Genomic DNA, 144,179 nt, shown 5'->3' with positions numbered 1-144,179 from the left:
GGTGAGTATCTCTCTGAATCACCTGGCGGGTCGGGAGTTGATTCGTCCATCTTGCCATTACTTGACGGGGTTGAAGGCTCGGGCGCCATATTTAAATCCCAGCTGAGCACACATATTTCACTCTCTCCAGTCCACCTGTTTTCAGGAGATGTGTCGAGATGTCTGGCGACCTCAGAAAGAAAGCAGCAAATCTCAAGAAGAAGGCTGCGTCCCACTTCTGCCCAAATGCTCTCAAGGCATTGAAACGAAGAGTACGGGGAGCTTAGGGTGGGCTTTATCCCAGGGATGTCTCCAGAAAGCATACCAGCCTCATCTCTCTGCCTGGGAGGCCATTGCAGAGGATGTCAGTGTGGCTGGCCATGGCACCCACAATGCCAGTGTAGGAAGAGGGTGAATGATCTCATCCACTCCACCAAGATAAGTCATTCCTTCAGCTCCCTCCAATATCAAACTCTCATCATGGCATCAAAGGGCTACTCTCTTCAGGGATCTCATATAACCATTAGCAGAAGACACATCACCACTGATCATCTTACGGAAACTTTCACATCACCACCATCTCATCTATCATGCTGCTTACACACCATCCTCCATCCCTTCTGGGGATTGCATGCTTCCTGATCTCTGCTGCATCCCTTCTCATCACATGCCTTTCTTTTATCTTCATCCAGAGCAAGCTTGCCCACAACAGACGGGAAAGATCCCAGATCGGGAGAGCCACGGCCGACATAATTACTCTCACACAAGTCGAGGAGGATACCACCGAGCTCACTGGGGAGGATAGGGATCACTCCTGAGGGGAAAGGGAGATTAGATTGTCCCAGAAATCTAGCACGGATCAGACTCCCTTGAGTTTATCACATCCTGACATTCACATCCACCTGCTCATGAACTATAACTCTCTTCTCTCTTTTATAGGCATCACTAGATTGTGGCCCACAAGACTGGCCAACATAAGCCCCCAGACCACACTGGATAAGGAAGCTGAGGAAGAACCATCACTGCGCTCATTCGTACCCTCCACCAGTGCAGAAACACACACCTTGTTGGGGCATAGCTCTAAATTAGGCTCGGGCTCACCTACTGGAGAACACATCACCGACACATCTCCACAGCAGTAAGAGGCAGGGACAGCCCAGGTGTCCAGAATTGGAGGGCTGCTGGAGACCAGCCATCCGCTGAGTTCGAGTCAGATGATGAACATCCGCGAGCTGCCATCAACTCAATGCTAGAGATGCAACAACAGACAGCAGAACATCAGACAGAGATTTGGCATTCACTCAGCAGACTAGAGAGAAGTATGGAGGGACCCATTCACATTCTAACTGTTGTTGTGGCTCCGACATGCAAGCGCCTCGAGGTCACCATGGGAAGGTTGGCAACTACCATGGAGAACTGGGTCCAGCAGCTTTTGTCAGATTTGCGCTTAGCCCTGGATTCCATGGCCACACACACTGGTGGGAACCATCGGTATCTGGGTGAGAGGGGGATGAGGCACCTTGACCTCCCTCCAGGTGCCCCTTCTCCTCAAGGAGTCAGGGATGGGCCCTCGGGAATCCACAGGGAGGATGGTTATCAGCCAGACGCCCAAGGGGCCGCCATTCAGGACACTCCAAAGATGTCCAACCACTCCAAGTCCTCTCTGCCTGTGACTCCATCCACTCTGGCTGCTCAGCTGAGGAGGGTGTGCCTGCCCCTGAGAAGAAGAACCTCATCAGGCCGGGTCCCACCAGAGAATGCCCACAAAGGTCATCAGACACTTCAGGATGTAATAGTTAGCAGGTTGCCTCCACCTCTGTTGCGGATGTTGGGGTTGCACACAGGCATAGTGGGACAGTTAGGAAAGAAGAAATATTGAAATAACTTTTAGGTCATGCGCGCATAACTACTGCAAAAATATTGCACTTTTGTCAATACATTTGAGGTTTATGTGAATGGCTTGGTCAACTGAAGGCGCTGTGATTATGTACATTTGAATCTTCTTATATTGAGGTTAAACCATCCTCCCACTCAATGATAGTTTCCCATTGTGAGATTCACATTCAGGTGATGTCAACCTCACTGAAGATAATTTCCGCAACCTGGTGAGATGTCAGGGGGATGTGTTAAAATCTTTATTGGAAGTGTGTGATTAAAGCTCTTATAACCCTTCTTCCTCATGAAACACCATTGTGTGCATGCAGACAGCTCAACAGCCTTGTGGGATTAGCGGCAGTTGTGTCTCCTCAGTAGGAGTGCCAAAGGACAAGACTTGGACAAGAGCAGGATATCCCCAACCATGTAGTTTCTCATTAATGTGGCAACGACTGCATCAAGCAAGTTTCTGCAGCGTTTTCACTGTTAAGTCAACTCTCTCTTCCCAGAGCAAGCGCATACAAGGTGCACCGCTGACCTTCTTAGAGATGAAGGCCTGGTGAAACATGAGGCGGGAAGGTTCAAGTGTGAATACGAACATACAACCAAGGAGCAGGAGTAGGCCACTCAGCCCCTCGAGCCTGCTCCGGCATTTAATAAAATCATAGCTGATCTGATAGTAACTTCAAATCTGCATCTCGCCTACCCCCAATAACCTATCACCCCCTTGCTTACCAAGAATCTATTCACCTCTGCCTTAAAAATATTCAAAGGCTCTGCTTCCACCACCTTTTCAGGAAGGGAGTTCCAAAGACTCATGGCCCTCTGAAAGAAAAAATTTCACCTCATCTCTGTTTTAAATGGGCGAATCCTTATTTTTAAACAGTGACCCCCTAGTTCTAGATTCTCCCATAAGAGGAAACATCCTCTCCACATCCACCCTGTCAAGTCCCCTCAGGAGCTTAAAGATTTCAATCAAGTCACCTCTTGATCTTCTGAACTCCAGCGGATACAATCCTAGTCTGTCCAACCTTTTCTCATAAGACAACCCGCCCATTCCAGGTAATAGCCTGGTAAACCTTCTCTGGACCACTCCCAACACATTTACATCCTTCTTTAAATAAGGAGACCAATACTGTACACAGTACTCCCGATGTGGTCTCACCAGTGCCCTGTACAACTGAAGCATAACCTCCCTACTTCTGTATTCAATTCCCCTCACAAAAAATAATAACATTCTATTAGCTTTCCTAATTACTTGCTGGACCTGCATAATAGCCTTTTGTGATTCATGCACTAAGACACCCAGATCACTCTGCATCTCACCACTTAGATTATATGCCTCTGTTTTATTCTTCCTGCCAAAATGGACACTTTCAAATTTTCCTACATTGTACTCCATTTGCCAGATCTTTACCCACTCACTTAACCTGACATTTTCCCTATGACAGATGTTAAGCTAACTGGCCTGTAGTTTCCTGCTTTCTGTCTCCCTCCTGTTTTGAATAACGAAGTTACATTTGCTATCTTCCAATCTAATGGGACCTTCCCCAAATCTAGGGAGTCTCGGAAAATTAAATCAATGCATCAACTATCTCACTAGACACTTCTTTTATGACCCGAGGATGAAGTCCATCAGGACACGAGCACCTGTCAGCCCACAGCTCCAAGAATTTACTCAGTACCACTTCTCTGGCGAGTGTGATTTTTCTGAGTTCCTCCTTCCCTTCCTGATTTATAGCTGCTCCTGCGACGTTACTTGTATCCTCTATATTGAAGATTGATGCAAAATACCTGTTCAATTCATCTGCCATTTCCTTGCTTTCCATTAGCAATTCTCCAGATTCACTTTCTATAGGACCCATGCTCACTTTGTTAATGTGTTTCTTTTTTAAATATTTATAGAAACTCTTGCTGTCTTTATATTTCTGGCTATTTTTCTCTTGTACTGTAAATTTTCCCCGCTCATCAATCTTTTAGTCATCCTTTGCTGTTCCTTATATTCTGTCCAATCTTCTGGCCTTTCACCTATCTTTGCACAATTATATGCTTTTTCTTTAAGTTTGATACTATCTTTAATCTTTCTAGTTAACCACAGATGGTGTGTCCATCCCTTGGACTTTTTCTTACTCGTTGGAATGTATCTAATCTGTGTATTCTGCAATATATGCTTAAATGTCTGTCACTGCATCTCTATTGACCTATACCTTAACCTAATTTGCCAATTCATGTTAGCCAGCTCTGCTTTCGTTCCCTCATAATTGTCCTTATTTAAGTTTGCCCAATTCTCTCTCCCTCAAACTGAATGTAAAATTCAATCATATTATGGTCACTGCTACCTGGGGGTGCCTTCACTATGAGATCATTAATTAATCCTATGTCGTTGCACAATACCAGGTCTAGTATAGTCTGTTCTCTGGTTGGCTCCAGAACATGCTGTTCTAAGAAACTATTCTGGAAACATTCTATGGACTCCTCATCTAGGCCATCTTTGCTCTCAAAGTGACTGGTTGGACATCCCTTTCAATGCAATGGAATGGCTTTCAGGGTCAAGAGAAATGTGGCCATCTCCTATTGCCTTCCCTTTTCTTCCCCCTAGGATCTGGTAGCAATTAAAATGGCATGGACACGTCTTCCACATCTTGCTTCCTCGATGGCATAGTCTCGCAGAAGCTAATCCTCATCACCCTCTTGAGGTTCCTGAGCCACCTGCTCTTCATCCTCTGAAGAGCTCTCATCCTCATCCGTTTTACCCTCTAGCATGGATCACCTCTTTGCAGCGCCAGGTTTTGAAGGGCGCAACATGCAGTGAAATTGAGGGATACCCTATTGGGAGCGTAGTGCAATGCCCCACCTGAGCGGTCCAAATATTAGAAGCACTTCTTCAGAATGCCAATGGTCAGCTTGATTAGAGATTGTATGGGGCTATGTGCTACATTGTACCTGTCTTCTGAGGCACTCTGAGGCCAACGCACTGGTGTCATGAGTCAGTGTTTCAGTGGGTACTCCTTATCCCCAAGCAGCCATCCCTGAAGATACTCAGGCCCTTTGAATATCTGAGGCTCCTTGGAGTGACTCAGGATGTATGAGTCATGGCAACTTCCAGGGTACCTGGCACAAACGGCAACTTCCAGGGTACCTGGCACAAACATGCATTATGTGCTTCCGATGATCGGAGACCAGCTGAACGTTGATGGAATGAAGCCCTTTACAGTTGATAAACATTAGGGTCTACTGCCATGGTGCTCTTAAAATTACAAGGGTACAGTCGATTACACCTGCACCTTGGAAGCCTGAGGTAGCTGCAAAGCCACTGAATCTCGTAGCCTGGCTATCTGCATCAAGTGAAAACCTCACATAATGATGTGCCTTGTTGTAGCGAGCATCTGTGACCTCTTTGATGAATCCATGTGTGGCGGACTGCGAGATACTACACAGGTCTCCTGGACTGACCCACAGGCAAGGAAATTGAGTGTGGCAGTCACCTTCAAAACCACTGGTGGGGGATGGCCTCCCACTCCACCAGGCGTTAGGTCTTCACAATGAATGTGGCAGATGTAATCTACCAGAGCTCGGGACAAGGGCAGATGTGTGCGGCATTGTCTCTCACTCATCTGTAAATAGGAGTGTCTTCTTCAGTATACCCTAGGTCTAGTGAGTCCCTGGATACTAGAGTGTCCCACCTGGCCCTAACCTCCTCCATAAGGATGGTGAGGCGCATGTCCGAGAAATGAGAGGCCAAGTGCCCACCCAACTTGCCCTCCTGCCTGATGTTTCCAGCTGCTGGTGAAGCCATTGTTCAAGTGAAATGGTCCCCTGGACAGACTTCAAAGATTCTCCCTTCAGGGAGCTGCTCTGCTGGTTATAAAGCACCTGCCAGGTCGCCCTTGGACCAGGCGCCCGGCAGGCTCCCACCCCCGTCTGGCCTTCCCGACCATTGAGAAGATGCATTTTACGCTGGGCGGACCTTAATTGGCCATCAAGTGTGAAATCGCATTTGCAATGCAACCATGGCCGGGAGCGGATTCCACATCCATTTCTGCTCCTGCCAACTTGTTGTGCACGCCAAGCGTGAAATTCAGGCCTATCTCTTTTTGTCTATGGAACTGAATTCCTTCATTCATTTCATTTTTTAACCTTATAGAACTACATCTATTTGTACCACTGCCATTTCATATCAAAGATTTCCCGCTGTTGGCATGTTAACCTATTTCCTAGCTTCCTAACTAAGTTAATTTGGACCTTCTTATCTCTCACTGAACTTTACCTATTTCCATTCCTTTATTTTTGAGTTCTATTTCTTAATTCTATCCATAACAATTCTATCTTAAATGAATTTAGAATAATCTCATGTTCTAGTACTGTGAGAGGATAGATTTTATTTAAAATTAGATGGTCTCTCTATTCCTCAGTGTCAATAAGGTTCTTCAAATTTGAGGTTCAGCATCATAAATGGCGCTAAGTATTCAGTACATGTTAACTTACACTTAAAAGACCCTTTACTAATAATGTAACCCCATACCATCCCTTACCCCCCCACATCTCTTCTGAAAATATATTAACCAAGAATATTATGTTCCCATTCTTGACCAAGCCATCTTCCCATTCTATTCTATCTGTCCACAGTATTAATGTTTCTAACGTTTGTTACAAACCCCATAATTTACTGAATGACCCCAAAATTAAGGTTTTTTTTAGTATTATTTCACAGGATTTGAGTGTTGCTGACTAAGCCAGCATTTATTGCCCATCCCTAATTGCCTTTGAGAAAGTCTTGGTAAGCTGCCTTCGCTGCAGCCCCTGTAGTGTAGGTACACCCAGAGTGCTGTTAGGAAGGGAGTTCCAGGATTTTGACCCAGCAACAGTGAGGGAACAGTGATATAGTTCCAAGTCAGGGTGGTGAGTGGCTTGGAGGGAAATTTGCAGGTGGTGGTGTTCCCATGCATCTGATGCCTAGGTGGTAGAGGTTGTGGGTTTGGAAGTTACTGTTAAAGGATCCTTGGTGAGTTGCTGCAATGCATCTTGTAGATGGTATACACTGCTGCCACTGTGCATCAATGATGGGAGTGAATGCTTGAGGTAGTGAATGGGATGCCACTCAAGCAGGCTGCTTTGTACTGGCTAATGCCAAACTTCTTGAGTGTTGTTGGAGCTGCATTCATCCAGGCAAGTGGAGGGTATTCCCTCACACTCCTGATTTGTAGATGGTGGGCAGGTTCTGGGAGTCAGGAGGTGACTCGCCACAGAATTCCCAGCCTCTGACCTGCTCTTGTAACCACAGTATTTATATGGCTGGTCCATTACAGTTTCTGGTCAATGGTAACCCCCAGGATGTTGATAGTGGGAGATTCAGTGATGGTAATGCCATTGAATGTCAAGTTGAGATGGTTTGATTCTCTCTTGTTAGAGATGGTCATTACGTGGCACTTGTGTGGTGCGAATGTTACTTGCCACTTATCAGGCAAAGCCTGAATGTTGTCCAGGTCTTGCTGCAGAAGGACATGGACTGCTTTAGTATCTGAGGAGTCGCAAATGGTGCTGAACATTGTACAATCATCAGCAAACACCCCCATTTGTGGAATTATGATGGTACAAATGTCATTGATGAAGCAGCTGAAGGTAGCTGGGCTGAGGACACTACCCTGAGGAATTCCTGCAGCAATTTGCTGGGGCATTGGAAACTGGCGACGATCTGGGCCGTTCCTGTGCTGATGGTGAGGTCGGCGGTGCTCTACCAAGTGAGGATCCAGCAGTGCAACATCCATCATACATCTGTCCTGTGGGTGATGTGAACTGTTTCAGAACCCTTGCTTCTACAGGTACATCTGGGAAACAGCCGACAGAGTCCATGATCCAGGGCCTCCAATCAAGCCCCAAGGAAACTTCTGAAGAGGAAACTGGAGGCACCTTCCCTGAAGCCCCACCACTGTGCTCACCCACACCCTCCACCAGTGCAGAGACACACAACTGGGTGGAACCTAGCTTTAGAATAGCCTCAGGATCACAATGCGGTGAGCATATCGCACTGTCTGATCCACAGTAAGTGGCAGCAGTGACTTCCCAGGTGTCCGGCACATGGAGGACAGCTGGGAGGCCAGAACTTTGCTGAATCTGAGTCAGATAGCAAGCCTCCGAACTCGGTCATGTCACAGTTGCTAGAACTGCAAAGGCAAGCTTGGGAACATCAGGAAGGGATGTCTGCTGCATTCCACAGATTGCAAGGCACGATGGAGGAGTCCGTCCGCAATCACTCTGAGGCGATAATGCCAGCATACCAATGCACTGAGGTCAACATTGGTAGGATGGAGGCCGCCATGGCGACCTTAGTCCAGGGCATTGCTCCTGCACTGCTGCGCGGGCTCAACTCCATTGCTGATGCCATAGTTGGCCTCCAACAGTGTGTACGCGAGAGGGGTGCGGGGCACCTCGATCTCACTCCAGCTACCCCTTCTGCACACGGAGTCAGCCTGGTGCCCTCGGGCACCCATAGAGAGGAGCATCAGCAGGTGCACACTCCGGGGCCTTCCACCCAGGTGACTCTGGGAGCGTCCGGCCCATCTGAATCTCCTCTTTGTGACCTCAGCAGCTCCAGCCCCACAGACCGAGGAGGGTGCCACTGCCACACAGCAGGACCCCAAAAGCAGGCCAGGGCCCTCCAGGTCTCGGCCCTCCAAAGGACGTCCACCAAGGTCATCATAGGGTGTAGCAGTCAGCAGGCTGCTTCCTCCTCTGCTGTGGGTGTCGGGGGAACACTAAGATGTAGCAGCAAGGTTAGGAAAGTTAAGAAGAATTAGTTGCACAGCCTGGCCTTGGATGTTAATCACTTGTACATACTGTTCACTATTGTCAATAAACTCCCAAGAATGTCTCCCTGCCTATGGCTCCTTGTTCTGATGAGCAGGATTCGTGTCACTCAGAGGTGAAACATTTCTGCACAAGATAAAGGCAGGAGTCTCAGTCCAGGGCCTCTTCCCTGTGCTCTGTGCAACCTTCAGGCCAAAGTGATGGTCCGGCCTCACACTCCCTGGAAACATTATGCCTGAACTTCGGTGGTGCTTGTCATTGCTGCCAGAATGTAGTGGGCAGGCACCACAGAATTCCCTCATTCTCCCTGTGTGCACTCAGCACCTTTAAGGTAGGCTGGCCCCCATCTCTTCAGCATCTGTGACCAGTAATGCTTTGCTCTATAAGGGGTCAGATGCTGAAGACGGACAAAGGATCAGATGCTTCTAAAGTTTCATGGCTGCAACTCTATGATATGACCCTGATCACAGAGTACAAGCGATCTGCCCTTGGCCAGACAGGAGTCAGACATTCTTAGAGGTTATGTGAAGATCTATGGAAAGTCCTCTCTGCATGTCGTCATCATCCTCCTGCAATTGAGCGACTATTAGGGCCTCCACTGCGTCTCCATGACAGGAGAATTATTACAGAGGGTATGTGCGCTGCCATAAGCCAGACTGGAGTCAAAACATTCACAGATACAAGGTGAGGATCTATGGGGTTTCCTTGCAAAATGTTGTCATCATCCTCCACAAGTCTAGCAGCTATGAAGGCCTTCTGAGTGCACCTGCTGCTTCTAGCCAGTGCAAGGGCCTCATCCCCGTCATTGTCGCCTTCGAGGACCCCTTCACCCTTATCATCATCGGTGTCCTCCTCATCAGAGGAGACCTCCAGCTCCTCCATCTCCTCCTCAGATGCTCCTCACCCTGTTGCAGTGCCAGGTTGTAAAGGGCGCAGCAGATGACGACGATGTGTGACACCCTCTGCGGACTGTATTGCAGGGCTCCACCAGACCAGTCCAGACACCGGAACCTGATCTTCAGCATCCCGATGGTCTGCTCCACCAAGTTGCGAGTTGCAGCATGAGTCTCATTATACCATCGCTTTGCTGCAGTCTGAGGCTGCTGCACAGGTGTCATCAGCAACTTCCTCTGCAGGTGGACCCTTGTGCCCGAGAAGACATCCCTGCAGCCTCTGATGACCCTGGAAGTCTTCAGCAATCTGTGACCGACTGGGGATGCAGGAGTCGTGCACACTTCCTGGAAGCTGTGCACAGTCGTTCAGGATGCATTTCTGGTGGTCACATACCAGCTGCCCATTCAGTGAATGGATTCCCTTGCAGTTGATCTAGTTGACCGCGTATTGCGATGCAGGTTTGAGCGCCATGTGAGTGCAGTTGATCACACCCTGCAACTGTGGGAAACCTGAGATCTGGGCGAATCCAATCACTCTTACACCCTGGCTGTCTTGGTTCTGGGCGAAATGCACAAAGTTGTGTGCCCTCACGAAGGTGGCATCTGTGACCTCATGGATGCATTTGTGGGTGGAGGCTTGAGAGATCCCACAGAGGTCACCTGTGGAGCCCTGAAAGGAGCCATTAGCATAGAATTAAGCACCGCAGTCACTTTCATGACCACTGGCAGTGGATGCCCTCCATGTCCCTGTGGCACCAAACCTGCAGCTGGTGGCAGATGTGGCCAAACAGTTCCCTAGACATGCACAGTTCTTGGTGACACTGATTCTCAGTCATCTGGAGGAATGAAAGGCAGCGTCTATAGACCCTGGGTGTCGCTAAGCGCCAACCAGTGATGGCTCGCTGTGGTTCATTGGTGGCAGCCTCAGCCGCCCCATCTTCCTGAGGTTGCTGCTCCTCCCTCTGCGCAGCCAGGAGCTTCAATCGCTCTCTCCTCCATCGCCTTCACTCTCTGTAGGCCATCAGGCATACAGCTAGTTCACCAGGCTCCATGATCCTGATGTACTCCTCCTGCAGGATGAGAGAGACATGTGGTTAGCATGGGTGTACTAAGAACCTGTCCTGGTTAAGTCTGTAGGCTCCTTAACGCTTCCCAGAGAGTGCTGGCCACCACTTGGATGGCCAGAGATTAGTGCGCTGCATGGCTGCCCAAAACCCACCCACCTCCCCCCCACCCCATTGGACTGCATGCTGTGCTCTCATCTCAGGCACAGGTATTCTTGCAACCTGCAACGCAAGGCTGCACTGTTAGCTTGAACCATGGCGGAGACTGGTCCAAACCAGGATGCTGACATTGCAAGGGGCTGTGAGTGCCTCCACCAGTGACAGCTCCATGGCCAGCTTTAGCGAGGAGATTGTACAACATGTGCAGTCATATAAGTGTCCTGCAGTCTACTAAAACACTCATGATGTTGCAGTCTGTGCTGGGTGGTGGGGGGTGCGGTGAAAAGCTCTCGAGCACTTGATGGCACTTTGGAGCCTCTGCGTTGCTTCAATGGGCAGATAAGCTAGAAGCCCAACTCCAAGCATATCAATGGCCGTGCTTGAACTGTCTCAGTTGCAGAGGAATGGTCACTTTATATAAGATGTCCCAATTGTGTGGCTGCATCCTCGCCCACCCTACCCCCCACCCCAAATGCTTGTGCGCTATATTCAACCGAAGGCAACCCTTGCCCCCCCGCCCCCAGGTTGCCTCAACGGCTGGGCTGCCTTTGCCCCCCAACAAGCCACCTCAACTTCAAGGCAGCCCTTGACAGCCCCCAGCCCCCACCCCTGCCCCCAGTGAACCTCAAGCTTGAAGACCAACAGGTGACCCTGGTGATCGCTGTACAACGTTACTGTGTAGTCACCTTTGAGTTCCCCTCAAAGTGCAGCCCGCCAAGTGCACACCTTTTAATATGCTGCTGTGAACCACATTGATGAGAAAGCACGCCGACGTGGACTGATGGTCCAACTGGAGGGGGGGGTGATGATTCCAATGGGCTGGCCTAATAATGATATGCAAATGTATTACAATTAGGATTCCGACATTCAATGACAGCAAACATGGCCTGCCGTCAGCGGGCTGAGTGGACAATCGCAAACTGGTTTCATGCTGTTTTGAGACCAATCACGCCATATTGTCTGCTCACGCCACTGAACACGCCCAACGCCAGTGGGTATGAAAACTCCCAGCCTTTATCATGGAAGGTGCCAAGCTTCTGGAGTGCTGCTGCAGCTAGACTCATCCAAGAAAATTGAAAGTGTGGAATATTGCATCACACTCCTGAGATATGCCATGAATTTATGTAGCGTCTTTCAGGTTCTCGGGACAGCCCAACATTTTTTCCAGTAATGAATTACTTTTGAGTTGTACCTACTATTGTTTTAGACAAATGTGGTAGCTAATTTGTACACAGCAAGGTCCCACAAACAGCAAAGTGACCAGTTAATTTATTTAGATAATGGTTATTGAGGGAAGAACATTGGCCAAGGTTTGATTCTTGAGGATTCATCCTGACCCATATTTCCCCAAAGTCTGTTTCACACGACGCACCTTTTAAGATCTCACATTGCCACACCTCACACAGCCTTCCATTCTCCTTTAACTATATTTCTCCCTTTTTGATCCGTAAATCCCATTATTTAAACTTGTCTTTAGAAATTACTTTTCCCAGAATATAAAAATATTTCATGTTATCATTATGGCCAGCACTTTTGGGAAAAATCAACATAATAACCTTGCCTTATTTATCTTGTCAGTTGTAAACATTTTCTGTGTACCTTTGAAAATCGAACACTTCTCCACTTATCTAAAAATGCAAGTTCTATTCACACTGTATCTGCTGAGACCCCGCTCTAGCTTACTCATCTCCATTGCAAAAGAAGCAAATGTGATGTGTGAAAAAGCTTTTTCCCACACGAGTGGTTCAGGTCTGGAATGCACTGCCTGAAAGTGTGGTGGAGGTAGTTTCAATCGAGGCATTTAAGAGGGCATTAGATGATTATTTGAATAGAAGCAATGTGCAGGGGTACAGGGCAAAGGCAGGGTAATGGCATTAGGTCATAATGCTCATTTGGAGAGCTGGTGCTGAAACAATGGGCTGAATGGCCTCCTGTGCCATTAAAATTCTATGATTCTGTGATTTCAAATGCCTGTTTTACATCTAAATTCTTTGATAATTTAAACCTTGCAGTCTAATTGTCTTTCATTTAATTAAATTAGCCACACACAGAACCATGCGCACACATAAGCATAAGCCTGCTTTAAAGCATTCCACAGTATTATTAGGAAAATTATTATAGTTCCTTGACAGAAGGCAAATGAAGTGTTGTTGTTTATTGAAAGGGGAATGGAATATAAAAGTAAGGAAGTTTTGCTACAATTGCATAGCATATTGGTGAGGCCATATCTTTGGTACTGTGTAGAGTTTGGTCTCCTTACTTGAGAAAAGATTACATTAGGAGCAGTTCAGAGAAGGATCACTCGATTGATTCCTGGGATGAAGGGATTATTTTATGAGGAAAGGTTGAGCAGGCTGGGCCTGTATCCATTGGAGTTTGAAAGAATGAGAGGTGATCTTATTGAAACATATAAGATCCTGAGGGGAATTGACAGGGTGGATGGCTGAGAAGATGTTTCCCCTTGTGGGATGGACTAGAACTAGGGAACCCAGTTTAAGAATAAGGGGTCTCCATTTGAGACAGAGATGAGGAGAAACTTTTTCTCTCAGAGGGTTGTTGGTCTGTGGAATTCTCTTTCCCAGAGAGCTATGGAGGCAGGATAATTGCATATTTTTAAGGCTGAGTTAGATAGTTTCTTGATCAATAAGGGAATCAAAGAGTTTAGAGGATAGACAGAAAGTGGAGTTGAGGCTACAATTAGATCAGCCATGATATTAACAAATAGCAGAGCAGGCTCGAGGGACCAATTTCTTTTTATTCAATCATGGCATATGGGTGTCGCTGGTTAGGTCAGCATTTATTGCTTATCCAATGCTATGCCCTACTCCTGCTCCTAATGCAAAAACAAACTTTTTTTAGACTAACACATATAATTTAATTGTTATCATACACATCTATTCTTTCATTTTAAGAAACATTACTTAAATGGACAAGTATGGATTAAAAAATGTAACTGCTGAACAAAACTAATTTACTCATGCAGGAGAAAATTGCCCACTGCCCGCAAAACACTATAGGTGGACCACTTATACCAACACCTCATGAGTAAGAGACAATGGAGATCCCAGGAATCCCGGACAATTCGTCTCAGGTATTGGAGGCTAGTGATGTTGGAGCATCTGCAGCTACAATGGGTCTGTTCTGAGCAGATAGATGTACTGGACCAAAAATAACCTTTTATGTATCTTGTATCTTTAGCAATGCGTGTAAACCACAAGAGGTGTTGAAAACAATGGAGGAAATAAATTTAAATATTATGACATGAGATCAACTTTCATAAGACCCAGAGATACAGCTGAAACCTCAGCAGTTCAGAGCAATCCAGATACTGTCCCTCTGACATGCCTACACCTATTGCCACTACCATACACTGCCCAAAAAGGACACACTCAGGATGCATTAGATAGTTTAGAAGAAGAGCTATACTGTATGTGTCATTAGACACAAGGATATCAATGCAACATTGAGCTAAAATTGTGACGAAAAGATTAATTCTGGTTTTCGCATCACCAATGTCACAGACTATCATTAATGTCATGCCTCCTGGAGCTAGTGACAGCTGTAAGTCTTCTGCATTCATCTACTGTTACATGGGGCAGAATTTACTCTTCGGCATGCGGGGGCAGGCCCCTCACGCTGACGCTTAAAATAACACGTGGCTACGTGCCCGCCGAACTGTCAAAGGCCTGTTAAGGCCATTTAAAAATTAATTGAGATCATTGGCAGAGCTGCCTGTCCGACCTTAAAGTTGGTGGGCAGGCAAAAAGCCCAAACAGCCTACACGTTTTACATGAAACCTCATCCATGGGCGGGATGAGGTTTCATGAAGGGTTTATTAAATTAGTAAATAAATTTTTCACATTTTATAAATATGTCCCAGCTCTTGTGCCACTGTCACATGAGGGTTCATGGGTAAATAATTTTTAACTTTATTTATTAAAAATTCTCAGTATGATCTGAATCTCCCTGAGGCAGCTCTGCGCAGGCCCCGACTCTCCCTCATGCCCCCGCCCACACAGGTAGCGCCGCTACTGGGCCTGTGTCATGCTGGGCTGGCATTAATTGGCCCACCCACATAAAATGGCGGAGCGCAGCCGATCGCAGGCGGCGATCAGCTCCACATCCACCTGCACCTGCTCCCGACTGGCCCACCCGGCATGGAGAAAATTCTCCCCATGGAGTCCTACAGGCACTGAATGCCTCACACATCACAGAATCACAGCATCACAGCATCACACAGTGCAGGAGAGGCCTTTTGGCCCATCGAGTCTGCACCGGCACGTGAGAAACACCTGACCTACCTACCTAATCCCATTTACCAGTACTTGGCCGTTAGCCTTGAATGTTATGAAGTGCCAAGTGCTCATCCAAGTACTTTTTAAAGGACAACCCGCCTCCACCACCCCCCCAGGCAGTACATTCCAGACCGTCACCACCCTCTGGATAAAAAAGTTTTTCCTCACATCCCCCCTAACCCTCATGCCCCTCACCTTGCATTTGTGTCCCCTCATGACTGACCCTTGAACTAAGGGGAACAGCTGCTCCCTATCCAACCTGTCTATGCCCCTCATAATCTTGTACACCTCAATCAGGTCGCCCCACAGTCTTCTCTGCTCCAACGAAAACAACCCAAGTCTAACCAACCTCTCTTCACAACTTAAATGTTTCATCCTAGACAACATCCTGGTGAATCACCTCTGCACCCCCTCCAGTGCAATCACATCCTTCCTATAATGTGGTGACCAGTACTGCACACAGTACTCCAGCTGTGGCCTCACCAATGTTCTATACAACTCCAACATGACCTCCCTACTTTTGGAATCTATGCCTCGAGTGATAAAGGCAAGTGTCCCATATGCCTTTTTCACCACCCCACTAACATACCCCTCTGCCTTCAGAGATCTATGGACACACACACCAAGATCCCTTTGTTCCTCAGAATTTCCTAGTGTTATGCTGTTCATTGAATACTTCCTTGTCAAATTATTCCTTCCTAAGTGTATCACTTCACACTTTTCAGGGTTAAATTCCATCTGCCACTTATCTGCCCATTTGACCATCCCATCTATATCTTCCTGTAGCCCAAGACACTCAACCTCACTGTTAACCACCTGGCCAATCTTTGTGTCATCCGCAAACTTACTAATCCTAACCCCTACATAGTCATCTATGTCATTTATATAAATGATGAATAATAGGGGACCCAGCACAGATCCCTGTGGTACGCCACTGGACACTGGCTTCTAGTCACTAAAGCAGCCTTCTGTCATCACCCTCTGTCTCCTACAACTGAGCCAATTTTGAATCCACCTTATCAAATCACCCTGTATCCCATGATTTCCCTTCTTTATAAGTCTCCCATGTGGGACCTTGTCAAAGGCTTTGCTGAAATCCATATGAACTACATCAACTGCACTACCCTCATCTACACACCTGGTCACCTCCTCAAAAAATTCAATCAAATTTGTTAGGCATGACCTCCCTCTCACAAAGCAATGCTGACTGTCCCTGATCAAGCCTTGCCTCTCCAAGTGGAGATAGATACTCTCCTTCAGAATTTTCTCCAATAGTTTCCCTGCCACTGACGTGAGACTCACTGGTCTATAGTTCCCTGGCTTATCTCTATAACCCTTCCTAAATAGCGGAACCACATTAGCTGTTGTCCAGTCCTCTGGCACCTCCCCTGTGCCAGAGAGGAATTAAAAATTTGGGTCAGAGCCCCTGTGATCTCCTCCCTTGCCTCCCTCAGCAGTCTGGGACACAAATCATCCGGACCTGGAGATTTGTCCACTTTTAAGCCTTTCAACACCTCCAATACCTTGTCACTCCCTATCTCAATTTGCTCAAGAACCTCGCAGTCCCTCTCCCCGAGTTCCATAGTTTCATCCTCATTCTCTTGGGTGAAGACGGATGTGAAGTATTCATTCAACACTCTACCGATGTTCTCTGGCTCCACCCATAGATTGCCCCCTTGGTCCCTAATGGGCCCTACTCTTTCCCTGGTTATCCTCTTCCCAGTGACATATTTATAAAATGTGTTGGGATTTTCCCTACTTTTACCAGCCAGAGCTTTCTCATATCCCCTCTTTGCTCTCCTAATTGCTTTCTTAAGCTCCACCCTTCACTTTCTGTACTCCACTAATACCTCCGTTGATTTGTTCCCCTTGTACCTGCTAAAAGCCTCTCTTTTCCTTCTCATCATATCCTGAATATCCCTGGTCATCCATGGTTCTCTGGGCTTGTTACTCCTTCTGATCACCCTAGAGGGAACATGCTGAGCCTGTACCCTCCCCATTTCCTTTTTGAACACCCCTTACACTGCTCTTCTGTAGATTTCCCCACAAGTAGCTGTTCCCAGTCTACCTTGGCTTTATTTTACTAAAATCCACTCTCCCCCCAATCCAAAATATTTTTTTGCAACTTGTCTATCTCTTTGTCCATAACAAGCTTCAATTGTACCATGTTGTGGTCACTATCACTAAAATGCTCCCCCACCACCACCTCAGCCAACTGTCCGGCTTCATTCCCCAGAATTAGGTCCAGCACTCAGCACTGCGCTGTCCCTTGTTTGATCCTCTGCATATTGGCCTAAAAGGTTCTCCTGTACACATTTCAAGAAATCCACTCCATCCAAGCCCTTAACACTATGGGCAGAATTTTCTGCCTGTTGAGTGGGCGGGCCCGACCCAGTCTCCGGCGGGTGGGGAGCCGATACAAAATTCTGCCCTATGTCTATCCTAATTAATGTTGGGAAAATTGAAATCACCGAATATAATTACCCTATTGTTATTGTTTTTACAGCACCCGCTGAACTGAGAATCTAAATGACACGGGGTGACATCAAGACGCACACCCGACGTATCCCCGAGTCTTGATACACGTCGGCAAGAGGGCCCCGCCCCCTGCTCGCCAACCAGAATAGCCCATGCTATTGCCTCAGCAGCTCATTGTATGCCTTGCTCAATATTCAGTTCCATTCATTTCACTGATAGGCAGCTGATATGATGCTGCCCATCATGTGCTATCACTCAGGATAAGCTTCTATCCAGGTGAATGCCAAATTTCAATTTCCTCAGAGTAGGATCTGAGGTCTTGGAGGATATCAGGTACACTCTCTCAATGGCTCAGGATGTAGGCAACTCCATTAGCTGATCACGACCACCATTCTACTCCTGCTTCCAGTGGGGTTACTAGAGAGTATTCCCAGGAGCCAGCATTCCTTCAGAATAGCAGCACATGAGAGCTCTGTTAAATAGTCTTGGAGATGCTTTCACAAATTGCACTATGTATGCAGGCACAGGTTGCTGAGCATTCAGATCCTGAGAAGCAGCTTGCTGCAGGTCTGCCCCAGGAACCAACAGCTCTAAGAAGAGGGCTACCCTTGTCCAACTGGACTCTTGGTAGAGGGAAGCAGCCATCTACATCGCAGATCCCTGGTCCTGTGGTTGGAATTGGAAAACATATGAGAATATGACGAAAGAATGGAGATACACTCAAGGGGTCAGACCATGGGCAGTATCTACTTTGTGATACACTTAGTTGTTGCAGGACCATTATTACATGTTGAATCTTATTATTTTTGTTCAATTTATGAGTGCAGTGGAAAGTGTTGTTAATAATGACTTCTTAGCTCTATTTTCTTGGATTCTCAAATTTGTCAATGTAATTAAAAAGCTGATGATGGATGGTTGGAATAGGGGAGAGATGAGCCTTGATATTTGAGGTGCAATGACAGCAGATTGCTTGCTATTGCCTGAAAGTTTCTTTAATAATCAGATTTTATAGATCTCAATCTGTTGATAACTGTGATGTTGTTATTTTTAAGTGCAGCTTCATTGAATTTAATAGTCCAAATATTTGATCACATTGTGCCTGCGAAATGGGTCCATAAGTCTGCAATATGTTTGGCAAGAAGTGTGTGCCCATTATGAATCAGAAGTTACCACTTGCATTGTTGAATTGGACTTCCTTCTCAGTATCCAGACTGTCCAAACATTGAATAATATTTTCAAATTAGGGCCTTGTGCTTGTTAGAGGATCCTTTCCCAATTTTGGTATGCCTCAGCATCTGACTTGCCACTTGCTGAACCTGTCCAGCAATTGATGGTGGTCAAGGCATCAGATCTATTTAAATGATTCATGCAGTACTTACAACTTAGTTACTGATGTATTGTTTCAGGCTGCTGTCATGCTTAAGGTTGTCATCATTAGTTTCCTTTCGTTATGGAAGATGACCTTTTCTTGTGTGCTTAGTCACCTGTTGTTCATTCTAACGTGACTGGAGAATCTGATTACAGACCTACATGGCATTGCACAGTATAGACAAGGATGATTTGCTTGGACTTCCCAGTCTTTCTAGCTTGCCCTGTGTCCTTTGCTGCCTGTATTCTTTTCTCTTCAAAGGAAGCAATGCCACTAGTTGAGAGGGCTCCCCATGTCATTCTTTCTTGTGCATTTTTCTCCCAGTCCTTGGTGGGCATGCCACATTCCCTGCGGTGCACTTTCATGGAGTCCTTGAACCTCAATCTTGCGGGTGGTGTCCATGTTTAAGGTAAATTGGGCAATACTGGATCAGCGCCAGTTGCATACCATACTTCATTTCCCTTTCCATTGCAGGCAACAGCAATTAAAATTGGGCAAGGTGTATGATTGGTGGCTGACCCAATATTGCACCCTACTTTACACTATTGACAAGAGTTAAAATTACCCCTGTTGTGCTTTTTAAAAAAACATCGAAATGAATTATATTTCCAAATCCTTTCCATAGAAAAATAATCAAAAACATGTGAGGCAAAATGCAAGCCAGGTGACTTCCAAGGGCTTCAGACACCGCATGATGTAGATACAACCATCCTGTCCACTCTACAGCTGGCCAATGAACATATAGGGTGGAGTTTTTCTGCTCCCACCAGCGGCGGGAATCATGTTGGGTAGGGGCACAAAATTTGGTGTGATGGCAAAAATCTGTTTCCCGACAACAGGAAATTAGTTTGGGATTTTGTTCTCCAGACTTTGATGGTGGGTTAAAGTTGGGTTGAGCCTCCCGCTGATCTATGTTGCGAGCCACATTTACATTCATTTGCATCTCATGAATGCTCATCAAATGACCAACTTGCTGGAATTATGCTCCCCTCCAAATTGAGTGCCCCACCAGTGGATTATTAGAATGGTCTGTTTCTCAAATCTATATAAGTGGTGCGCACTTGCTGAGCTTCACTTAAACTCGAGGTATGTAGCAGCTGCTTTCACCTACCTTTAAGGATAGTGCTGCGAGATTTTAGGTGTTTGTATCAGAAGCTGCCCCAAGGCTGGACAGGGAGGGAAGGCATAAAGTGGAAGGGGTTAGTGTGTCCGGGGAGGGGGGAGGTGGGCATCCAGGAGAAGGGAGTTGTTTGGGGAAGAGGGTAGTCAGTGGTGTTGACAGTGGGTTCTTGGAGGGAGAACTCAGGGTACTGGTGGAGTCAATGGCAGCCTTCGCATGGCTGCCGCGGCCACATTTGAATCGGCCGCTGGGTCTCTATTGGACCTGGCGGGCGTTGCGCTCCTGCCCCTGCCCGCCCCTTCACGCTGATGCCGGAGTCGCATATTATGCTGGGCGAGCCTTAATTGGCCCGCCTGTGTAAAATGGCGGTGCGGAGCCAATCACAGGCAGCGGTCGGGTTCACGACCTCCCGCGCCTGCTCCCACCGAGCCCGCCCGACCGATGTAAAATCCTGGCCTTAATGTTATGGGATAGGCGTGTTTGTTGTTCAGACGGAGTATTGCAGGAAAAAATGATAATGGGCAGAATTTTCCCAGAATTACACTAAGTGCAGTAGCGGGCTGGAAAAATGGAGTCCTACCCGCTAACGAAAATGGGTTTTCACGCCATGTCTTCCTGAGCCCGCCTCATTATTTATTCACAAAACGCCATTTCCATGGGGGGGGGGGTGGGCTCTCATTCGCCTGCTCGCCATCACCCGCTGTTGTATCACGCCGGCCACCATCTTTAAAAGGCAGCCACCAGCAAAGTGCTCATCGCTACCAGCTCACCACCGCTGCCTGGGAGACATGGCCAGCAAAGGAAAAAAGACTGCAGTCTCCTACCTTAACGACGGGTCCCTCGAGCGACTGCTGGATGACACGGAGGCCAGCCGAGATATGCTGTACCCCCGCTCTGGCCGCAGGATGGGTAGCAATGTCACCAACCCGGCTTGGGAGGTGGTGGCAGCGGTGGTCAGCGCGAACACCCTGCAGAACAGGACAGCCACCCAGTGCCACAAAAGGATGAATGATCTCTTCCGTTCTGCCAGGGTAAGTCACTCTTTTCATCACTCCCAACTCACACACTCACAAACCCATCACACACCCACAGGGCCCTCACTCACTGCCAGTGCAAGGGACATCACCATTCACTCATTCACACACACCATCATTGTCCTCATCCCATCCATGGGACCACTCACCACACACACAGGCCAGGCATACTTATCATCTGGTCCAGCAGGAGTCCTGATACACTCTCCCCATCCCTATCCATGCAGGACAAATTGGCTCACACCTGGAGAGAAAGGTCAGACAGGTGGAGGGATGTCGGAATTCAAAGTTCTGACAGAATTCGAAAACAGAGCCATCCAGCTGGCCGGCGATGACAGATCCGGTCCTGTGCTGACAGCAAGGTCGGCGCTGCTCTACCAAGTGAGGATCCAGCAGTGTAACATCCATCAGATAACTATGCTGTGAGTGATGTGTCCCCTTTCACAGGCCACTGCCATGCACTGATTATCTCTCCTTGCTTCCGCAGGCACATATGGGAAACAGCCGACAGAGTCTATGACCCAGGGCCTCCAATTAAGCTCCAAAGAAACCTCCAAAGAGGAATCTAAAGGCATTCTCCCTGAAGTCCCGTCACAGCGCTCACCCACACCCTCCACCAGCGCAGAGACACACACCTTGGTGGGACCTAGCTTTAGAGTAGCCTCAGGCAGAGGCAGGGTCTTCCCAGGTCCCCGGCACTCGGAGGACTGCTGGAGGCCAGGAATCTGCTGAGTCCGAGTCAGATGATGAGCCTCTGGACTCATTCATGTCACAGTTGCTGGAGCTGCAAAGGCAAGCTCGGGAACAATAGAAAGGGATGTCCGCTGCACTCCTCAGGTTGCAAGGCAGGATGGAGGAGTCTGTCCGTCTTCAGGCTGAGGTGATAGCGCCGGCATGGCAACACACCGAGGTCAACACTGGTAGGATGGCAGCTGCCCAGAGACTTTGGTCCAGGACGTCATTCCTGCACTGCTGCGTGGGCTTAACTCCATTGCTGATGCCATAGTTGGCCTCCAACAGTGTGTATGGGAGAGGGGTGCTGGGCAGCTCGATTTCACTCGTTATCCCTTCTGCACACGGAGTTAGCCAGGGGCCCTCGGGCACTCAGAGGGAGGAGGATCAGCAGGTGCACACTCGGGATCCATCCACCCAGATGACCCTGGGAGTGTCCGGCCCATCTGACTCCCCTCTTCCTGTGACCTCAACAGCTCCAGCTCCACAGGCCGAGGAGGGTGCCACTGCCACACAGCAGGACCCCGAAAGCAGGCCGAGGCCCTCCAAGTCTCAGCCCTCCAGAGGACACCCGTCAAAGTCATCACAGACAAGGTGTCACAGTCAGCAGGCTGCCTGCACCCCCACTGTGGATGCCCAGGGAGCACCAAGACGTAGCGGCAGGGTGAGGAAAGTTAGGTAAAAGTAACTGCACGGCCAGGGCACGGGTGTTAATCACTTGTACATACTGTTCACTATTGTCAATGAACTCCTAAGAATGTCTCCCTGCCTGTGGCTCCTTGTTCTGATGAGCAGTGTTCTTGTTACTCAGATGTGAAAACCTTCCTGCACAAGATAAAGACAGGTGTCTCAGTCCAGGGCCTCTTCCCTGTGCTCTGTGTAGTCCACAGCGATGGTCCAGCCTCACACTCCCCGGAAACATTACTGATGTCTGCACCTCGGTGGTGCTGGTCATTGCTGCTAGAATGTAGTGGGCAGGTGCCACAGAATTCTCTCATACTCTCTGCGTGCTCTCAGCACCTTTAAGGTGGGGCTGGTCCCCATCACACCAGCATCTGCGAACAGTGATGCTGTGCACCAGCTCCTGAAGGGCTGAGGTGCTGAAGGCAGACAGAGCATCAGATGTTTCATGGCTGCGTCTCTGAGATGGCCCTGATTATGGAGCGCAAGCGAGCTGCCCTCGGACAGACAGGAGTCAGACATTCTCAGAGGCTATGTGAAGATCTATGGAATGTCCTCTCTGCATGTTGTCATCTTCCTCCTGCGATTGAGCGACTATTAGGGCCTCCACTGCATCTCCATGAGATGAGCATTCTCACGGGGGTATTGGCGTTGCCATAAGCCAGACTGGATCCAAACGTTCACAACTGTGATGTGAGGATCTATGGGGACACCTCACTGCATGTCGTCATCGCCCCCTACAAATCTGGCAGCTATGAGGGCCTCCCGAGTGCGCCTGCCTCCTCTAGCCAGTGCGAGAGCCTCTTTCCCGTCGTCATCAACACCAAGGACCCCCTCACCCTCATCCCCGTCGGCGTCCTCCTCATCGGCGGAGACCTCCAGCTCCTCCATCTCCTCCTCAGGCAGCTCCTCTCCCCGTTGCAGTGCCAGGTTGTAAAGGGTGCAGCAGACGATGATGATGCGTGACACCCTCTGTGGACTGTATCACAGGGCTCCACCAGACCGTTCCAGGCATCGGAACCTTATCTTCAGCATCCCGATGGTCTGCTCCACCAAGTTGCGAGCTGCTGCATGAGCCTCATTATAGCGTCGCTCTGCTGCAGTCTGAGGCCACCGCACGGGTGTCATCAGCCACCGCCTCTGTGGGTAACCTTTGTCCCCAAGGAGCCAACCCTGCAGCCTCTGTGGACCCTGGAAGACTGCAGGGATCTGAGAGCAACTCAGGATGTAGGCATCGTGCACACTTCCTGGAAAGTGTGCGCATACCTGCAGGATGCGTTTCTGGTGGTCGCATACCAGCTGCACGTTCAGTAAGTGGAAGCCCTTGTGGTTCATGAAGTCCACTGAGTGTAGCGGTGGAGACCTGAGCACCACATGAGTGCAGTCAATCGCACCCTGCACCTGTGGGGATCCCAAGATCAGGGCGAATCCAATGGCCCTTGCATCCTTGCTGTCCCGGTCCTGGGCGAAATGCACAAAGTTGTGTGCCATGGAGAAGATGACATCTGTGACCTCATGGACGCATTTGTGGGTGGTGGATTGTGAAATCCCACAGGGATCACCTGCGGTACCCTGAAAGGTGCCACTGGCATAGAAATTGAGCGTTGCTGTCACTTTCACAGTCACTGACAGTGGATGCCCTCCATGCCCCCTTGGCGCCAAGTCCTGCAGTAAGTGGCAGATGTGAGCCATCTGGTCCCTAGACATGCGCTGTCGTTGGCGACACTGGTTCTCAGTCATCTGCAGGGATGGCAGGTGGCATCTATAGACCCTGGGTGTCTCTAGGCGCCGACTGGCCATGGCTCACTGTCGCTCCTGGGCAGTGCATGTGAGAGCCCCTGCTACCCTTTCTTCATGAGGTTGCTGCTCCTGCCTTTGCACAGCCAAGTGCCTCAGTTGCTCTCTCCTCCATCTTCTACACTCTCTATAGGCCATCAGTCATACAGGTAGGTCACCAGGATCCATGTTCCTGATGTGGTCCTCCTGCAGCATGAAAGAGAGAGAGACGTGGTATCATGGCTGTACTTAGCACCTTTCCTGGCCCCTTAGTGCTTCCCGGAGAGTGCTGGTCACCCCTCGGATGGCCAGAGATGAGTGCGCTGCATGGCTGCCCTGTCAACCTGCGACATGGGGGACACTGGTCCAAACCAGGATGCTGAGATTGCAAGGAGCTGTGAGCACCTCCAGCAGTGACTGCTACATGGCCAGCATTGGCGAGGGGATTGTACAACATGTGCAGTCCAACTGCTCCGCTGTCCAGTAAAATGGTGACGGACTCAAAGTCTGTGCTGGGGGGTGGGAGTGGCCAGGAGGGGGTGGTAAGGTATGGAGCGCTTGGTGGCCCTTTGGTGCCTCCGCGTTGCTTGCGGAAGCGGGTAGGCTAGGAGCCCGACCACAATCATATCATGGTGGCTGTGCCTGATCTGTCTTAGTTGCAGAAGCATGGTCAGTTTATACTGGTGTCCCTAATGTGTGGCCACTTCCCTCGCTTACCCTGCCTCCCACCTCAATTGCCTGCGCACGTTATGCAGCACCAGGGAGGCACTTGACCCCCCTCCCCGCCCACCGACAACAGTCACCTCTGAGGCTGCCTAGCACTTGCCCCTAAATGCCCCCACCCCCTCCAATAATCCCCTCCTGCTGGCCAGCATTTGACCCCAGACACCCCCTGCCCCTCAGCAGTCGCTTGTAGGGCCAGGGGCCAGATATCATTTTCCCCCTGGTGCCCCTGAGGCCTGTAAACAGCGAGTGAGCTGTGGAGAATGCGGCTGCTCACTCACCTCAGTTCCCCCATAGTGAAGGCCGCCAAGTGCACGTCGCCTGCCTGCTGTTGCGAAACACGTCGGCGTGCTTTCCCATGGCGGGCTGAGCAGACGATCGCGACCTGGCCGTGAAGCAGGTCGCGCCCATATATTCCATACACACCACCTATCACGCCCACCGCCAGCAGGCTTGGAAAATTCCACCCAGTAAGTGGGGTTCATGGAGAAAGAGCATCCTGGATTGTTTCCAGATTGTGAGATCACAAGCTCATGGGTTAAAACAGGAAGGGGAGGAAGTTAAAAGACAGGGAAAAGACACTGAAGTTCAATTAGCTGATACTATCTTTGATAAGATTGTTCAGGAAGAAAGAATGGAGGAGAATGAAGCTGAAGTGTTTAGCTCAAGGAAGTTGGTAGAATTACAACAGAAGGATCCATGAATAAAGCAGTTAAATCGGGCAGCTTAATCAGAAACAGAGGCATAATGTACTCCAGAATGTTATTACCTTAAAGGTAATGTGTTAGTGAGGGAGCAACAGCCTGACATAGTCATCGTCATGGAATTATACCTTACAGATAATATCCAAGACACCACCATTACCACCCCTGGGTATCTCCTGTTCCAACAGAGGACAGACCCAGCAGAGGTGGTGGCACAGTGGTATATAGTCAGGAGGGAGTTGCCCTGGGAGTCCTCAACATCGACCCTGGTCCCCATGAAGTCTCATGTCATCAGGTCAAACATGGACAAGGAAACCTCCTGCTGATTACTACGTACCACCCTCCCTCAGCTGATGAATCAGTGCTCCTCCATGTTGAACAGAATTTGGACGGAGTACTGAGGGTGGCAAGAACACAGAATGTACTCTGCAGGGGGGACTTCAATGTCCATCACCAAGAGTGGCTCAGTAGCACCACTACTGACCAAGCTGGCCGAGTCCTAAAGGACATAGTTGCTAGACTGGGTCTGTGGCAGGTGGTGAGAGAACCAACAAGAGGGCAAAACATACTTGACCTCTGTAAGGAACATATCTTTTTATTTTTCTTTATTTCTGTGGGACTGTGGTTTTAAAATTTGGACTGTGGCTATAAAAACTACCAGTCGAAAGACATGTTCGCTGGAACAGGATGAGGACTATACAATGCTGCTATCTCCTGGAACAGAGTGTGCCAGGTTGGACAAAATGGTGCCAGTAAGGGGTCCTGAACTAAGGGGAACTGCCTAGCAACAACATTTCAATTGGCTCCTGATCAGGTGACCAAGGTTTTGTGTGATAGTAATGAACAGAGAGATCCTAGCCTGCAAAGAGAACACACCTAAAACCTCATTCTCCTGTGTGTAAGTTTCTGGTAAATCTACAAGGCTAACTAGCCTGTTTTTTCTTCATACCTCTGCAACCTGCTCTCTCTGAAAAACCCCCTGTCAAGAGGAAAAGAAGGAAATCACCAGCAGAGACATTGAAAAGCAAGTTTTCAACCGGTGGTCTACAGACTGAAAGTGCTGGAAGGCCATCTCACGTTATCAACAATGAATTGTAAGGAATTTGGGATGACATCAATCAAAATTAACCCATCTAATCCCATACTTCAGATTGGTGCTATTGAACTGTTCTATCACACCTTTAAAATCTATGTTTTGTATGTCTTGTGTATGTGTGTTTGTGTATAAGGGTTAAGAAGGGGTAGAGTTTAAGTTATAGAGTTAAAGGTTAGCAGTTCATATTTCTTTCGTTTGCCACTGGTTAAAGACAATTTGTTTAATAGACAGTTATTTACTTGTTAAATTTACAAACCTGGTGCTCGTATTCTGTAAACCTAAATTAAACAGTTAGGTAGAATTGGGGAAATTTGGTGATCTGATCAAACTTTTCACATTTGTCATGGCCTGGGGAACAGTGAGAGTTGATATTACAATGCACTATCCCCAGTGAGTCATGACACCCCATCCTCACCAACCCGCCTGCTGCAGATCCATCTGTCCAGGACCACTGCACAGTCGTTGTGGAGACTAGTCCCACCTTCATGTTGAGGATACCCTCCATCGTGTTGTGTGGCACTACCACTGTGCTAAATGGGATAGATTTTGAACAGATCTGGCGACTCGAGAATGAGCATCCATGAGGTGCTGTGGGCCATCAGAATTTTATTCGAGCATATTCTGTAACCTCATGGCCAGCACATTCCCCACTTTACCATGATCATTAAGCCAGGGGATCAACCCTGGTTCAATGAAGAGTGCAGGAGAGCATGCCAAGAGCAGCACCAGGCATACCTAAAAATGAGGCGCCAGCCTGGTGAAGCTATAACACAGGACTACCTGCGTGCCAAACAGCATAAGCAGCAAGTGATAGACAGAGCCATGATCCCACAACCAACAGATCAGATCTAATCTCTGCAGTCCTGCATGAATGTTGGTGGACAATAAAACAACTCACTGGAGGAAGAGGCTCCACAAATATCCCCATCATCAGTGATGGAGGAGCCCAGCACATTACTGCAAAGGACAAGGCTGAAGCATTCGCAACAATCTTCAGCCAGAAGTGCCGAGTGGATGATCCATCTTGGCCTCCTCTGGACACCCCCAGCATCACAGATGCCAGTCTTCAGCCAATTCGATTCACTCCATGTGATATCAAGGAATGGCTGAAGGCACAGGATACTGCAAAGGCTATGTGCTCAGAGAATATTCCGGCAATAGTATTAGAGACTTATGCTCCAGAACTTGCCGCACCCCTAGCCAAGCTGTTCCAGTACAGCTACAGCACTGGCATCTACCCGGCTATGTGGAAAATTGCCCAGGCATATCTTGTACACAAAAAGCAGGACAAATTCAACCCGGCCAATTACCGCCCCATCAGTCTACTCTCCATCATCAGTAAAGTAATGGAAGAGGTCATCAACAGTGCTATCAAGCGGCACTTGCTTAGCAATAACCTGCTCACTGACGCCCATTTGGGTTCCGCCAGGGCCACTCAGCTCCTGACCTCATTACAGCCTTGGTTCAAACATGGACAAAAGAGCTGAACTCCTGGGGCAGAATTTTGCCATCGGCGAGCAGGGGACGGAGCCCACTTGCCAACGCGTAACATGAAGCGGGATGACGTTGGGCGGAACTCCCGACATCATCCCGGCCCATTTAAGTTTTCAGGAAGGCGGGGATGCAGCAAAATCAGCTGTGGGCCCGCAGACCTGTCAATGGCCAATTGAGGCCATTGACAGGATCATTTAAACAATTAAAGGACCTGCCTGTCCAACCTTAAGGTTAGTGGGTTGGCCAGGAGCCCCGGCGGCAAATAGAGAAAACCTGAAACCTCATCCAGCGGCGGGATGAGGTTTCATGTAGGGTTTTAAAAATTTTAATAAAGTTATTGTGTAAATTATGAACATGTCCCATCTCATGTGACATTGTCACATCAGGGGGACATGTTAGGGATTTTTCTTTTCTATTTTTAATATTTTTCAAAGCGGAAGCGATCTCCCTGAGGCTGCACTTAGCCTCAGGTAGATGTGCGCTCTTTCATGCGTATGTATGAAAGAGTGCACTCACGCTTTTAGGGAATCTCCCCGCCCGCACAGGGGGCGCATAGCGCTTCCCGCCGGATGTCACGCTGGGCGGGCCTTAATTGTCCCGCCCACGTAATGTGGCGGTGCAGGCTGCTTCGCTGGTGGGGATCGGCTCCCCACCCGCTGGAGATTGGGTCGGGCTCACCCGCCCGTCAGGCAGAAAATTCTGCCCCTGAGGTGAGAGTGACTGTCCTTGACATCAAGGCCGGATTTGTCCCAGGCAAACCCTGCCAAATCTCAAGTCAATGGGAATCAGGGGGAAAAGTTTCCACTGGTTGGAGTCATACTTAGCACAAAGAAAGGCGGTTGTGGTTTTTGGAGGTAGGTCATCTCAGCTCCAGGACATCACTGCAGGAGTTCCTCAGGGTAGTGTGCTAGGCCCAACCATCTTCAGCTGCTTCATCAGTGACCTTCCTTCCATCATAAGGTCAGCAGTGGGGATGGCATTACCATCACTAATTTTTTTAAATATTCATTCATGGGTTGTGGGCTTCGCTGGCTTGGCCAGCATTTATTGCCCATCCCTAGTTGCCCATGAGAAGGTGGTGGTGAGCTGCCTTCTTGATCCACTGCAGTCCATGTAGTGTAGGTACGCCTGCAGTGCTATTAGGGAGGGGGGTCCAGGATTTTGACCCGGCAACAGCGAAGGAACGGCGATATATTTCCAAGTCAGGATGGTGAGTAACTTGGAGTGGAACTTCCAGGTGGTGGTGTTCTCATCTATCTGCTGCCCTTGTCCTTCTAGGTGGTAGTGGTCGGGAGTTTGGAAGGTGCTGTCAAAGGAGCCTTGGTGAATACCTGCAGTGCATCTTGTAGATGGTACACACTGCTGCCACTGTGTGTTGGTGGTGGACAGAGCGAATGTTTGTGGATGGGGTGCGAATCAAGTGGGCTGCTTTGTCCTGGATGGTGTCAAGCTTCTTGAGTGTTGTTGGAACTGCACTCATCCAGGCAAGTGGAGAGTATTCAATCACACTCCTGACTTGTGCCTTGTAGATGGTGAACAGGCTTTGGGGAGTCAGGAGGTGAGTTACTCGTCGCATGATTCCTAGCCTCTGACCTGCTCTTGTAGCCACAGTATTTATATGGCTAGTCCAGTTCACATGTCAGGTGATAGGGAAACCTCAAGCAGTGATTAAACCAGTACCTTTAATTCCAATTCAAGCATTTAAGGAACCTTTCACAAGGGCTCTGATTGATTGTCTATGACCCCTCCCTAAAACTAAAAGTGGAAATCAGTACTTGCTGTCAATAATGGAAGTGGCTATAATGTTTCTGGAAGTGATACCTTTGCGAAATATTACAGCAAAGAGAATTGCGGAATACATGGCTAAATTTTTTACAAGATATAGTTTGCCAAAAGAAATACAATCAGATAAGGGTTCAAATTTCATGTTGCAGCTGTTTAAGGAAGTAATGAACAGTTTGGGGATAAAACAGTTTAAGTCATCGGCCTCTCATCCTGATCACAAGGTGCTTTGGAAAAATGGCATCAAATTTTAACAACCATGATGAGGGCATATAGTCAGGACTATCCACAGGATTGGGATAGGGGGATTTCATTCTTGTTATTTGCTATTACGGATGTTCCTAATGCACCAACTAGATTTAGTCCTTTTGAATTAGTCTATGGTCATGAGGTTGATTAGGAGGAAATTAATGGGTCAAAATTCAGAAACTGCTGTCCTGGATGATGTGACAAACTTCAGAGAAAGATTGAACAGAGCATGTGAATTAGCCAGGGAACATTTAAAGATATCAGGTGATGAAAGCGAAGGCAGATAGGAGAGCCACAGCTCATAGTTTTGTTGCTGGAGAAAAAGTGTTAGTTTTGTTACCAGTACTGGGTGGCTCGTTAAAGGAAAGGTTAAGTGGGCCATGCAGGATTAAAAAGAAACTGAGTGAAATAAATTATTTAATAAATAGCCCAGATAGAAGAAAGAAGCTGAGGTGTGTCATGTAAATATGCTTAAAAGGTAAATTGTCAGGGAAGATCACCAAATAGTAATAGTGGTAATAGTGGCGTTGGATAAGGTGAAAGAGGTAGAAATGAAGGATGCTAAAATTGATTTTCCTCTGATCAAATTGGATAATGAGGGGGTACTTAAAAATTTAAATGTAATATTGAATTACTTTCCAGACAAGTGTCAAAGTGATTTGGAGAAGATATTGCAGTTATACAAAGATATTTGTGGGAATAAGCTGGGGAGGGAAATTTAGCTACACATGATGTAAATGTAGAGGATTCATTTTCAATAAGGCAACATCCTTATAGATTAAGTCTAGCAAAATTATCACAGGAAAAAATTGAATTCATGGTTCAAAATGGCATCATTGAGTCTAATTACAGTAACTGGAGTTCGCCTATTGTGATGGTACCAAAACCAGATGTAACACAAAGGTCGGGATTTTCCATTCCCACTGGCAAGGGCATGTTCGGTGGCGTGAACACACAATATGGCACGATAGGTTTCATGGCTGCGATCAGTTTGTGATCACCCGCCAATGAGAGGCCGTATTTCCCACCATTGGACTTTGGGATCCCACTGGATCGTCCGCCCACATAGGCGGGAAAACAGACCAACATATTTCACAACAGGACATAAAGATGTGCACCTGGTGGGCTGCACTTCACTCTGGACTTCAAGGTTTGTTTGCCTACCTTGCTTCGGTCCGCACTGACAGTCATCAGTGCCAAGCTTCACAGACAGCACCACATCACTTTTAGGGGGGCTTACAGGTAGGTCTCTACGTACCAGATCAACCATATCAACCATATCAACCAAAAACCATTGGCTTTTCAATGACTGCAGGGCTAGGGGGCAGGGGTGCACATGTTGATCTGTGCAAGTAGCGTCAAGATGGTGAGTGCTGAGGAGGCAGTCTCCAGAGGAGATGAGACCAGATGGACATGTGAGGGTATGTGTGTGAGAATGGGTGGTGATGTCCTTTGAGCTGGCAGTGAGTGAGATGCCAGTGAATGTGTGATGGGCTTGAGTGTGTGAGTTTAGAGTGATGAGATAGACGCCTTACCCTGATGCACAGATGAGATCATTCATCCTCTATCTGCACTGGATGGCCAACCTCTTATGTGCAGCATTGGCATTGACCACCACTGCCATCGCCTGCCATGCTGGATTGGTGGTGCCGCTGCCCGTCCTGTGTCCAGAGCGGGGGTGGAAGGCATCAAGGTGCCCAAATGGCATTGCAGTGATGCGTCGTTAAACCTGGGGGCTGCAGTATTTTTGCCATTTGTGAACATCTTGTCTGTAGTAGTCGTAGGCTGGAAGTACTGAGATTTGTGCGCATGGCTGGACTTTAAATATGGCACCTGGTGTGACGAAGTGGTGAGCTGATGTGGTGGGCGAATGAGAGCCCGCCCACCATGGAAATGGTGTGTTTCCTGGGAATGCATAAATAATGTGGCAGGTTTGGGATATACAGCATGAAGGTCCGCCATTGTGGCCGACAGGTAAAATGTCGTGTTATCCGCCAGTTACTACACTTAGAGCAAATCTGGGTCAATTCTACCCAAAGACTGTGTGTGGATTATCAAAAAGTGAATGTTGTGGCAAAAGCAGATTCATATCCTATACCACAGTTGGAAGATTGCATTGATTGAGTGAGACAATCAAGGTTTATCACAAAGATTGACTTGCCGAGAGGATATTGGCAAGTACCATTATCATAGAGAGCAAAGGATATTGGCCTTTATGATGCCAGATGGACTATATCAGTTTAAAGGTATGCCATTTGGTATGAAAAATGCACCAGCAACATTTCAAAGACCGACAAACAAAGTAATTGCAGGACTGACCAATTGTGCTGTTTATATTGATGACTTGATAGTTTCCAGTCAAACGTGGGAGGGGCATTCACAACATCTGAAAGAACTGCTGATTAAATTGCAACTGCAAGACTGCAAGAAGCTAATTTGATGGTGAACTTGACAAAGAGTGAGTTTGCAAAAGCGCAAGCTACGTATCTAGGCCATACCGTTGGACATGGTAAGGTGGCTCTGAGAGATGTGAAAGTAAAAGCCATCATGAATTTCCCTGTGCCTAGAACAAAATGGGAAATTTTGAGATTTCTGGGCATGAGTGGGTTTTACCAGAAGTTTATACCAAATTTTAGCAGTGTGGTTGCTCCATTGACTGAACTATTTAAAAAGTACGAGGAATTTCAATGAATGCAGGAGTGTCAGAAGGCACTTGACAGTTTAAAAACTGTATTGACTACCGCACCAGTTTTGGCAGTACTTAATTACGCCAAGCAGTTTAAGTTGGCAGCAAGTGCAAGTGATGTAGGCGTCGGTGCTGTACTGTTGTAAGAAGATGAAACTGGAATTGAGAAACCAATATGGCGTTTTTCACGAATGTTGAATGTACAACAGAGAAGATATTCAACTATCAAAAAGGAGACTCAGGGTGTTAGCGTTGCAGCATTTCGAGGTTTATGTCGCAAGCAATTCATCGGAAACAATTATTTATACAGACCACAATCCTTTAAAACTTCTGGACAAATTTCGAGACTGAAGTGCAAGGCTGTTCAGATGGAGTCTGTCACCGCAATTTAATTTACAGATTATACATGTGGCTAGAAGAGAAAATCTAATTGCAGATGCAATATTGAGAGTGTAAAGCCCAAAGAAAATTGAACATTTATAACCTGGACATTGGACTGAAATGACCTCTGTTGATACAAAGGATTTGGATATATATTGTTATGTTAATGCATGCAACTGGTAATGTAATAGTTTAGGTGTATAGATAAGTATAGTAGGTAGTGTAAGATAGGTTGAGAAAATGAAACTGTCTTTTAAAATTATGACAGTTTATTTTTCCATAAGGATAGAGGTGTTATGAAAGCATAATAATTTTCATAATATTATTCTGGTTTATTGTAAAGCAGGTTCATGGGTGTGAGTGCAGACGGTGCTATCTGTGTGGTTTAATTACATTGGAGTCAGGTAGATTGCAAGCTTGAAATTATAAAAATTAATTAGATGTAGATGTATACTTGAAATGCTAATGAGTAAACATGGATGTTGTTTTAGCATATAAGGTGTGAAGGGAATTTGCATTTTTACATAAGTGAAGGAGTTGTTTGGATTGCAAAGGGATGCTAGTTTAAAAAGAGAGAAACATATATAAAGGGGAATGAAAGGCTATTTGGGGGGCCATGTAAGATCAAACAGTCTTCGGGAAGCCTCCAGCCATTTGTGCATAAGTCTGCTGTGTCCAGTAACTAAAGTTGTTGGAATTCCATTGTCAAGTGGGTACTGTGGTAACTTGCTGTCTTGCTTTTAAAATTTAAAAATGTTTGGACTGTTGCCTTAAAGCGGTGTGTAATTGGGAGTCAGCTTAATTAGGAATTTTAGAGTTTGTTATAATATTAAGTATTTGTAGTCTTATGCATGTGCTTGAAACCTTTTTGTTTGTTAATAAATATTTTAATGTAATTTTTAAAAATTTCTAAAGATCTTAGTGGATTCATTACTTCTGAATTCAATGTACACGTCTTCTCATAATAAATGCAAATTGCAAAACCATTGTGATAGCATGACCAATTTTCCCTTGTGGATTTGGTCCGCCTGGCACACATCATCTGCCACGTCATAACAGGAGTCACAGTCAGAGGGAGAAGTGGGATATGGTAGGGTGGCAGGTCCAGGGTGAAAGCCTGGTAGCGGAAGGTCTCATCATGGGGATCATGGAAGGGAACAGGACAGGTGTCTCAGATTACGGATGGGAGCAGGGTCAAGGGGTGCATGGGGATGGTAATGGGTGTCGGATCTGAGGGGAGGGAAGGCATGTGGAAGTGGATTGTTGTAGGGTCCAGGGTAATGGGGGGGAAGTTCAAGGATGACAGAAGGGAGAGGAATGGAGATATTGGGTATGTCTATAGTGATGAGTGGGCGACGGGTAGGGTAGGGAAGGAGGTGGTGGAGCCTGTCTGAAAAGTTTTGGCACCATTTTCTAAAGACCATTCTTGACATGTGTGAATCCTTGAAATGGAAGGAGGGCCTTTTCGGGTGGGTGGAGTTCAATGTCAGCACAAGTGACCAACTAAGGGGACACCCTCATAATTATGCGGCAACTGGATGCCAAAGATCCTCACTTGTGTTTTCCTCTCTATGCTGAAGCCCCCCTTGCAGCAGGTTTGTTCCCAACTCATGGGTCTCGTAGCATTGAGATCCCAGCAAGGTGTGGAGCTGCCAATCATTCTGCACCATTTGCAATCAGCTGCTGTCGGAGGCAGGGATGAAGGGAGGGAGAAGGGAGGTGGATGCCTCCAAGGAGCAGGTCTGGTGGACAGCAACCGATTCCCAACTCCAAACCCCCATCCTCCTGGGTGATTAGTCATGCCTGACAAGGGACAATGCAGGTAGTCTTCGATGCTGCCAAAGCAATGGGCTCTTCAGTTTCGAGGGGGTGGGGTGGTGGAGACAAGCGGAAAAGTGCCCATGTGAGGCTTCTTGCACATTGTTCTCATCACCCTGGTCAAAGAGCAATATCCCATATATGCTGGGGAACCTTCACCTCTTCGCCCCCCCCACCACCGCCCCCTCCCCCCACCGCCCCCCACACTTGATGTTCCCAGGTAAGGATAGCACACCACCGCACCCCGGCCCCCCGACTGCACATGCCTACTGTGCCCCCCACCTCCAACTGACTGAAAACCCAAGCTCCCTGGACACATCCAACCCACCACCATCCCCAACCCCCAAACTCTACTCACTTAACTTACAAACCTACCATCTCCCTGGCTTGAAAGTGGTTGGGCCTTTAAACTTACCTGATTTATGGCAGCTGGTGCCTTAAAAAGGGGGGCATGGCCTCCTGACATCTGATTCTGCAGCATTCGACAGAAGGCCTCAGGAGCATGCTGCACTATACAGTTCTCCTCCGCCCTGAGTCAGAAGATTGAGCAAGAAAGGATTGAAATAATTTTAAGGTAAGAAAGTAGGGTGGTGTGGCAATTCAACCTTGATTGCCAATCTGTGAAGTTCAGGCCCAACATTCTTATTCAGAAAATATAAGCAGGTAGTATGAAAGGGATGGTGGTGACTTGGGTATGAAATTGGCTAAGGGATAGGAGGCAGAGAGTAGTGGTGGAGGGACGTTTTTCTGGTTGAAGGGAAGTACCCAGCATGGTACCACTCAGTATTAGGATCATTGACTTTCTTGTTATATATAAATGACAACAATCCAACTGAGGCCTTACCAGTTATTTGTAGAAGGTTAGAATGACTTCAGAGAAGGTTCACTTGACTGACTCCTGGGATGAAGGGGTTATTTTATTAGGAAAGGTTGAGCAGGTTGGGCCTATAGCTATTGGAGTTTAGATGAATGAGATTTGATCCTATAAGCTCCTGAAGGGACTTGGCAGGGTGGACGCTAAGAGGATGTTTCCCTTTGTGTGGGAGTCTGGAACTAGGGAACACAGTTTAAAAATTAGGCATCTCCCATTTAAGACAGAGGAGGAGAACTTTTTTTCAGAGGGTCATTAATCTGTGGAATTATCTCCCCCAGTGAGCAGTGGAGGCTAGATAATTGAATATATTCAAGGCTTTTGATCAACAAGGGGGTCAAGGGTAATGGGGGACAGACAGGAAAGTGGAGTTGAGACTACAATCAGATCAGCTATGACCTTATTGAATGTTAGAACAGACTCGAGGGGCTGAATGGTCTACTCCTGCTCCTAATTCCTGTGCTCTACTGTGTTATTGTGACTTCCTTGTAGTCAATGTCCCTACTTACAAAGCTAACTATCCTTTACATAAATGTATTAACTGTCTTATCAACTAATCCTGCCATCTTCGAGGATTTGTGAATGCACCCACATATCCCTCTGTTCATAACTTGGATATAGGGAGTACAGTTTTGAAGTTTGTGGGTGATACAAAAGTTGGCATTGTGGTAAATAGTGAACAGGATAGTAGTAGACCTCAGGAAGCCATAGGCAGATTGATAAAATGGGCAGACACATCACAGATACAACTTAATGTGGATAAGTGTGAAGTGATGTGCTTTGGGAGAAAAATCATTGAGGAGCAGCATAGTGTAAATGATTCTATTTTGAGGGATCGGAAGAGTTTTGTGTACAACCCTGAAGAGGTTACAGAGGATAATTACCAGGATACCCGTGATAAGGGACTGCAAGATCTTGTGGAGAGATTGGAGAAGCCAGATTGTTCCCTTTTGTGCAAAGAAGGTTAAGGGAAGACCTAACAGAGGTATTCAAAATCATGAGAAGCTCGAATAGAGCAAATAGAGAAATACTCAGTGTACTAAGAATTACGCTGACAACCAATTTAAGATTGTCAGTTGGGCTCGCAGTTTGGAACATTTACGTGTACTGGAAGCTACATATATTAATACACCTGGCCCTGTCCTTTGCAGACAGAAAGAACATGTACACACATTGTGCCTGTTTCAGCAAACAAAAGAAGTGACAGCCATTCACTGACTCATTCCTCAGGGCAATGCCTTGACCAATCAGGGTCAAGCTGCCTGGTTTAAACAAACAGTGCTTGGCTGTTAACTGTCAGTCACCAACAATGGGTGCATTCTCCATGGCAATGCCTCTGCCAATCAGAGTCCACTTGCCACCCAATCAGCAGACTCTTCTCATACAGTATAAATTGTTGTTTTCCCTTTATATTAGTATTCTTGTGAAGTGACCTGATGAGTGAAAGATGAAAAGCTTTGACATGTCTCTTTTTTCAGCAATACTCAAGTTCAGTACTATGTAAAGAACCTATATTTTTAATTCTTGGACTGTGACTTTAAGATTGGACTGTGGCTTTAAAAAGCTACATTGGCTGCAGTTTAATAAAAACTGTTCTCTGAAGCAGGAAGAGAAGATCTACAATGTTGGAACAAGGTGTGCCAGGCTGGACGATGGTGCCGGAAAGGACATGTCTAAGAGAGAACTGCCTAGCGACAGCATTTGATTGGCTGCTGACCAGATGACCAGGGTTTTGTGATAGCAGTAGCCAGGAGAAGGATCCTAACCTGCCAAGAGGAAAGATCTGAAAACTTCTCTCTCCTGGGTTTTTGGTAAAACTCCAATAATTCTACCATAGTCATTAGCTCACATCTCCGCATCCTTTTTTTTGAGAAATCACTGGTAGAGATGTCAAAAACAGGTTTTCAACTGGTAAACTACAGACTGGAAGTATTGAAAGATCACCTCCTGTCAGCAGTACAGGTCTGCAAGGAACTTGGAAGACTTCAAGCAAAATCAACTCACCTAAACCTGTACTCCGGATTGGTGCTATCGAACTGATTTTACCTCACCCTTAAAATCCTTGTACTGTGCCTTGTGTGTGTTTGTGTATAGGGGTTAAAAAGGGGTAAAGTAAGTTATAGAGTTAAGAGTTAGCAGCTCATATTTCTTTCTTTTGTCATTGGTTAAAAACAATTTGCTTAATAAACAGTTATTTACTTGTTGAGTTTACAAACCTGGTGCTCATATTCTAAATCTAAATTAATCTAAATTAAATTGCAGCTAGGTAAAATTGGGGCAATTTGGTGGTCTGATTAAACTTTTCACATTTGCCATGGCTAGGGGAGCAGTGGAGCTTGACATTACAGTGCACTATCCCCAGTGAGTTATGACAACTAGCAAACAACTATTTTAAACAATCTTATTTCCTCTGGAATGTGGGTTGGTAATCAGAGGTCATAGAATAAATGGCAAAAGAACAGAAGTTGAAACAGGAATAAATTTATTCACACAGAGAGTTAAGTTGAGGAGGAACTCACTACCTGAAGGAACTGTGGAATCAGATTCCATATTAACTTTCAAAAGGCAATTGTATGTGTGTGTGAAGAGGTCTCATTTACAGGGATATGGGGGAAAAGCTGGGACGTGAAACTAAACAGGTTGTTTCAAAGAGCCAGCTGAAGGCCTCCTTCTGTGCTGTGAGATTCTATGATTTGCACAATTTTCTCACTCAGTACCCTGTTCAAATGACAGCATATAGGTGCAGGCTAACATGACTGTGTTGTGGGAAAGCAGCTTGCAGAATAAGTCTTGCCCTGATTCTGGAACCCTGAGGTGATGGCCACCTCAATCTCAACATTAATTATGCCCCAGTGCAATCAAACATTTCTAGCATCTCTGGACTTTCAATGTTGGATATGAACACAGCACACGGATAGTTTTGAGAGCAGTATCGAGAGGACAACAGAGGAAGCATGTGTCCGAAATGTTAATATGCACAGGAGAAATGAAGCACTTGTAAATATGAATATGCCCAGTAAAAGTGTGTGACATAAAGTGTATGTTAAAAACATGTTCTCTGTTTTTGTTTAGTGCTTTAGTTTTATTGTAGAATTTCATATTTGGCAAGGAAAAAGACGCTTCTGTGCTCATTAAATAATAGTTGGGAATAGGTGGAAATGTTGCATTGACTGAAGAATAGGAACAATGAGCAGCGGGTCCGAGGGAGCGGTTACACAGAGCGCGTGCGCATTGGGCTGAAGCCAATGGGAGATCGTGCGCGGTGAAGAGGTTCGAGAGAGCGCGTGCGGAGCGGAGAGCGGTTAGTGAGCGCATGCGCTGTGGGAGAGCGGTGAAGAAGCAGTTGGAGAGCGCGCGTGCGCGGTGGTCAAGAACGTTCTGGAGAAAAACAACGGGATCGAGGAATCAGCACCTAAATCCATCAGGATAGTGGGAATCAAAAGTGTGAGTGTTGGGGATTGTAGATCTGAGTACAGTGTTGGGTTTATGGTGGGGGACTGGACTGGAGCTGGGGGAGGGAACGGCTGCAGGATCGGTAAAGTTAATTCGAGGCTGTTGGACCATCTCTACTTTCTCCCTCTTTCAGCAACAGGAATTGTCTGTGTGTTCAGCTAATTATGGATGTATCAGTTCCTTCCTTGAATTGCCTGGGTGGAGGTTGTGAGAAAGCTTCAGTCCTTGGCCGAGAGCATAGTCCCTTTCATCCTTGGCTCCCCAGTCTTCACATTGAGGATACCCTCCATTGTGTTGTGTGGCACTACCTCTGTGCTAAATATGATAGATTTCAAACATCTAGCAACTCAAGACTGGTCATCCATGAGGCGCTGTGGGCCATCAGCAGCAGAATTGTATTCGAGCTCAATCTGTAACCTCACGGTCTGGCATATCCCCCACTCTACCATTACCATCAAGCCAGGGGATCAACCATGGTTCAATGAACAGTGCAGGGGGGAATGCCAGGAGCAGCAGCAGGCAAACCTAAAAATGAGGTGTCAACCTGGTGAAGCTATAACACAGGACTACCTGCGTGCCAAACAGCATAAGCAGCAAGTGATAGGCGAGCTAAGCGATCCCACAACCAACGGATCAGATCTAAGCTCCGCAGTCCTACCAAATCCAGTCGTGAATGTGTGGTGGACAACTAAACAACTCACTGGAAGGGGAGGCTCCACAAATATCCCCATCCTCAATGATGGAGGAGCCTAGCACATCAGTGCAAAAGATAAGGCTGAAGCATTCACAACAATCTTCAGCTAAAATTGCCGTGTGGATGATCCACCTCGGCCTCCTCCTGAGGTCCCCAGTGCCGTAATGCTAATCTTAAACTAATTTGATTCACTCCACATGATGTCAAGAAATGACCGAAGGCACTGGAAACTGCAAAGGCTATGGGCTAGGACAGCATTCCACAGTAGTACTGAAGACTTGTGCATCAGAACTAGCCACAGTCCTAGCCAAGCTGTACCAGTACAGCTAGAACACTACACTGACCTTCCACCTTAAAATGTGGAAACTTGCCCAGTTATGTCTTGCCCACATAAGGCAGAACAAATCCAATATGTCCAATTGCAACTCTATCAGTCTACTTTTAAACATCAGCAATGGAGGGTGTTGATGACAGTGCTAACAAGCAGCACTTACTCAGCAATAACCTGTTCACCGATACTCAGTTTGGGTGCTGTCAAGGAGGGGATTCAGCAGTGGTAATGCCGATGAACATCAAAAGTAGCTGGTTAAATTCTCTCTTGTTGGAGATGATCATTGCCTGCTGCTTGTGTAGTGTGAATGTTACATGCCATATACCAGCCCAAACCTGAATGTTATCCAGGTCTTGCTGGATGTGGGTACAGATTGCTTCAGTATCTGCGGAGTTGCCAATGGTACTGGACATTTGTTCAGTCATCAGCAAACACCCCTGCTTCTGACTTTATGATGGAGGGAACATCATTGGTGATGCAGCTGAAGATGATTCGGCCTAGGACACGACCCTAAGGAATTTCTGCAGTAATGTCCTGGGATTGAGATGATTGATCTCCAACAACAACAACTACCACAGCATGCATTTGTGCTAGGCATGAATCTAACCAATGGAGAGTTTTCTCCAATTTCCATTGACTTCAGTTTTGCTAGGACTCTTAGATGCCACACTTGGTCAAATGTTGCCTTGATGTTAAGGGCAGTTACTGTCACCTTACCTCTTTAATTTAGCTCTTTGACCATGCATGGACCAAAGCTGTAAATGAGGTCTGGAGCTTTGATAGCACCTTTCAGACTCGCGGCCTGTACCACCTTGAAGAACAAGGGCAGTTGACGCATGGCAACACCACCACTTGCAATTCCTCTTTAAATCACACACCATCCTGACTTGAAACAAATGGCCGTTTTTTCAATGTTACTGGGTCAACATTCTGGAACTCTGTTCCTGACAACACTGTGGGTGTACCTACACCACACTGACTGCAGCAGTTCAAGAAGATGGCTAACCACCATCTTCTCAAGGACAATTAGAGGTGGAAACAAATATTGACCTTGTTAGTAATGTTTACATTCCAAGAACACAAAAAATGGTGTTTGTATACAGTTCACTCCAGTTAATATGATCATTTTTACCCTTAAAAAATCAAATTAAAAGATCATGTAAATTCAAACATTTTGAATTAAGAGTGTACCTAAAGAGCTTGGAGTTCCAGCAATGAAAAAGATGAGGCAGGGGCAAAAATTGTGCTTCCATAAATGATTTAAATATGGAAAGCTGGACAAACTTTAAATCCAGCCTTCAATGTCTCAGTTATGCTGAGGGATGGAAAATATGGCCAGAGGTGGGAATAAGGCACCAAGTACACCCTTAATAGATGGGAAGGGAGAAAGATTAAAAGTCGTGGGAATGAAGGTGGATACCTTGTCTAGCAGCAGGATACAAAACCATCTGATGATTAGAAGGGCAATGACTGACGAGATAGGAAGTAGAATCAGTATGGATTGAAGCAAAAAATAACGAGGCAGAAAACACTAGTGGAAGTGGTTTATGTTTCCTAGTGGTACTGTACCTGTATTGTTAGGCTTTGGGCTGGATTTTACGCCCTTCCCTTGTTGGACTTGTTTTCGACAGGGAGGGCATGTAAAATATGAGGAGGTTTACAAGAACGATCCCAGGAATGAAAGGCTTAACATATGAGGAACGTTTGAGGACTCTGGGTCTATACTCGATGGAGTTTAGAAGGATGAGGGGGGGATCTGATTGAAACTTACAGAATACTGAAAGGCCTGGAAAGAGTGGATTTGGGGAAGATGTTTCCAATAGTAGGAGAGACTAGGACCCGAGGGCACAGCCTCAGAGTAAAGGGAAGACCTTTTAGAACAGAGGTGAGGAGAAACTTCTTTAGCCAGAGAGTGGTGAATCTGTGGAATTCATTGCCACAGAAGGCTGTGGAGGCCAGGTCATTGAGTGCATTTAAGACCGAGATAGATAGGTTCTTGATTGGTATGGGGATCAAAGGTTACGGGGAGAAGGCGGGAGAATGGGGTTGAGAAACTTATCAGCCATGATTGAACGGCGGAGCAGACTCGATGGGCCGAATTCCTGCTCCTATGTCTTATGGTCTTATATGACAGGTGGCAAGCCCAGCACCTTCTCACTCACCTCCGAGCTGTCCCCATAGCATGATAGACAGTACCATTTTAAAATAAATTAATTAAGAGTTAACAAGCCAATTGACCCTGATAATATGCTGGCCACGCCATAATACAGTTGGCATGGGCGGGCAGGCAGGAGTCAGCAGGCCGTTTTTTAAACACAAATGTTTAAAAGATGGGAAGGTAAGGGGGGGTATGTCCTTTGGAGGGTGCCCTGTGTGCATTGAAGGCACCACCCACCACAATTTTACACCCCCTTCATTCCCTTCCGGCTGACCTTTACCCCACCGTGCCTTGCTCCCTAGACTGCCCGATCCTTCTGTGCGCATAAAGGCACAACTTACCTGACTCCAGCATCCATCTTTTCTTTCTAGTCTTGCTTGCAGTCCTGGCAGTGCCCACTACTGAGCTCTGGCGCTGCTGGAGTTGCTGGCTAATATGATTGACTGGCAGCTCTCGAGGGCAGGACTTCTTCCCACTGTCACCTAGTTTAGCATGCCCACAGCTTGTTGTGGCTGTGGTTCAGGCTTCTTTTGGATGTGACTTTCCTATCAGCAGGTCTCGAGCAGTCCAACCCCTGTAAAATCCAGCCCATGGTGTTCATCAAGAAATGAAAAGAACTTGTGAGAAAGATGATGAGCTAATCATGGAGAATGTAGACTGAAAAAATCAATTTGACAAAAGGAGGGCAAGTAAATGGAATACATTTGAGACAGTTTCGTAGAACAACAACACATAACCAATCACAAGAGGCTGATTTAGATTCTGTCTTGTGTAATGAGACAAACTTAATTAGTAAGGGATCCTCTGGGGAAGGGTGAACCTTGCATTCAATTTCGTATTCAGTTCAAAAGTGATGCACTTTGATCTGAAACTAAAGAATTAAAGTCGGGCCAATTGCATAGGTATGAGGAGTGAATTGGCTCAAATAGATTGAGAAATTACATAAAAAGGTAAGATGGTAGGTAAGCATTGGCAAACACATGAATAAATATTTCATGATTCTCAACCTATATTTCATTGATAAGTAGAAACTGATGTGAAAGGCAATCCATATGTGGCTCACTAAAGAGGTTAAGGACAATGATTAGATTAGAAGATCGGGCTTATAATGTGATTAAAAATAGTAAGTCTAAGGCTTGGTAGAGTTTTGGAAGCCAACAAACGTTGGCCAAAAATTGTTAGAGGGAGAAAATGGATTGAATAAATTATCAAGAAATATAAAACATTGTAACAGCTACTCAAATATATATATAAGGAAGAAAGTAGCAAAAGTTAACGTGGCCCTGTTAGAGGCAGAGCCAGGAGAAATTACAATGGGGAATAAGGAAACAACAGAGATGTTAAACAAATCTCTTCACAATAGAAGATACAAATAACATACCAGAAATATTAGGGAATGATGGGTCTAATGGGAGTTTTAAAAATTTATTTATGGGATGTGGGTGTGGCTGGCTAGGTCAGCATTTATTGCCCACCTCTATTGCTCTTGAGATGGTGGTGGTGAGCTTCCTTCTTGAACCACTGCAGTCCATGTGGTGCAGGTGCACCCACAGTGCTGTTAGGGAGGAGTTCTAGGATTTTGATCCAGTGACAGTGAAGGAATGGTGATATTTTTCCAAGTCAGGATGGTGAGTGGCTTGGAGGGGAACTTGCAAGTAGTGGTGTTCCCATGTGTCTGCTGCCCTTGTCCTTCTAGATGGTAGCAGTCGTGGGTTTGGAAGGTGCTGTCTAAGGAGCCTTGGTGAATTCCTGCAGTGCATCTTATAGATAGTACACACTGCTGCCACATTGCGTTGGTGGTGGAGAGAGTGAATGTTTTGGAAGTGGTGCCAATCAAGGGGTTGCATTGCACTAGATGGTGTCAAGTGTTGTTGGAACTGCACTCATCCAGGCAAGTGGGGAGTATTCCATCACACTCCTGACTTGTGCTTTGTAGATGTTGGACAGGCTTTGGGGAGTCAGGTGGTGAGTTACTGGCCACAGAATTCCTAGCCTCTGACCTGCACTTGTAGCCACAGTATTTATATGGCTAGTCCAGTCCAGTTTCTGGTTAATGGTAACCTCCTTGGTTGATAGTGGTGGATTCAGCAATGGTAATGCCATTGATGTCAAGTGGCAATGGTTAGATTCTCTCTTGTTGGAGTTGGTCATTGCCAGGCACTTGTGTGGCGCGAATGTCACTTGCCACTTGTCAGCCCAAGTCTGGAGATTGTCCAGTTCTTGCTGCATTTGGACATGGGACATAAATCAATTAGTATTCCATTTAATATTGTTAAAGAGAAAGTAATATAGAAATTAATGGGACTAAAAGCCAGTAAATCCCCTTGACCTGATGACTTACATTCTAGGGTCCTAAAGAGGTGTTTTCTTTTCTGAAATTTCTTATATAGTGAAACAGCCTGAGAGAATTGGAAGACAGCAAATATAACCTGGCTATTCAAGAAAGGAGGGAACAGAGAAAACGGGGAGCAGCGGGCTGTTTAGTCCGACATGTCATTGGGAAAATCTTGGAATCCATTATTAATGAAGTGATAGAAGAGCACTTCCAAAATCACAGTATGGTTTCTTGAAAGAGGACATATTTGATAATTCTATTTTAGTTTTTAAGGGCGTAATGTAATGATCTCGGTTTAAAAAAAATAAATTTGAACGCCCTATTAATTAACTGAAAGAATTCTGTTACAACATTTCATATTTAAACAAAAGCTTTTGTTGTACAATAAAGCAACTACTATTAATTTAACACTATATTTCGTAAAAACTCACATCTGAAACTTGCATCTGAAAATCTCTACAGGGCACTCCTTTTTATACTTTTCTTTCCCAGAGTTCCCCTATACCTTACCGGATCTTGAGGGTTCCTTCACTTATCCTGGGATCAAACTAAGGTGTGCCACAGCTCTCAGGAATTCACTTTGATTCTCCTCAATGCTCTCGATGTTTTCCAAGGTATGAAATCTCCTGAAGGTTCTTCCATTGGCATCTAGCTAGGTAATTTTCCAAATCTCATTCAACACCTTTGTCCCCAGCTCAAGCATGGACCTTACTGCTTTCTTGCTCAGTGACTCCAAACTGCCTGCTTAGTTTCAAATAGCAAAGAAACTCAGGGAAGTAAACCATCTAATTGAGACCCCAGACCTGGGGGGAAAGTAACAGCTGTGTCATGTCAACATGCAATATAAAAGCCAAGAAGGTGACAAGCAGGTAATGGCCTGTCCCATTGCCACCGACCTAGAGGATGAGGGTAGCAGTGAGGATGAACTGGAGGAAGTCGTGGGTGAGGCCCACATTGAACCCTTACAACACGGCTACCTAGTCTGTGGCTCCTGACAGATTCTCTCTCTGCTTGCCTCAGCTGCTTTCAGGCTGACTTCAACTGCTTCTGCCTGTTTCTGTAAAAAAAAAATAAAACCCAAAAAAAACTCCCTGCAACCCATTTTTGAGACAACCAGTCTCCACCAGGAAACTCAGAGAGGGGTCACCCATTGTTTAATGTTTTTCCACTTTGAACTCTGACCTTATTAAATAACCATAGACCACCCTTTGAATTGCAATTACTTTAGGTCTGTTTACCAGCTTCTCAAACCGGGAGTTTTCATTTATCTTACATTGAAAAATTTCAATGCCCAACCTAAAATTTATCTTCCTAAAGCATATGAATCATGAAATTACATATTCATAACACGACTCCCCCCCCCCCCCCAACCAGGAAAAAGTGAAAACCCATCACCATAATGATGTATTTTCATTCTTACCATGTAAAATATAACAACTCACAACATGCTACACATTTAACAACTGTCTTATGTCATGCAATACACATAAAAATCTTCCCCCGTTGACTAGAACTAGGGGTTATAGTCTCAGAATGACGGGACAGTAATTTCTGACTGGGGTGAGGAGAAATTTCTTCACTCAAAAGATTGTGAATTGTGGGGCCCTAATACTTAAGCATATTCAAGACTGATCTATGGACTTTTGGACTCTAAGGGAATCAGTGGTTTGGTAGGAAGATGGAGGTGAGATAAAATAACAAACGAGATCTTACTGAATGGTATTGCATGCATGAGGGACTGGATGGCCTACCTTTGCTTTCATTTCTTATGTTCTTAAGAGTTAGCAAGCAACCAGGCCAAAAGGATGGCAGCAGGTATCGACAGAAGAGCAGCAAACTTCAAAGATTCTGTCTCAGGTATCCTTTTCCTGGTGATATGCTTAGGAAGGTTTAAATTTGGAGATCGGCATTCTGCCAATATTGTGGTTTGCACTTTGTGAAGGGAAATTACTCTTTTATTGTTGGACTGTACTCCAATCCCTTCTTCCATTCTGTTTCAGCTGTCTACTACAAATGCACAGTGAGCCACTCATGAACAGCCTCTGTAGTTCACTGCACCTATCCTTTCACCTCTCTGCTCCTCTTAAAACCTTAAGGTTAGGTGTTAAATTTTTGTAACAAAAGACTTCTTGCTCCAGTTCTCAAGTTTTTTCTCCCCTCCAGGAAAAGGTGACCCATTGACACTGGGTGAGAGAAAGATGATTTGTGTAAAAATGGCCGCAAGTCAGCGAAGCAGTTGATTCGCTTGCTGTCTGTTCCACACTAAGGTCTGAGTCAAATTTGGCATCAGGTTTTATTTGAATGGAATTGGTGAGCTGTGGGTGCCAAATGGGCTTGGGCTTAAAACGTGGCGACCATAATAGTCATTTGTAGGGATTCTCCTGAGCTATCATTGTACCACACAATGGTTCTATCCTGAGTGTGTTTGACAGAACTGGAGTTTGTTTTAATGGGTGGTCTGGGATTTCACATATCACAGCTCTGGGGCTTGGCTAGCTAATAGATAATTGTTGCTAATAAGGCTTTGTTTGACCAGATTTGTCCTTTGGATGAAATGCTGCTGTCAATAAATCACAACTGCTTCAAACAGTGATAGTGAATGAAACTAACACTAATTACACTAACATTGATCTATCCTGAAGTCTCATCAATTTCAACTAGTTGTTGCTATTCTCGTAAAGACTAGGCAGTAGAGACTGTCGCTGAAGGATATGGTCTGTAGGGTCAGGCTACCTAATTGTCAAGTTAACCCAAGGGCCTTACCTTACCAATGGTTGGGATGGTGACATCTCCCTGTGACTTGAGATCTACCAGAATTGACAGCTGGGAATTAATTGATTTTAAATCAAATAAATTACTGGTTTTCATAATTAATTCTAACTTGATAGAAAACTATCAAATGTATTTCATAAACAATTTTTTGCTATCTTGACGGTTGGAGAAATGGTGTTTTATTATTGTGACTTTTACATTAACAGCAATGATTACGGGGGCAGAATGTGGCGGGTGCGGATCTATTCACAGGCATCAGTTTTGTCTTCATGACAAAGTCTTGGCCCAGCAACAGCTGTTTCTTAGGGCCCAAGGAAGTAATTAAATTATTCAAAAGACATACCTCAGTGCTGAACTCGTCAAATAGACTTTGATTTCTCTTGCTCGTCTTGGCACATGTTATCAGTTTGTCATTAATTCTATCTAATCCACACAAACCTTTTCAGACCTTTGACTTTTAATCTAGTTTTTTTCACATTATATCTTTTCTACTCCATGTGCATTTCAAATGAAAATTAGCATAAACAATTGCATTGGCAGGGGACATAGCGCTTTCAATTTGTAATTTTGTTTTGGCAAACCAAGGCAAAAATATTAATTCTAGGAATATAGCTTTGCTATTAAGCATTACTAACTTGATTTAGCATGTGAATAATACCTATGTAGCTTTCCTAGTATTAATTTGCCTGTGCATTTTGGCTGCTCCTCTGAACCTGAGACATCACTTCTATCTCCCTTTGCCTCTCCCTTTTCCACTTTTCTTTTTACCCCTCTTGCTGTCATAGTTCCTTCTTTATTTATCCTTGGGCACTCTATTCTCACAAACCCCAAATCTTCAGCACCCGTTCGTTGTCTTTTTGACTCTCCAGCTATTGTCCCATGTTGTTTCCATGGCAGCCATGCTTTGCGAAAACTTTTTTCTCTTTCCTGAATTAACCCCAGACTCCTTATAGGTAACAACTGGCGAGAGCTCCCATTCAGACCATTGTGCATCCTTGGAATGAAGACCTCTCTCTGTCTCTTGGATCAGTATGTGTGAGTTTAGGGGTAGGGGGATAGTTCTTCTGAACTATGTATGCCAAAGCAGTTCTCTTGGTTATAAAGCATTGGGTAGTAGTCCTTTCCTCTACTTGTGCCTTAATCTCTGTATTTTCTAATGAAAATTAGCGTAAACAATTGTATTGACAGAGGACATAGCGCTTTCAATTTGTAACTTTGTTTTGGCAAACCAAGGCAAAAATATGAATTTTAGGAACGTAGCTTAAATTAGTTTGAATATTGTCGCTGCCACCATATGTCTGGAGAAATCAGTTAGTGCTTCAAAGGCCAGCCAAGAGTGCGTTAAGATAGTGTCCAGTCTAGAAGATAGGAAGGAAAATATATATCTACATCAACCTGGCTACTCTATAAAATTATTTTATTTTAAATGGACAAAGGCTTTTCCTTGACTAACCATGACTCATGCCAGATGAATTTCTAACCTTCAGAAACCAACAGGGACCTTGTTATCTTTAAAGAGGCACTAATGCCCCTGCAACTGCAGAAAATCAAATTCCAAAGAATTGCACCAACACCTTTTACGTTTCTAAGGCAGAGCTGGCCAACGGAGACAGCATGTCTGCAAGGACCAAAGGGACTCTGACTCCTTTATTATATACCTCAAGATTCCAGAGCTGGGAAAATACATCCTTTATCAACACCCAGGAGAAGTAGTTGGAGGTATGTCACATGACCCTCCCCCAAGCTGCTGGAACTTGTAATATTGCCGTGTGGAACTGAACACAGGGAATCTACCATTTTACTATCTAAAAGGTAGCAGCAGAAAGAGCTCTGACCAGGTAAAGTGCCTGGCCCTAAACTACATTGTGAACTATTGGAACATCGGAACTCCTGTATCTGTGCCTATAAGACTCATTCATCTCTACGTGGCTCCTTCCATCGGGGAAGTCATTGCTTCTGGGAAGACAAATCAGCCTGCTAACCTCTCGAGCAATAACCCATTGGACTTTGATCCTGGACTCATGTGAAACCGTAACTCTTATTTTTATCGTGGTCTTGCCCTGTACCCCTTTCTTTCTCTTATCCCCCTTTCATTGTGTAAGTGCAAAAAGGGCGGACATTGTGAAACTCTTTTTGCGTTTTGTGTGTGTGTGTAAGATAAACCAACCCTCTTGTTTTCCCTTATCTAGAGTTTGTTATGTGGGTTATCAACAGAGGATTGGATCACTCCAAACTGAAGGGTTGGGGGAAATCAGATATCAAAAACACCTTTCTGTTTATGGACGGATAGCGAGAGGAGAAATCGGAGCTGCTTAAATTAATCCTCCTTCTGTCCACAATAGTCAAATAGAGGTAATAAAAATGTTGATGGTTTCAGCAGCAGATGAGCTGAGGCAGGGGTGAAGATGGGCAATGTTACAGAGGTGGTGGAGGGAACAATCATAGTCAAGGGGAAAGTTATACTTGGGATGGGCACAGGTCCAGAGTCGTTTTGGGTATTGGAAGGCCTTATGGGGTGGGTAAAGGGAGTGAGCAAAAGCATGGAGGAGCATAACAGAAGGATCCAGGTTCAGAGTGGGTGATGGGATGGCCAGGGTGTAGGCACATGGGGAGAGATGGCATGTACGTGGAAATGGTAATCGATTCCAGGATAGTGTCGGGGGGGGTGGGTGGGGGGAGCTTCAGGGGTAACAGAGGGAAGAAGAAAAGTTATGTTGGGTGGATCACGAGTGATGTGGGCAAATGTGAGGGTGACAAGGGAGGGTAGAAGGTGTGCTGGCGGAGGTGAATGATGAGGCAGATGATGGTTCATCCTCTGAGGTACTGGCTGTTTTGTCCCCAGAGGTGGAGTCTTCTGTTTCCTGTCTTGACTGTGGCTTGGTCCTTGGATGATCTGTAATGGAGAACAAAAAGAATCACATTATGAAATACTACACTTTGAATGCTTTACATTTCATTGCATCCATTCTTTGTGCTCATATGCCACCAACAGGATGGTTGCCACTTCCTCCATACTTCTGGCTGGTCCAGCATTTCCGTCTACCACTGATTGTGCTCCCACCTCACCAGCGATCTCCATCACCACTTCTTCAGTAGCTGTGAGGAGCCTCCTCCTCCTATGTGTCTCCTCTTGTAGGAATGGTGGGTCTGCTTGTCCTGCATGACAAAGTGCAGGGTTATTTACATGTCAAGAGACACCTCCTTGTCTGCATGCATCCCCATCACACATACTGGCCTGTTATTCACATGTTGCATCCAGCCGCACACAAAAGTCCAATTTCCAGATGCTTTGGCCTCAGTTGCTATGTGACAGTAAGGCTGATCACACATTCACTCTTCTGGTATAGCTGCCTGCTCACACATATAAATTATTGATGACCACACGAGAGAATCCAGTTGAAGATGCAACATTGACAGTTGAAGATGCAACATTGACACTTAACCCTTGTGGATCAGAGGAGGTCATTGACCCATTTCCTGCACTGGACCCAGATTCAGTGGGTCATCCTATCTTAGTTCAGGCCACCTTGGTTTGGTGGGAGGGCCTTCTTAATACCATCTTCAAGAAAGACTGCTTCCCACCTTTCCCTTATGGCCTGGAGGAGCCCGGCCAGGGAGTCATTGCTGAACCATGAGGCTAGTCTCCTTTGGCAGTAACTCATTTCTCCAAAGAATATGGCACTCTCAATTAGTGGAGCGTCCTGACAGTGATGCACGGAGGCTTTTAACAGGCTGCTGCTAGATGCTGCATTGTCAGCTGATGGTGGATTCACCAATGAAAAGCTTTCTCTGCTGCTAAATTGCATGTGTTTTGCATGCATGCTTCTGGTTCTTAGAAACTGAATTATAATCGCTTGGGGAAAAGAAAGAGAAAGTGCAAGTGGCGCTGAGTTCCAGTTATGACTTGGGAATGACACGCTGTTGACAAAGTCCTCTTACTTAATTACGAAAATTTAAGATTCAACTCCTTTAATCATCATTCATGTACAAGATGGACAGATAGAAATTGGAGTAGGGTATTTAGCCCCTTGAGCCTGTTTCGCCATTCAGTGAGATCATGGCTGATCTGTGACCGAACTCCACATATCCACTTTTATCCCACATCCCTTCATCTGTCAAGCTCAGTTTTAAAAATTTACAGTTGATTTAGCATCAATTGCCATTTGCGGAAGAGAGTTCTGCCGGCCACATGAAGTTCAGGCTACGTCCTTTAGTTATGCTTTACCTACTCCAAGAGGAGCTGCTGAGACCCTCATCTACTTTTTTGCACTCCCAACACTCCTCTTTTCCCAGTGGTTTCCTTGCTGATCTCCCAAGATCCACTCTGCATAACCTTTCCGAAAATCCTGTTTTCTATCCACTGTATATCATGGAGTAGAATGGTTACAGATATCCAAGACATTCAGCAATCTTCAAACCACCGTGCTTCATTCTGAGATCCACACTTGATGCCACATACATGTCCTTTCTTCAGCAGCACCAACTCAATCTACCTCAAAGCTGACCTAATCTGCAATATCATTTCACTCTTACCTTATCTGGGGCTTTAATAATAAACTCTTTTTCTTCCTTTCAGATTTCGAGGATCGCTAGCTTCAACAATTCATGGATACCAATGCCCCTCTGGTTCCTTAAACATAGAAATATTTGGAAAATTCACAGGGCAGAAGGAAGCCATTGTGTCAATGCCAACCAAAAGGAGCTATCCAGCCTAATCTTACCTTCAAGCTCTTGGTACAAAGCTCTGTAGGTTATAACATCTCAAGTGCCTCTCTTAAGTACTTTTTTTAAGTGCAGTGAGGATTTCTGCCTCCACCCCTCTTTCAGGCAGTGAATTCCATACTCCTCTACTATCCTTTTGGTGAAAACAAAAAATCCTCAACTCCTGTTTAATCCTTCAAAGAATTACTTTAAATCTATGTTCCTTGGTTTATGATCTTTCTACTAAGGGAAATGGGTCCTTCCTATCCATTCTACCTGGACACCTCATAATTTTATAGACCTCAATTAAATCTCTCCTCAGCTTCCCTGTTCCAAAGAAAACAATTTCAGTCTTTCTCCATAGCTAAAAGTATGCATTCCTGCCAACAACCTGGCATCAGGTCAAAGATGCGCAAGGAAACATCCTGCTGATTGCCACCTACCGCCCACATCCTCCACCCACAATGAATCAGTACTCCTCCAGGTTGAACACCAATTGGAAGGGTGAGGGTACTGAAGGTGGCAAGGGCACAGAATATACTCTGGCTGGGTGACTTCAATGTCCATCATCCAGAGTGGCTTGGAAGCACAGCTACTGACCGAGCAGGCTGACTCCTGAAGGGCATAACTGCTAGACTTGGTCTGCGGCAGGTGGTGAAGGAACCAACAAGAAGGGAAAAGAACTTCTTGACCTCATTCTCATCAATCTGCTTGTCACAGATATGTTTGTCCATGACAGTATTGGTAGGAGCGACCACTGCACAGCCCTTCTGGAGATGAAGCCCCACCTTCACATTTAGAAAAGCCTCCATTGAGTTGTGTGGTGCCACCACTGTGCTAAGGAATAGATTTTGAACAGATCTAGCAACACAAAATGGGCAGCCATGAAGCGCTGTGGGCCATCAGCAGCAGCAGAACTCAACCACAATCTCTAACCTCATGGCCCGGCATATTCCCCATTCTACCATTATTATCAAGCCTTGGATCAACCCTGATTCAATGAAGAGTGCAGAACGGCATGCTAGGAGCTGCACTGGCATACCTAAAATTGAGGTGTCAACTTGTGAAGCTGCAACACAGAACGACTTGCATGCCAAACAGCAGAATGAGCATGTGATAGGGCTAAGCGATCCCACAACCAATGAAATAGATCTAAGCTCTACAATCCTGCTGCATCCACTTATGAATGCTGATGGACAATTAAATACCTAATGGGAGGAGGAACCTCCACAAATGATGGTAGAGCCCAGCACATCAGTGCTAAAGACAAGGCTGAAGCATTTGCAGCCATCTTCAGCCAGAAGTGCTGGGTGTCTGGTCCATTTCGGCTTCCTCCTGAGGTCCCCAGCATCACAGATGCCAGTCTTCAGTGACAAGAAGCGTCTAGTGAGATTCACTCAACATGATACTAAGAAATGGGTGTAGACACTGGATAGTGCAAGGACTGCGGGCCCTGACAACATTCTGCCAATAATACTGAAGACTTGTGTTCCAGAACTGGCTGTACCCCTAACCAGGCCGCTCCAGTACAGCTACAACACAGGCATCTATCTGGCAATGTGGAAAATTGCCAAGGTATGTTCTGCCCACAAAAAGCAGAACACATCCACCCCGCCAATTACTGCCCATCAGTCCATTCTCGATCATCAGCAAAGTGATGCAAGGTGTTGACAGTGTTACCAAACAGCACTTAACTCAGCAACAAGCTGCTCACTGACGTTCGTTTTCAGTTCCGCCAGGGCCACTCAGCTTCTGACCTCATTCCAGCTTTGATCTGAACATGAACAAAAGAGCTGAACTCGAGGTGAAGTGAGAGTGACTACCCTTGACATCAAGGCAGCATTTGACTGAGTGTGGCATCACGGAACCCGAGCAAAATTGAAATCAGAAGGAATTGGGGGGAAAGTCTCCACTGGTTGATATCATACCTAGTGCAAAGTAAAATGGTTGTGGTTGTTGGAGGTCAGTCATCTCAGTCCAGGGACATTGCTGCAGGAGTACCTCAGGGTTGTGTCCTTGGCCCAACCATCTTCAACTGCTTCAATGACATTCCCTCCATCATAAGGTCATAATGGAGATGTTTGTGGATGATTGCACAATGTTCAACAACATTTGGGACTCCTAGGTACTGAAGCAGTCCATGTCTATATGCAGCAAGACCTGGATAACAGTCAGGCTTAGGCTGATAAGTGGCAAATAACATTCGCACTATACAAGTGCTGGGCTGATATGGATGAATGGGCTAAATGTATGGTTGCTAAATTTGCTGATGACTCAAAGATAGGTAAGAAAGTAAATTATGAAGAGGACATAAAGAGTCTGCAAAGGCACATAGATAGCTTAAGTGAGTAGGCAAAAATTTGGCAGATGGAGTATAATGTAGGAAAATGTGAACTTGTCCACATTGGAAGAATTGTAAAACAGCATATAGCAGCTATATGCAGCTATAAACCAGGAAATGGAAGTGGGGAAAGTAGTCAGGAAAATTTCAGTCATAGAGAAGTGGTACTGAGTAAATTGTTGGACCTGTGGGCTGACAAGAGCCCAGGACCTGATGGACTTTATCCTAGGCTCTTAAAAGAAGTGTCTAGTGAGATAGTTGATGCATTAGTTTTAATTTTCCAAAACTCCCTAGATTCGGGGAAGGTCCCATTAGATTGGAAGATAGCAAATGTAACTCCATTATACAAAAAGGGAGGGAGACAGAAAGCGGGAAACTACAGGCCAGTTAGCTCAACATCTGTCGTAGCGAAAACGTTAGAAGCTATTATTAAATAAGTTATAGCAGGGCACCTGGATAAGCTCAAGATCATCAGGCAGAGTCAACATGGTTTTGTGCAAGGGAAATCATGCTTAACCAACTTATTGGAGTTCTTTGAGGAAGTAACAGGTGCTGTGGATAAAGGGGAACCGGTGAATGTACTGTACTTAGATTTCCAGAAGGCATTTGATAAAGTGCCACATCAAAGGTTATTGTGGAAAATAAAAGCTCATGGTATAGGGGGTAACATATTGACATGGTTAGAAGATTGGCTGGCTAATAGGAAGCAGAGAGTAGGCATAAATGGGTCTTTTTCAGGTTAGCAAGATGTAATGAGTGGCGTGCCACAGCGATCAGTGCTGAGAACTCAACTGTTTACAATTTATATAAATGATTTGGATGAAGAGGTTGAAAGGACGGTTGCCAAATTTGCTGATGACAAAAAGATAGGTAGGAAAGTAAGTTGTGAAGATATAAGGAGGCTACAAAAAGATATAGATAGGTTAAGCGAATGGGCAAAGATCTGGCAGTTGGAGTGTATTGTGGGAAAATGTGAAATTGTCCATTTTGGCAGGAAGAATGAAAGAGAAGCATATTATCAAAATGGTGAGAGATTGCGGAGCTCTGAGGTGCAGAGGGATCTGGGTGTCCTAGTGCATGAATCACAAAAGGCTAGTATGCAAGTACAGGAAGTAATTAGGAAAGCTAATAGAATGTTATCATTTATTGAGAGGGGAACCGGATACAAAAGAAGGGAGGTTATGCTTCAGTTGTACAGGGCACTAGTGAGACCACATTTGCAGTACTGTATAGAGTATTGGTCACCTTATTTAAGGAAGGATGTAAATGCGTTGGAATCAGTTCAGAGAAGGTTTATCCGACTAATACCTGGAATGGGTGGGTTGTCTTATAAGGAAAGGTTGGACAGACTAGGCTTGTATCCACCGGAGTTTAGAAGAGTAAGAGGCAACTTGATTGAAAGATATAAGATCCTGAGGGGCATTGACAGGGTGAATGTGGAGAGGATGTTTTCTCTTGTGGAAGAATCTAGAACTAGGGGTCACTTTTAAAAAAAAAAGGGGTTTCCGTTTAAAACAGATGAGGCGAAATTTTTTCACTCAGAGGGTTGTGAGCCTTTAGAACTCTCTTCCTGAAAAGGTAGTAGAAGCAGAGTCTTTGAAGGCAGAAGTGGATAGGTTTTTGATAAACAAGGGGGGTGAAAGGTTATCGGGGGTAGGAGGGATGCAGATTTGAAGTTACTATCAGATCAGCTATGATCTTATTGAATGGCAGAGCAGGCTCGAGGGTCTGAATGGCCTACTCCTGCTCCTTGTTCGTATGTTCACATGAATTTAAATGGAGAGAGATTTCAGAAGTCTGAGGTACGGAAGGATCTGGGTGTCCTGATACATGAAACCAGAAAAGTTGGCGTGTAGGTACAGCAAGTGATTAGGGAGGCAAATGGAATGTTGTCGTTTATTGCAGGGGGTATTGGAACATAAAAGTAAGGATGTTTTGCTATGATTGTACAGGGCGTTGGTGAGACCAAATCTGGAGTACAGTGTACAGTTTTGGTCTCTTATTTAAGAAAGAATATAAATGCATTAGAAGCAGTTCAGAGAAAGTTCACTCGATTGATACCTGGGATTGGGTGGAGAAAGGTTAGACAGGCTGGACCTGTATCCATTGGGGTTCAGAATATTGAGAGGTTATCTTACTGAAAGATATATGATCCTGAGGGGACTTGACAAGGTGGATGCTGAAATGATGTTTCTCCTTGTGGGCAAGACTTAGAACTAGGGACACAGTTTAAAAATAAGGGGTCTCCCATTTAAGGCAGAGATGAGAAGAATTTTTTTCTTTGAGGGTTGTGAATCTTTGGAGCTTGCATCCCCAGAGAACGTTGGGGACAAGGGGACAATACACAGATGTCTCTGATTTGGACACCACCTCCTGCAATCTGGTGCGGTGCCCTTCACCACATGCTACCAACTCTAAATGCTCGCTGCATCCCTCCAAAATGCTAGTATCTTTGTTGGCATAGTATGGGCTGGTCAGATATGATGCTGCCTCCTTGGACATCTTTTCCTCCTGATTCCTGAGGTGGGCCGGGTAGCGGGGAGGGGGGTTGCGTGGTGGGGTGAGCGACTGCTGCTGGGACCTCTATGAAACACAAAAAGAGGTAATTATAATTAGTGCTTGACATTGTGAAAGCATGCTTAAATACACATCATTGCTTTTAACCATAATTACAGTGCCCTTACCATGAAATCCTACCTTGGCATGCCCCCTTATATCAACATCCCCTTCTGCTTAGTGCAGTAACAGGATCACCTCTATCATTTGCACCATGTTCCAAAGTGCCTATAACACCACCATTAGCACCTGTTAAGGTAATTCTCTATCCCGGCAACATGCTAGGAGGGCACTATTGCAACCTCCATTCCTTCCTCCTCAATGTTTCGAATAGCCTTGTGGACCTACACCCAATCTGGGCCATCTCCCTGGCTTGTTGACCCACTTGTCCTGCAAGTATAACATACAGAGTGATGTTAGCCTATTATATGGTGCCCTCAGGGATAAAGCTCTTGAATATGGCCGTGCATCACAGTGGACATCACATGTCAACCCAGAACTGTGTGCATCTACAGGAGAGACTTGGACATAAAAGCGTGCATGCTGTAAGAGTGGTATGTGCCAAGTCTCCCACCATACGCGGGATGTCAGCCATCACAGGGATCTGCGTGTGCTTCTGCCAAACAACTCAGCTTGCTGGAGTGCAGCAGATCAGGGGACCTCTGCTGGCACTGTATCCAAGACCTGAAATGGTCCCCTGCTGCATTCTTGGTGGAAGCTATTCCCACCATACCTTGGTCACTGTGGGCGGGTTCAACCAGCCACTTGGATAAATTATTTGCCAGCCTCTCTGGACCTTGTTGACCAGGTCCTGGTCACTGAAGTGGGGTGTTGCTCCTTCTCCTACTTTGCCAGTTCACCTCTCCTGTGATATTCTGGCATGGCATTTAAAACAACGTGCAATATAAGGCTTCCAGCTTTGATTGGTCTCACACATAATCTATGTCTGTTTACATGAGGAACCATGTTCTGTAGCTCATCTATGCCTGATGTGTGCAGGGTGAAGAGGCTGCACGAATGCAGGGTGGCCTGGCATCTGTTTATGTCATGCACAGATGGCATGTTGTGCTCCTGAACACAAACTGTCCTGTTGACCTGGCCCCTCTGAGTTAGTTGCACTCATCTGCCATGACAGTATGCAGCTTTGAGGATTCTGAGGCTCAATTGCATGGCCACACCCTGAGAGATGGGTGGAAAGAGGATAAGTGAAAGGGAAAAGGTTCTGCATGTGGTGTCTGTCAGTCATCCTGTGGGGCATTATGCTAATCAGAGTCAATGCAGAGTGTTGCAAGCTGCTGTTACTGCCAAGATGCTACCATCTCCATGGCTGTGTCTTGTGAAGATTTGCCAGCCTTAACTTATGAGAGGTGAATAGGTAGCAGCTCCAATGGAAAGCCCATGATGGGCCTCCTCTACCAGTGTCAACAATCAGTTGGACAACTACTACAGTTAGTGCTCACCTGAATCCTGATAGACATCTCCTCCCAGGACCAGCAGCTCTTGCATCACCTTCCTGGATCACTGCAGGAACTTCCTACACGTTGGCCTTTTATACTGCGCCCGTTATGTGTTCTCTCCATTGGGCTCGCCTCTGCATCTCTACTGCTTCCAGGGTTGGTGGGCCCAGCTGCATCCTGCACCTGCCTCCCCCGGAGCAAAAATTGAACCGTTTAGTGCAGTTTTTTCTGTGAGGCGAGCCACAAGGTCTTTGTGCCTTGGCAGCAAAAATCCAGGTTATGATGTTTATTCCATCCAATATTTCACACTCCTCAACTACAATGTCTGTTTCACCCTTTTGTGAAAAGAGATGCAAAGTATTCTTTAATGACCATGCCCACTTCTTGTGCCACCAAACACAAGTTACCTTTTTTGGTCTTTAATCGGCCCTGCTCATGCCTCAATTATCCTCTTGTGCATTATGTATTCATAAGACATCTTTAAATATTCATTGATTTTACTGCAATATCTTTTCATGTCTTTACATTCTTATTTATTTTTTAATTTCACCCCTGCACTTTATCTTTCTCTTTGCTGTCTGCAGTATAGAGCTTTTGGCATCTAATGTAAGCTTTCTCTTTTGGCCTTATCCTACTGTGTATCTTCTTTGATGTCGAGGATATTTAGATTTTGGAGTCCCCCCTTTTTCTTTGTGCAAACATATTTGTTCTGAACCCCCTTTATCTCCTCCTTAAATACCACCCACCGCTCTGACACTTGTCTGACACCTGGAACACAGCAGGAACTTCCTACAGCTTGACCTTTGATACTGTGTCCAAGACGTGTTCTCCCCACGGGGCTCACCTGCACGCCTCTACATTTGGCGGGTCTGACTCCATCCTGTATCCAGCCCTGCCTGGAGTGAAAATCAAGTGATTTCTCAAGCACTTATGCCAAATTACATCTCAGCTTAATAAAATTGGCCTTCTCTAATTGAGAAGGTGGTGAGAGAACCAATAAGAGGGAAAAACATACTTGATCTCAACTCACAAACCTGTCACAGATGCCCATGATGGTACTTGTAGGAGTGGCCACTGCACTGTCCTTGCTGAGACAAAACCCAGTCTTCACAGTGGTGACACTGTCCATTGTGTTGCGTGGCACTGCCATTGTGCTCAATTGCATAGATTCAAAACAGATCTAACAGCTCAAAGCTGGACATCCACGAGATGCTGTGGGTCACCAGCAGCAGCAGAATTATATTCAGCCCCAACCTGCAACCTCCCGACCCAGTGTATCGTTCACTTGACCATTACCATCAATCCAAGGGATCAATCCTGGTTCAGTGAGGAGTGCAGGAGAGTATACCAATAGCAGCACCAGGCATATCTAAAAGTGAGGTGTTAGCCTGGTGAAGCTACAACACAGCAACACAGGCCTACAGGTTAAACAACGCGTGATAAAGCTATACAATCCCACAACCCACAAGGAGTAGCTCAAAGTTCTGCATTCCTGTCACATCCAGTTGTGAATGGTAGTGGACAACTATCTGGAGGAGGAGGATCTGCAAATATCCCTGTCCTTAATGATGGGGGTACCAGAACATCAGTGCAAAATACCATTTTGAAGCATTTACAACCACCTTCAGAAGTGCCCAGTGGTTGATCCATTTTAGCCTCCTGAGGTCCCCAGCATCACAGATGTCAGTCTTTCCACAATTCAATTCATTCCATGTGATATCAAGAAATGGCTGAAGGCACTGGATATAGCAAAGACAACATCCTGGCAGTGGAACTGAAGATTTGTGTTCCAGAACTAGCCACGCCCCTAGTCAAGGTTTTGCAGTACAGCTACAGCACTAGCATCGACACAGTAATGTGGAAAATTGCCCAGGCATATCCTGTCCACAAAAAAGCAGGACTAATCCAATCCGACTAATTACCACATCATCAGTCAACTCTCGATCATCAGCAAAGTGATGGAAGGTGTTGTCGAAAGTGCTATCAAGTGGCACTTATACAGCAATAACCTGCTCACCGATGCTGAGTTTGGGTTTCACCAGGGCTAGTTGGCTCCTGAACTCATTATAGTCTTGGTCCAAACATGAACAAAAGAACTCAATTCATCAAGGCAGCATTTAACCAAGTTTGGCATCAAGGAGCCCAAGCAAAATTGAAGTCAATGGCAATCAAGGAAACTTTTCATTTGTTGGAGTCACACCTAATAGAAAGGAAGATGGTTGTGGTTGTTGGAGGCCAATCATCTCAGCCACAGGTGATCACTACAGGAGTTCCTCGGTGTGGTGGTTAGTCCCAGCTATCTTTAGCTGTTTCATTAATAACCAGAGATCAGAAGTGGGGATGTTCGCTGCTAATTGTACAGTGTTCAGTATCATTTGCAACTCCTGGGATATTGAAGCATTCCGTGTCCATATCTGCAGCAAGACCTGGGCAATATTCAGGCTTGGGCTGGTGAGTGGTAAATAATATTTACCCCACAGAAGTGCAAGGCCATGACCATCTCCAACAAGAGAGAATCTAAGTATCTCCCCATGTCATTAATTGGCTTTATTAGCAGTGAATCCCCCACCATCAACATTCTGGGGTTATTATTAATTAGGAACTTAATAGCACCAGCCATATAAATACTGCAGCTACAAGAGCGGATCCCTTTAACCATATTTTCGTTTAATGTTTGTAAGTTTCCTTTAAACTTTGTCCTTGGTTTTACAGCTGAGCTGACTTAGGGGCTGTGATTGCTTTATCCCTTATTTTGTTGATTTAGTTTAATTGGTTGACTCCAAAAGAGTTACAAGAGCTGATCAGAGGCTGGGAATTCTGTGGTGAGTAATTCACTTCTTGACTCTCCAGAGCCTGTCCACCATCTACAAGGCACAAGTCAAGAGACTGATGGAAAACTCCAGTTTCCTGGAAGAGTGTGGCTCCAGTAACACTCAAGAAGTTCGACATCATCCAGGACAAAGCAGCCCGCTTGATTGGCACCCCATCTTAAACATTTACTTCTTTTACCACTGAAGTACATTGGCAGCAGTGTGTAGCATATGTAAGATACACTGCAGCAACTCACCATGCCTCCTTTGACAGCACTTTCCAAACCCACAACCTCTATCACTTAGAAGTAAAGGGACAGCAGACACATGGGAACACCACTGCCTGGATGTTTTATTCCAAGCCATACACCATCCTGACTTGAAACTATATCACTGGTCCTTCACTGTCACTGGGACAAAATCCTGGAAGTCCCTTCCTAACAGCACCAGATAGAATGCAGCAGTTTAAGAAGCTGACACACCATCACCTTCTCAAGGGCAATTAGGGATTGGCAATAAATGCTGGCCTTGCCAGTGATGCTCACGACCCATTAAAGAATAAAAAATGTTTAATGGGATCAAGTGGCAACAGGTGCATCAGCAAAGAAAACACCCACTGAAAACAAAGGCAGGGGAGCTCATCGCCAAGTGCAACAGTTGCAGAGGTGGGTGGAACCAACCTTGAGTTGTACTCTAGGGAGAATACTGTCACCAAAAGTCTCTCAGACATAGAAAGCCTGCCTGTCATGACAGCTGTATATCGAACTGACAGTGGAAGAGCTTAGAAAAGCTATTGACTCACTTGCAATTTGCAAATCTCCAGGTGCTGATGCTATGCCAACTGAACTCATCAAGTGCAGAAGCTGGCACTCCTGCAGCATCTGCACAAACTTCTATGTCTCTGCTGGATGGAAGGGGTAGTGTCACAGGATATGTGTGATGCAAAGATTGTGATCCTGTACAGGAACAAGGGCAGCTGCAGCGATTGCAACAACTAGCGAGGCAATTCCTTGCTGAGCATTTGTGGGAAAAATATTTGACAATGTTGTCCCTATCAGACTACAGATCTTGGCTGAATGCATCTATCCTGAATCCCAGTGTGCTTTCAGCACTGGAAAATCCATAATTCACATGATCTCGGTCTAGCAGCAGCCAAGAGAAATGCCTTCAGCAAAGAAGACCAGTATATATTGCCTTCATCGATTTCACCAAAGCATTGAGCAGAGGTGGTCTGTTCAAGAAAATTGGCTGCCTGCCTGCTCACTGTGATCTCTTCTTTTCATGATAATATGATGGGTAAGGTTAGTTATGATGTGGCAACATTGGAACCTTTTGAGATCCACAGTGGAGTCATGCAGGTTTGCTTTCTGACACTGACATGCTTTGGCATATTCTTCCTTTTCCTGCTATCACCACACTCGCATTCCATAATAAGGAACACCTTCATGAAATGGACAGACTCTAATGCCTGTAAAGCAATGGTATTCACTAGAAAAATAATGAGGGCCACTTGGTATATTGGAAAATTTCGGGCCACAAGTAGAATTTTAAAAATATTTATAAATTTATTGTGATTTATTTCTTCAAAAAGGTATTGTGGTAGGTAAAACACAAAAAATGAGTATAAAAGATGAACACATTAGTAACTGTACACAGTACACCATGTGTACAGTTACTAATGTGTGTAATAACTTTCAAACTCTTAATAACTTACTAACTCTCTACTTATGCTTGCTACTCCGCCTAGCTGCCCCCCTCTGCAGCTCGCTGCCTCTCCCATTTGCTGCTTCCCTCCTTGACCTCCTGGTCATGCTTCCCTCCCCGACTTTCCCACTCATTGCCTGTCTCCTGCTCGCTGCCTCTCCCACTTGCCGATCCTCCTGATTGCCACATCCCTGACTTTCCCACTCACCAATCCTCCCTCTTGCTCGCCACTTCCCTCTCCCGAACCTTTGCTGTGAGTGTGGGAGTGAGAGTTATAGCGAGTGGAAGCATTGGGGAGGGGAGCAGTGAGCGGGAGAGAGGCAGTGAGTGGAAGGGTGACTGAGCAGGTGACAGGCAGCGATTGGGAAGACGAACAAGTGGAATGGAGTCAGTGAGCGGGAGAGAGGTGGCGAGCAGGCGGTCAGCAAGCGGGATGGAGGCAGTGACTGAGAGGGTGGTGAGTGGGAGAGAGGGGGTATGCAGGAAGGTCAGTGGATGGGGAGCGAAGCAGTGAGCGGAAGAGAGACACCAAAAGGGAGAGAAACGATGAGCGGAAAGGAGGCCGTGAGGGGGAGGGTCAGCAAGCAGGAGGGTCCGTGAGCAGAAGGCAGGTGGTGAGCAGGAAAGAGCTGGTGAGTGGGGGGTCAGCAAGCGGGAGAGATACAGTGAGCGGGAGGGAGGCAGCACGCAGGGGGCTTGGCGAGCAGGATCGGCGAGCAAGCCACAGGAAAGACAAGTACCGAAGGGCTGTGTAATCTGCCAGTTGATGCTGATATCAGTGCACTCATTGCAAAGGCTATAGTTGTTATATCCAGGCTGAGTGAGAGAGTGTGGAACAACAGCAATCTTACACAACACCAAACTGCAAGTCTACCAAGCCTGCATCCTCAGTTCTCCTCTATAGTAATGACACCTGGCCAACATATGCTAGCCAGGAGAAAAGGCTTAATAGTTTTGCTGTCTCAGATGTATCCTTGACATCTGTTGGCAGGATGAGGTCACCAATTCAGATGTCCTTGAGTGTGCTAATTCCATTGGCATACATTAATTACTAAATCAATGATGTCTGCTCTGGCTTGGGCACGTTCGGCAAATGGATGATGGCCATGTACCCAGAGTCTTTCTGTGGGGTGACTGGCCACTAGGTCATGACCTGCTGGACATCCATATCTCCGCTATAAGGACACTTGCAAAGGAGGGATGAAGGTGCTGGACACCATCACAGAAACCTGGGAGACAGTCGCTGAAGGCTGTGATCGCTGAAGGTTGACTGTTTGGAAGAGGCAAGGAGAAACAGAAAACTGAGCCGACTGAGAGGAGGGCCGAGACAAAAGTGAGGCCAGCGAAACCTGCACTTTCTCAACCTTTCTCAGCCTTCACCTGCAGCAAATGCAGCAGAGACTGCTCTGCTGGAGTGGGGCTCCTGAGCTACACCAGGCGATGTTTAACACAGACTTGACCACCAAGGGTCAGATCATCGTTTCTTGAAATGGAAGGCTGTCAAACACAAGAAATGTGAGCAGGAGTAGACCATATGGCCAGTTGATCCTGCTCTGCCATTCAGTCCGATCATGGATGATCTTGGGCTTCTTTTTTCCGCCTGCTCCCCACATCTCTTAATACCCTGACAGACCAAAAATCTGTCTATCCCAGCCTTAAATGTATTCAACAATTGAGCATCCACAACCCTCTGTCGTAGCGAATTCCAAAGACTCACAACCCTTTGAATGATATAATTTCTCCTAGAAACAATGTACAGGGCTATGGGAAAAAGGCAGGAGATTGGCACTAAGTTTAAGTGCTCAGAGAGCCAGTGCAGACACTTAGGGCCAAATGGCCTCCTTCTACATTGTAACAATTCTGTGATTCTCATCTCAGTCCTAAGTGATTGGCCCCTTAACCTGAGACTGCGTCCCCGTGTTTTAGACTTCCGAACTGGCGGACTAATCTCTCAGTGTCTAACCTATCAAGCCCCTCAGAAATTTGTAGGCTTCAATGACATTGTCTCTCATTCTTCTCAACTCCAAAAAGTATAAGCCCAATTTACTTAGCCTCTCAGCATAGGACAACCCCCTCATCCCAGGGATCAGTCTAGTGAACATTCACTGTACCACTTCTAATGCACATATATCCTTTCTTAAATGTGGAGACCAAAACTGCGCACAGTATATGAGATGTGGTCTCACCAACTGTAGCAAGACTTCTTTATTCTTGTAATCCAATCTTCTTGCAAAACCTGCCATTTGCCTTCCTAAGTGCTTGCTGCACCTGTATGTTAACTTTCTGCGTTCTGTGTACAAGCACAGCCAAGTCTCTTTGAACATCAACACTTACAACTCTCACATCTTTTAAAAAATATTCTGCTTTTTTATTCTCATGACCAAAGTGAATAACTTCACAATTCCCTACATTACACTCCATCTGCCATCTAGTTGCCCACTCACTTAACCTGTCTAATTTCTTTGCAGCCTCTCTGTGTCCTCCCCACAGCTTACCTTCACACCTAGCTTAGTATCATCAACAAACTTGGAGTCATTACTCTGTCTGTTCATCTAAGTCATTAATATAGATTGTAAATAGCTGATCCTTGAGGCTCTCCAGTATTCACTGCCTGCCAACTTGAAAAAGCCTCCTTTATGCCCATTCTACTTTCTATCCATTAACCAATCCTCTACCCATGCTAAAATACTGCCCTTAATTCCATAGGCCCTTATCTTGCCTATTAACCTTGTGTGGCACCTTATTGAATGCCTTTTGGAGATCCAGGTATACTCGTTCCCCTTTATCTATCCGACTAGTTACATCAAAGAAATTCTAATAAATTTGTCAAACAGGATTTCGCCCTAGTAAAACCACATTGACCTGTTCTAATCATACTATGCTTTTCTAAATGGATTGTTAAGACCACATTAATAATAGAGTCCAGCATTTTACCAAGAATTGATGTTAGGCTAACTGGCCTGTAGTTCATTGTTTTCTCTCTCCCTCCTTTGTTGTAAATTGGCGGAACATTTGCCAACTTCCAATCTAATGGGACCGTTCCCGAATCTAAGGAATTTAGGAAAATCATAACCAGCGCATCCACTATCTCTGCAGCTATCTCTTTCAGGACCCAAGGATGTAGACCATCAGATCCCGGGGATTTGTCAGATTTCAGTCCTTCAAGCTTCACCGTTACTTTTTCTCAGTTGATATTACTTTCCTTAATTTCCTCACTTTTTAGTCCCTACATTACCGCCTATTTCTGGTATGAACTTGTGTCTCCTACTGTCAAGACAGACACAAAATATTTGTTCAATGTCTCTGTTATTTCCTCGTTCCCTAGGATAGTTTCTGCTTCTAAGGGGCCAATGTTTAGCTATTTCCTTCCTCTTTGTATAGTTATTTAAGTTCTTACATCCTGTTTTTATAATTGTGGTTAGTTTACTCTCATGTTCTATTTTTTCCCATTTTATCAACCAAGTGAGGACCCAACAGTGCAACATCCATCAGACAACCATGCTGTGAGTGAGTTTCACAGGCCACTGCCATGCACTAATTATCTCTCCTGGCTTTTGCAGGCACATCTGGGAACAGCTGACGGAATCCACGACCCAGGGCCTCCAGCCAAGCCCCGAAGAAACTTTTGAAGAGGAACCTGAAGGCACCCTCATCGAAGACCTGTTACAGTGCTCATCAACACCCTCCACCAGTACAGCGACTGGGACCTAGCATTAGAGTAGCCTTGGGATCACAATCTGGTGAGCACATCGCACTTTCTGATCCACAGCAGGCGGTGGCTGGGACTTCCCAGGTCTCCGGCACTCGGAGGACAACAGTGGCCATAAATTTACTGAGTCCGAGTCAGATGACGAGCGTCTGGACCCGGTCATACCTCAGCTGCTGGAGCTGCAAAGGCAAGCTCGGGAACATCAGGAAGGGATGTCTGCTGCACTCCTCCAATTGCAAGGCACAATTGAGGAGCCTTTCTGCCTTCAGGCTGAGGTGATAGCGCTGGCATGCCAATGCACTGAGGTCAACACTGGTAGGGTGGCGGCTGCCATGGAGACCTTGGTCCAGGACGTCGCTCTTGAACTGCTGCACAGGCAGAACTCCATCGCTGACGCCATATTTGGCCTCCAACAGTGTGTACACGAGAGGGGTGCGGGGCAGCTCAATCTCACTCCAGCTTTCCCTTCCCCTCAAGGAGTCAGCCAGGGGTTCTTAGCACTCATAGGGAGGAGGATCAACAGGTGAGCACCCTGGGGCCATCCACCCAGGTGAGTCCGGTCCATTCAAATCCCCTCTTCCTGTGACCCCAGCAGCTCCACAAGCCAAGGAAGGTGCCACTACCACACAGCAGGACCCCAAAAGCAGGCTAGGGCCGTCCTAGTCTCGGCCCTCCAGAGGACACCGGCCAAGATCATTATAGACAGGGAGAAATACTTGGTAGGCTACCTCCACCTCCACTGTGGTTGACAGGAGAACACCAAGACGTAGCGGCAGGGTTAGGAAGATTAAGAAGATGTAACTCTTTCGTGTACATTCACAGTTCTTGACTTTTTTTTTCCAGGAGTGGGACATGAACCCACAACCTTCTGACTCAAAGGTGAGGGTGCTATGAACTGAAGATGTAGCTGAACAGCCGGGGCACAGGTGTTAATCGCTTGTACATAATGTTCACTATTGTAAATAAACTCTCAAGAATGTCTCCTGGCCTATGGCTCCTTGTTCTGATGAGTAGTGTTTGTGTCACTCAGATGTGAAACCTTGTTTCCTGCATGAGATAAAGGCAGGTGTCTCAGCCTAGGGCCCCTTCTCTGTGCTTTGTGCAGCCTTCAGACCATAGTGATGGTCTGGCCTCACACTCGCTGGACACATTATTGATGCCTGCACCTTGATGGTGCTCATCATTACTGCCAGAGTATAGTGGGCAAGCATCAGAGTTCTGTCATTCTCCCTGTGTGCTCTCAGCACCTTTAAGGTGGGCTGGCCTCCATCTCTTCAGCATCTGTGACCAGTGACGCTGTGCTCCTGAAGGGGTCACATGCTGAAGGTGGACAAAGGATCAGTTGCTTCTAAAGTTTCATGGCTGCGTCTCCAGGGTATGACCCTGATCACAGAGCGCAAGTGAGATGCCCTTGGCCAGACAGGAGTCAGACATTCAGACAGGCTATGCGAAGATCTATGGAGTGTCTTCATTGCATATCACCATAATCCTCCACAAATTTAGCAGCTGTGTGGGCCTCCCAACTGCGCCTGCCTCATCTGGCCACTGTCATCATCGCCTTCGAGGACCTCCTCACTCTCATTCCTATCACATCCTGTTCATTGGAGGAGACCTCCAGCTCCTCCATCTGCTCCTCAGCCAGCTCTTCTCCCAGTTGCAGCGCCAGGATGTAAAGGTCACAGCAGGTGATGGTGATGCGTGATACCCTCTGTTGATATATTGCAGGGCTCCACTAGACCAGTCCAGGCACCAGAACCTCATTTCCAACATCCCGATGGTTTGCTCCACCAAGTTGCGAGTTACAGCATGAGCCTCATTATACCTTCACTCTGCTGCAGTCTGAGGCTGCTGTACAGGTGTCTTCAGGCATGTCCTCTGTGGGTAGGCCTTGTCTCTGAGGAGCCATCCCTGCATCCTCTGTGGACGTCAGGGATACGTGACCGACTGAGAATGTAAGAGTCGTGAACACTCTCTGGAAACCGTGAAAACACCTGTAGGATGCAGTTGTGGTGATCGCACACCAGCTGCACATTCAGTAAATGGAATCCCTTGCAGTTGACATAGTTGACCGCGTGTTGCGACAGAGATCTGAGTGCCAGTTCAGTGCAGTCGCTGATACCCTGCACCTGTGGGAAACTCGAGATTTGGGCAAATCCAATTGCTCTTGCATCCTGGCTATCCTGGTCCTGGGCGAAATGCACAAAGTTGTGTGCCCTCGTGAAGATGGTGTCTGTGACCTCATGGATGCATTTGTGGGTAGAGGCTTGTGATATCCTGTGGACCTGTGAAAGGAGCCACTAGTATAAAAATAGAGCGCCATGGTCACTTCCATGGTCATGGGAAGGGCATGCCCTCCATGTCCCTGTAGCACCAAATCCTTCAGCAGGTGGTATATGTGACCGACCAGTTCCCTATACATGTTCCCCTCAAAGTGCAGCCCACCAACTGCACGCCTTATATATGTTGTTGCAGGCCAGCATGCCTGGATGATCCAGCGTGGGGGTTGATTCCGGCGGGCTGATATACAGATGTATTACAATGAGGTTCCCGACGTACAGCAGTGGGAAACGCAGCCTGCCAATGACGAGCTGAGCAGATGATTGCAAACTGGTTTCATGGCATTGTGAAAGCGAATTTTGGTCTTCTCGCCATATTGTCCACTCACGCTGCCGAACAAGCCTCACGTGAGCATGCACGGAAAATTCCATCCCATGACTCTGGAATGGTGATTAAATCTAAATAATTTATCTCTATTTGTGCCACTAGTTCATCTATCTTATTGTGGATGCTTCGTACATTCAAATAAAGAACCTTTAATTTCAATGTTTTACTTCTGTTTTCTGCAATGCCCTTATTCGCCGATGTACAAATTTTGTTAAACTCTCTGTCCCTTACTGACCTGCACTGCTTGACTTTGCTTCAACTTTTCTCTTTGGATTTCTAAATCTCCCTTCACCTGAGTCTTTGCATCCACCCCCCCTCCCACCACCTCCTCATTGTTAGTTTAAAGCCTGCCCACAGCTCTGGTAATATGATTGGCCAGTTCGCTGGCTCCAGCCAAGTTCAAGTGGAGTCCATCCCAATGGAATAGCTCACTCTTCCCTGAGTACTGATGCAGTACCCCATGAATCAAAATGCTTTCTTCCAACACCATTCTTTGAGCCACACATTTAATTCGCCAATCTGCTTGACCCTAAGTAAAGTATACATGTTTTAATTTGGGCCCTAGTTTTCAAATTCTCTTAGCAGAACACCATTCCTGGTTCTACCTATGGAGTTCCCACGTGGACCATGGCAACTGGATCCTCCCCTCCCACTTCAAGTTCCTCTCCAACCATGATGAGATGTCCTTAACCCTGGTACTGGGCAGGCAACACAACCTTCAGAACTTTTGGTCGTGGTTACAGAGAGCACTATCTATCCCCCTGAGTATACTGTCTCCTATCACTGCCACATTCCTCTTCACTCACTCCACTTGAATAGCATCCTTCACCATAGTCTGCTCTTCCACCTTGGAGACCTTCTCCTCATCCACACAGGTAGAAAGCACCTTGTACCTTTGGGCAAATTCAGGGGCTGAGGCTCCTCCATCACTATATGCTGGCTCCCCATACCAGCTTGATTTGCACTCACATCCTCCTGTCCATAACCATTGACCAACTCTAAAGTTCTGCCTAACCTAAAGGATGTGACTGCCTTAGAACCTTAGAAAAGTTACAGCACAGAAGGAGGCCATTCGGCTCATCTTGTCCATGCCAGCCCGAGGACACCCGGGTGCCCTTTCTAATCCCACCTTCCTGCACCCGGCCCATAGCCCTGCAGCTTACAGCAGATCCAGGTACTTTTTTTTAAAAGAGTTTGGAGTTTCTACCTCTACCACCAACTTGGGCAGCGAATTCCAGACACCCACTACCCTCTGTGTAAAAAATGTTTTTCCTCATGTCCCCCTACACCTTCTGTCACTTATCTTGAATCTATGTCCCCTGGTTCTAGAATTCTCCACCAAGGGAAACAGTTTTATCCTGTCCACTCTATCTATTCCCCTCATAATTTCGTACACCTCAATCAAGTCACCTTTCAGCCTTCTTTGTTCTAAGGAAAATAACCCCAACCTATCCAATCTCTCCTCGTAGTTACAATTTTCTAACCCTGGCAACATTCTTGTAAACCTCCTCTGCACTCTCTCCAAATCTATTATGTCCTTCCTGTAATTGTTTAATCCTCCAGCAGTGCTGTCCAGTCCACCTCAGCCAAGTCCCTTCTCATTTCTGCAAAATTTGCCTTCCCCCAGTTCAAGACTTTTACTCCTGCCTTATCTCTGTCCTTTTCCATAGTTTAATGCTAAATCTAACTGAATTGTGATCACTGTCCCCGATATGGTCGCCAACTGTCACTTCACCCACTTGCCCTTCTTCATTCCCCAAGACTAGGTCTAGAATTGCATCTCCTCTCGTTGGGTTTGTCACCAATTGGTTGAAAACATTTTCCTGGACACACTGCATGAATTTTTCTCCCTCAGTGCCCCTTATATTGCCTTCTGGAACAAAGTTTCCAAGCAACTCTCCCTCTCCCTGATGCCTGCAATGTCCACAACTCAGACTCCAGCTCAGCAACTCTGAGCCAAAATTGCCTAAGCTGCAGACATTTTCTTCAGTTTTGGTTGTGCATTTCAGATTCTCACATGCTGCAGTCACAGCACACCACCAGCCTTGCTATTTCTGTCCAACCTTATTTATTTAATTAGTCAATTAGCTCATAATTTACACAGCTGAAGTAATAGAAAGTTGGATCTACTTAGCTTGGAGACAAGGAAGGAAACTCACCAACTACTGGAGGCTGAAAGGAGTAGAAAAAGGAGCACCTCTTTGCCCCTCTACACCAAATTGCTACCTGAACTAAATTCCCAACTACCCACTTGATCTACCTCTCACTTAGGCTTAGTCTCCTATCTGTACGCCCCTTAAGAAAGCAACTTAATGAGACATTGCCTCTTGTGAGACTGTTCATTTTGTGTGGCCGAAGTTTTGAAAAAATAAGTCTCTTCCAGAAAGTGGCTAACCTTTCAATTTGTTCTTTCAGGAAAAAATACTGATTGATAATTCTTCCTTTCAACTCTTGTATATTTGGAGAACAGCAGGCAAGATTGACCATAATTGTTTGTACTTAGATTTTTGAGATTTTGAAAAAAAGTATCAGTGTTTTCAAAAAAGTTTTCTGTTAGTGTTGAGTTCCAACATATTAAGACACCGACACATTTATGATTATAGTAATTCTAATTTCTATGGAAATATATGGATTAGTGATTTTGAAATTACTTGTTAAAGTGATCTTATGTAGGCCATGTTCTAGAGCAATTTCCCATTTTGATCTTTTTCATCCTTTATGTCAGGCAGATTTGTAGCTAACAGCAGAAGATGTATTTTTCCTTTGGAGTTGTTTTGACCACCCTGCTGAGCATCTTATGGAGCAATGTAACTGCGGTAAGAAGCGACTGAGAAATTGCCATTGTTACTAATGTCGCAAATCATTTTTGTAACAGTTTTGTAACACCTTTTTATTTTAATACAGGAAGAACATTTGTTGACGTCCACATTTCAAGGTTTGTTTCTTGTGCAGAATTTTAAATTTGAAGGTATACCTGGATAGCTAACCTGATGCATGCTGAATCTGAAAGATTAAGAAAAGGAAAGAAAGATTTTTCATCATATTTTACTTTCCAGTGCATTATTTTTGAAGTTAATTGCTATTGTGTTGTACAGAATCCAATTTTTCTAATTCTTTTATTCGTTTGTGGAATGTGAACACGTTGGCAAGGCCAGAATTTTTTGTCCATCCATGATTGTCCTTGAGAAGGCGGTGGTGAACAGCTTTTTTGCATGGCTGCAATCCATGAGGCCAGGTACACTGACAGTGCTTTTGGAGAGGCAGTTCCAGGATTTTGATGCAGCGACAGAAAAGGAGTAGTGATATATTTCCAAGTCAGGAATGGAACTTGCAGGAAGAGATGTTCTCATGCACCTGATGCTCTTACTCTTTCAGAGTTTGCAAGTTTGAAAGATGCTGTCGAAGGAGCCTTGGCAAGTTGCTACAGTGCGTCTTGGAGTGATACACATTTCTGCCACTATACACCAGGAGTGGAGGGAATAAATGTTTAAGGTGTCTTGGATGGTGTCAAGCTTCTTGAGTGTTGTTGGAGCTGCACTCATTCTCATGCAAGTGGAGAATATTCCATCACACTCCTGACTTGTAGATAATGGACAGGCTTTGGGGAGTTAAGAGGTGAGCTACTCGCCACAAAATTCCCAGCCACTGATTTTCTATGGCTGGTCCAATTAGGTTTCTGGGCAATGGTGACCCCCCCACCACCCCAAACCAGGATATTGAATATTGGAAGATTCAGCAATTGTAGTGCTATTGAACTTCATGGGGTGAGGGTTAGATTTTCCATTGTTGGAGATGGTCATTGCCTGGCACTTGATTGGCACGAATCTTACTTACATTGATTGGCCTCCAACAACCACAACTATCTTCTTTGTGCTAGGTATTGCTAGGTAGCGGGGAGCTTGCCCTCGATTCCCACTGGCTTCGATTTTGCTAAGGGTTCTTCATGTCACACTCTGTCAAATGCAGCATCGATGTCAAAGGTAGTCAATCTCACATTACTCTTGAATTCAGCTCTTTTGTTCATGTTTGGACCAAGAGCGTAATGAGACCTAGACCCAAGTAGGCTTGACAGAACACAGACCGAGCATCTTTGATTAAGATATTGATGAGTAAGTGTTGCATTGATAACACTATCAATGACACCTTCTATCAGTTTGTTGATGATTGAGAGCAGATTAATGGGACGGTAATTGGTTGGATTAGATTTATCTTGCCTTTTGTGGACAGGACATAAATGCCAGTGTTGTAGCTGTACTGAAACAGTTCTGGAGCACAAGTCTTCAGTACTACACCTGAGATGTTGCCATGGCCCGTAGACTTTGCAGTATCCAGTGCCTTCAGCCATTTCTTGATGTCATATGGAGTGAATCACTTGGCAGAAGACTGGCAGCTATGATATTGGGGGCCTCAAGAGGAGACTGAGATGTATCATCTACTGGCCACTTCTGGCTGAAGGTAGTTGCAAATGTTCCAGCCTTGTAAGACCATAAGACGTAGGAGCAGAAGTAGGCCATTTGGCCTATTGAGTCTGCTCTGCCATTCAATGACATCATGTCTGATCTGATTCATAAACCTTGATTCCCTTCCTGATTAAAAATCTGTCTATCTCAGCCTTGAATATACTAAACGACCCAGCCTCTACTGCCCCCCTGTGGTACAGAATTCCACAGATTGACTACCCTCTGAGAGAAGAAATTCCTCCTCATCTCTGTTTTAAGTGGGTGACCTCTTACTCTGAGATTATGCCCTCTGGTCCTAGACTCTCCCACAAGGGGAAACAACCTCTCAGCATCTACTCTGTCAAGCCCCCTAAGAATCTTATATGCTTCAATAAGGTTGCTTCTCATTCTTCTAAACTCCATTGAGTACAGGGCCAAACTACTCAACCTCTCCTCATAAGAAAATCCCTGCATCCCCTGGATCAACCTAGTGAACCTTCTCTGGACTGCCTGCAATGCCAGGAAATCTTTCCTTAGATAAGGGGGCCAAAACTGTTCACAGTATTCTAGATGTGGTCCATAAGACATAGGAGCAGAAATTAGGCCATTCGGCCCATCGAGTCTGCTCTGCCATTCAATCATGGCTGATAAGTTTCTCAACCCCATTCTCCCGCCTTCTCCTTTGATCTTAACCTTTGATCCCCTTACCAATCAAGAACCTATCTATCTCGGTCTTAAATATACTCAATGACCTGGCCTCCACAGCCCTCTGTGGCAATGAATTCCATAGATTCACCACTCTCTGACTAAAGAAGTTTCTCCTCATCTCTGTTCTAAAAGGTCTTCCCTTTACTCTGAGGCTGTGCCCTTGGGTCCTAGTCTCTCCTACTAATGGAAACATCTTCCCCACGTCCACTCTATCCAGGCCTTTCAGTATTCTGTAAGTTTCAATCAGATCCCCCCTCATCCTTCTAAACTCCATCGAGTATAGACCCATAGTCCTCAAACGTTCCTCATATGTTAAACCTTTCATTCCTGGGATCATTCTCGTGAACCTCCTCTGGACCCTCTCCAGGGCCAGCACATCCTTCCTGAGATACGGGGCCCAAAATTGCTCACAATATTCTAAATGTGGTCTGACCAGAGCCTTATAAAGCCTCAGCAGCACATCCCTGCTTTTATATTCTAGTCCTCTCGAAATAACTGCCAACATTGCATTTGCCTTCCTAACTACCGCGTCAACCTGCAAGTTATCCTTAAGAGAATCCTGGACTAGGACTCCCAAGTCCCTTTGCACTCCAGATTTCTGAATTCGCTCCCCATTTAGAAAATAGTCTATGCCCCTATTCTTCCTACCAAAGTGCATGACCTCACATTTCCCCACGTTGTATTCCATCTGCCACTTCTTTGCCCATTCTCCTAACATGTCCAAATCCTTCTGCAGCCTCCCCACCTCCTCAATACTACCTGTCCCTCCACCTATTTTTGTATCATCTGCAAACTTAGCCAGGATGCCCTCAGTTCCTTCATCTAGATCATTAATGTATAAAGTGAAAAGTTGTGGTCCCAACACTGACCCCTGCGGAACTTCACTAGTCACCGGCCGCCATCCTGAGAAGGACCCCCTTATCCCCACTCTTTGCTTCCTGCCAGACAGCCAATCTTCTATCCATGCTAGTACCTTGCCTCTAACACCATGGGCTCTTATCTTACTGTGCAGCCTCCTGTGCGGCACCTTGTCAAAGGCCTTCTGGAAGTTCAAGTAGATAACATCCATTGGCTCTCCTTTGTCTAACCTACTCGTTACCTCCTCAAAGAATTCTAACAGATTTGTCAGGCATGACCTCCCCTTGATGAAACCATGCTGACTTTGCCCGGTTTTACCATGCACTTCCAAGTATTCTGAAATCTCATCCTTAATACTGGACTCTAAAACCTTACCAACGACCGAGGTCAGGCTAATCAGCCTGTAATTTCCCGTCTTTTACCTCACTCCCTTCTTAAACAGGGGGGTTACATTAGCGATTTTCCAGTCCTCTGGGACCCTCCCTGACTCGAGTGATTCCTGAAAGATCACCACTAACGCCTCCACTATCTCTTCAGCTATCTCCTTCAGAACTCTGGTGTGTAATCCATCTGGTCCAGGTGATTTATCCACTTTCAGACCTTTCAGTTTTCCTAGAACCTTCTCCTTGGTAATGGCCACCATACTCACCTCTGCCCCCCGACTCTCTTGAACTTTGGGGATGTCACTCATGTCCACTGTGAAGACTGACGCAAAGTACCTATTCAGTTCCTCCGCCATTTCTTTGTTCTCCACTACTACTTCTCCAGCGTCATTTTCCAGCGGCCCAATGTCCACTTTTGCCTCTCTCTTACCCTTTGTATATCTAAAAAAACTCTTGCAATCTTCTTTTATATTACTGGCTAGTTTACCCTCATATTTAATCTTCTCCCTCATTTTTTTTCTAGTTGTCCGCTGTTGGTCTTTGTAGGCTTCCCAATCCCCTGGTTTCCCACTGCTCTTCGCCGCATTGTATGCTTTCTCTTTAGCTTTTATGCTGTCCCTGACTTCCCTTGTTAGCCATGGTTACCTCGTCCTCCCTTTAGTATGCTTCTTCTTCCTAGGGATGAATTTTTGCTGTGTCTCCCAAATTACTCCCAGAAACTCCTGCCATTGCTGTTCCACTGTCTTTCCTGCTAGGCTCATCTCCCAGTCAATTCTGGCCAGCTACTCCGTCATGCCTCTGTAGTTGCCTTTATTCAACTGTAATACTGTTACATGTGCTTCCAGCTTTTTCCTCTCAAATTGCAGGGTAAATTCTATCATATTATGGTCACTTCCTCCTAAGGGTTCCTTCACCTTAAGCTCCCTTATCAAATCTGCCTCATTACACATCACTAAATCTAGAATTGTCTGTTCCCTAGTGGGCTCCACCACAAGCTGCTCCAAAAAGCCATCTTATAGACATTCCACAAATTCCTTTTCTTGGGATCCACTACCAACCTGATTTTCCCAGTCTACCTGCATATTGAAATCCCCCATGATCACTGTAACCTTGCCTTTCTTACACACCTTTTCTATCTCCTGGTGTTGTGCCCCACATCCTGACTACTGATCGGCGGCCTGTACATAATTCCCATTATGGTTTTTTTACCTTTGCGGTTCCTCAACTCTACCCACACAGATTCTACATAATCTGACCCTACATCATTTCTTGCTATCGATTTAATTTCATTTCTTACTAACAAAGCAACCCCACCCCCTCTGTCAACCTGCCTATCTTTTCGATAGGATGTATATCCTCGGATATTTAGCTCCCAGTCCTGATCCCCTTGCAACCATGTCTCCGTAATGCCCACCACATCATACCTGCCAATTTCAATCTGCGCCACAAGCTCATTTACCTTATTTGATACATTCAGATGCAACACCTGTATTTCCCATCCCCTTTCTCATTGTCGTCCCTTTATCTGATGTGTTTGAAGTTAGATTCCTAGCTCTTTCCAAACACTCTGTCCTATTTTGTGTTCTGGAGACTTTAATAGCCTCTCCTGGGCTCTCCTTTCTTTTCAGTTTTTTCATAATTTTCCATGAAGTTGAATCCACCCCCCCACACGCTAACATGCTGCTTTGTTTCCCATTAGTCATACTTCTTGGAGTTTTACCCTTCCCTCCCCCCCACTTTCTACTTTAAAGTCCTGTTGACCACCCTATTTACCCGTTTCGCTAGAACATTGGTCCCAGATTGATTCAGGTGGAGACCGTCCCAACGATACAGATCCCCCCTGTTCCAATACTGATGCCAATGCCCCACGAAATGGAACCCCTCTTTCCCGCACCACTCCTTTAGCCCAACTAGTGCCTTGTATAGTTTTAGCAAGACTTCCCTATTTTTATACTCCATTCCCATCTAAGTCATTAACATATATTATGAATAATTGTGGCCCCAGCACTGATCCCTGTGGCACTCCACTAGTTACAGTTTGCCATCCTGAAAATGCCCCCCTTATCCCAACTCTCTGTCTTCTATTAGTTAGCCAATCCTCTATCCATGCTAATATACTACCCCCAACACCATGGGCTCTTAACTTATTAAGTAGCCTTACGTGTGGTACCTTATCAAATGCTTTTTGGAAATCCAAATATATTACATCTACTGGTTCCCTTTTATCTACCCTGCTTGTTACCTCCTCAAAGAATTCTAATAACTTTGTCAGGCATGATTTCCCCCTCATGAAGCTTCTGCTTGATTATATTATGTACATCTAAATATTCTGCTATTACATCCTTTATAATAGACTTTAACATTTTCCCAATGACGGATGTTAAGCTAACTGGCCCATAGTTATCTGTTTTTTGTCTCCCTCCCTTTTTGAATAAGGGCGTTACATTGGCATTTTTCTAATCTCCTGAGACTTTTCCAGAATCTAAGGATTCTTGGAAGATTACTACCAGTGCACCCACTATTTGTGCAGCTACTTCCTTTAACAACCTAGGATGCAACTCATCAGGTCCAGGGGACTTACTGGCCATTAGCCCCATTAGTTTCCCTAGTACTTTTTCTCTAATGGTAGTTATTGTATTTATTTCCTCCCTCCTTTTGCCCGTTGATTATTTCGTATTTTTGGGATGCTGTTAATGTCTTCTACCATGAAGACTGATGCAAAGTATTTATTCAACTCCTCTGCCATTTCCTGGTTTCCATAATTATTTCCCCAGCCTCATTCTTTTAGGGGCTAATGTTCACTTTGGCCTCTCTTCCTTTTTATATACTTTAAGAAGATTTTACTGTCCGTTTTTATATTACTTGCTAGTTTATCTTCAAAGTTTATTTTCTCCCTTTTTATTATTTTTATTGTCATCTTTGATTGGTTTTTAAAACTTTCCAAATCCTCTGGCTTACCACTAATCTGCCACATTGTATGTTTTTTCTTTCAGTTTGATATTATCCTTTGACACTTCCTTGGTTAACCATGGTTGGTTTATTCCCTTCCTAGAATCCTTCTTTCTCACAGGGATATATCTTTGTTGCGAATCATAAACTATTTTCTTAAATGTCTGCCATTGTTCATCGACCGTCTTCTCTGCTAAACTCCTTTCCCAGCCAACTCTGCCCTCAATCCTTTGCAGTTACCCACATTTAAGTTTAGCACAGTTGTTCCTGACCCAAGTTTCTCACTCTCAAACTGAATACTAAATTCTACCATGTTATGGTCACTATTTCCAATGGGATCTTTTGTTCTGAGATTATTTATTAAACCTGCCTCATTACACATTACCAGATCCAAAATAGACTGATCCCTGGTGGGATCAACAACATATTGTTCCAGGAAACTGCCCTGAATACACTCTATGAATTCTCGTTCGTGGCTACCTCTGCCAATTTGATTTTCCCAAGCTACATGAAGATTAAAGAAATTAATGTATTGCCTTTTTTACATGCCCTCATTATCTCCTGATTTTTTTCTCTGTCCTACAGTATAGCTACTGTTCGGAGGCCTATTGACAACTCCCACCAATGTCTTCCTCCCCTTGTTATTTCTTACTTCCACCCATATGGATTCTACATCTTCCAATCCAAGATCATTTCTTGCTCTGGTATTTATTCCATCTCGTACTAACAAAGCTACCCAACCACCCTTTCCTTCCTGCCTGTCCCTTTCGAAACGTCACAGAGCCCTGACTATTTAGTTCCTAGCTTTGATCTCCTTGTAACCATGTCTCCGAAAGGCTATAAGATCATACCCATTAACCTCTATTTGTGCCATTAATTCATTAATTTTGTTCGGAATACTACGTGCAATTAAGTAAAGAGCCACTAATTTTGCCTTTTTATCATCTTTTCCCTCTTTGCCCTATTTGCTGCTTTTTTTTAATGTTTGTACACTCTGTCCCTTCTTGTCCCACTCTGGGTAACATTACCTAAATAGATGCCCTGCAATGCTGCCATATCCCTTTGCTTTGTAAGCCTACGTACCCCCTCTCCAGAACCCTTCCCATCCCCCTATTTATTTTAAAGCCATCTCTACAGCCCTAGTTATTAGATTTGCCAGGACACTGGCCCCAGCACAGTTCAAGTGAAGCCCGTCCCACCAGAACAGCTCCCTTCTACCTCAGTACTGGTACCTGTGCCCCAAGAACTGAAACCCATTCCTCCCACACCAATCTTTGATCCACGCATTTAACTCCTTGACTTTATTTACCCTGTGCCAAATTGCCCGTGGCACAGGTAGCAATCCCAAGATTATTACCTTGGAGGTTCTTTTTAATTTAGCCCCTAACTGTTCAAATTATTTCCTTTCTAGTCCTATCAATGTTGTTGGTACCAACGTGGATGACAACAACTGGATCTCTCCCCTCCCACTCCAAGTTCCTCTCCAGCCCTGAAGATATGTCCTTAACCCTGGCACCGGGAAAGCAACACAGCCTCCGGGACTCATGCTCATGGCTGCTGAGAATAGTATCTTTCCCCCTAATTATACTGCTCCCTACCACTACTACATTTCTATTTCCTCCCCTGAATTGAATGGCTCCCTGTACAACGGTGCTGTGGCCAGTTTGCTCATCCTCCGTGCAGTCCCTGCGCTCATCCACATAGCTTGCAAGAACCTCGTTACGGTTGGACAGTTGCAGGGGCTGAGGCTCCTCGAACTTCCTGGGACCCCGTACCTGCTTCACCTGCAGTCACAGCCTCCTGTCCCTGATCACAGACCAAATTTGAATTACCTGATCTGAGGGGTGTGTCCAGGTAATGTTCCCCCTCCCTGATGTGGCGCAATGTATGCAGCTCGGACTCTAGCTCATTAACTCAGATCCGAAGTTCCTCAAGCTGCAAATGCATACTACAGATGTGTTCGCTCTGCATCACCTTGGTGTCCAGCAGTGCCCACATGCTGCAGCAACAACACATCACCTGTCCTGCCACCGCTATCGTATTTTATTTAATTACTTTAATTATTACTCTAGTATCCCTGTTCTTAACACTTGAAGAATTCCCCGCTCTTTACACTTATTGTAATTTTTTTACACACCAGTATCGATCTTATACTTATCAAGCTATTTTTAAGAAAACCAAAACACAGACTAAAGACTTTACTTTTACTTTAAAGACTAGAACTACTCACCAATCCTACTCACCAAACAGCTACTCTCCACGCTCTTTAATGGTCTCTCGCTCTTTCACTGTTAATGGCCCTACGGCTCCTCTTGCTTTCTCACTGTTAAAGGCCACACTGCTCCTCTCGCTCTCTCATTGTCTTTTACAATGATGTACAGGTTTCCCCCATCATTGAGGATGGAAATGTTCATGGAGCTTCCTCATCCAGTTAGTTGTTTAATTGTCCACCACCATTCGCAATTTGCTGTGGTAAGACCATAGATCTTATTCTGATCCACTGGTTGTGGGATAGCTTAGTTCTGTCTATAGTATGCTGCTTCCACTGTTTGGCATGCATGTAACTTCATCAGGTTTCAACTCCTACCCAGGAATGGCCTTGGTATGCTCTCCTGCCCTGCTCATTGAACCAGGATTGATCTCCTGGCTTGATGCTAATGGCAGAGTGGGGCAGTGCTAGGTGAGGAGGTTGTACATAGAATTTTTCTGCTGCTGATGGCCCACAGCGCCTCATGGATGCCCAGTTTTGAACTGCTAGATATGTTCTGAATCCATCCCATTTTGCACAGTGGTAGTACCACAGAACACGATGGATTGTGTCCTCAGTGTGAAGACAAGATTGGAAGTGTTGAGGCAAGCTAGGAAGTTGACTAAAGGACAGAAAAATGAGTAGTTTAATGGATGTTTTTTGTATTGACGGGATGTAGACAGTATTGTGACCATTGAATTTATCAATACTTCTAAGTGATCCAGACTTGTGCAAAGGGACACCTTAGCAAAATTTGCAGCCAACACAAAAATTAGTTAAAAGCAAAGTACTGCAGATGCTGGAAATCTGAAACAAACAGAAAATGCCAGGAAAACTCAGCAGGTCTAACAGCATCTGTGGAGAGAAAAAAAAACAGAGTTAACGTTTCGAGTCCGTATGACTTCTTCAGAGCTTTTTCAAAATTAGAGAGTGTGCTTAACTGTGAGGTGGACTGAGTGAGTTGAGGGTATAGACTGGGTAGTAGATTGGACAGTTGGATATTCAATGAAATTTAATGTGTAGGAAAAATAGATAGTACAATTTAGGCGGATCAAGATGGAGAGGATGTGGTTGCTAACTGGAAAATCTTTAAACAGAAGTATAGAGGAGCATAGAGACTCAGGCACACAAATATTTAAAACTGGAGGAATAAATCTAAAGTAAAAAACCCATGTGGGATGCTAGGTTTTATGAATGAGGCTGTAATGTACAAAAGCAAAGAGGTAATTGTATACAAATCATTGGTTAAGAAACAGTTGGAATATTGTAAGGTAGTCGTGTGATTTTGGTTTAAGGAAAGGGTTATTCAGACTGACTTGAAGTGTGCTAATGTAATACTGTCATTCACATCTCTTCACATTATAGTAATGTTATCTTTTAGCTTTTGTTAAATTGAGAAGTATGTAACCTCTTAAAAATACTCACAAGCATGCAATAATTCTAATTTAGTAAGGACTGAAATTTGGAACTGAGACAGACCCTTACAGCTCTGGTTAGGTTTCACTATGATGTAGTTACCTGCTTAGTGAAGTGAATCAATTGGAGACATGCCATTGCATACTGGTTGTTAAATTTGAGGGAGCTGTTTAATGATCTGGATGCGGGGATAACAGTTAGTTCTGCATAAGGAAAACTTCTGGGTAAATATATTTAATTAAGATTTCTGTACAATGAAGGAAAATCAGTCAATTCTGAATGGTACAGCATTTGCTGATGAGTCATTAGTTGGTGGACACAAAGTTAAGATCATGAAAAGAATAAGAAGGAGCTTAGGGAATGAAAAAAATATGCCATAGACTGTTGGGATGTGCAAGTTTCTACCAGAAACAGTAAGAAAACAGAATTCATTTTTTTTTTAAAAAGGGAAGCGAAAATATTTTTTAACAAAGGTGCAAGAATGGGACCAATTAGATAACTCTCTAAGAGGCAGTACAGTCTTCGAGGAGTGAATGGGCCCCTGTAAAATTAATTCCCCTTTTTTCATTTTATGGGCGAAGGAATAAGTTCCACCTGTTTCCTTCATTTTGTAAAATTTACCATCAGGGCAGTGATGTTATTTCCCTTTTGTGCTAATTGTATGACACTCAATCACTAATTTGGTTGCATTTTCTGTTACATTGAACAGTGAACATGGGTAATCAGCACAGAATTGCATGTTTGTGTGTGTAGCAAACTATGACCATTAGCTATCCCACTTATCTTTCCATCTGTTGGCACCTTCTTTCTGGCTTGGGCAAATTTTAATTCATCACTTATAAATTAGAAATGTATATTTCTTGGCTCTCTGCATTGTTACTTAGGGCCAGTTCCCACATGCATCTTGAATTCTAATTGCTGTTGAATGAAATTGGTAGAAATGTTACAAAACTTTCTGATTATTCTATATTCCTCACAACTTCCATGAAAAGCTTTGAATCATTCACCACAGCACCTACACGACATGGACTGCAGCAGTTCAAGAAGCTGGCTCACTACCACTTTCTTAAGGACAATTAGGGATGGGCAACAAATGCTGGCCTTGCCAGTGATGACAGCATCCTATGAAAGAACTTTAAAAAAAACATAGTTTAGTCTCTTAGAAAAAAAATTTCATTATTATAAGGCTTACATTTTTTTGTGCTTAGAAAGTTCCCCAGTGAGCAGTTGAGCCAGAAAGGCCCAGGTTCACATTTGGTTTTGTTCTGTTCTTGTTAGAACAGTGATAAGAGTACTACAGTTGGTCGCAGCAGCCAAGGCCATTGCATCTTCTCCATTTCCGCTATGAATTTGCATGGTATGACCAGAGCGTTTAGAGGAACTAGCAGTCACCAGCAGGCAAACCCAGATATGTACACAGGATTCAAAGGCCCAAAGAGTTTTGGTTCTTTTTCCTCTGGTCTACTTTCAGAGTCTGGTACAGAAAAAGTCAGTGAATTTCCAGACAAATTGTGCATAGGAACAGTAGTAAGACATACAGCTTTTTAAACCTGCTCTGCCACCATTCAATTAGATTGTGGCTGATCTGTATTGGAACTTCAATTAACACCATCTGTTACATTTTCCTTAGTATACTTTCCTAATAAAAACCAATCAGTCTCGAGTTTGAAACTTTGAGTTGACCTGGCCTGAACAGCTTCTTAGGCTCCAAGTTTCCACTGCCCTTTGTGTAAATTCCCAGCTTTCTAGCGCTTGGCCCTTCTTTAACAGCATTTCTACAGCTACTGATGTGCTAAATCACACCCCCAGCCCACATTTGCCTTTGGTCCGATTAACACCAATATTCTCTGTCACCATGATCATTTCCTCATGATATGGCCCTATGGGTATCCCCCTCGTATGGCTCTCAATTCTGCTCCCTTGAGTCTCAGGGTTGTAGACTTGAACATTTATGGTGGACAATTGCCCAATCTGGCTAAACGACATGAAGCACTATTGGGCCTTGCTCTCCTCTGCCAATACCGTTCACTATTCCAGAATCATTCCTGGAAAGCAAAGGTAACTCTTGGCTTCTCTACTGCAGACCATTTTCTTAAACCCTGCCCTCTTGCCTCCTCCACCTGAATATCCAATAGCAAATGTGAGGAGCTCGTGGATTTCTTTGTCACTAAGATCAAGACCATCTATTCAATTGCCACTGTCACTTCCCTCCCTTTACCTAGCCCACCGGACCAAGATTTCCTGAAGGTTTTCCCCTGCCCTAGTCATGAACTTTCTTCTTATTTTTTCTTTCTGTTGCCCCTCCTGCTCTGCCTGAGCTCAACTTGTCCATGTGACCCACCCTTTTCCGACAAATTGTTGACCGCCCAACTTCCCTTCCTGGCTCTTATGTTAGTTGATATTGTTAATGGTTTGCTTTCCTCAGTATTGTCCCCTTCACTGCCCATCATCACCCGCCTTCTAAAAAGAAAAACACCCTTGACCCCTTGTCCTTGTAAACTATTACCCATTCTGTAAGCTTCCTTTTCTCTTCAAAGTTCTTGAATGTGCCATTGCCTCCCTAATTAGTGTCCATATTTCCTGGAATTTCCTGTTTGAATCCCTCTAATCAGGTTCTGCTTCTGCCACTGTACTGAAACAGCATTTATCATCCTCTGTGACTGCGACTGTGGTAAACTATCTCTCCTTGTCATTCTTGATGTGTCTGCAATCTTTGACAAAGTTGACCACACCTTCCTGCTCTAGTACTTCTCCGGTACCAGCTGCGTGGGCCTCCACTCGTCTGCTTCCATTCTTAGCTATCCAGTCTTAGCCAAGGAATCATCTCTTCCCGCTCCCACTCAGTTACCTCAATTTTGCCCAGCTGTTGCTAATGAGCCTTCCCAATCTTTTCACGATACTAATCACTGTTTAGATGAAAGAATAGAGACCAGTGTATCCACATTTGGTGATGACACTAAGTTAAATGACCCTGCAAATAGTCCAGATGGAGGCATGGGGACCGTGAATAGCCGTGATCTAGTCCCAATGTTGGAGGTGATAGCAGGAAACTGTTCATGGGGCCAGGTTCTTTTAACTCAGTAGATGCTGGAGCTCTTGGGAGTGACCCTGTCAGAGATGAGGATTTTCACCAATTTGGCGGAATTCTGACTTTTGGATTGTGGAATTTTGCCCCTTTAATTTTTTTTCTGACCTCCGTCTGGCCCAGGGGAAACGTCACTCAGGCCCCTCTCTTTATTCTGCCACCAATTCTGAGCTGGCTTTGACTTGCTTTATCTGATTGAGAGATGTAGAGGCTGTGTCCCCAGTAGCTGCTGCTCCCATGTGCAGTCTGCAGAGCACCTTCCTACGCTGGGCCAGCTTCCTGGTGAGAGTTTCCGCTGCTGACATAGGATGGCTGGTTCTTTACACCCGATCCAAGACGCCACTACTGATGGAGCAACCCACCCACAGCCCACCACTCGGTTTCAGGCTTCAGATTCCAGCTCAGGGATGAGGCGGGGTGGGGTGGGGGGGTTGCGGGGAGCGGAGGGAAGGTAGAATGATTCCGGGCGGCTGTGGCTCCAGCAAAGTCCCACCCTGGGCAGCAGTGCCACTTTCCGGTGCCTCTGGGCCAGTCTACTTTGGATCCTGGAACTACCCAATCGCCCAGTAATGGAAGAAGCTGTGTTCCCCGGCCCACTGGGATCTGAGCTTCTGGGGCCTGAGCTCCTATCCTCCGGGAGGTGGCTCACCCTTTCCCGGCAGTGCAGATCCAAGCACTGCTGAGCAAGGAGGTGCTACAGCCACCCACTGACAGGGGCAACAGCAGCAACAAGGAGCCGAGTCTGAGCAAGGTGGAGAAATCCAGCTGGGGAGTAGGGTGGGGAAGGAGGAGGGGATGAATGAGTGAATCTGGGTTGGGAGGGCTGGAAAGGTTGAGTGAGTCCTGAGTAGGTGGTGAGGGAGAAATAGTTGAGTGAGTCAGGGTGGGGAGGGAGGGAAGGGCTAAGTGAGTGGTGGTATGTGGGACAGGAGGAAATGAAGGGTTGTGAGTGGGAAGAGAGGACATGAGTGGGGATGGGGGCATCAGTGGGGATGGAAGTCATGAGTGAGTGAGGGGCAGGGTTTTGGGAAGTGGGTCTGCTGAGTGAGTGAGTGTGAGGGGTGGCAGGTTGAGAAGAATATTGGTGCATGTGTGTGTGTGTGGTGGGGAGAGAGGAGCTGATTACAGTGTATGTGGACGGAGAGGAGAGGGGCTTCACTAAGCCTTGTATTACCATGGAATACGGAGAGTTTGGTAAAGCCTACATGACTAGATAAAATGATAACATTTTTACAAAGAACTTTAAGAACAGTTTTCTTATTTATATGATGTATTATATGTTGATCTAGAGGATGCGAACTTTAAAAATTATATATTGAATGTGACTATGCTGCTTTATTGTTTTGGTTTTGTCAGTGTCTGGTGTCACATTAATTTTCAAGAGTTTTTATTATACATATATATATATATATATATATATATGGACATTGCTGGCACAGCCTTTGTTGCCCATCCTCAATGCCCTTGAGAATATGATGGTGAATTAAAATGGGGTCATATTGAAAAATAATTTGCGAGGCACTGCCATGGTCCTTTGCTTCATTTCATGTGTACATAATCCAGCAAGGTAATGTTCTGTTGTTCGCATGGACTTCATCCTGTATTACATGCACTAACTGCATATGAATGCTGAAATACTGAGATCACTTTATTAATTTTATACAATGTGTTGGTCCACAGTCTTGACGGTAATAGAAGGTAAACAAAGGGAAACCTAATGTTTCGACTCACTTGAAGTCTAATAATTGCACCTATTTGAAGTGGCCTAGCAGTATTTGCATATCATTACACTTCAGGCAAGGGGACAGGCAAGTCGCTTTTTCCCAGCTGGCTGACAGTCCGATGCTGGGGCAAGGGTTGCACTGCAGTTGCATCTGAAGTGAGTTGGAGGAGGCAAGGGCTGCACTGCAGTTGGGGCGGGTTGGGGTTGGGTCAAGGGCTGCACTGTATCTGATGGTCGTGCAGAGAGGCTGCAGGGTTGGCTTCTTGGGGACAAGGGCTACCCGCAGAGGACACGCTGATGATACCTGTGCGGTGGGGTGGGGGGGGGAGTGGTCACGCATTAGGGAAACGTATAAAGTGACCATTTCTCCGCAGCTGAGACAGTTCAGATGCAGCCACATCTTGGAGTTGAGTGCCTACCTTATCTGCCCGCCCAAGCAACGCAGAGGCATGAAAGTGCCAACAAATGCTCCTGGGCTTTTCACCCCTCAGGCACAGACTGCAAACTAATGGGCATTTTAGTGAACTGTAAAACAATTGAACGACGCAAGTTGTGCAATCTCCTTGCGAAAGCTGGCCACGGAGCAGTCGCTGGTGGAGGTGCTCACAGCTCCTTGCAATGTCATCATTCAGGTTTGGACCAGTTTTCCCCATGGTTCAAGCTAACAGCTCAGCCTTGCAGTGCAGGTTAGGAGAATACCTGCGACTGAGCTGAGAGCACAGCACGCAGTCCAGTGGGCGAAGCTGCCACCAGTTGGTCAGGCGGAGTGGGGCGGAGGTGGGTGAGGTTTCGGCAGCCATGCAGTGCACTAAACACTGGCCATTTAAGTGGTGGCCAGCACTCTCTGTGATGTATTAAGAGGCCTTCAGACTTAAACGAGAGGTTCTTAGTACACTCATACTAACCCACCCATCTCTTTCTTTCACCCTGCAGGAGGAGTACATTAGGAGCATAGAGCCACTTGACCTAGCTGTATGCCTCATGGCTTACAGGGAGCGGAGACAAAGGAGAAGAGAGCGATGGAGGCACCTAGCCTGGACAGAGGGAGGAGCAGCACGCTGAAGAAGGGGCAGCTGGGGCTCTCGTGTATGCCGCTGAAGAACCACAGTCACTGGTCGGTGCCTAGCTAGACCCAGGGTCTGTAGACAGCGCTTGTCATTCCTGCAGATGACAGAACCAGTGTTGCCGAAGATTGCACATGTCTAGGGAACTGGTCGGTCACATACGCCACCTGCTGCAGGATTTGGTGCCATGGGGACATGGAGGGCAGCCACTGCCAGTGGCAATGAAAGTGACCAGTATGCTCAATTTATCCACCTGTGGGTCCTTTCAGGGCTCCACAGGTGGCCTTTGCGGGATACCGCAAACCTCCACTAACAAATGCATCCATGAGGTCGCAGGCGCCATATTCGTGAAGGTACACAATTTTGTGCATTTCGCCCAGGATCAGGAAAGCCAGGAAACAAGAGTGCTGGGATTTGCACAGATTTCAGGTTTCCCACTGTGCAGTGTGCCGTCGACTACACTCACGTGGTGCTCAGATCTCCGTGGCAACAAGCGGTCAACTACATCAACTGTGAGGGCTTCCACTCACTGAATGTTCAGCTGATGTGTGACCACCACAAACGCATCCTCCAAGCCTGCGCACGTTTCCCAGGGAGTGTCCATGACTCCTACATTCTCAGTAGGTCTCAGATCCCTGATGTCTTCCAGGGTCCAGAGAGGCTGCAGAGTTGGCTCCTCGGGGACAAGGGCTACCCGCAGAGAACACCGCTGATGATGCTTGTGCGGCAGCCTCAGACTGCAGCAGAGAGAAGGCACAACAAGGCTCAAGCTGCATATCGCACTTTGGTGGAGCAAACCATCGGAATGTTGTTAATGAGGTTCCGGTGGAGCACTGATCTGGTGGAGCCCTGCAATGCAGTGTCACGCATTATTGTCACCTGTTGCCCCCTTCACAACCTGGTGCTGCAATGGGTTGAGGAGATGGCTGAGGAGGAGATGGAGGAGCTGCATGTCTCTTCTGATGAGGTCGTCAACAGGGATGAGGGTGAGGAGGTCCTTGAAGGTGAGGATGACAGCATGAGGCCATCACATTGCCAGACAAGGCAGGCGCGCTCGGGAGGCCCCCATAGCTGCTAGATTCATGGAGGATGATGACGTGGTGAGGAAACTCCATAGATCATCACATTGCATCTCTGAACGTTTAACTCCAGTCTGGCTGATGGTAGCACCCATACCCTCTGTGATAAGGCTTCTGTCATGGAGACGAAGCGGAAGACTATTGTCCCTACATTCCAGGAGGATGATGACAAAGTGCAGTGGGGACACTCCTTAGATCCTCAAATAGCTTATGTGAATATCTGACTCTTGTCTGGCTGATGGCAGATCGCTTGTGCTCTGTGAACAGGGTCATATTGTGGAGGTGCAGCAGGGAATCTTTAATTTCTCCTGACCTTCGTGAGCTGAATCTTTCAGGACCATGCTGTCATCGGACACAGATGATGGTGAGATGGGTGGCCAGCTGCACCTCAAAAGATCTTGAGAGAGCACACGGAGAGAATGGGGGAACTCTGTGCCAACGGCGTGGGACATTCTGGCAGCAGTGATAAACCCCATCGAAGTGCATGCATGACTGATGTGTCTAATGACAGTTAAGACGCACCATCAGTGTGCTGGGAAGGTTGCACAAAGCACAGGGAAGAGCCCTGGACTGAGACATCTGCCTTTATCTTATGCAGGGACCAAGGTTTCACATCTGAGTGATATGAACACTGCTCATCAAAACAAGGGGCTATAGGCAAGGAAACATTCTTGGGAGTTTATTTACTATAGCGAACACCATGTACAAGTGACTAATGCTCGTGCCCAGGCTGTGCAACTCATCTTCTTAACCCTTTCTAACCCTGCCGCTATGTCTTGGTGCCCCAACCAGCCCCCCCACCCCCCGACCCCTACAGCGGAGGTGGAGGCAGCCTGTTGACTGCTATGCCCTATCTGTGATGACCTTGAAAGGCGTCTTCTGGAAGGCTTGGGCCAGCTTTCAGGGTCCTGCTGTGTGGCAGTGGCAACCTCCTCAGCCTGTGGAGCTGGAGCTGCTGGGGTCACAAGAAGAGGGGATTTGGATGGGCTGGGCACTCCCGGAGTCACCGTGGTGGATGGCCCCAGGGTGTGCCCCTGCTGATCCTCCTCCCTATGGGTGCCTGAGGGCCCTTGGCTGACTCCTTGGGGAGAAGGGGAAGCTGGAGTGAGATCAAGCTGCCCCACACCCCTCTCGCGTTCACACAGTTGGAGACCAACTATAGCGTCAACAATGGAGTTCAGCCCGCGCAGGAGTGTAGGACCGATGTCCCGCACAACCCCCTGACGGGGAAAATTCTACCGCAGGGATCCAGTGATGATCCCTGGTGAAGGCCTCAATGCATCTCCAGCAGCAACTACTGCTCCTGGCAGCTTTCGGGTGTGGGATTTATGCCTCACTAAGACTTCATTCTGTGGGAGATACATGATGCTGCTCATTTAAAGTGCCTGATTCCACTTAAATAGCATTGGGTGCCCTTGGAACGGTTTCCCATCAGTTCTTCCATTGGTGGGCTGAACCTGCGTCACTTATACTAAATACTGCCTATTGCTTTCCAATCAGATTGTTTATTTCAACTGCCTTCAAATGAATTATCTTATTTACATTGAAGTTCATTTTTAAATGTTACATATTTGTTTCCAATTACCGTAATTGAATTATCACAGAGAATATTGTTTATATATGCACAATGTTATCTCAATTATATCTATCATATACTATCAAATGATAAAACAATTGTAATGCCCTTTACTCTGGGTTCCATATGAGGTCAATTTTAAACATAGCCACTAAAATCTCTCCAGTATTGGAAAAGATATTCAAATACTAAGCTCCTGATCTTGACTGTTGAAAGATGAGCCTTTAATGGAAGCAAGGCTTTTCCGCTCTAGAAAGGAAGGAAAATAGAAAGAAGGATCATCTATGTTTTCTGATCATACCCTTCTAGTGATTGGCAGTGGGTGAGGTGGGAGGGTTAAAGATGTTTTTTCACATTTTGTCTGACAATTTTTGTTTAACCAAACATGTGGGTGGCATCAAAGGGATCAGGTGGCTGGGAGGATTAAAAAGAATAATAGAAATGTTTTCAATTGAGGGACATTGCTGAAATTCTTGAAATTGTTATTGATTTTCAGATGCTTCCAAAGAAATAGGAGTGGACTTCATTGATATAGTTAGCAAAATCATGAAAATTAACAAACATCTCGGTAAGAAAATCGCTGTCTTAAAATATTTGTAATTCATAAATTTGTTCAGATGTTTTCATGATGTGATATAATGCAGGAATGGACACTTGTTCAAAGCTTTTGAGGACAGAAAAATAAATTATTATACTGAAGAGGAACTATACATTTTATCAACCATAAAGGTTTTCATTTCATCAATGTTCAAGTGGTCAGCGATCATCAGAATCACATAATGCACGTTTGTGTATTATGGCAGCCTGAGAGTTGCCATGACTCAAAAATCCTTAGTCACTCCCAGGTGCCTCAGATATTTGAAGGGTCTGAGCGTCTTCAGGGATGGCTGCTTGGGGTTAAGGTGTACTCACTGAAACAGTGGCTCATGACATTTGTGCCTCAGCCTCAGAGTGCCTCTGAGGAGAGGTGCAACATAGCTCACAGCTCCACATGGTCCCTAATTGAGCAGACTATTGGCATCCTGAAGACGTGCTTCCGATGTTTGGACCGCTCAGTAGGGGCACTGCAGTACACTCTAGATAGGAGAACCTGTGTCATCGTTATTTGTTGCGCCTTCACAACCTGGCGCTGCAAAGGTGAGATCCCTTGCCAGAGGGAGAAATGGAGGAGGATGAGAGCTTCTCAGAGGTTGAAGAGCAGGAGGGTCAGGAACCTCCTGAAGAGGATGATGAGGGTCCTATATTTTCAATACCCTTGTGTGATGTCATGGGGATGTGTTAAAATCTTTATTGGATGATGCCATTGAGGAAGCTCGACAAAGAAGATATCGCTGTGCCTCTTTAATTGCTACCAGATTCCAGGAGGAGTAAAGTGAAGGCAACGGGAGATGGCCACATTTCTCCTGTCCCTTGATGCCATTCCATTGCATTGAAAGGGATAGCCAACCAGCCACATCAAGAACAAGTTCAGCATTCAGAGACTGCGAGGTACTTAAGCAAATTGAGATAGGGAGTGACAAGGTATTGGAGGTGTTGGCAGGCTTAAAAGTGGACCAATCTCCAGGTCCAGATGATTTGTGTCCCAGACAGCTGAGGGAGGCAAGGGAGGAGATCGCAGGGACTCTGACCCAAATTTTTAATTCCTCTGTGGCCACGGGGGAGGTGCCAGAGGACTGGAGAACAGCTAATGGGGTTCCGCTATTTAAGAAGAGTTGTAGAGATAAGCCAGGGAACTACAGGCCAGTGAGTCTCACGTCAGTGGTAGGGAAACTATTGGAGAAAGTTCTGAAGGAGAGTATCTATCTCCACTTGGAGAGGCAAGGTTTGATCAGGGATAGTCAGTATAGCTTTGTGAGAGGGAGGTCATGCCTAACAAATTTGATTGAATTTTTTGAGGAGGTGACCAGGAATGTAGATGAGAGTAGTGCAGTTGATGTAGTTTATATGGATTTCAGCAAAACCTTTGACAAGGTCCCACATGGAAGACTTATAAAGAAGGCAGATGCACATGGGATACATGGTAATTTGATAAGGTGGATTCAAAATTGGCTTAGTTGTAGGAGGCAGAAGGATGCTTTAGTGACTGGAAGCCAGTGTCCAGTGGCATACACAGGAATCTGTGCTCGGTCCCCTATTATTTGTCATTTATATCAACGACATAGATGACTATGTGGGATGTAGGGTTAGTAAGTTTGCAGATGGCACAAAGTTTGGCCGTGTTGTTAACAGTGAGGTTGAGTGTCTTGTGCTACAGGAAGATATAGACGGGATGGTCAAATGGGCAGATAAGTGGCAGTTGGAAGTCAACCCTGAAAAGTGTGAGGTGATACACTTTGGAAGGAGTAATTTGACAAGGAAGTATTCAATGAACGGCATGACACTAGGAAGTTCTGAGGAACAAAGGGACCTTGGCGTGTGTGACCTTACATCTCTGAAGGCAGAGGGGCACATTAGTGGGGTCGTGAAAAAGGCATATGGGACACTTGCCTTTATCAGTCGAGGCATAGATTACAAAAGTAGGGAGGTAATGTTGGAGTTGTGTAGAACCTTACTGAGGCCACAGCTGGAGTACTGTGTGCAGTTCTGGCTACCACATTATAGGAAGGATGTGATTGCACTGGAGGGGATGCAGAGGAGATTCACCAGGATGTTGCCTGGGATGAAACATTTAAGTTATGAAGAGAGGTTGGATAGACTTGGGTTGTTTTCGTTTGAGCAGAGAAGACTGAGGGGCAACCTGATTGAGGTGTACAAGATTATGAGGGGCGTGGATAGGGAGCAGCTGTTCCCCTTGGGTGAAGGGTCAGTCACAAGGGGGCATAAGTTCAAGGTGAGGGGCAGGAGGTTTAGGGGGGATGTGAGGAAAAACCTTTTTACCCAGAGGGTGGTGACGGTCTGGAATGCACTGCCTGGGAGGGTGGTGGACGTGGGTTGCCTCACATCCTTTAAAAAGCACCTGGATGAGCACTTGGCACGTCATAACATTCAAATCTATGGGCCAAGTGCTGGTAAATGGGATTAGGTAGGTAGGTCAGGTGTTTCTCGCGTGTTGGTGCAGACTCGATGGGCCGAAGGGCCTCTCTGCACTGTGATTCTGTGATTCAGACTTGCACCTTCCAGCCTCATGATTGTCAGGGCCAGTATCTCTAAGAAGGTCAGCAATCCCCTCTGTATGCAGTCGCTTTGGCAAGTGAAATTCGATAGAACAGCGAGAACGCTGTGGGAATTTACTTGATGCAGTCGTCGCCACATTAATGAGAAAGTACAGCAACCAGTGAAGTAAGGACATGATTAGGGATATCATCCTCCCACCCCAGTCTTGTCCTTTGGCACGACCACAGAGGAGATACAACTGCACTAATCCTTCAAGGCTGTTGAGCTGCCCTCACACAACAGTGTGTTGTGAGAAAAAGGGATCACAAGTGCATTAAACGCACACTTCCAATAAAGATTTTAACACATCTCCAAGGGTATTGAAAATATCTTCTCTAAGATTGATATCACATGAAAATGAATCTCACAAAAAGAAACTATCACTAAGTGGGAGAATGGCTAAACCTCAAAATAGGAGGATTCGTATGTCCATGATCACAAGGCCTTCAGTTGGCCAAGCCATTCATGGATGTATCCGTACTAGGCTCCTAGGATAAGCCAATCTCCCTCTCCCCAAAGGAGTGATCCCGGTCCTCTCCAGCCAGCTTGCCTACATCTTCCTCAAACTGGGTGAGGGTTACTATGTTGGCTGTCCTTCTCCCAGTCAGGGATCTTTCTTGTCTGTTGTGGGCTGGATGTGTTCTGGATGAAGACAAGAAAGGAACGTGATGAGAGTGGATGGGGCAGAGGTTGTGAAAACATGCATGCCCCCTGTGTGTGATGAGCCATCTCCAGAAGGGGCTGAGGATGAAGCGTGAGCAGCATGATAGATGAGATGGCGATGTGAAAGTTTCCGTGAGACAATCAGTGGTGATATGTGTCATATATAGTGTTTGTGTGAAATCCCTGAAGAGAGTAGCCCTTTGAGTATATGATAACATAATGAGAGTTTGATATTGGAGGGAATTGGAGGATGACTTACCCTGGCAGAATGGATGAGATCATTCACCCTCTTCCTGCATTGGATGGCGTTGTGGTTATGGTAGCCAGCCGCATTGACCTCCTTTGCTATGGCCTCCCAGGCCAATGGGGTGTGACTGGTATGCTTCTTGGAGCCGTCCTTGGGATAAAGCCCATCTGTATGCTGCTGCATTCCTCGGTTCAAGGCCTTGATGGTGTCTGGGCAGAAACAGGGTGCAGCCTCCTTCTTTTGGCTTGCAGCCTTCTTAATCTGGTTTGCCATACACCTCTGTGGATCACCTGGAGACAGCTGGACTGAACACACGAACAAGGAGCAGAAGTAGGCCATTCAGCCCCTTGAGCCTGCTCCGCCATTTAATAAAATCATGGCTGATCTGATAGTAATCTGAAATCTGCATCCAACCTACTGCCGATAACCTATCACCCCATAGCTTACCAAGAATCTATCCACCTCTGCCTTAAAAATATTCTACGATTCTGCTTCCACCACCTTTTCAGGAAGAGAGTTCCAAAAACTCAAGATTCTCTGAGTGAAAAGATTTCGCCTCATCTGTGTTTTAAATGGGCGACTCCTTATTTTTAAACAGTGACCCCTAGTTCTAGATTCTTCCACAAGAGCAAACATCCTCTCCACATCCACTCTGTCAAGACCCCTCAGGATCTTATATGTTTCAATCAAGTCTTACTCTTCTAAAGCCTTGCAGATAGAAGCCTAGCTTGTCCGATCTTTCCTCATAAGGCAACCCATCCATTCCAAGTAGTAGTCTGGTAAACCTTCGCTGAACTGCTTCCAATGTATTTACATCCTTCCTTAAATAAGGTGACCAATACTGTGCACAGCACTCCAAATGTGGTCTCATTAGTGCCCTGTGCAAATGAAGCATAACCTTCCTACTTTTGTATTCAGTTGCCCTCACAATAAATGATATCACTCTATTAGCTTTCCTAATTACTTGCTGCACTTGCATACTAGCCTTTTGTAAGTCATGCACTAGGGCACCCCAGATCCCTCTGCACCTCAGAGCTCTGCTATTATGGGCAAAATTTCCCCTCCCCCAATTGGGGGGGGGGGGGGGGAGACGTGCTGGAGCGGGCATGGGCGGGCGGCCCTCTGATTGGCACCCCCAATTGGGGGTGTACTGTCATTTTTTGTGGGCAGGCCAATTAAGGATTAAGGCCTGCCCAGCATGATGTCCACACGGAAGCGCTGTGCGCTCCCTGTGCAGGCGGGAGGGGGAATGGCAAATGCTGAAGTGCGCTCTGATCTCCCTGAGACTTAAGTGCTGCCTCAGGGAGATCGGTTCCCAAAGTGAGAGTTATTTTTTCGAAAATTGCATTTACCATCCATGACCTTTCATGTGAAAATGTCACATGAGTTGGGACATGGATATAACTTTAAGTAAAAATTAATCTTAATATTTAAATTCAGTCATGAAACCTCATCCCGCCCGTGGATGAGGTTTCATGCTTTTTCAGGTGGCCACCAGCGCTCCTGACCTGCCCGCCAACCTTAAGGTTGCTAATTGCTTTTTGAATGGCCTTAATAGGCCGTTGACAGGTCGGCGGGTGCACAGCTGACTCGTCTGTGCCCCCACTGACCTGAAAATGCAAATGATGCGGGATGACGTCGGGAGTTCTGCCGGACGTCATTCCGTGTCATTTTACTCGTCGGCGAGCGGGACCCTCCCACCCTGACAACCATCCCTTCAATCCCTTCATCCAAGTCATTTATATAAATTGTAAACAGTTGAGGTCACAGCACTGATTCCTGAGACACACCACTCGTTACATCTTGCTAACCTGAGAAAGACCCATTTATGCCTATCCTCTGCTTCCTGATCGCCAGCCAATCTTCTATCCATGTCAATATGTTACCCCCTATACCACAAGCTTTTATTTTCCGCAATGATAACCTTTGATGTGGCACTTTATCAAATGCCTTCTGGAAATTTAAGTACAGTACACCCACCGGTTCCCCTTTATCCACAGCACATGTTACTTCCTCAAAGAACTGCAATAAGCTGGTTAAACACAATTTCCCTTGCACAGAACCATGTTGACTCTACCTGACGACCTTGAGCTTAACCAAGTGTCCTGCTATAAATTCTTTAACAATAGCTTCTAACATTTTCCCTTTGTCAGATATTAAGCTAACTGGCCTGTAGTTTCCCACTTTTTGTCTACCTGCCTTTTTGAATAATGGAGTTACATTTGCTATCTTTCAGTCTCATGGATCTTCCCTAAATCTAGGGAGTTTTGGAAAATTAAAACCAACATATCAACTATCTCACTAGACACTTCTTTTAAGATCCTAGGATGATGCCAATCAGGACCGGAGCTTTTGTCACCCTGCAGCTCCAACAATTTACTCAGCACCACTTCCCTGGTGACTGTAATTTTCCTGACTTCCTTCCCCGCTTCCATTTTCTGGGTTATAGTTGCTTCTGGAATGTTGCTTGCATCCCCTATAGTGAAAACTGATGCAAAATACCTGTTCAATTCATATGTCACGTGGAGAGAGTGCAATGTGTGTGCTCAGGGGGCGTTTAAATACGGCACCTGGATCTTCAGCCCGTCAGATAACAGTGGGGCGGACGAATCAGCTCTGAATCCGCCAGCGATCCCAGTCTGTGCATAGTTAATGAGCTTCCAAGCTCAAAATCGGGTGTGATTTCCTGCCCTTCCTGCTAGTAGCAAACGTGCCGCAGAACCCGCCTGCCATGGCACTTAAATTTAAAAATTGGAAAATTTCACCCAACAAGTCTCAATCTAGAAGTTGGGGCTGGATTTTCACGTTGGAGGCAGGAATTGAGAGATGGGACAAATGTCGCTTTCATGACCCCGCTTCTGTCTTGAAACTGCCAGCATGGGGGAGTTTACGAGTATCCAAGCCCCATGTGGCTTGGAGGTGGGGTGGGAGTGGGCTGAGACTAGAACAGGCAGGTTAAAAAGCCCACCTCTGTTCCCAAAGTGCCTGGGACCGGTGCTTCTGAGGCAATCAGCAGCTCACCTTCTGACCATTTTAACCCCTACTCCCACTCTACCCTCTCATCCCTCCCCTTTCCCCGTCATCCCCCTCAACCTCATCCCCTCATCCAGTCACCCCCTCACATCCCTCACCCTTTTCAACACCCTCATCCTGTCAACCGCCTCACCCATTATCTACTTAATAAACAGAACTCAACAAGCTCTATTATAACAGTTGGAAACCATTGAATAGCCCATAAAATTCCCAAGTTAATAGATTCTTCAAAGCAGCTTTCTAAACAATGTCAAGCACTTGTAAAATGATTAGGTAGTGGTTTGCATTCAAGAGCCCATGAAACTCTCTGAGTAAACAAACAGATTATAGAACTACTATCTCAGCAGGTGTTTAGACTGATTGCATGAAAGCAATGGGGAAAGATGCAACATTTACACTTTGTTATCATACCAGGTTACCATTTCAATAGGATGAAATGTACTCTACTTCTTTATCCATTAGGTGAAATTTTTGAACTCATCTGAAGACGTTTCCACATTTACAATGTTGATCTTTTAGTTGACAGCTTGTCAGTTGGCAGGAGTAACAATCTGGGAAACCCATTGGCCGGAATCATCCACTCCGGTTGGCGGCGGGCATCATGATGGGTGGGGGGGAGAGAATTTGGCAGGAGGGGCAAAAATCAATTTCATGCCGGTGCGAAATTACAGCAGGATCATCCAATGGTGTCCTCCATGGCGGTTCACAAATCCCACTAGAGGCTGGCGTGAACCTGATTTGCATTCTGCTAATGGGATTTACTGTCACGCTGGCAGGAAAACACGCTGCCAGAACATGTATGGACAAGTGTGACATGCAGAAGCCGGGAGTTACCTTCAGGGCCTTGCTCAGATCGAGGACATCTGAGGAAAAGATGATGCTGAAGACCTACAGCTACTGGATCCTGAAGGAACACGGGCATCGCATGCTGGGTGGATCCTCATGTGAAGCAGCTCTCGGAAGGTGGGAGGTCTCCATGCAGCAACTTCGACTTCACTGAGGCTTCAGAACTTCACGGACTTTGCCATGGGTGGGTACGGATGATCGGTGAAGGGGCGTGGGAAAGAAAGGTCTAGGTGTGAGTGGTAGATGAAGGTGTTGGGAGGGGGGGAAAACGAAAATGTCGGGGGGATGACGTTGTGGCGAGGGGAAGAAGGTGTCGGGGGGATGAGGTTGAGGAGGATTGAAGGTGTCGGGAGAGGTTGCGAAGATAGCAGAGGGGTAAGATTGGGAGGAGAAATGAGGATGTCTGGTGGAGGAGGGAGCATGGGGGGGAAGAGGGTGTAGCGGGGGAGAATGCTGCAAGTGGGGAGGTAGGTTTAAAGGGGGAGGTAGGTGTAAAGGAGGGAGTTCAGAGGGGGGAGGGTGACCGGGGGAAGGAGGAGTTTCGGAGGGGGGAAGATTCTGGGGGAAGGAGGGAGTTTTGGGGCGGGGAGGTGTCTGGAGGAAAGAGGGAGCTCGGAGGTGGTCAGTGTCTGGGGGGAGGAGGGAGTTCAGAGGGGGAAAGGTGTGTGGGGGAGGACAGAGTTCGGAAGGGGAAAGGGTGTTTGGGGGGGAGAAGGGAGTTTGGAGGGGGAAAGGTATCTGGGGAGAGGAGGGAGTAAGAGTGGAGGAAGGAGTAGGAGTGTGGGTTGTCCAGGTGAACAGGTCTGTAGAGTCAATGACTGCCTCCTGTGGAGTGAACTCAGAGTGGACATGGTAGGATGGAATGAGTGTGAAAGAGGGCCGAGGGAGCTGGGAGGGTGAGGGTCCATTGATACCGGTAGAGAGGGCGGCGAGGCGGTTGGTGGGGAGACGGAGGCAAATACAGGAAAGAGGAGGTCGGGTAGGTCAGTGTGGATAGGGGTGGGATTTTCAGGAAGGTAGGGAACATGCACGTTCACCTGGACAACCTGGAATGACAAGGGTTCGGGCTGTAGGGTAACAGTGGGGAGGTGGATGATACCGGGGGCTGGACTGTGATGGGGGGATGGACATAGGTGACTGGGAGAGGGGAAAGAACAGGGGAGCTAATCAAAAACGTAACGACTACCAGGCTGTGCAAATTGAAAGTGAGCGGAGCTTCATGTTGGATGGGCACAGATGCTGCATGGGAGTGCAATCAGTGGGTGGGCAGAGATGCAGGTCAGCTCAGATGGACAACTGAAGGAGAACCCCAGCAACCAGTGCTTGGGACAGTGAGATAAGTGTGTTGGACGAAGGCTTCACATGGGTGGGAGAGTGCTTGCAGAGGCTCAGACACGCCTGGCCACCCACACACTCCTCTCTCCAGAATCACTTGGGTGTGGTCCAGCTGGGTGCAGCTGAACTGCTAGAATGCTAGTGGGGGGTGGATGCAAGGGGAGGACTCGTGAAGCCTGTAAATGAAGCTGAAAGACAACATTATGCATTATTCAGTGAAAGTGGATATCTTTTTGGATTATAAAGTGACAAAATGTGTTCATCCATGCAACAACTTGTGATCAGAATTTCTTAACTTTTCTAGGCCTACCACTTCTTCTACGTGCTGCCCTAACATCTGCAGCAGGGGTGGAGACACCTGTACAATGATTGACCCTATTGCTTCAGATGTCTTCGGCATGCATCCTCTGGAGAACCGAGGCCTTGAGGATTCTGGCCTGCTTTGGCCGTCCTTCTGTGGGCCAACTGTTCCCTCTGCGGTAACAGAGACGAGGTTGAGGGGTCACAGGCAAAGGGGACTCAGAGGGAGCGGACAGCCCCTGTGATTCCTGAATGGATGACCCAGGGGTTTCCAGCTTCCGCTCCTCGTCCCTTCGGGTGCCAGAAAGCCGCGGCCTGACTCCATGAGGGGAAGGAGCACATGGAGGGATATTGAGGTGCCCTGTTTCCCCCTCGCGTTGCCACTGCAGGAACTCACCCGTAATGGAGTGCAGTTCTGCGTGTATCTCTGCGATCTGCTGGACCAGGGTCTCCATGACATCCACCATCCTTCTCATGGACACCTCCTCCCTTGCCTTCTGCTGACTCTCCACGATTAATTGGAAGGCCGAATCCAGAAGCTCGTCATCCAACTTGGACCCCACAGATGCCTCTTCCCCAGCAGTCCTCTGAGTGCCAGGGAGCTCGGCTGAACCTGCCTCCTCCTGCTGCAGACATGTCTGTGCGGTGACCACCATATTGTGAACCTGAGCCTGTTGTAGACCTAGGTCCCACCGAAGTGTATGTCTCTGTGCTGGTGGCAGGTTTGGGTAAGCTCCATGATGGGTCTTCCAGACTGCTTATTTCCAGCTCCTCAATGGAAAAGATGTCCTCTTTGCTGGAGGTGAGGACATGGATGGAGCTGAGGGACTGGCTAGCTAAGGGCATCAGTTGCTTGGCAGAGCTCCCTGTGAACCGAAGCAGAGATAGTTACTGCATGGCAGCAGAGTCAAAGGCAGGAGAGAGAGCACTCACAGTTGCATCGAGAAAGGGATGATCTGGTGCAGGACCCTCACGTGGGTGTTCGCTGCCAACCTCACTGTCGCTGTAGGCAGGGTCCATGTCCTCACCAGTCAGCACGATGCCACACTCCTCAAAGTGACTGAGGGGCTAATGTGGGCCAGTCCACTCCCGGTCTGGGACCTCTCCCTTGTCACGAAGAGATATTAATGTCTGTAATGTTGTTGGAAATTAATTTTAAATTGGACTTGTAGTAGGGTCTGTGTCTATGTATGTGTCTGTTTGTGGCTTAATTGGATTGAAAGCAGCTAGTCTGGGTGCTTTTAGTATAGTACTTTGAGATGTTAATTAGATAAATTTAAGCATAGAAGGTAAAAGAGTACATTTTAATTTGTTGAATAAACCATTCAAAAGAATGGGTGAAATCTTGCACCTAGCTAGAAGACGCCAAGCAATGTGTTTTTTTTTCAGCTTACTGTAATACAATGGAAATTTTACATTCAAAGGGAAAGCTAGGTATAAACAGAAAGGAGTTCATGTGTATTGGTCAGAGGCATTTAAGATCTAACCAGCCTGTATGCCTTGAACTGTGTCTGCAAAGGAACCAAATTGCACGGGACCTCATTTTGAATTTGTAAGGTCAAATGTGCTTTGCCTGATGTCTGTTTAAAATCTATGGGTTACTGTTGCCTTGGTGAAGATTTACCCGGAAGTGATTAATTTGGGGATTTCTTTAAAAGTTATTATGGTAGTAATTTGTAGACATGTGTATGTGTTTAATTTGTTGTTAAATTAATAAATGTTCAATTTAGTTTTATATAAAAAAATCTCTTGAGGCTTGGTGGTATTATTCCTGAATTCAGAGCATCTCAAATATATCAATTGAAATTATAGGTTATGACAGTTGTTCAAGTTTCCCTCTGGGATTTAAACAACTCAGCCTTTACCAACTGCTGTGTCATAACATCCTCCTGTTGTGAGCCAGCTTCTCCTGCATGAAAATGGATGGAGAGAGTGTGAGCAGTACACATGCCACTGCGTGGAATATTTGTGTGTGGTGAATGGAGACTTGGACAGGATGAGGAAGCGAGCTCAAGAGGATATGAGCCTGATGGAGATGTGAGGTTGTGTGAGAGTTAGTGGTGTTGTCCCTTGAGGTATAAGATGCCTGTGGATGTGTGATGGGTTTGGGAGTGTGTCTTCAGAGGATGAGGTGGTTGACTTACCCTGGCAGAACGGATGAGAGCATTCATCCTCTTCCTGCAATGGATCTTCCTGCTGATCTCCTCTGTGCTCCGTTGCCGCTGACTGCCACTGCCACTGCCTCCCAGGCTGGATTGGTGACTCTGGTGGACCTCCTGTGGCCAGAGTGGTGTAGAGGGTCCAGCAGGTGCTCCAAAGAGGCGTCACTACATTTGGGTGCTGCCGTCACCTTTGCTTTCGGAGCCATCTGTCGCCTGGAGCAGTCCTGGCCTATAGACATGAAGTAGGCTGCGCTCTGGTGCGCTTTAAATATGGCGCCCAGAGTGAGGAAGTGCTGAGGGCAAATCCGAGCCTGCCTGCTAGCAAGCCGGCATGTTTCCTGTGAATGCATTATTAATGATACGGGACACGCTTGGAAGGGGACAATATGGTGTGAAAATCCCGCCATTCCGGCTGGCAAGTAAAACACCTTTTTTCACGCCCGCTACCACACTTAGTGCAAAAATGGGACAATTCAGCCCATTGTTAAAGGGGTAGTTCCATCTTCCAGTTGTAGCATTGTCATAACTCACCTTATTAAACAGAGACAACTCATGCTATGGCACTGAATGATGACTTGCAAAGGGGGAAAAATCATTTTGCTTACCTTTTAAATGCTTCCTGCCTTCAATCCATGGTTCATGTCTCCATGCAGCTGGTGTAAAACCCAACAGCTGCTAAAGTCTGACTGCCTCTATAAAAATTAAGGGACTTAGCTGGGACGGGTTCTCAATGAGCCCATAATACTGTCAGTTATAGCCTTTATAGGACTTGGCGGGCTCTGGGACTTGCTCCCTCCCTACTCTCATGAAAATGGCCAAGAGCAGGATTAGAGGTGAAACTTCCGACCGCCCTGCCCTGCTCAGTGGCCATTTTTTTGGTCCCACTTCTGCAGAAAATCCAATGCTGAATCTGAGATGTTGTCCATGCTCTTTCAGCTCTCTCGACAACCACTGCTGAAATTGCACCTTCTAATTGTTTGTTTTTCTTTTGTTATAGAGTTTTAGAATGTTGTTCTTGAAAACCAGAGGGTGATTTTTTTGTTTTTTACAGTTCCATTACTGAGCTCCCTGTATGTCCAATGAATGCCAGAAACTGATATATTCTTTTAGTAAAACAAAATAACCCAATAAATTAAGCAAAAATCAATAAATGAGAGGGGGATGACAGCCCTTGATGGGACACTCTAACTAAAACAAAATATCAAAGGAAACTTACAAAATGAAAACAAACTGTCACTACCAGGGTGGTTGATGCACCCCATAAACTGATATGCCTCCAGCTCAATTAAGCTCTGAGCTGGGAATGCCAAAAGATTTAAAAAAAACCTCTAGCTGATGCAGGCTAGAGTAAGTGCCTTTTTTATATACAAAATGGGAATTAATTCTCAATTCATTCAAGTTAAAACAATGCCTTAAGTAGGTACTGATTAGGATAATAATTAAATACATGTACTAACGTGTACAAGTACAAAAATATGCAATTATTTCATATAAAAATTAAACTTGAACCTACTTTTTCAATTAGTAGTGTTGTAACAGCATTATACGTGTCTTGCTTGAAATTTTCATTTTCTGTCTTTATAGTAAATACCAGTGCTTCAGAGCAGATTCTAGGTGGAGACTACAGAGAGCACCTTCAAACGATTTGTTCAGGCGGTCACAGGAGTTGCTTATGGCCTTCCTCAAATAAGATTATTTATATACCCTATACTTTCAGATCAAATTTTAGTAAGTTTATTGTTTCCCCCATGGTATATTAAGATTATTGATTTTACAGCTAACTAAAATTATAAGTATTAAAGATAAAAGTAGATTTAAAACTGGTATTTTAATTTTTCTCGTATTTAACATGAATGTTAAAATACAGAGTACTTTAGAACATCTATTAGTACTTGACAACATTTGTCATCATTTAAGAAATGATCCAAGAATAAGTGACATGTCAAATGGTTTATGGAAAGCCTTACAAGGTGACATTCATAAACTTCTAAAAGGCCTTTGCCAATGTAAACTCGGTAATTGGTAAGAAATTGGCTGAAATCCAGGAAACAAATGATATTTGTTAGAAGACTTAACATATGGTAGGAGAAATCCAGTCTAGGAATTGGTGTAAGATAATCATCAGGCGGAGTATTTGATTGTGGAGAAACAAGCAAGCAGGTTGGGCTTATACTCATTGGAGTTTAGAAAAATGAGAGATGATTTTATTGAAACATATAAGATTCTGAGGGGGCTTGACAGATTAGATCCTGAGAGGATGCTGCCTGTTATGGTGGAATGTGGAACTAGGAAGCACAGTTCAAAAATAAGGGGTCTCCCATTTAAGACAGAAATGAAGAGGAATTTCTTCTCTCGGAGGGTTGTGTTACTCCTTGGAATTTTCTTCCACAGATAACAGTTGAGGCTGGATCACTGAATATCTTCAAGGCTGAGTTATACAGATTTTTGATTGATAAGGGAGTCAAGGGTTATTGGGGGACAGGTAGAAAAGTGAAGTTAAGGCCAAAATTAGATCAGCCATGATTTTTTTGAATGGTTTTTAAGGTTTCCTCCCTCTAAACTGGGGCAGTAGTTTAAACTGGTACTGGGGAGATATATTAAATTTATATCATAACTAGTTAAACTGCATGATGTAATTATGAATAATCTTTGACTGATATTCTAAACTTGAAATCTAATTAGTTAAATAAAAACAAAGGTGACATGGCAGGTGAGGCGTTGCGGTTGTAGCACGTGGAAGCTGATGGATACTGTATGATTTATTGCAATTAGTAAGTGACTGCAGCTCATGGAACTTAAGCTCAGAGTCAATGAGCTGAAGTTCAAGCTTTGGATACAGAGATGCACCAAGGAAGGGCAAAATTACCTGGTCACTTTGTTCCAGGAGGGAGTCACACCCTTTAGGCTAAGTATTTCAGATTTGTTCTGTGGTCAGGTGCAGGGTGTGAATGTAAGAGAGGTAGATATGGCAATCCAGAAGGTAGGACTACATAGGGTACAGACAACATAGCTAAAACTAAGAAAGAGGTTCTGCTAAGGGAGTATGAGCAGCTAGGGACTAAATTAAAAAGCAGATCCACATAGGTAATAATCTTTGGATTAACGCTTCAGCCATGAGCAAATCACATCAGGTAACTAAGATCAGAGAGTTAAATGTGTGGCTTAAAGATTGGTGTGGGAGAAATAGATTTCGATTCATGGGGCACTGACACAAGTACTGGGGAAATAAAGAGTTGTACCATTGGGACAGCTTTCCTGTAAAATGCGCTGGGGTCAGTGCACTGGCGAATAATATAACTAGGGCTGTAGAGAGGGCTTTAAACTAAATAGTATGTGGGGGCGGGGTTCACAGGGGAGATTTGGAAAGTTAAAGAGAAAGGAGAAGGCAATAGTGCAGGGTATCAGTGCAGGTAATGATAACCAGAGTGTGCCAGGAAGGGACAGAATGTGCAAAATGAGAGTGTACCAGCAAATAGGATCAGAGTAGGCGTCAAGGAGATTGGAGCACTCTTTCGTGCGCATGCACAAACTGCGCACTAGGCCCGGCTCTCCCCCCTCCCCCTGCCTGCACAGGTAGTGCGCAGTGCTACCACTCACGATCCATGCAGGGCGTGAAATCGCGGTGCGGAGCTGATCACGGGCAGCGGTCGGCTCCGCGACCACCCCCGCCCGCTCCTGCTGAGCCCGCCCAACGAATGGAAAATCCTGGCCCAAGAATTAGAAAACTACATATGTCACGCCATTGTTTAAGAAAGGATTGAAAAGAAATATCCATGGACCTGTCAGTTTAATGTTAACTGTAGTGAAGTTACTAGAATAGGGAGAGTGTGATTGAGTTTAGAATTTTGAGAGGTGATCTAATCAAGGTGTTTAAAATGATAAAAGAATTTATTGCTGAAAAGAGAGACATGTTGCTGAAGCTCTTCATCTTCCACTCAGCAGGACAAATGCAAGAATGCCAAATTTCAAACGATCACAACAACTTATTCTACCGGGGCAAAAGATGCTAATTGGCTAGCAAGTCGAGTTAGATAGGCTGAGGCGTTGACATAGAAAAAGCAATGGGAAACTATAGGTTCTCCAAGCTCCCAGGTAATCCAAAAAAGGGGCAAGGCTTCAACATATTCCTTTTGTTTCAGAGACGGGTCCCTGCGTATACCTCTTCAACAAGCATAAGTGAGCCATATTATGACTGATTTTCGTATATTGGTTATTAGAATAACTATTAGCGCACTCAAGATTATTCAGCAGGTGCTGCCCAATCGCAGAATCACATCTAACAGTAGATGTTTTGTTTTGGGTTTTGCAAGCATGGGCAGGTTGAGTACGATCTGTACTTAGCCTATTATGAATAACCAAAGGAATATGCTGTTTGATTCGATCAGCGAATTGTTGGGATGCACAGTCTACGTACCTGGCATCGCACCGGTGCTGAAATTCAGGCACAGTTTTTTTTTCTTTCACGGGACGCAGGCATTGCTGGCTAGGCCAGCATTTTGATTGCCCATCCCTAATTGCCCTTGAGAATGTTCTTGGATCGCTGCAATCCATGTGGTGAAGGTACACCCACGGTTCTATTAGAGAGGGAGTTCCAGGATTTTGACTCGGTGACTGTGAAGGAACGACAATATAGTCCCGAGTCTGGGTGGTGTGTGGCTTGGAGGGAACTTGCAGGTGGTGGTGTTCCTGTGCATCTCCTGCCCTTGTCCTTCTGAGCCTTGGTGAGCTCCTGCAGTGCATCTTGTAGATGATATACGCTGTTGCCACTGTGCATCAGTGGTGGAGGATGTGGATGTTGATGGTGGTGGATGGGGTGTCAATCAAGCAGGCTGCTTTGTCCTGGATGGTGTCAAGCCTCTTGAGTATTGTTGGAGATGCACTCATCCAGGCAAGTGGAGAGCATTTCATCACACTCCTGACTTGTGCCTTGTAGATGATGGACAGGCTTTGGGAAGTTAAGATGTGAGTTATTCTGTGCAGAATTCCCGGCCTCTGAGCTGCTCTTGTAGCCACAGTATTTATATGACTGGTCTAGTTCAGTTTCTGGTCAATGGTGATAATGGGGTATTCAGCGATGGCAATGCCATTGAATGTTAAGGGAGGTGGTTGGATTCTCTGTTGTCGGAGATGGTTATTGCCTGGCACTTGTATGGTGCGAATGTTATTTGCCACTTATTAGTCCAAGCCTGAATGTTGTCCAAATCTTGCTGCATGTGGACAGCAGTGACTGAGGAGTAATGAATGGTGCTGAACATTGTGCAATTATCAGCGAACACCCCCATTTCTGACCTTATGATGAAAAACATTGCTGAATTGTGTGGTTGGCAGAAGGTCTTTTTGGACTGATGGTACCTTCCTATTACTGCAAAACACCAGTGCTGTAGCCACTGCTTAGTAGCAGCTTGAAACAGCTTACTTAACCTGTTGTTGAAATTTTTGCTATCTTCAAATAGCATACTTCTTTGGTTGTTTGTCTTGCGTGTTTTTTGAATTACCTGGGTGCTTGAGAAGCCTATAATTCTCTGTTGCTTTCTCCATGGCGATGCCTCAGCCAACCAATGATTTAGTTGCCAACCAATCAACAACCTCTTCTTCAGTGATATGAAGTGTTGTGATTGGTTGAAATTTGTCCTGATGAGTGTAAGACGAAAGGCTTTGGCAACATGTCTTTTTTTTCAGCAATATTCAAATTCTGCACTACCAAGCAACTGTAATTATGAAAAGATTTGATAGGATAGATAGAAACTATTTCATCTGATGGGGAAATCCAGAACAAGGGGCCGAAACTGAAAAATAGATCTAGGGCAGTCAGAACAGAAATCATGATGCACTTTTTCCCAAAAGGGTTGGAGAAATGCGGATCTATGTAATTGTATCAGTGCCTAGTCTTCCTTTGATATTTGAATTGGGTTTGGAAACTGTCACTGAAGGCTTTGCTGAAGCTAGCCATAAAGTTGCAGGTCTACAGTTTGCATATGACAACAGCACTGTACCAACTAACCCAAACCAACTGCTGTCCAATTTTTATTTTGGAAATAATTGAGCAGTGAAGGCATGACCATATATGCCCCATATTTGTAAATCTGATCCTGTAAATTTTCATACTTTTTTTGAAATTATTAAAATAAGCGTACAATTTTGGTTATTCTTTTCACAGATAAAGCTCAACGAGCAGTAATGATTGCTTCTATGTCAGAGTTTGAGGCTTTGACATGTGTCAGATTTAGATACAGAACAAGGGAGATGACCTATCTTGAGTTTATTGATGGTATAGGGTAAGTGAAAAAGTCAATTATCATGAATTTAGGTTGACCTGTAGCTTTGGTAAATTAACGGCTGTTATAGCAAAAGCCTGTCGATAATTAAGGAAATGTTCTAATATATTTGCCTCCATTTTACATACATATGTGAAATTTGTCACCTCACATATATTTAGCATTACCTATTGAAAGGCATGCAAATGAGTACTCTTCCTGTTGTATAATTTCCTGCCTATAATATACTTCCTGTGACACAATGTTGGTTGGCTCAAAGTAAAAAGGCAGCAAGTAAGAAATGAAGAATTAAGGAACATACCGATTAAAACTAAAGATGGTTAAAAAATTAACACTGAGAAATCACTAAGAAGTTCTGTAAACCAACAATTCTGAATGACCAGTGAGCACAATTTTCCAATAAAAGCACTGAAAACACAGAGAAAGAAATTAAATTTGCAATTTTTTCTTAGTGGCCAGGATCTTTAGGTCAGCGAGTGGGGGGGCAGGGCCCGCTCGCTGACACGTAAAATGACACGGTATGACGTTGGGCGGGACTCCTGACGTCACCCCGTGTCATTTCAATTTTCAGGTCGGCGGGGGTGCAGCCGAATCACCTGTGCGACCGCCAACCTGTCAACGGCCTATTGAGGCCATTTAAAAACTAATTGAGATAATTAATGGACCTGCCCATCCAACCTTAAAGTGATTGACATGTCCCAACTCGTAACAGTGTCACATGAGGGGACATGTTGGAGAAATTTTATTTTTGCACCTTCACCATTTTAAAATTTGGCGCCGATCTCCCTGATGCAGCACTTAGCCTCAGGGAGATGAGTGTGCTCTTTCACGGCTGAGGGAATCCCCCCCCGCCCCCCCTGCCTGCACAGGGAGCGCATAGCCCTTCCTGGCGGACGTCCCGCTGGGCGGGCCTTAATTGGCCCACCCATGTAAAATGGTGGTGCGCCCCCAATCGGGGGCACCGATCGGAGGTGCGCCCGCCCGCGCCTGCTCCTGCACTCCCCCTCTGATGGTGGGAAAATTCTTCCCAGTAACTAAAATATCTGATGCCCAAAAGAAGGTTTTTATGAAAACATAACCAGTTGTAGCAGGTGTATACCATGTGGCCCTAGAGCCTAGCCTACTCCAACATTCAGTATGATCATAGCTGATCTTCCGCCTCAAGTCCACTTTCCGTTTTGCTCCCCATATCCCTTTTTTTCTCTGAGATCAAAATCTATTTATCCCAGCCTTGAACATACTCAAGATGGAGAATCTACAATCCCCTTGGGTAATGAATTCTAAAGACTCACAATCCTCTGAGTGAAGAACTTTTTCCTCATCTCAGTCCTAAATAATCAACCCCTTATCCTGAAGTTGTGCCTCATGTCTTAGATTTCCTGACTGGGTTAACCTCTTAGGCAAGCTCCTTCAGGATCTTGTATCTTTCAATGAGATCACCTCTCTTTCTTGTAATATATAGGCCCAATTTACTCACCCTCATCTTGGACAACCCTCTCATCCCAAAAACCAATCTAGTGAACCTTCGCTCTATCCCTCCAAAACAAGTTTAGCCCTCCTTAGATATGGAGAACAAAACTACACAGTGCTCCAGGTACTTTCTCACCACAGCCCTTTACAATTGTAGTAATATTTCCTGATTCTTGTACTCTAATCCCCTTGCAATAAAGGCCAACATGCTACTTGCCTTCCTGATTGCTCACTGTACCTGCATTCTAACTTTCTGTGTTCTCAGAAACACAGCTCACAACTTAGCTTCCCATGTAACTCTGTATCGTCAGCAAATATTACTATTGATCTCTTCGTCTAAGTCACCATTACAGATTGTAATTAGCTGAGGCCCCAGAACTGGTACTTGTGTCACTCTACTAGTTACAGCCTGCCACCTTGAAAATACACATTTATCCCTACTCTGCTTCCTAGCATCCTCCATCAATGCTAATATATTACCTTCAATTCCATGAGCCCTTCTTTAATTCATTGACATGATGTGGGTGTCACTGGCTAAGGCAGCATTTATCGCCCATTCTTAATTGCCCTGGAGAAGGTGGTGATGAGCCGCTTTCTTGAACTGCTGCATTCAATGTTGTGTAGGTACACCCACAGTGCTGTTAGGAAGAGAGTTCCAGGATTTTGACCCAGTGACAGTGAAGGAAAGGCAACATAGTTCTGAGTCAGCATGTCGTGTGGCTCGAAGGGGAACTTGCAAGTGGTGGTGTTCCCATGCATGTGTTGCCATTGAGCTTCTGGGTGGTAGAGGTCACAGGTTTGGAAAGTTCTGTCGAGGGATTCTTGGTGAATTGCTGTAGTACATTTTGTAGATAGTACACACTGTGGCCACTGTGTATCGACTTCTGCATACAAATCTTATGTGGAACCTTATTGAATATCTTTGGAAAAAGTATATTACATCTACAGGTTCCCCTTTATCTACCCTACTAGATACACCTTCAAAAGACTAATACATTTGCTAAACACAATTTCCCTTTCGTATAACCATGTTAACTCTGTCTGATCGTACTATGATTGTCTAAGTACATTATTCAGACTTCCTTAATAAGAGATTCCAGCATTTTCCCAATGACTGATGTCAGGCTAACTTGCTTGCAGTTCCCTGTTTTCTCTTTCCATCCTTTCTTGAATAGCAGAGTTATGTTAGCTAACTTGCAATCTTCTGGGATCATTCTCAAGTCTAGCCAGTTCACCCACAAACTCCGCAGTTATCTCTTTTAGAATCCTAGATTGCAGGCCATCAGGTCCTGGGAAATTGTTGGTTTTTAGTCCCTCTCATACTTTTTCTCTGCGGATATTAATTACTTTTAAGTTCCTCACTCTTATTAGCTCTTGGTTACCGTCCATTTCTAGTATGCAATTGGTGTCTTCTACTGTGAAGATAGACACAGAATATATGTTCAATGTCTCTGCCATTTCCTCACTCTCCATGACGATGTCTCCTGTCCTTGCCTCTAAGAAGGGACCAACATTTACTTTAGCTACTGTCCTCATTTTTATATGCTTATACAAACTCTTACAATTCATTTTTATATTCCTGGCTAGTTTACTCTCATTTTATCATTTCCCTTTTGATAAACGTTTTGGTCACCCTTTGCTTGTTTCTAAAAATCTCCCAATCCTCAGGCTAACTACTTTTTTTGTAAAGTTACAAACCACGGATGTCTCTCTCTTGCTGACTTTTTGCTTTTTAGTGGGGTGTATTTTTTTTTCTACACTGAACTTAGTTTTATTTTAAAAGAGACACTTACATTCTTGAGAGCATCGGCTGGAGCAGGAGACAGTTACAGCTCACTGTTGGACTTGTGTGGCCAGAAGGGATACTTCTCCTTGTTCAGTTTGGTTTCAGGGAAAGCATCATTCAGATCCTCAGTGGTCATCTGGTCAAATGGGACCATGCTTTTGAATTTGGCTAGCTCTTTCTCATATCTAGAAATCCACTCCTTCGAAGCCTGTATTTTTGTTGAACATGTTGAATCATTTCTTTAAATGTTCCCCATTGTTCATTTATTGCCATAACCTTTAGTCTATTTATCTTATCAACCTTAGTTAGCTCAATTAGTGATTTGGGTTTCCCCTCTATCTGACATGTATGACACATCTGGCAGAATTTAATCACATTTTTATGCAATCCTGGCCAATAAAAATGTTCCATCATTTTAGCTTGCATTTCCTCATACCTAAACGACCTGCCACTGGATTTTCGTGAGCCACTCATAAAATTGCAATGGAAGCATACTACTTTCTTTACATCACTTTTAGGTTTGAGTCTATCTATTATTTGGCATCCTTCTGTCTGTTCCCTAGAACTATCAGATCACCAGATTTACTATTCTTCGAATTTGCCAGTTCATTCCCATTCGAGGGAGATGACGTAGTGGTATTGTCACTAGGCTAGTATTCCAGAAAACCCAGGGTAATGCTCTGGGGACCTGGGCTCGAATCCCACCATGGCAGATAGTGAAATTTGAATTCAATAAAAAAAATCTGGAATTAAGTCAGATGATGACCATGAAACCATTGCTGATTGTTGTAAAAACCCATCTGGTTCACTAATGTACCTTTAGGGAAGGAAACCTGCTATCCTTACCTGGTCTGGCCTACATGTGACTCCAGACCCACAGCAATGTGGTTGACTCTTAACTGCCGTCTGCACAAGGGCAGTTAGGGATAGGCAATAAATGCTGGCCTAGCCAGTGATGTCCACACCCCATGAATGAATAAAAAAAAATGACCATTTCCCCACTTGTAATTGTCTGTGTGCGATATCATAGCTATCAGCCAGAACTGTTCTTTGATACTTGACACTCATCTAAATAAGTCTAATAAATGGTTACTGGAACACTATTTTGGAATTTTACTGTAATCATAATGTCCCTCATGTTAATAGAAGTCTGTCCCAACTTTAATGAGCAAAACTATTAACCCACAGGATTTCTTTTTCTCTTGCAAATTTAACAAATGTTTGATTAGTCTTTTTCCCTATGGTCTTACACTTTACGGGTAAGCTCATGACCATTAAGTACTGCCCTTTTAACTGCTTCATTGTCTGCAGACTATTGAGGTAAAATATCTTTCAAGTCCATCATCTGTAAACTTAGACGCTAACTGAAGGCTTTTAGTTCAATCAAAATCCTCAGCAGGATCAGACTCATCCTCCGAAGCACTATTTCTCCTTTCTTTGTTTATTCGAAGCTTTTCTCTAGCCAGTTCATACTTTCTGATTTCTTTCTCTCTTTGAAATTCAAGCTTTTGCATTTCCATTTCTTGTTCTTTTCCCTCTTTTTCTAACTCAAGCTATTCCATTTCCATTTCTTTTGCTCTTTCAAGCTCAACTCTTTTCATTTCTTTTTCCATCTTAAGTTGCTTCATTTCTTCTTCCTTTTCCAGCTTTTTCATTCTTAACTGAATTTTAAGTAACTCTAGCTTTGATACACCAGGTTCAGGTTTCTCTTATTTTAATTCTAATTGCTGGGTAATCACTTCGATCATATCATCCTTATGAAATCCTGCTTTTATTTCTACATTCAATTGCTTTGCTAACTCTCTTAGTATAGCCTCAGTCAAGGATTTCAAATAATCTACTGTTGCATTTTCTACGCCCAGATAAGTCTTAGCAACAGCCAGTCATTTTTGAGTTCCAATCAGTGTAGTATACTTCACAGCAAATCCAGTTCCTATGTCCAGTACCTCCATGTACTTGTTTCTTTAAGGATTCACAGATCCCACTTAAATTCAAGGGTTTTGATCCCAGCTGCTGTTAATACTGGACAAGTCAGACCCCAGAGTGAAACCTGGCTTGATAGATCATGACTTTTTTTTAGAAACCATGGAGGAAAGTTACTGAACAAAATCACATGAGTCTGCTGATGAACTTGTAATACAAAGAATAAAATATTTATTAAAATAAGAAAAGTGAACTATATTACACCACACAAAAGGTTGGAAAGATCTCAATACAAACACAAGAAAACAACTCAAATTCCCACTATTCCTTTACCGAAGCAAAACCTTTTGAGAGACATAAACCAGTGAAGAGCTACCACTGGCACAGTTGCAAATGTTTTTTTTCTAGTGAATTCCTGAGCATTCTCTTGATGCTTCTCACTCAACTCATATTTGTCCCTGGCAGATGCAGTATAACATGGATAAATGTGAAGTTATACGCTTCGGTGTGAAAAACAGAAAGGCAGAGTATTATTTAAATGGTGATATATTGGAAAATGTGGATGTACAAAGGGATCTGGGTGTCCTTGTACACCAGTCAATGAAAGTAAACAGACAGGTGCAGCAAGCAATTAGGAAGGCAAATGGTATGTTGGCCTTCATTGCAAGAGGATTTGAGTTCAGAAGTAGGGATGTCTTACTGCAGTTATAAAAGGCCTTGGTGAGACCACATCTGGAATATTGCATGTAGTTTTGGTCTCCCTACCTAAGAAAGGATATACTTGCTATAGAGGGAGTGCAGCGAAGGCTCACTAGGCTGATACCAGGAAGGTTGTATGAGGAGAGATTGGTTTGAATGGCCTGTATTCGCTAGAGTTTAGAAGAATGGGAAGGGATCTGATTGAAACATATAAAATTCTAACAGGGCTAGGCAAACTAGATGCAGGGAGGATGTTTCCCCTGGTTGGGGAGTCTAGAACCAGAGGCCACAGTCTCAGGATATGGGGCAAGCCATTTAGGACTGAGATGAGGAAACATTTCTTCACTCAGAGGGTGGTCAACTTGTGGAATTCTGTACCCCAGATGGCTGCGGAGGCTGGGTCACTGAGTATATCCAAGAAAGAAATTGATAATTTTTTGGATATTAGGGGCATCAAGGGGTATGGAGAGAAAGCAGGAATATGATGTTGAGATAGAGGATCAGCCATGATCGTTTTGAATGGCAGAGCAAGCTCAAAGGGCCGAATGGCCTACATCTACTCCTAGTTTCTATGTTTCTGAGATACTCAAAAACTGCACTTTAAACTCACTGTTTCTTCAACTGCAGAGCAAACAAACCTAAATTCAATCTTCCAGTAGCACCTTTGCTAAACTGGTCATGTTAATGGGTCCCATAACTGATTATTCAGTTAATTCCAGTCCCAATAGCCTTGCAGTTTTTCTTCCAAGAGAGCTTCAAACCCCTGTCTTCTCTCTATGACACAGATACTTTAAACTCCCCTCTCCCATTCCTGGCTTTTCTGTATTGCTGGATCACTGACACTAGGTAACAGTAAAACTTTTCTATTTTGTGCTTTGTTTCCAATCGCTGAACCTTCAACCCCATTGAACCCATCATTTTAATGTCAGGGGTTGTAAGACCTCATTAAAAATATATACATATAAACAAACCCAAAAGACCTGAAACCTCGATCACAAGTTTATCCAGTCTCTCAGGCACCAAGGTTCATAAATAAAACCTAAGTGAAACTGAAACCATTTTTATCTTTCTTAACACACAAATATTATATAAATTCAACTTAAAATTATACAGTGTTCGTAACAATACTGGATGTAAAATAGCTTTGTCCCAAGTTGATTCCACAAGGTATTATTCTAGGAAGCTCTCATAAAAGCATTCTACAAACTCATCTCCCAGACTAATTTGCCAATTTGATTTGCCCACTTTATGAAGATTAAAGGCCACCATGATTGCTATATTCCTTTTGTTAAAAACTCCAATTATTTCTACGGTACTACTGCAGTTGGGCAGCGTATAATCTACTCGCACCAATGTTTTTTGAACCCTGTTATTCCAAATCTCCACCCACCCTGATCTCCGCCCATTCCCCATCTTCTGAGCCAAAGTTCCTTCTTACTACAGCTCTTTTGTCATCCTTTGTTATCAACACCTCCTCCTTTTCCATTCTATCTGTCTTTTCGAAATGTGTACTCTGGAATATTTATTTCCCAACCTCGACTACCTTGTAATCGTTCCAGATTTTCCAGTCCCACCAGCGGCAGACATCATTGTGGGGACGATGGGAAAATTTTGAGAGTGCCAAAAGTCACTTTTGGCCACTCTCCAAATTTTCCCGACAAGCCTGCAACGATGTCTGCTGCTGGACCAGAAAATCCCGGCCCATGTCTCTGTAATGGCGATTATGTTAAATCCATTTATCTCTATTTGTGTTGGTAGTTTGTCTATCTTGTTACAAATATTTTGTGCATTCAGATAAAACACCTTCTATTTCTTTACGTGGACCTTATTTGCTGATGCATTAAGGTCTCCATCTCTTCCTGTACCACTCTGCTGTTCAGTACCTATATCTCTATACTACTATATTGCCTTGATTTTTCTCTTTAGATTTCTAATTCTCCCTTCAACCTGACCCCATCTCCTGATCATTTTAGTTTAAGACCTGGTTATATTATTCAACAGGACACTGATCCCAGCCTAGTTTAAGTGGAGTCTCTCCCAACAGAAGAGCTTTTTCGTGGCAATGCCCCATGAATCGAAATCCCACCTTTCCAGATCATTCTTTGAGCCACCCGTTTAATTCTTCAACCTTTTTGACCTTATACCAATTGACGTGTGGCTCATTGAACAATCAAGAGATTGTTACCTTTGAGGTTCTGCTTTATAATTTGAACTTTAACTCTTCAAACTCTCTCAGCAGAACATCATTCCTTGTTCTGCATATGTCGTTAGTTCCGACATGGATCCTGGCAACTTGATCCTTCCCCTCCTACTCCAAGTTTGTGTCCAGCAGTGAGGAGACGTCTTTAACCCTGGTACCGAGCAGGCAATATAATCTTTGCAGTCACAAAAAGAATCTATTGTCCTGATTGTACTGGCCTATCAGTACCACATTCCTTTTCATTCCCCCCACTTGAATGGGCTCCTACATTGAGGTGCTATGGTCATTTTGCCCATCCGCCATCATGAAGAAACACATAAAATAATTAAGAATTTCACAGTAATATGATTAAACCTAATTTTTAAGTTGTCTTTTGTATCTTTGATACTTTAGTTTTTTTTATTTGAAGGCTTATGCTCTCAGTCCTATCAGTGTATATTTTATGGGGTACCATGGTCCCCGTACTTCCTGGTAAAGTTGGGAGGAGCCTGCCCATGATCTTGACGGCTGCCCCACAGCAGTTTAACGTTGGAAGCAGGATTAATTGCTTTTAGGTGAGTCTTCCACCTCTTTCTTGAGAGGAAGCCCTACCTTACAGGACTGCCGGCCAATCCGTTTGACTGGCAGCTCTGTAATCCTAGTGTGCCTCCGGTAACCACTGCTGGGACTGTAAGCAGTTCCCAGTGCATAAGAGTCCAAACAGGTCAGTCCAGGATTGGGGGTCATGGCAAGGGGTTGAGTGGAGATGAGGGGGTGGTGAGTGGGGGGATTAGGGGCTGGGTTAAGGAGGCCAGGGGTGAGGTTAAGGTGGAGGGGGGGAGGTGGTGATCTAGCCCCAATGGGCTGAAGGAGCTCCCAAAGAAACTCCCCCATCTCGTGCCCAACATCAGCCTGCGCAACTAAAGCTGCTGGCTTTCCTGCATGGTGTGGGCCTCCCCCCGCCACAGATAAATTGGTATTAATTGCCCTCAAGGGCTTCAATAGGCCCAATAGTGGACGGGCCTCCAGCACCTGCCCCTCCCCCCAACCATAAAATTTCAGAGAGGTTGGAGGAAAGTGGTTTGGTGACTGGAAGGACACCCGCTGAATTTTATGTGCCCTCCTCCTTCAAACCAGCTGGCGGAGTTGGGGCAGGGCGTAAAATCCATCTCTCACTTCTGAACTACCCAATCAACTATTTTCTCTCTCTCTATCTTATTCTTCATTTTCTCTTTTTTCCCTTATAGAGGCTTTGTTTGCTTTCAAAATTCAACTTTACAAAAAGTAACATTAAAATGAGTGTCTTTCTGTCTCATAGGTGTTAGTGATTAGAATGTTGGTCTCAACTGTAGGCAAGGCAATTTCTAATTGAATAAAACATGGTTGAGATTTGTTAACTTTGATGTCGAACTGGCGTGTTTTGGAAAGATTAGTTAGTATGAAGAAGGACTTGCATTTATATATCACTTCTTTGAGGGATTGGAGGGTAGCTAATGTAACCCCACTATTTAAAAATGGAGGCAGAGAGAAAACAGGGAATTATAGACCAGTCAGCCTGACATCGGTAGTGGGGAAAATTCTAGAGTCCATTATAAAAGATTTAATAGCTGAGCACGTGGAAAACAGTGGCAGAATCGGACCGAGTCAGCATGGATTTATGAAAGGGAAATCATGCTTGACAAATCTACTGGAATTTTTCAAGGATGTAACTAGTAGAGTTGATGAGAGGGAGCTAGCGGATGTGGTTTATTTGGACGTTCAGAAGGCTTTCAACAAAGTCCCACATGAGATTGGCGTGTAAAATTAAAGCACATGGGATTGGGGGTAGTGTATTGAGATGGATAGAAAACTGGTTGGCAAACAGGAAACAAAGAGTTGGAATAAACAGGTCTTTATCCGAATGACAGGCAGCGACTAGTGGGATACCGCAGGGATCGGTGCTGGGACCCCAGTTGTTCACAATATATATGAATGATTTAGATGAGGAAATTAAATGTAATATCTCCAAATTTGCAGATGACAAATGGGTGGGAGGGTGAGCTGTGAGGAGGATGCAGAGATGCTTCAGTGTGATTTGGACAAGCTGAGTGAGTGGGCAAATGCATGGCAGCTGCAGTATAATGTGGATAAATGTGAGGTTATGCATTTTGGTAGCAAAAACAGGAAGGCAGATTATTATCTGAATGGCAATGAATTGATATAGGGGAATGTGCAATGAGACCTGGGTGTCCTTGTACACCAGTCGCTGAAGGTAAGCATATAGGTGCAGCAGGCGGTAAAGAAGACAAATGGTATGTTGGCCTTCATAGCCAGAGGATTCGAGTACAGGAACAGGGATGTCTAGCTGCAATTGTACAGGGCCTTGGTGAGACCACACCTGGAATATTGTGTGCAGTTTTGGTCTCCTTATCTGAGGAAGGATGTACTTGCTATAGAGAGAGTGCAACGAAGGTTTACCCGACTGATTCCTGGGATGGCGGGACTGACATATGAGGAGAGATTGAGTCAGTTAGGATTATATTTGCTGGAGTTCAGGAGAATGAGGGGGGATCTCATAGAAACCTATAAAATTCTAACAGGACTAGACAGGGTAGATGCAGGAAGGATGTTCCCGATGGTGGGAGAGTCCAGAATCAGGGGTCACAGTCTGAGGATATGGGGTAGACCATTTAGGACTGAGATGAGGAGAAATTTCTTCACCCAGAGAGTGATGAGCCTGTGGAATTCGTTACCACAGAAAGTAGTTGAGACCAAAACATTGTATGTTTTCAAGAAGGAGTTAGATATAGCTCTTGGGGCGAAAGGGGTCAAAGGGTATGGGGAGAAAGCGGGAGCAGGCTGTTGAGTTGGATGATCAGCCATGATCATAATGAATGGCGGAGGAGGCTCGAATGGCCTACTCCTGCTCTTAGTTTCTATGTTTCTTCCAACCTCAAGATACCCCAAAGCGCTTTTGAAATGTAATCACGATTTTAATCTAGGAAATGACAAAATTTCTCTCTCATTCTGCTTCTCTCATCCATATGCCTGTGTGTTTGTGTATGTATGTGTGTGTGTGTGTGTGCCTCTCCCTTTCTCTTTCTTTCTCAGGTATCAACAATTCGGTGTTCTTCCCTGTTCAAATTGTCACCAAAACACAGCTGTCATACTAGGCTTCAAAATTCAACCAGTGCTTTTAAACAAAATTGAACAATTGAAATAACATTTTTCATTGTCAGCTGAGGGAGTATGAGCAGCTCGGGGCTAAATTAAAAAGCAGAACCTCAAAGGTAATAATCTCTGTATCACTACCTGAGCCACGGGCAAATTGACTTGAAGTAAATCAGATTAGAGAATTAAATGTGTGGCTCAAAGATTGGTGTGGGATAAATGGGTTTCAATTCATGGGGCACTAGCACCAGTACAGGGGAAAGTGGGAGCTGTACCTTTGGGATGGTCTTCACATGAACCATGTTGGGACGAATGTTCTGATGTGTTGTATAACTACGGCACTAGAGAGGACTTGAAACTGAATAATGAAGGCAAGGGATGAAGTTTGTGATGAATTAAATAGAGAAGATAAGGCAAAAGAGCAAGGTGGGAATAAGGGAAATGCTGATCAGAAAGTGGCAGGAAAGGACAAAGTGTATAAACCTAAGACTGCACCAGCAGTTAAGACTAGAAATTAGGAGCAAAGTGAAAAGACAGTACTGAAGGCTCTGTGTCTGAATGCAGGCAGCATTCGTAACAAAACAGATGATTTGAAAACACAATTAGAATTAAATATGTATGATCTGATAGCCATTACAGAGACATGGCTCTAGGATAACAAAGACTGTGTCCTGAATATTCACGGGCACATGACAGTTAGGAAGGACAGGGAGCTAGGAAAAGGAAGAGGGGTAGCTCTGTTAATTAAGGATGATGTTGGTACAATAGAGAGAGATGATCTTAGTGCTGAAGATCAAGATGAAGGAGCAGCTTGGGTAGAAGTAAGAAATAGAAAAGGCAAGAAGTCACTTGTGGGAGTGGTTTATAGGCCTCCTACCAGTAACCACACTGTAGGATAGGGTATACAAGAAGAAATAATGGGACTTGTAAGAAAGGTACAGCGATAATCATGGGTGATTTTAATCAACATATAGATTGAACAGATCAGATTGGCAGAGGTAGCCCGGGTGATGAGTTCATGGAGCACGTTTGGGTTAGTTTCTTACAGCAGCACATTTTAGCACCAGCCAGAGAGCACACTATACTAGATCTGGTATTATGGAATGAGACAAGATTAATTAATGACCCCATAATGAAGGGCCCCCTAGGTAGCAGTGATCATAATATAAGTTAACTTAACATTCAATTTGAGGGAACGAGGAGTGGATCTAAGACTAGTATTTTAAACTTAAATAAGGGCAATTATGAGGGCATGAAGACAGAGCTGGTTAAAGTGAACTGAGAGATTAGCTTAAGGGATAGGTCTGTAAAGATGCAATGGCAGACATTTAAGGAGATATTTCAGAATACTCAGAAAAGATACATTCCAATGAGAAAAAAAGTCTCAAAGGAAAGGACACACCATCAATGGCTAATTAAAGAAATTAAAGATAGTAACATATTAAAAGAAAAAGCATAGAATTCCACAAGGATGAGTGGCAGGTCAGAAGATTGGACAAAATATGAAGAATAGCAAATAATGACTAAAAGATTAATAAGGGGGGTAGAAATTAGAGTACAGGAGAAAGCTAGCTAGAAACATAAAAACAGTTTCTACAGGTATTTAAAAAGGAAAAGAGTAAGTAAAGTGTGTGTTGGTCCTCTAGAGAGTGAGAATGGGGAATTAATAATGGAAAATAAGGGATGGTGGATGAATTGATAAGATATTTTACATCTGTCTTCACTGTAGAGGATACAAATAACATCCAAGAAATAATTGTCAATCAAGAGGTGAAAGGGAGGTAGAAATTTAAAACAATTAATTCACCAGGGAAATGGTATTGAGAAAATTATTAGAACTAAAAGGTGACAAGCCGCCAGGTCCTGATGGACTTCATCCTAGAGTCTTAAAAGAAGTAACTGCTGAGATAATTAGATGCATTGGTTTTAATTTTCCAAAATTCCATAGTTTCAGGGAAGGTCCCTATGGAGGATTTTAAAGGAGGGGAGAAAAATGGAGAAGCAGAATTATTTAGGTGGAGAATGGAGGAGGAACATAGAGTCCTCAGGTAGTAGTCGTGAGTGGGGAATGGGAGTTGGCCAGGAGAGCATTGAAAGAATCTGGAGGTAACAAAATGGCATGAAAAGAGTGAGGAAAGGGTGGAGATGGGAAATATTACAGAAGTAGGCAGTCTTTGTGATGGGAAGGATATGGAGTCAAAACTTGGGATCAAATAGGATGCTAAGTTTGTGAGCAGGCTGGATTGACATGACAATGGCCTGGAAGGGGTTTGGAATTGGTGATGAGTGCAGAGTTTGTAGCAGGGCTGAAGGTGATGGGTTTAGTTTTTGCCTATGCTTAACTCGTCAAAGTAGTGGCTTGTCTCAGACTGAATAAGCTGTCTCACAATACAGATGTAAAGTTGAAAGAGTTGCTGGAGAGATACAGCCGAGTGCCGTCACAATACACTTAGATTTTGATGTATAGATTTAAGCTGAAATATTTTGGTAAAAAAATTACTTTTAAACCCATTTTTCCTAGATGCTGGTCATATGTAGGACCAGGAAAACAAAGAGCACAAGAAATATCACTGCAGAAACCCCATTGTGTGCACATTGGTATAATACAGCATCAGTTGATGCATGCACTTGGTTTTTATCATGAGAATTGTAGAATTGATCGTGATGACCATGTCGAAGTTGAAATGGAGAATATTCAAAAAGGTAAGAAGCCCCAAAACTTCAGAAAATATCTTGCTGCCCCAGCAAGAGTGTAGCACCAGATTTGCACAGGGCAGATTCTGCAGCAGTTTTTATCATTAGTTTTAATTAACTCTGCATGCTGAACTTCTGACCTAGACTGAGCATGTTAGCAAGAGCAAAGGCTGTTTGGGGCAATTGGGGAAGGTTGGAAAATTGTGCACAATATTAGCCATTAATTGGCTGCACCACTCTATTATATGAGATTAAACCAGACTGTTCGTAACCTTGGTGTCATAACTGACTCCTAGATGAGCTTCCAACCACATACCCATGCCATCAGTAAGACTGCCTTTTCCAGCTCTGTCACATTGTTTGACTTCATTTCTGTCTCAGCTCATCAGCTGCCGAAACTCTCATTCATGCCTTTGTTACCTCTACCCTTGACTATTAAAACACCTGCCGGCTGGCATCCATATTCTATCCTCCATAAACTTGAGGTTATTCAAAATTCTGCTGTGTCCCTACTCACACTAAGACACATCAACCTGTCACCCTTGTGCTCATTGAGCTACATTAACTTCTGGTCAAGCAATGCTTTGAATTTAAAATTTTCATCCTTGCTTTCAAATCCCTGCATAGCCTCACTCCTCCCAACATCTGTAACCTTCTCCTACCCCTCAACCCCTTGAGATATCTATACTTATTTCATCCGAAAGACGGCAGTTCTCACAGTGCAGCACTCCCTCAGCACAACAAAAAAAATCTATATTTATAAAGCCTGTTTAATGTGATAAAATGTCTCAATGCACGCCACAGGAGCATTATAAAACAAAATGAGACTTTAGCCATATAAAGAGATATTAAAGGAATTGGCCAAAGGTGAAAAATTAGGTTTTAAGGAACACCTTTAAAGAAGAAAAACAGGTAGGGAGGTGAAGAGGTTTAGGGAGGGAATTCCATAACTTAGAGCCTAGGCAGCTGAAGGTATAGCTGTACTGGTGGAGCATTTACATCAGGGATGCTGCAGATGCCTATTATGTGGCTTAGTGTCTAATTTTGTTTTATAATGCTTTAGCGGCATGCCTTGAGATGTTTTATCATATTAAAGTGTTAAGACATGGCAGATGATGTGTGTCAGGCGGACCAAATCTACAAGGGAAACTTGGCTGTGTAATCACAACAGTTTTGTAATTTGTATTTGTTACGAGAAGATGTGTGCACTGAATTCAGAAGTAATAAGTCCACCAAGGCCTTTAGAGATTTTAAAAATTAAATTGAAATATTTATTAACAAAATGTAAAAGATTTCATGCACATACATAAGACTACAATTACTAACTGCTATAATAACTCCTAAGATTCCTAATTAACCTGAACTCCAGTTACACCCCCTTTAAGGCAATGATCCAAAATAGATTTTACGTTTAAACACAACCAGCAAGTTAACACAACGCCCGCTTGACAGTGGCATTACAAATGGCTTTCCCCAACTTCAGTTTTGTTATGTAGCAGTCTTATGCACAAAGGCTGGAGGCTTCATTAAGACAATTTCACACACTCCTGTTAGATCTTACATGTCGTTCTAACACATGGCCTTTCATTCTCCTTTATAAATGTTTCTGTCTTTTTAATATGTGAATTTTATTGTTCCATATGTCTTTGAAACTGCATCTTCCTCATAGTATAAAAATCTTTCATGTTGCCAATATTGTCAGTAACCTTTAGGAAAAATAAACGCTCCTTAGCCTTGCTCATCTGGCTAGTTGTAAACAGACTAAGATCCTATTGAAATCCAACAATCCTTTCACACCTTACATGCTAAGCCAACATCCATGTTTACACATTAGCGTGTGAAGCACCTAGCTACTTTTGATGATTTAAAACTTGCAGTCTACTTGACTCCAAATGAAATTAAATCACACATAGACCCAGCTATATTTACCCCCATAAACCTACTTCACAATAAGCCAGAAAAATACTATGAAAATTATACTTTCATCACAAAAGGCACGATATAATTATAAATTGTTTATTTTGTTATGCTGAGGGAGTGCTGCACTGTGAGAAATGCTGTCTTTCAAATGAAATATCACACCGAGGTCCTGTTTCCACTTTTAGATTGACATAAAAGATCCTATGGCACAATTTCAAAGAAGAGCAGTAGAGATCTACTTGTGTTCTGGTAATATTTAGCCCTCAACCAATATCACAAACAGATTACCTGGTCACCATCATTGATGTTCATGGGATCTTGTTGAGTACAAATTTGTTGCAGGATTTCCTACATTACAGTAGTGACTACATTTCACAAGTGCATCTTTGGCTGTAAAGTGCTCTGGGACACCCTGAGGTCATGAAAGGTGCTATATAAATGCACGTCCCTCTTCCACTCACAAGGGAAAAAAATCATTTTACTAATTTAATTCATGTGTAGTCAGGAGGTATAAAGAACAAAGAATGAAAGACGTATTTCTTTGCTGCCTTTCAAATCCTCAGGATGTTCCACTTTACAGCCAATTAAGTACTTTTGGAATGTAGTCACTAATGTAGGGAACTGTGGCACAGATTTAATACAGATATGGTGGCTCTGTCCACTGGTAGAATGTTGGGGTGAGCTCGCCTCCATTGGCCCTGTAAGCTATGCTGCTATTTGCGTGGCTCAAGTAATCAGTTGCCTTAAGTTGTGGCTTCCACCCCACTGGGCCAGGATGTCCTGCCTCCATGAGCCACTGGGATTGCTGGACCAGGAAAAGCCCTGGTGCCCTGGAGTCAAGTAAGTGAGATAGCTCATTCAGTCAGGTGGATCCCGGAAAGTGGATGGGGGGGTGCGGAGAGGGGTGTGGAGAGGGCGGTGATTGAGATGCTGAGGGGTTCATCAAGTGGGGATGGCCCTTGCAGCTGTGGGGGGACTAGGAACCCTCCTTGGTGCTCAGAGTGCCTGAACAGGAGGGTGCCCCCCACCCCTCCGCTCCTACCACAAGCCTGCAGGTAAGCCACTAGGGTACATCTGATGACCTTGCCATGTGGTGTGACCCACCCTTCTACCCTCCCCACCATTTGTAATACGCCAGTGGCAGCAGGACAGATCCTTAAGTGGCCTTAATTGGCTCCATGGGCTTTAATTGGCTCAAGGGCAGGCTTGCAGGTTGCTCACTACTTCTCCCACTGCAGAGGTGGGTAAGGGACAGGTATGGGACACCCTGCCATCCCACACGATTTTACATCCTTCCAGGGAGCATAAAACTTCAGTCATTAGGTTTAAATACCCCTACTCCTGCTCTTCTGCATTCACAAAAATACCACAGGCTGCGGAGCAAGCAACAGAATTTGGCTGTACCTTTAAGAATGTATTGTATTAAGATAGGCTGTAACATCCAGTGATGACTTCTCACTTTTCGCTGAAGTGCTTGAATTACTTAACTGATGCCTGGAATTCCTCGTAGAACTCTTTGCAACTCAGCCTTCATCTGGACGTATTCTTTCTCTCAGTGTATGAAAGCAACAAATTAAAAACATCATATAGAATATGATTGCTTGCTCTATTGTCAGTCTTGCTTATGGGCTACATCCTTACAGCTTGATTTTATTGTGCAAAAGACATGTTATGAACATATGAACATGTGAAATAGGAGCAGAAGTAGGCCATTCAGTGCCTCGAGCCTGCTCCACCATCCTATAAGATCATGGCTGACCTGTTTATTTTTCGAGTTCCACATTCCCATCTACCTCCAATAACCTTAGATTCTTGTGAGGCAAGGGAATCAATTTACCTCTGCCTTAAAAATATTCAGTGATCCTGCTTCCACTGCCTTCTGAGGCAGAGTTCCAAAGTCGCACAACCCTCTGAGAGAAATAATTTCTCCTTGTCTCTGTCCTATAAGGTTGACCCCCTAATTTTAAAACGGGTCCACGTAGTTCTGGACTCCTCCACAAGAGGAATCATCCTTTCCACGTCCACCTTGTCAATACCATTCAGGATACTTCAATCAAGTCACTCCTCACTCTTCTAAACTTCAGTGGAAACAAGCTCAGTCTGTCCAACCTTTCCCCATAAGACAACCCGCTCATTCCTGGTATCAATCAAGTAAACTTCCTCTGAACTGCCTCCAACGCATTTACATCCTTCCTTAAATAAGGAGACCAAAACTGCACACAGTATTTGCCCTGTATAACTGTCGCGGAAAAACGGAGTGAACACTCAGACCCTGGAGGCTTGTCTAGGAAGTCTTTATTAAAGTCGTGATATCACGGAGAGCCTAGTCGCATACAACGGAGCGAACCAGTCTCTGACTAACACCTCTTTACACACATAGATGTAGCAAAAGGTTCGTGACAGAAACTTGGGCAATTACAATAGTTTCAAATGGCTTCAAAGGATAGCGATTAGTGTTAATGATTTAACGATTAGACAGGACAATGTCAATGGTTTAGCAAATAGACAGGACAATGTCAATGGTTTAGCAAATAGACAGTGCTAATTGGTTACATATCCTGGGCAATGCACACACAATAGTTTTTTCTCTTAGATTTTGCCACCGTATCTGACATCCGGAGCCCCTTAGTCTGGGAAGGTAGCACTGGCCCTTTGATTTGCTAATTTATGTGCTGGCTGCGTGACTGTTTGGGGACATTCTACAGTAATTTCATTATACATGTATTTTAAGTTTATTTCTCTCACAAGTATAGGTGTATTTTATTTATTTCACGATTGTACGTGTATTTTATTTCATTCACAATTGTACGTGTATTTTATTTCATTCACAATTGTACGTGTATTTTATTTCATTCACAATTGTACGTGTATTTTATTTAATTCACAATTATACACGTATTTTATTCCTCCACAATAACTGAAGCATAACATCCTTACTTGTCTGTGCAATTCCTCTCATAATAAAGGATAGCATTCCATTAGCCTTCTTGATTACATGCTGTACTTGCATACTACCTTTTTGTAACTCATGCACTAGAACACCTAGATCCCTCTGCACCTCAGAATTCTGCAGTCATTCTCCATTTAAGTAATACTCTGCTTTTTTATTCTTCCTGCCAAAGTGAACAACTTCACATTTTCCCACATTATACTCTGCCAGATTCTTGCCCACTCACTCAACTTATTTATATCTTTCTGCAAACTCTTTGGCCAGAATTTTCTCATTGACGTGCAGGGGCAGACCATCACCACACACCATCACGATATTTAGGTGGGTGGGCTCGCAATGTTCTCAGATGCGCGCCCGCCATTAATTAATCAGCTAGTTATGGCCCTTGAGGCAGCAATTGTCTGCCATTTTTCAGGGCCCATGCAATCTTCAGGACATCCAACGGGCAGGCGGTAGGAGACATTTGTATAAACCTCATCCATGGGCAGGATAAGAGGGATGAGTGGGGTCACTAGTGGTATCTGTTAGATATTTAATCATGAAAGTTACTGACACTTGCCTGTGTGAGCAGGAATACTTCAAAATTCTTCATAGCAGCTTGGACAGGAGTAACAGCCTTCACGCCAGGACTCTACAGTAAAGATCATTTTTGGGGCCTGCAGGTTTCAGGAAGCCTTCCCTTAGCCTGGGAATGGGAGTTGTGCTTTCCATTGGAGGCACCTCCTCTGAGGAGAAAGGGAGGGCCAGAAGGGGGAGGAGGCCAGAAGTGCACATTCAGCCTCCAGGGGAGCCACCTTTGGGAGGAGAGGCGCAGGTACAAGGGGCACAGGGCCAACAGGAAGTCCAAGGCAGAAGGGGCCGCAGAAGAAGCCACTATCCTGCTGCCAGGGTATACAGGCGGCAAAGCAGCAACCTCAATATGTCTGAGGTGCAGGGCTGAAGGAGGCTCCATCTCTCAAGGGAGACAGTCACCTCCATCTGTCAGATGATAGGCCCTGAGATCTGTGCCAACTGTGTGGGTGGGCACCCCATGCCAGTGCCGCTGAAGGTCACGGCTGCCCTCAACTTCTATGCCTCCGGCTCTTTCCAGGGGTTGGTGGGTGATCTTTGCGGAGTCTCCCCGTCAGCACTTGTGTCAAGCAGGTGACAGACGCACTGTTCAGGCGTGCATTGACTTTCCTCCACTACCGCTGGGACGAGGCCAGCTAGACAGAGTGCGCCAGAGGCTTCACAGCGAATGCTGGATTTCCCTGTGCCCAGGGTGCAATTGACTGCACACATGTGGCCGTCAAGGTGCCAGCGGGTGAGCCTGGTGCCTTTGTCAACAGGAAGGGATTCCACTCCATGAACGTGCAGATAGTGTGAGATCACAAGATGCAGATTCTGCAAGTCTATGCAAGGCAGCTCCCACGACGCTTACATACTCAGACACTCTCAGGTGCCGAGGCTCTTCAGTGCTCCAGTATGGCTGGATGGATGGCTGCCGGGTGACAAGGTCTATCCCCTCAGAAGGTGGCTTATGATGCCTCTCTGTCATCCAAGAACAGAGGCTGAGCAGTGGTACAATAGGAGCCATGCCTCCACAAGGGCTGTGATAGAGAGAGCCATTGGTCTTCTCAAGATGCACTTCTGATGCCTGGACTGTTCAGGGGGTGTACTCCAATACCCCCCAGATCGTGTGTCACTGATCGTAGTTGCATGCTGCGCTCTCCACAGTCTTGCGCTGGAAAGGGGCAACGCAGTGGATGAAGATGTGGATGCAGATGCTCCGGCTGTACATGATGAGTCCAGTAGTGAGCTCAAGGATGAGCACGCACAGGAGAACGCTGAGGGAGTAGACGCTGACCCGGGCATACTCCAAGGAGGCAGGGACAACAGGGAGGCTTTAACCCAACGAATCTTCAGCTAGCCCACCACAGATGGACCTCCAACACACGCCAGGGCTGCAGGCTCCATACTTGATACCTGAGTGCAAAATCTGCCTGGATAGGAACATTAACTAAGGGCCTTGTCAATAAAGCTCAATGTCAAACAACTCCCTCATAACATCATGGGTTCCCGTCCACCTGCAGAAGTAAGGAATCACCCTGAGCCATGCTTACTTATCAAAATTTAATGATATAACAAAATAAAGTTCAGAAACAAAAAAAAAGTTGTTGCACATCACACCAAGTGGTTATGAACTAATAGTGGGGCAACATAAAAGCAGCAGTGAAAAACCTGTGGTGTGCCTAAGGTGCCTTAAATTTACGCTTACGGGTGCTATGTCTAGATGCTTCCCCCTCGCTGGCAGTGGCATCTGAGACAGCCTGCTCACTGTGCTGTCCTGTTGGCCTCGATGACCTTGGCGGCCGTCCTCTGGCCTGTGGAGCTTTTGATGGCCCCGCCTGGGAGGGAGCGGCCAGTTCCGCAACTGGCATCTTCTCAGTCACCGCAGCCTCATTGGATGCCACAATCACTGGCAGAGGGGCGGAGAAGCTGCTGCCCTCATCCGGAGTGCTCTGAGAGGAGCCCGGAGAGACGACAGGCAGCTGCTGTGCCGAAGTGAGATCGCTTCAGACCTCCCTGCTCATCGTAGATGGATGGGCACCGATCTGGGATACTTGGTGCCCAAATCATCTCCCACATTGGCAGTGACCAGCTGTGATCAGTGCAGCTGTGAGGGCTTGCAGGTTTGAGCGCAAACCCAGGAGGCCCTGATTGGTTTCCTGGTGGAGCGTCTCCACAAGAGTCGCCACTCTCTCTGTGGAGGAAGCATGGCGCTCGGCCATGAAGTTCATTGCACTGGTGATGCTCCACGTGGACTCCTCCAGCATGGGCACCATGCCACACGTTGCATCATGTATCTCCACCAGATCCTCACGCATACCCTGCTGCACATCCAGCGTTTGCGAGTCCACGGACGACTCCAGAGGCATATCATCAGCCACCAACCGAGCATGTGCCTGGTCCCCAGCAGAACTCTGACTGCCGACGCCATGGGCACTCTCTGTCTCCACCCGCACCTAAAGCGAGTGTGAAGTGCCCTCACTGCGTGCCCGGGACACTAGCCGATGATCTAATTCCCACCAAGGTGCTAGTATCTGTGCTGGCCCCTGCCTGGCGTAGATGGTGTGAAGCTGGTGATTCGAAATGTTCAGGGCCCTCAGGTGTGAGAGGTGGCCCCTCTGCCTCCTCCTCCTGGCCCTGCTCCAGTGATGCTGAAAGGAAGAACAAGGACATTTGATTAGCTAAAGTGGAGACAATGTCAATGTACATGCCTGTCCCCCGAATCATTACGCGCTCATCCTTTCATAATCAATGGTCAACCCATGTTGCAAACTTCAATCACTGAGCATTCAATAGCGCCATGGCTACTGGGACACACATGGTGACCTCAGTGCTCGCAAACATACCTCCCCATGGCACCCCAGACTCACCGACAGCAGTGGACCTGGGCACATGGCGCCTCTCCAGATCCATGGTCTGCTGCTCGAATGGAGCCACAATGGCCAACTGGGCCTGGTGATCCATCAGTCAGCATCCGCTCGGCAGAATTGTGTGCACTCTTCTCCTGAAAAGGAGAGAAGAGCATTGATTAGTCCAGCCTGTACTTGGATTCCCATCGCATCCCTGCCAAACCAACCAGAGTGGGACATTGCAGAGCTCTGGTGCTTCGTCACCCCGCAGCTGCTGCACACACACAAAGAAGTCAGGGCTGAATCCCCCCCATTGTTCAAATGCTGCCTCCATCACATTTGGCAGCGCACAGTCTAACCTTGCAAAGCAAGGAGGCACAAGCATGTGGAACGCAAAGGTCAACAGATGGATTGGTGCCCTGCCACCTGGAAGCTCCCTTCCCAGCATGTTAGCATCCTAACTTTGACATGCTTTGCAGTTCCAGCACTATGCCTAGGTGCAGATCCTTGGGTTTGCCCCCAATTCTATTTTCTGGGTGTCAGTGTCACACATGCTGTTGGTGCAGAGCCCATCTCAGCACTACCCTCTCAGGGTGAACTAGGTATGGGCAATATCTGCTGGCCCACTCGGCGAGGGAAATATGCCGTAAAGGATTCAGTGCTGTAACTGAAGTGCTGGGGGGTGGGGGGGCACCTTGGGGGGTAAGGCTGACGCCTGCATTGTGACCTCAGCCAACATGGTACTCACCCTTCCCGAGTGCAGCAGGCCGTTGAATCCCTTGCGGCACTGGACCCACGTGCGTCGCACCACATCATGGGAGCTCACACTCTTGGCCACCGCCTCCCAGGCACGTTTGGTCAGGTGGGGGGGCCTCCGCCTCCCGTCCCTTGGATGCAGGACCTCCCGCCGTGATGCCACCTCCTCCGGGAGGGCAGCTAGGTGCTCATCCAAAAGTCTGCTCCACTGGCCTACCCTCTGGACTGGCCTGCTCACCAGAAGCCCTCTGGCGAGCTCTTCTACCTGCCATTGTGAGCAGCCTTGCAAAGGCTGTCAGCGCTGCATTTAAATTGGCCGCTGGGTCGCCATTGGATTCGGCGGTCAGTGCATTCCCGCCACTGCCCGTCCACTCCCGCTATCCTCGGGAGTCGCGCATTACGGTGGGCGCGCCTTAATTGGCCTGCCGGTGTAAAATGGTGGCACGGACCCAATTGTGGGCAGCGATCGGGTCGGCGCCTGCTCGGCCCGCCCGACATGGGGAAAATTCACCCCCTTATATGTTCTTCACAACATACTTTCCTGCCTATCTTTGTGTCATCAGCAGATTTAGCTACCAGGTCTTCGCTCTGCTCATCTAAGTGATTGATGTAAATTCTAAAAAGTTGAGGCCCCAGCACAGACCCCTGTGGGACTCCACTTGTCACATTCTGTCAATCTGACAAAGACCCATTTGATGCATACTCTGTTTTCTGCCATCCAGCCAATCTTCTATCCAGGCAAATATGTTACCCCCTACGCCATGAGCTTTCATTTTCTGCAAAAACCTTTGATTTGGCATCTTATCAAATGCTTTCTGGAAATCCAAGTACAGTATGCCTACAGGCTTCCCTCTATCCGCCGCACATGTTACTCCTTCAAAGAACTCTAATAAATTGGTTAAACATGATTTCCCTTTCATAAAACCATGCTGACTGATCCCGATTACCTTGAGTTTTTCGAAGTGCCCAGCTATAATCTCTTTAATGATTGGTTCTAACACCTTCCCCACAACAGACGTCAAGCTAACTGGCCTACAGTTTCCTATTTTCTGCCTCATTCCCTTCTTGAATAGAGGGGTTGTACTTGTTACTTTCTAGTTTGTTGGAACCTTTCCAGAATCTAGGGAATTTTGGAAAATTAGCACCAAGGCATCTACTACCTCATCAGCCATCTCTTTTAAGACCTTAGGATGAAGCCCATCTGAACCCAGAGACTTGTCAGCTTGCAGCTCCATCAGTTTACTCAGTACTGCTTCCCTCGTAAATGTAATTTCACCAAGTTCCTATTTCTCCTCCACCTCCCGATTTACAACTATTACTGGAATGTTTTAGTATCCTCTTTTTCAAGAACACAACAGTCCATTTGACAAGTCAGAGGACTTCAAAAGGTGGCAGATTCAAGTTAGGAAATAAATACTCAAACGCAGTAATCTCAGGATTCCTCCCAGTGCCACATGCTAGTGATCCTAGGAATAGGAAGATTGAGTGATTGAACCCTTGGCTGGAGAATCAATGTAGGAGGAAGGCCATCAGATTTATGAGACATTGGGACTGGTTCTGGGGTAAATGGGACCTGTTCAAGACGGACAGGTTGCACCTATGCAGGACCCAGAATAACATCCTTGCAGGAAGATTTGCTTGTGCTGTTGGGGAGATTTAAATTAGGTTGGCAGGGGGATGGGAACCTGAAAGGGAGCTCAGATTTGAGGGAAGAAAATCTGGTATCAGGAAGTAGAAAAGTTGTAAGCAAAATTAGAAGGCAGATGAAATGAAGGCCATCATAAAACATGATCAGAATGCGGAATAATGTTAAAAAGACAAAGTTAAGGCACTCTATCTGAATGCAGGCAGCATTTGCCACAAGGTAGATGATTTGAAGGTACAAATAGAGGTAAATGGTTATGATTTAATTGCCATTATGCATGATTATGGGGTGACTGAAACTAGGAACTGAATATTCAAGGATATTTGTCATTTAGGAGGTATAGGCAAAAAGGAAACGAAGATGCTGTAATGCTGTTAATAAGGGACGGGATCAGTTCATTAGTGAAAGGGGGATCTTGATCAAAGGGTCAAGATGTAGAGTCAATTTGGGTGAAGCTAAGAAACAGCAAGGGGCAGCAAACATTGGTGGGAATTGTTTATAGGCCACCAAATTGTGGTGGTAATTTTGGGCACAGTATAAATCAGGAAATTAGAGCTACGTGTAACATGGGTAATACAGTAATGATGGGCGACTTCAATTTACAAGTAGATTGGGAAAACATAATTAGCACTAATGCTGTGGAGAATGAATTCCTGGAGTGTGTACAAGATGGTAGAGTTCATTCTGAAACTAGGGTCTTAAATCTGAACAAAGGAAACTATGAAAGTATGAGGGACAGGATGGCTATGGGGATTGGAAAAATGCACTAAATAATTTGATGGTAGACCAGCAATGGCTGGTATTTAAAGAAAGTTACCTGATCTACAACAAATATACATTCTTCTACAACACAAAATCCCAACAGGAAAAGTGAATCAACCATGGCAAACAAAAGAAGTTAAAGATTGTATTAGATCAAAGGGTGTGGCTTATAAGGTTTCCCGAAAAAGTGGAACGCTCAAGGATTGGGAGCAATTTAGAATCCAGCAAAGGAGGACCAAGAAACTGACGAAGAAAGGGTAAAGAGAATGTAAATGCAAGTTGACATAGGGCAAGCATTTGAAACATAGGGCGGCGTTTTCCCATCGGCAAGTGGGGGGGTGGGGCCCGCTCGCCGACACATAAAATGACGCATGGTGATGTTGGGCATGCGTCCTGACGTCACTGAGCGTCATTTAGATTTTCAGTTCAGCAGGCGCACAGCCAAGTCAGCTGTGTGCCCGCCGAACTGTCAACGGCCACTTAAGGCCTTTAAAAAAGTAATTAACCCAATTAATGGACTTGCCCGTCCAACCTTAAGGTTGGCGGGCAGGCGTAGAGCCCAGGCGGCCTTCAGAAAAAAACATGAAATCTCATCCACAGGTGGGATGAGGTTTCGTGAGGGATTTAAAATGTACATAAAATTTTTAAATAAAAGTAATTGACATGCCCCTGCTCATGTGACAGTGTCAGGAATATTTTTTTCTCCCTTTAATTAAGTTTTCAAACTTGAGCCGAGCTCCCTGAGGCAGCACTTTGCCTCAGGGAGATCTGTGCGCTTTTTTGCGCGCGTGCGCGAGAGAGCGCACTCCGGCTCAGGGAATCCACCCCCCCCCAGCCCGCACGGAGCACACAGCATTTCCAGGCAGTAAAATGGCGGCGCACCTCCAATTAGCGCCGATCGTAAATCTGCCAGCCCGTGCCCTCACTTGCACAAACCCCGAACCGCACCTGGAGTATTGTGTACAGTTTTGGTCTCCTTATCTAAGGAGAGATGTACTTGCTGTAGAGAGAGTGCACCAGAGATTCACCAGACTAATCCCTGGGGTGGCAGGATTGTCTTATGAGGAAAATGCTGCCCATAAAGGTGGACTCTAAAAGTTTCTTTAGGTATGTGAAAAGGAAAAGATTAGCAAGGAAAAATGTGAATCCATTACAGATGGAGGCAGGAGAATTTATCATGGAGAAAAATGAAATTGCAGAGAAACTAAACAATTACCTTGTGTCTGTCTTCATGAAGGAAGGTACAGAAAATCTCCCAGAAATACTAGGGAACCAAGAGGTTTCTGAAAATGAAGAATTGAAAGAAATTAGTATGAACAAGGAGGTAGTACTTGAAAAATTAGTTGGTTTGAACGTTGATAATTCCCCTGGATCTGAGGAGCTACATCCCAGAGTATTGAAGGAGGTGGCGAGAGATAGTGGAAGCATTGGTGGCTTCATTCAAAATTCTATAGATTCTGGAAATATTCCTACAGACTGGAAAGTAGCAAATGTAACCCCAGTATTTAAGAAGGGAGGCAGAGAGAAAATGGAGAACTACAGACCTTTTAGTTTGACAACAGTAGTAGGGAAAATGTTAGAATATTATAAAGGATGTGATAACTAGTCACTTAGAAAATTATGATATGATTGAGTAGAGTCAACATGGATTTATGAAAGGGAAATCATGTTTGACAAACCTGTTGGAATTTTTTTGAGACTGTTACTGGTAACATAGATATAGGAGAATCAGCCGATGTGGTGTATTTGGATCTTCAGAAGGCCTTTGACAAGGTCCCACACAGGAGGTTAGTAAATAAAATTAGAGCACACGGGATTGGGGGTAATACACTGATATAGATTGAGAAATTGTTAACAGACAGTACACAGAGAGTAGGAATAAATGGGCCATACTCAGTTTGACAGCCTATTACTAGTGGGGTACTGCAAGGATCATTGCTGGGGCCATAGCTGTTCAAAATGTGTATAAATGATTTGGATGTGACCAAATGTGACATTCCCAAATTTGCTGATGGCACAAAATTAGGTGGGAATGTAAGTTGTGAGGAGGATGCAAGGAGGCTTCAAGGGGACTTGGACACACTGAGTGAATGGGCAAGAACATGATAGATGGAATATAACGTGAATAACTGTGAAGTTATCCATTTTGATAAAAAAAGAAAGACAGAAAGGCATAGTATTTATTAAATGATGAGAGGTTAGGAAGTGTTGTTGTCCAAAGGGACCTGGGTGTTCTTGATCATTGGTCACTAAAAGCTAGCATGCAGGTGCAGCAAGCAATTAGGGAGGCAGATAGTGTTTTGGCCTTCATCACCAGGAGATTTGAGTACAGGAGTAAAGGTGTTCTGCTGCAACTATCTAGAGTCTTAGTGAGACCGCACCTGGAGCATTGTGTACAGTTTTGGTCTCCTTATTTATCTAAGGAGAGATGTACTTGTTATAGAGAGAGTGCACGAGAGATTCACCAGACTAATCCCTGGGGTGTCAGGATTGTCTTATGAGGGGAGACTGAGGAAATTGGGCCTGTGTTCTCTAGAGTTTTGAAAAATGAGAGGTAATCTCATTGAAACTTACAAAATTCCTACAGGGTATGATGAGTAAAAGTAGATAGGAAGTTTCACCTGGCTGGTGAGTCTAGAACCAGGGGGACACAGTTTCAGAATAAGGGGCAGGCCACTTAAGACTGAGATGAGGAGGAATTTCTCCACTCAGTTGGTGGTGAATCTTTGGAATTCTCCACGTCAAATGGTCGTGAAAGTTCAATCATTGAGCATGTTCAAGACAGAAATTGGTAGATTTCTGGATATTAATGAGATTAAGGGATATGGAGATAGCGCAGGAAAGTGGCATTGAGGTAGATCATCAGCCATGATCTAATTGAATGGCGGAGCAGACTCGACGGGCCAGATGGCCTACCCCTGTCCCTATGTTCCTAGATTCCCAAAACCTCCATCTTCTTCCAACTATCAGAAATGAGAAGTAGAAGGGCAACTGTCAGCTGTGGTGAACATCTGCTTCACTACTTTCTTATGCTGTTGTACACACCCTATCATGAAGCTCTGATGTCATTCCTTCTACAAAAGGTTATATATGAACTCTGCCAACTGCCCATTATAACCTCTAGAAAGAATGCAATGGACGATGCAAACCTACCTAAGTGAGCAGGTGCAGCTGTTAATGGAAGGTAAGAAATTTGACATTGATGATTAGATTTCATAGGTGCTAGCTTTAAAAGAAGAATATTTGATGAGCTTCAAATGGATGTAACAGACATTGGGGAACACGTCAGACAGTGTGCTGCAGATGGTGGATTAAGTGAGGAAATCCACTATTGGCATCTAGTACCATGACATGGATACGTGTTACAGCAAATCTGATAAAAACACAAAGGGTGCAGTACCGTCACTGCCACGATATGAGGGCTACCTCAGTCCCAGGAAGCTCCTAACTGAATACACAACCTCATGTTTTCCTGCTCCTTAAAAAGAAGCAGAAATACTAGTTTGAAGAGTTCGAACAGCACACACTGGTACAAAGGCAAACCATGGCGATGAGAAGAGGCCAATGTACATAACCATAGGGCAGAATTTTCCGAGCCCGCTGTCATCAGGCATCATGGCAGATGTGAGCGGACAATGTGACGGGAAGGCCAAAAATCAGTTTCATGACGTTATGAAACCAGTTTGCAGTTGTCAGCACCGCCTGTCAATGACGGGCCACGTTTCCCACAGCCGCATGTCGGGAACTTCATTGTAATACACCTGCATATCATTATAAGCTCAGCTCGCCAGAATCTGCCACCCACGCTGGATCACCCGAGCATGTTGGTGTGATTGCATGCTGACGTGTTTCCTGACTGAACATAAATGACGTGCACTTGTGAGCAGCACTTCACTCGGGGAGGAAGTCTCCACTTTGAAGCTCGTTTGTCTACCTTGTTTTGGGCAGCACCTGCGGTCATCAGCGCCAGGCCTCGCAGGTAGCACAACATCACTTTTGGGGGGCTCATGGGCAGCTCTCTACTTACGAGGCCAACCATAAGGCAGGGTTGGCTTTTCAACGGCTGCTGGGCTGTGGCTTTCTTGGGGAAGGGAGAAAAGTGGCCCCAGGCAAGGGAAGAGGCTGCAGGGCTCGGGCATTACTGGGGAAGGAGGCTATCCCAGGGTGTGTGTGGGGACACATGTTGATCTGTGCAAGTGGCCTCAAAAGATGAGGGCTGAGGAGGCAGTCTCCAGAAGAGATGAGGCCAGATGGAGATTTGAGGGTGTGTGTGAGAGAGTGAGTGGTGATACCTCTTGAGCTGGCAGTGAGTGAGGTGAATATGCGATGACCTTGTGAATGTGAGAGTTTAGAGTGATGAGATGGCTGCCTTTCCCTGGTGGCACGGATGAGATCATTCAGACCTCTTCTGTGCAGCGCTGACACTGACCACATCTGCCACAGCCTCCCATGCTGGAGTAGTGATACTGATGGGCCGTCCTGCGGCCAGAGCTGGGGCAGAGGACATCGTGACAGGCTCCATCTGTGTCCAGAAGTCGTCCCAGAGATGCATTACTGATTTTGGAGGGCTGCAGTCTTCTTGTTTTTTGGTGCAGCAGTCCTGGGCTGGAAGCACCGAGAGGTGTGCGTGTAGCTGCACTTTACATATGGCGCCTGACACGAGGAAGCAGCGAAGTGATGGCGTGGCAGGCGAATGAGATCCCGCCCGCCATTAAAACAGTCTGTTTTCCAGGAATGCATGATTAATGAGGCGGGTTTGAGATGACACGGCATGAAAATTCGCCATTGAGGCTAGCGAGTAAAATGTTCTTTTTCCTGCCTGCTACCACACTTAATGCAAATCTGGGATGATTCCGCCCATAGTATGACTTCTGAGCAAAATGATGATGATGGCTCATTTTGCTATATATGCAGAAATTGTTCTTAGCAGGGTTTGAAAGTGCCTTTGAAGAGGTGGCCATGTTTTTCTCAAATATTTGTAGCTTTAGAAGTAGTAAGAGAACTGTCAAGGCTGTAGAGCAGATTAATGATTTGGGTAAAAATAAGCAGCATGGATAAGAGAAACAGAGAGTTTAACAAAGGTAATAGGGCATTATAGAGTAAGATGGCATCAGAAAATATAAAAAGTTAAAGGTAAAGACGTTAAGCTGAATGTGCAAAGCATTCACAATAGAATCAATGAATTAATAGACATAAATAAATCAGTTTGACCTAATAACCATTATGGTGACTGAGTCAGCCAAATTCAGAACTAAATATTCCCCAGGCTCCTTGACTTTCAGAAAAGATAGGCAAAATGGAAAAGGATAAAGGGTAGCCTTGATAGTAAAGGATGGGATGAAGGCAATAGAAAGGAATTTAACTCGGAAAATCAAGATGAGAATCAGTATGAGCAGAGTCAAGAAAAACAAGGGGCAGGGCACAGTGAGAGTAGTTTATAGGTGTCCTAACAACAGCGTTTGTAATATTGGAAGGAGTATGAATCAGGAAATTAGGGTTGCATGTACAATGGTATCCCATTGGGTGGGAATGGTGGTTACAGAACTAGTAATTCTGCAGCCTGTACCAGAGACAGGAGTTCAAATGCCACCATGGCAGCTGGTAAATTTGACTTTAGTTAATTAAATAAACCCAAAACAAAGCGTCTTCTGTGTGATGTGATTCCGTGATTGGGCAGCACCTGCTGAACCATCCTGAGTGTGCTAATAACTACACAAACAACTAATTTAAGTTAATCAGTTGAGCTTATAATGTGACGCATTTACGCTTGTTAGAAGCGACACATATATGCAGTGACCCATTCTCTGCAAACAAAAGGAATATGTTCAAGCCTTGTGCCTTTTTTGAATTACCCCCGAGTTTGGGGAGCCTATAGCTCCCCATTCCTTTCTCCATGGCAACGGCTCAGCCAATCAGAGTCAACTTGCCAACAAATAAGCATCCTTTTCTCCTGTAGTATAAATTGTTGCAACTAGCATTCTTGTGTTTGTCCTGATGCTTCTCTCTACTGTCTTCATCCCATCCTTTATTATCAAGGCTACCCTTTCTCCTTTTCCATTTTGCCTATCTTTTCTGAAAGTCAAGGAGCCTGGGGAATATTTAGTTCTGAATTTTGCTGACTCAGTCACCATAATGGACAAAAAGCTTCGGCAACATGCCTCTTTTTTCAGCAAGACTAATTTCTTTTAAGTTCCTCATTTTACTAGGCCCTTTATTCCCCACTATTCCTGGAATAATTTCTTTTGCTCTCTAACTTGAAATCAGATCGAAAGTATTGTTCAATATCCCTCCCATTTCCTGATCTCATTTCATGATTTCTCCAAGTCTGAAATATCTTTACTTCCACCAATTTATTTCTTTTTCCATACCTATAGAAGATTTTGTAATCTGTTTTCATAGGCTAGAAATTCAAAGCTGTGGCACCGCACCACTTTCCCGAGGAATTGGTTGTTTTCTGCACGGTTGGTGAGGCATTGCTGCATTGGAATGGCACATGCAGATGCAACACCTGCAAGCACCAGAAGACTTTGAATAGGCCCTACCCTGATGTCACACAACCAAACCAACTGATATAAAGCCAGGATCCAAAATTTGGTCAACAAATGTTCACTCTGCAAACAAGAAACATGAAGCTTCAAGGTGGACCTTGCATTGGTGTTATTTAAAGGGACAGGCACCCACCTTTCAGTATCCTCAATGTGATGTTATGGTAGGTGGTAATTGCCAGGCTGACCAATTAATGAAGGGAAACTTGGCTATCACAACCATTTTGCAATTGTATTTATTATGAGAAGGTATGTGCACTGAAGTCAGAAGTAAAGAGTCCACTACCACCTTTGGAGATTTCAAACATTAAATTAAACAGTTATTAACTAAAAAAAACACAAGATTACAGTTACACAGTTAAATTTAGTCTTATCACCATTCCCAAAAGATTTCTTCTTAACTAGACTCCCAAATAAACACCCTTTTCCAGGCAACAGTCCAAATATATTCTTAATCTACAAAATATCCAGCAATATTACCACAAAGCACCCACTGTTGCTACAAGAGAGTTATTTCACAGTGTATCTCTCCCTCTCACTTGACAATGGAATTCCAAGGCTTTTAACAAAACCTTGCTCTCTGGAACAAGCAGGCACTTCTGGGGTAGCTAGAGGCTACTTTCATACATCTGTTTTACACAGTCCACCTTTCAAGTTCTCACATGGCCACTCCCACCCCATACAGCTTTCAATCTTTCCTTAAATATATTTCTTGCCCTTTGATCTCTAAACCCATTGTTTCAACCTTTCTTTAGAAGTTACTTTTCCCAGAATATAAAAATCTTTCATGTTGTCATTATAGCCAGCACTTTCGAGAAAAATAAACTTAATAACTTTGCCTTATATATCTACGATTTTGCCAATTGTTAAACATCTAGTCATGTCCCTTTGAAATTCAAACAGCTAACATTCACTTCTCACTTATCTCCTAATGCAAATTCCCATTCATACTGTATCTACTGGGACCTCTTCTTAGCTCACCCATCTCCATTTCAAACTGCCTGCTTTTACACCTAATCTCTTTGATGATTTGAACCTTGCAGTCTGACTGTCTTTAGTTTAATTAAATTAGTCACACACACAAACATACACACACAGCCCCCATAAACCTGCTTCAGTATCCCACAGTAATATTGGTCTGAATTTTGCACTTATTGGGCACGTGCAATTGGTGGGCCTAGGAGCGGACGGGAAACTGTCCCCTGACCACAATATGCCCCTGACTGGGATTTCATGCTGGCTGGCTGTTAATTGGCCTAAGAAAGGCTCAGCAATGCCAGTGTGGGTGGGAAGAGGGTGGGCGCTGACGACACCATGGATGCTGGTGAGCGCTTCCACTCAGTTCCCTGAAGGCAGACAGATGTCTTCAGGGAGCTGCAGATTCCAAATAGTAAAAGAAAGCACAGAAATGCTGCAAAAAATGTCCATGCAGCACAATCAAGCACCTGAAAGCATGCTTCATAAAAATAACAGTCCTCAGATTTTTTTTATTTTAAATCCTAACAGAGATTTCATCCTGCCCTTGGATGAGGTTTCATCAAAAATATAAAGCCTGGCCAATTGGCCCATCCGCCAACTGTAAGGTTGGATGGGCCACGAAAAATCGCTTGCAGTTGGGCCGCTAGTGAGCTTAATTGCCTGCTTAATTGTCGGTGGGCGCTCTTCCCATTTTTGTCCGCGCCTGCCTGAGCGAAATATTGCATGAGTGCGTGATGACGTAGGGATGCTTGCCCAATATCATCTTGCATGATTTTACGCCCATTCAGCTTGGGCACGCGCCCGCCTGCGGGACGTAACATTCTGGCCATTAGGGAAAAAATGATATTTCCTTTACAGTGAAGATGGGACTTTGTCTCCATAAGGACTGTGCGGTGGTCATTCCTACCAATACTGTCATGGACAGATGAATCTGCGCAAATTGGTGAGGATGAGGTCAAGCTTTTCCCTCTTGTTGGTCTCTTCATCAGCTGTCACAAACCCAGTCTAGCAGCTATGTCCTTTAGGAATTGGCCAGCTCAGTCAGTAGTGGTGCAACCAAGCCACCATAGGTGATGGACATTGAAGTACCAGAGATGCCCTTGCCAGCCTCAGTGCTTCCTCCAAGTAGAGTTCAACATGGAGGAGTACTGATTCATCAGCTGAGGGAGGGCGTAACGTGCTAATCAGCAGGAGGCTTCCTTGCCTATCTTTGATCTGATGCCATGAGACTTCATGTTGTCCAGAGTCGATGTTGAGGACTCCCAGGGCAACTCCCTCCTGACTGTATACCACTGTGCCTCCACCTCTGGTGGGTCTGAACTTACCCAGGGATGGTGATGGTGGTGCCAGGACATTGTCTATAAGATATGATTCCTTGAACATGTCTATGTCAGGCTGTTACTTGACTAGTCAGTGGGACAGCTCTCCCAATTTTCACACAAGCCCCTAGCTGTTAACTAGGAGGACTTTGTAAGGACAACAGGGCTGGGTTTGCCATTGTCATTTCTGGTGCTTGGGTCACTGCTGAATGATCTGCCCAGTTTCATTCCTTTTTGTAGGCTTTGTAATGGTTTGATACAATTGAGTGGCTTGCTAGGCCATTTTAGGGCGCATTTAAGAGTTAACCACATTGCTGTCGGTCTGGAGTCTACCAGACCAGATGAGGACAGCATATTTCCTTTCCTAAAGGACATTGGTGAACGAGATGGGTTTTTATGACAACCAGCAATGGTTTCATGGTCACTATTACCGAGACTAGCTTTTTATATTCCAAATTTATTAACTGAATTTAAATTCCACCAGCAGCTGTGGTCGGATTCAAACCTGTATCCCCAAAGCATTAGCCTGGACCTCTGGATTACTAGTCTGGTGACATTACTACTACGCCACCTTTATTCCCATGACTGGGACAAAGGACTAGGTTTTCTTGTGTTTGCTACTAGAGACTCAATCAATGAGTTCACTGGTTTTACTCTGAATTGGTTTACAGACAGCAAGTGAGAAGTCCTCTGAAACTAATCTAGGAATGATGTT

This window comes from Cetorhinus maximus, chromosome 9, assembly GCF_964194155.1.
Source record: "Cetorhinus maximus chromosome 9, sCetMax3.hap1.1, whole genome shotgun sequence".
Taxonomy (NCBI): Eukaryota; Metazoa; Chordata; class Chondrichthyes; order Lamniformes; family Cetorhinidae; genus Cetorhinus; species Cetorhinus maximus.
Note: the sequence above shows the minus strand (reverse complement) of the source record.